The 144,179-nt window shown below is 34.4% G+C and overlaps 2 protein-coding genes and 1 long non-coding RNA gene across 9 annotated transcripts; 1 reads left to right on the forward strand and 2 right to left on the reverse strand.

Annotated features, from left to right (window-relative positions):
• Positions 1-16,935: 16,935 nt before the first annotated feature.
• On the reverse strand, positions 16,936-76,855 carry su(f) (cleavage stimulation factor subunit su(f)). 4 transcript variants are annotated; one of them, XM_076488363.1, is made up of 21 exons: positions 76,743-76,855; positions 72,137-72,247; positions 69,756-69,846; positions 44,881-44,913; positions 38,636-38,733; positions 37,948-38,049; positions 35,848-35,974; positions 30,177-30,335; positions 28,841-28,922; positions 27,464-27,573; positions 26,910-27,026; positions 26,004-26,078; positions 25,548-25,691; positions 24,391-24,493; positions 23,674-23,743; positions 23,197-23,293; positions 22,466-22,570; positions 21,584-21,737; positions 20,888-20,982; positions 20,220-20,283; positions 16,936-18,615 (listed from the first exon to the last, which is right to left on the reverse strand). In XM_076488363.1, the coding sequence occupies exons 2-21, from the start codon at positions 72,175-72,177 to the stop codon at positions 18,383-18,385; spliced, it is 2,100 nt and encodes a 699-aa protein (XP_076344478.1). In that variant the 5' UTR covers positions 72,178-72,247; positions 76,743-76,855; the 3' UTR covers positions 16,936-18,382. The 4 variants fall into 4 exon arrangements, with proteins under 4 accessions (XP_076344478.1, XP_076344477.1, XP_076344479.1 ...); XM_076488362.1 differs by having other exon boundaries at positions 69,756-69,851; XM_076488364.1 differs by lacking the exon at positions 76,743-76,855 and adding an exon at positions 72,317-72,418.
• A 10,867-nt stretch (positions 76,856-87,722) lies between these two features.
• LOC143244172 (synaptotagmin-2-like) lies at positions 87,723-107,782 on the forward strand. Of its 4 annotated transcripts, none has more exons than XM_076488366.1 (8): positions 87,723-88,077; positions 94,954-95,016; positions 96,476-96,613; positions 97,610-97,807; positions 98,074-98,202; positions 101,877-102,233; positions 103,288-103,402; positions 107,412-107,782. In XM_076488366.1, the coding sequence occupies exons 4-8, from the start codon at positions 97,679-97,681 to the stop codon at positions 107,762-107,764; spliced, it is 1,083 nt and encodes a 360-aa protein (XP_076344481.1). In that variant the 5' UTR covers positions 87,723-88,077; positions 94,954-95,016; positions 96,476-96,613; positions 97,610-97,678; the 3' UTR covers positions 107,765-107,782. The 4 variants fall into 4 exon arrangements, with proteins under 4 accessions (XP_076344481.1, XP_076344484.1, XP_076344483.1 ...); XM_076488369.1 differs by lacking the exon at positions 87,723-88,077 and adding an exon at positions 91,383-91,565; XM_076488368.1 differs by lacking the exon at positions 87,723-88,077 and adding an exon at positions 91,593-91,786.
• On the reverse strand, positions 107,236-110,448 carry LOC143244173 (uncharacterized). Its single transcript, XR_013024935.1, has 2 exons — positions 110,101-110,448; positions 107,236-107,755 (listed from the first exon to the last, which is right to left on the reverse strand). It is a non-coding gene; the product is annotated as an uncharacterized LOC143244173 (long non-coding RNA).
• Between the last annotated feature and the right edge of the window lie 33,731 nt (positions 110,449-144,179).

The raw sequence follows: 144,179 nt of genomic DNA on the forward strand, positions 1-144,179 counted from the left end.
TGCTGGGCCTAGCTGAAGAGAGAGTGGAAGAAAACTTAGCAAAGAGTAGGCAAAAATCTCATGGTTATTTACACGCTGCGTGGTAGTCTGAACACACTTTTTCGCGAACGCCATAACATAAAAATAATAAAAAATAGTACATCTTAATCAAACCAAATTTTTCTCTTTCAGATAATATAAGTTATTCAAGCGTTCATCGTGGGTGAATTATTTGTCAAACACGTACTTTTACAAAATGTCACGAAATACCTCATGAGGCACTTACTAGACTTAACAACTTATTCTTAACAACCCACAATGCATTTCCAGATTCGATGCTATACAACTGCACATTCTGCTAACAATTTTGTTAACCCATTAAGTAATTAAAACACATTTTGTGAAAAAATAAAAAGCAGAAGGTAGGTCAATGGTCAGCTTGCTGAACTGTGAATCTGCGGATCCATCGTTAACGGAAAATTAACGAGAAGGAAAGTGCTTCGTTGATTGCAGAGTAGAGACAAGAGTAGCCTAACAGTTGGCGGTGGGTACTGTTGACTAGCTACCTTCCCTTTAGCCCATCGTTTTAATATCAGGGACGGCTAGCGCAGATAGCCCTTAAGGATCTTAGTACGATTATCTGAAAACAGAATCGAAATATAAAGGTTTTAGGCTTTTAGAAGTTCGGATTTTTTTTTGGTCAGATTAAGTACAATGTGCCAATAATTTATAAGTCGGTTTATACCGATGGTATAATTATAAGAGCAAGAAAAGGAGAGTGTTGATTGTTCATCACACGACAAGCAGTTTGTGCTGTGACAACCATGCGTCTCAAACCCCGGGTTTTAGCGTTCTAAACCTTCACACTTACCGATGACTAGCGATCTCACAATTTATATAGATTTTTAAATCTCGTTTTTAGAGTGTGTGTGTGTTGTGTTAATGAATAAACCGTTCTGTTTCTCACGAACGGCATACATGGATGGACATGGTAGCGTAATAACATACCTTGATAGATTCAACTCAGCACAAACAAATACATTAAGGGACATCTTTAATGGCATGAGATACGAAACGCTTATCAACTTCTCAACCATTGTCTGATAATGAAGTTAAAAATAAATCTGATATTGTTGAGTGGAAGTAGCCAATCAGCGAGTAATATTTCACTGAAGTGCTCGAATATCGATAACAGTTCTAACCATCTACAGGGTAACGTATGTAAAACCATTATGTTAAATATCTTCGAACCTTTAGCAAAAAATCACACACACATTATCTCTATATGTAGTCCAGTAGAGCCCGGCATGGCCAGATGGATAAAGCACTCAACTCGTAATCTGAAGGTCACGGGTTCGAATCCCCATCACACCAAACCTGCCCATCCTTTCAGCCGTGGGAGCGTTACAATGTGACGGTCAATCCCTCTATTCGTTGGTAAAAGAGTAGCCCAAGAGTTGGAGGTGGGTGGTAATGACTATCTGCCTTCCCTCTGGTCTTACACTGCTAAATTAGGGATGACTAGCACAGATAGCCCTCGTGTAGATTTGTGCGAAATTGAAAACAAACAAACAAACTATTCCAGTATCTTGTTCAACTTTTAAATACTTTTAGTCTAATTTTAATTACTTTAGAGATTTCGTTATTAATAACTTCAGTGCGCGGACCCACAATCTTAGAAAAAACATAATAAATCTTGAACTGTCTTTGGGTATTATATTATAAAAAAAGGAAACCACCATTAACCTCATACGGGTTTAAGAAGGAAAAGAATGTAATATATGATTTTTCAACGCAACACTCGTAACACCAGTGATACAAAGTTCCTCTAGTAAAACAGTGGAAACAAATTCGTTTTCCCACAACGCAACGCTCGAAACAATGTAAAGAAGTTCAGAATCCTCTACTAACTTTCCCAAATTCTAACTTCTGTAAAAGTTGCTGTTAAATTTCTTCTTCTTCTGTCTTTAACCAATAAAACTTGATCGATTGGTTTCTTAACCTTTACACAACAAATGTCACATTACAACATTACTCTCATTTAGACAGTTACAGATGCTAACCTACAAACAAAATCATGCACGTATTGATATGTCTTATAACGGTTTCTTTTTCTTTAAATTTACTGGGCCAATTAAAAATGCAGAAGTTGTATGGGATTCTCCAGTCTCGTGCATACTTTATTTAATTGTAATGTGTTTGTCTCAAAGTACGTCGTCAATTCTTGTCTTAAACATATCTAGTTTTCTCCTTTCATTTATCATCATGAATTTAGTACTATTCTCTCTATCATCTCATGTTATGTTGTTGTTGTCCTTCTTTCTATCCTCCCTATATATATAGTACTGTTATTTTCTCTCTCCTTTCATGGTAAGTTGTTGTTGTCCTTCTTTCTGTCCTCCCTGTATATATAGTACTGTCATTTTCTCTATCCTCTCATAGTATGTTGTTGCTGTCCTTCTTTCTATCCTCCCTGTATATATAGTACTGTTATTTTCTCTCTCCTCTCATAGTATGTTGTTGTTGCCCTTCTTTCTATCCTCCCTGTATATATAGTACTGTTATTTTCTCTCTCCTCTCATGGTATGTTGTTGTCGCCCTTCTTTCTATCCTCCCTGTATATATAGTACTGTTATTTTCTCTATCCTCTCGTGCTATATTGTTATTGTCCTTCTTTCTCTCCTCCCTGTATATAAAGTACTGTCATTTTCTCTATCCTCTCATGGTATGCTGTTGTTGTCCTTCTTTCTGTCCTCTCTATACATATAGTACTGTTATTTTCTCTATTTTCTCATGATATGTTGTTGTTGTCCTTCTTTATATTCTCCTATTATATATAGTACTGTTATTTTCTCTAACCTCTCATGGTATGTTGTTGTTGTCCTTCTTTCTGTCCTCTCTGTACATATAGTACTGTTATTTTCTCTATGTTCTCATGATATGTTGTTGTTGTCCTTCTTTATATCCTCCTATTATATATAGTACTGTTATTTTCTCTCTCCTTTCATGGTAAGTTGTTGTTGTCCTTCTTTCTATCCTCCCTGTATATATAGTACTGTTATTTTCTCTATCCTCTCGTGCTATGTTGTTATTGTCCTTCTTTCTCTCCTCCCTGTATATAAAGTACTGTCATTTTCTCTATCCTCTCATGGTATGTTGTTGTTGTCCTTCTTTATATCCTCCCTGTATATATAGTACTGTTATTTTCCCTGTCCTCTCGTGGTATGTTCTTTTTGTCCTTCTTTTTATCCTCTCTGTATACACAGTACTGTTAGCTTCTCTCTCCTCTCATGCTATGTTGTTGTTGTCCTTCTTTCTGTCCTCCCTGTATATATAGTACTGTTATTTTCTCTATCCTCTCATGGTATGTTGTTGCTGTCCTTCTTTCTATCCTCCATATGTATAAAGTACTATCCATCTTCTCGTTCCACCAGTATAACTGGAGGTACATTTATCTTTACAGTTTCATGGTATACACAACTATTCCCTAGTTTCTACTGAAATAATTAAAAACACCCCCGAGGACCATCCATTCAGGTCAGTTGTCAGATCACTCACTCACCTTACGTATGAGAGATTTGGGTTCAAATTCGAGGCATGGTAATATTTCGTGAATGAAAATACCACCTTAACTTCCTCTCGCTGTTTTAATTGATTTATGAGCGCTCTGTAAAACCTCAACACGTGCGAGCTTTCACTAGCGTTTCTTAACGACGTAAGTTTCACTTTTAACGTTGTGATTCTGAACTGTTCAACAATAATAGGAATCTCTTCAAGCTAAGTTTATTTATTACTCAACGTCAACAGAAACAAACTTACCAAGTTACTAACATTTACTTCCCTTCTTTCGGATGTTCTTTGGGTTCGTTTTGTCTATTCATAACATCTGAAGGACATGCTGTGTTGCACAGACATAAATAAACTTTAGTTACCCGATTGGCCTTTCTTTGGCACTCGCTCTCATCAGCGCCACAAGTGGCAAAATAAAACTGTTGCATTATGTTTTTAATATAGTTATGGCTATTACGCTTCCAAGGGATCAAACTAGTGTGCGAGAAGACATTTTTCTTCAGTTGCCTGGCAACGGTTTAATAATACTGGGTAATGAACTTGTGTAAACGTCGATTATTGAGGTTATGATGAAAACGATCTGCGCTATAAATGAATCACATAAAACTGTCTGCTGCTCCAAGAAGCGTTTAAATAGGTACTTGAAAAACAGCAGAAGATATTTGTGTACGAACTGCAGCTTTTAGGTCCAATTCTTGTAAGTAGAGGCCGCATTATAACTAGAGAAATCTATATTTTGATTACGGAATGGAATATTATACATTATGAAGACGTCAACGTATAGGCTGGAGTGATTTGTATAACGTGATTGGTCAGAAAAGTTTGTCATCTTCCTTTAACTGAGATACGTTCTAATGAAACTGACACTCCTAAACATCTTAACACATCAGTAACACAAAGGGCAGATCTATTAACATATAATACAAGTTAAAATATCAGTAACACATACTCACAGACCTATTAGACTTATTAACACATACAAAACGTCATAACACATCAATAGCATAAAGGACAGACATATTAAGACATACAAAACTAGTTAAAACATCAATAATACAAAGGACAGACCTATTAACACACATAACTCGAGGTATAACACAAAGAACAGGACTATTAACACACATAACACAAGTTAACATATCAGTAGCACAAAGGACAGACCTAGTAACACATACAAAACATGTTAACCCATCAGTAATACATAAACACAGACCTAGTAACATATACAAAACACGTTAAAGGTGAATTTTCAACAAATTTAATAATTGCCTTAGAAACTGTTATACTTTGGTTAGGTATAATTCATGTGTGGTTGCCATATTTTTAAACACTTTAGTTTTTGAGTAAAAAATGACACAAAATATGCGGGTCCTCGAACTCAAGTTCCTCTCGGTCGTTCGGCTGTTTCCGTGACGTTTTACAACTATGACGTAATAGTTGCCAAACACGCTTCGTTGCGCGCCGACCATTTTGTTCCTTTCAGTGCTGGTGTTTTATGTAAATCTATCGATGCTTTTCTCGAATTACATACCTCGTGACACTATTTTTTGTCTTGATATTGCTACTTTATGTTTGTTGTATGATAACATGGTTTACTGCGTTGCTTAAGGTTTTAAAAACGGTTCGGCATCGGGCAAAAGCTTCTTTTCGTTTCCGTGCAAGGAGAAGGAACCGGCAAGGTGGCGACAGTGGGTGTGGATGGTCAATAGGAAGAACTGGACCCCTTCACACCATGTAAAGCTTTGTCAATGATCACTTTGAACGCTCATGTTTTGTGTCGGATCCCACTATTTTGGATTCCGTGGGTTTCAAGCCAGGCAGGTTGAGACTGAAAAAAACATCGACAGTAGACAGGATCGTCCCCACCATCTTTCCTCGTGTAGAGCTGAGGACTGATCTCATCCTGCAGCGTACAGATTCCACCACTATGAAGCCATCCCTTGTCATCACGAAAAGAACAAACTTAAAGGTATGTGTGCAGTATAAAGCGATAAACAATAAGTAGTATAATATAATAATTTAAAAAGTACAAGTTTTTTAAGAATGTATCTCGACATACATATTTCACATTCATGAGCGTGTTTTGCATTTGTGGCACCAGAAAGTCAGTGAAACCTTGATTTCCTAGTCTAGACAGTGGACAAATCTATCCCAAATAGAGTATATTCCAAGTTTAAAATCTGGTAGATCATTCTGTAAATATTTTTGTATCATTTTTAAATATGGAAAAGTTTGAAGAATTCCATTTTTCATATTTAACATTTCAAGATAAATTGAAACAACACTATCTCTTCAACATGTTGAAGTAATCAAGTACATGTTATGTATTTTTTTTTAATATTGTAAACTTATAAACAATCAAATATAAACTCCATAACATATTTCCATAACTCATTACAATAAAATTAATCTTAACACAGTACTTTGACATTGTCATATTAAATGTAAATATCATAAACCTCATAAAGCATGTTGTTTTAATATATAATCTTATTTCTTCAGTATCACTCACAGTTCCGCTACTCTCGTTCGTGGAACTGTTCTCATCACTAGAACTTGTCAGATCTGTGTCAAAAGTAACTGTTTTAGGTTCGTTCAGAGTAGGTTCGACTTGATATGGTGCTACTCAACACTGTTCAGAACACAAAGTCAAAACAGACTCCGCCTCTGTTTCTCCGTATGCGCTAACCATGTTTATTTACATTCAACGCGCTGGCGTTGGCGGTTTGTTTGGCAACTATTACGTCACAATACTTTTCCTAGCGGAAACATAAAAACTAAAACGTTCGGATTGTCGCTTGGAAAAGGCTCTTTCTGCACCAAGTTCTATGTTTCATTTATTAGCACATATTTTTTTATAAAAATGTGAACCTGCAAAATTAATCAGTATGAGTAGTTCTTTTGACTGCAAAGTTTTTTTATTTCTGTAAAATTCACCTTTAACACATCAGTAACACATAGAAATAGAAGAGAGGTTTAAAGTTTTTGCATGAAGTAAAATAAAAATTAAATTAAATTCAACATTAAAAATAACTTCAGATCTTCTACCTTCCAGTTTATCACTTGTACCTTCCAGTTTATCTCTTGTACCTTCCAGTTTATTACTTCTACCTTCCAGTTTATCACTTGTACCTTCCAGTTTATCACTTCTCTTGTACCTTCCAGTTTATCTTGTAAGTGTATCTCTTGTACCTTCCAGTTTATCACTTGTACCTTCCAGTTTAACCTTCCAGTTTATCAAAGTAATAAAGAAAAAGTGTGTCTTATAATTTGAAAGTTATACACTGCAAACCACGTGTTTTACAGAACTCTCACAGTTCAGCTCTAGAAGTGATTTCTAACATTTAACTTCACACAATACAAAAAACTGCCACGACCTCTATATTGGAGAAACAAGTAGAAAAATGGAAACTAGATTAAAAGAACAAAAAAAACATTCACACGTTTTTGAACACTGCAAATCAAATAAACACAACATAACCATAGAAAACACCCAGATACTAAGTAGAGAAACAAATATAAATAAATGCAAAATGAAAGAAGCCTTACTTATACAACAACTAAAACCAAAATTAAACCAATATAAAGGAACATCTTTATACCACCTAATATCTAACTGTAACGCCCCTACAATCCCGTACCGTTTACACTCTTGTCCCTAAGACATGTGTCCGGTAACGGTCAGTTGCAAACTCTCTCTGTTACCCTGAAGATGACCTAAGAAGGTCGAAACGTTGCTTTCTACTTTATTTTCATTAAAGTTTTAATACCCATATCAGTTGTCTTGAGATACATTTGACCTCACTCTTATTTGTTGCAACAAAACACGGACAGGTTAATCAAATTACGCTTTAGAAAAATGTGATTGTGACGTCATATCTTGAAGATAATCGTTCATTACACTTGTGTCGTGAAACACGTGACTTTCAAGAATATTCTGGGAAGTACATGTATACACACATGGTAAGCTCCGTATCCGCTAGTCAGTAACACTACCTGGTTCTACAGGTCGTGACGAAACGCGACGTTCCTCATAAACTTCATCCACATTGTTGCAAAGCGAGAGGTTCCATTGTCAGCTCCCATTTCGGGCTGATTCACCTACTGAACCGTTGGGTACAAAAAGTCGTTTAATACCGTTGATAGCAAAAACAGTGAGACTAAACATGCGAGAGAGAGAAGGGAAACAGATCAAGTTGGTGCTAAACAAAGTTTCATTTATTCTCTCTCTTTTGAAGTACTGGCTGACTGTATGTCTCTCTACTGAACTATTGGCTGACTTTATCTGTATTGAACTACTGGCTGACTGTATCTCTGTACTGAAGTACTGACTGACTGTATCTCTCTGTATTGAAGTACTGGCTGACTGTATGTCTCTCTATTGAATAACTGGCTGACTGTATCTCTGTACTGAACTACTGGCTGACTGTATCTCTGTGTGTGTGTTGACCTACTGGCTGACAGTATCTCTCTATTGTAGCACTGGCTGACTGTATCGTTGTATGTTGAAGTACTGGTTGACAATATACCTCTGTGTTGAAATACTGGCTAACAATGTCTCTCTGTGTTGAAGTAGTGGCTGATTTTAACTTTGCACGTCGAAATTACTGTATCATAAAGTATTGATGTACAATTGTACTGGCTTACTAAAACTTCTACATTGTTCAAGGTAGAGAGATCCTGTGGTTTGAAACTAAAACCTACGTTCTTAGATTCTACCGTTATGAGCTCTGCAGCGAACAAACATTTCCTGGGTATTAACAAAGACGTGAACTTCATAACACTATATAGATCTACAACTGTTACGATCAGATGTGAACTTCATAACAGTATATAAATCTACAACTGTTACGATCAGACGTGAATTTCATAACAGTATATAAATCTACAACTGTTACGATCAGACGTGAACTTCACAACAGTATATAGATCTACAACTGTTACGATCAGACGTGAACTTCACAACAGTATATAGATCTACAACTGTTACGATCAGATGTGAACTTCATAACAGTATATAGATCTACAACTGTTACGATCAGACGTGAACTTCATAACAGTATATAGATCTACAACTGTTACGATCATACGTGAACTTCATAACAATATATAGATCTACAACTGTTACGATCATACGTGAACTTCATAACAATATATAGATCTACAACTGTTACGATCAGACGTGAACTTCACAACAGTATATAGTTCTACAACTGTTACGATCAGACGTGAACTTCATAACACTATATAGATCTACAACTGTTACGATCAGACGTGAACTTCACAACAGTATATAGTTCCACAACTGTTACGTCCAACTTCAAAGAAACACAGAGCTTGCGGTAGAAACTTTAATAGTGAAAAATGCAGGCTTAGAACCCGAAGAAAACCATTTGATATATTTAATATTATGGTACAGTCGAGACTAAGTCGGTTATTTCAAGCTATTGAAAATAGGCGACGACGAATATCCTGGAATCATCGAACTCTGTGTTAAACTCTTTATCACATTTCAGGCTGACACCAATCGTTTGTTAAAATATAACTTGCCAGTTTGTACCAACACGTTATAAAATTATTTCAAAATACAATAATAGTTGTTTTTGTACCATTTCACAGAGTGGTGAAAATCAGTTGATTTTAGTACTTCCGAAAATTATAATTATTATTTATTTAAAAAACAAAACAATTCACAACTAAACAATTACTCGATCTTCGTTGTGTATTACTCCAGTCAAACAAACATGTACAACTCCCTCTAGAACTTTAAAAAAATATTTGATAGTTTAAGATTAAAGAGAAAGAAACAAAATATATACTTTACTTGAATATCCTGATCTGAGCCGGTACTGATGTTTGTCTGTCTTCGAGTTCATTACTCTCGGGCAACAGCTGGGCCGGGCAGTGTTAATGTCTGACTGGTGTCTGAGAGAACAGGTTGCTTGGTGCGACACCAAGCGCCGAAAACAAGCAGTTAAAAACCGAAATTTAAAGATGTGTTAGGTCTGTAACTAAAAGTTATCGCTAATTAACAAACCGATAACATTGTTTTTTCACCTGATATAAACACGGTTACAAACATTCCTAGAATTACTGACACTTTACAAACCATTGTTTAATAAACGTAATATTCGGGAACGTCAGTAGGGACAATTGTCCCTCCCAAAAAAGATCAAGGGATGTTCCTGTTTTAATATTTTACTGTATGAGTCATAAAGCTACAAACCATTCTAATAGCAAGACACATATTACTGCATTATCTCTTTAGAACTCGCGCACTTTAGTTTGCTTTCTTTTATGAATTTCGCGCAAAGCAACACGAGGGCTATCTGCGCTAGTCGTCCCTAATTTAGCAGCATAAGACTAGAGGGAAGGAAACTAGTCATCACACCCACCGCCAACTCTTGGGTTACTCTTTTACCAACAAATAGTGGGATTGACCGTCACAATATAACGCCCCCACGGCTGAAAGGGCGGGCATGTTTGGTGTATAAACAGAATAACGAAGAAAAAAAATTCGTGGAATTATAGGCATTGCAAAATTGATTGAAAAAATTCGAGTTCTTTCTTCCCTTGGTGATACACGCAGCGAAAAATCGGTTGAAAGACTGGCATTGCTTTCTTTGAATAATCTGACCACACTGCACAAAGCAGCTCGTTGTCTCTAGAACAAAGTTTGACACGAGCTTTCTTTAGGTGATTAACTATATATGAAAAACTACATTATATCCTTTAATAGAAATATCGAACAAAAAACATTTTACACGTATATAAAGACAAACACGAAATAGGAAAAAATTATTTAGAGCGTACGCCGATACTGATTCGACTTGCCCCTTTTTATTGGGTTTATCCTAATATCTGGAAACTTGCACGGTACATACACTTTTACAGGGAAAGCACTGGTGTCAGACGTTGTTGTTTCTTGGCTAAGCATATATTTTACAGAAAGTGTCAGTAAAAATAAATGAATAATACAAACAGTCTCAGATTCTTTTATAGAATTTAGTTTTCAAAAAACAGAACGCTATCATATCGTTGTTATTATGATACAAACTAGCAATAAAAAACAGAAACACGTTTCTTACATCACAGTCTAATAGTTGTAGGAAAAAACGAATACTCAAGAGAGTAACTATGACACAGGAGAAATCAAATGGAAAAATAAAGTGTTAATTCTAATGAGCAGGTTACGAAAGAAAATTACGATTTACAAAAAATATTCATGCAGCAGAAAAGAGACGTTTTTATGTTAGTATTTAAACTCGAAAACGGTTTTTTTATTTAATTTCAAAATGATGAATGTAAGTAAAAACTTATTTCCTTCTTTAAAAGGAAAACTACTTTAAAACTACTCATCAGTGCTAAAAGTTGTTTTATCTTACCGATCATCTAATGATGATCTGTTAAAGTTTTGCTCTAGTTTCTCAGTTGTTGTCTATTATCTAATAGTGAGCTGTTCAACTTTTGCTCTAGTTTCTCAGTTGTTACCTATTATCTAGTGATGAGCTGTTAAACTTTTACTCTAGTTTCTCAGTTGTTATCTATTATCTAATGGTGAGTTGTTAAAGTTTTTTTTCTATTTTTTTAAGTACATATTTTGTATAACACAGTAATTGCTCACTATAATTCACTATAATAAGTAAACACTGCCCACGTGTATAGTAGGTTATAGCGGCATGTGGGTTGAGTGTCAATTTCAAAAGAATATAAGAGTAAAACCACGTGGTTTATCTATACATGTATTTTTCCAACTAAAAGACTGGAAGGGAAGAGTGGTGTGGGTTTGAATAGATATTTGTTATAAGTCTCATTATTATATTTGTGTAGAAAAGGCCGTAGATGTTAAACTATTTTAGACTTTCGCTGGGAAGGATCTTCGTACAACGGTTTACATTAGTTATAACACACTTTTTACTTATATTCGGGATTCTACATCAAATAACACTGTTCATGGAGCTTGTATCCTAATTCTGCACCAAATAACACTGTTCATGTAGCTTGTAACCTTATTCTACACCAAATAACACTGTTCATGAAACAATCAACCTAATTATTCAAAAAGTAACACTGAATTGAGCTTTCGTCCTGATATACAGGAGTAGACAAAAATGTGCCTCCCCTGAAAATGTTAATTTGTTATATCTTTTATTAGATAATAGAAATATATGTAAAACTATATACTCTTAGAATACATTCGAAGAGATCTATTCCAGTGTGATCTCAATTCCTAATTTTAACACTGGCTTTAGTATATATCTGAACTTTTCATGATTCTGGTTACATTTTATCATAACAAGTGTTGTGTACCTGCTGTAGTTTATCATAACAAGTGTTGTGCACCTGTTGTAGCTTATCATAACAAGTGTTGTGCACCTGTTGTAGTTTATCATAACAAGTGTTGTGCACCTGTTGTAGTTTATCATAACAAGTGTAGTGTACCTGCTGTAGTTTATCATATCAAGTGTTGTGTAACTGCTGTAGTTTATTAGATCTTCTGATTCCAATTAGCCTGAAAAATCATCAAACAATTTTCTCTCCAATTTTGTAGTCGTTAAAAGAAAGGTTAGAAATATGAGAATTAATGTTAAAGAAAGAACAGTTCAATAACCTGATTGGTATCAATCTGATTGAAAGTTTATATTGCCGAGTTAAGCCGATTAACGAAAGATCGCAAGTCAAACATGGAAGTTGAACTTTATGAAATATTCAGAGTCAATTACTGAGAAATATCTGTACAAACTGATTGAAAGTCAATCGCTCAGGAATATCTGTAATAACTGATTGAAATCAATCACTGAGGAATATCTGTACAAACTGATTGAAAGTCAATCATCCAGGAATATCTGTACAAACTGATTGAAAGTCAATCATCCAGGAATATCTGTACAAACTGATTGAAAGCATTTCAAGAGAATGCTGACGAAATATTAATTTGTGAAACAGGTTTGTTATTTTGAATTTCATTTTTGCATTCGATTATTGTAGAGAATTTATATATTTTTGAGTTAGCTAATAAAAGATGTAACAAATTAACAACATTTTCAAGTGGGCCACCTTTTTTTGTTCACCCACTGAAGGTTTCAGGTTTTAACTTCACGACTGAGTTTGCGTCACGTTATATACCCCATGATAGACGTTTTGTTTACAATGAAGATAATTTGAATAACTTACGCTAACAGTAGTACGTATAGACTCTTTTAAAAAGAAAGACTGTGTAAACGCTAATGCACCGTTGCTACAAACCAGAGATCGCGAAACGTGTTACTTAGAAACAAGGGTTCACATGGGATAAAATGAACAAATCGATTATCTAAGACATCGAGTTGAAGGGTCGCGAGTCGGATTACCCGTACCTCCTAAAGGATATTCCTGTATATAGTAAACAGTAATGTTGAGCACAGTAATAAACAGGATAACAAAATCATGTTGAAGCAATAGCACAATAAATTACTTTAAAGTCCGGTGGTTTACACAGTTCAAATTATCCAGAAAAACACACAGTCCATCTTGTATTGTTAAAATACACAATTCATAATGTTACAATGAATATTCAGTAGATCTTGTTCTGTTAGAATACATAATTCTTAGTATCCTGTTCATCATACAACTCATATTGTTCTGTTCATTATACAGGTTAACTTGTATTCTAATACTACAGAATAACGTTACGTTGCTAGGACACACAATTAACATAACATTGTTAGAACTTACAAAATCAAAGTAATTTTATCAAGTACAACAACACAATATTTCTTAACCCTAACCACACTCTGTGATATATAAGCCTAACTTAAGACCCTGAACTTTGAACTATACTAAACTTCGCTGCACCATACACACTGATGACGTTTATCAGACTCAGAAAATAGAGTTTTTATTACACTAGAACATACTGTTTTCCTTAGACACTTGCCAAAACCAACATCGCTTCGAATCAAGCAATCTCTAGTGGGAATAGTGGATTTTCATCCGTCTTTTAAGTTTTAGAACTACGTCACCTAAATTTGTTTAACCCTAATCTCGTGGCCGGCTTCCGTTTTTTTTTTAGCATTCTCCCTACATGTCTAGGTTACGGTGATTGTGATTTTCTTATAGCAGAGCCACATGGGGCTATCTGCTCAGCCCACCGAGGGGAATCGAACCCCTGATTTTAGCGTTGTAAATCCGGAGACATACCGCTGTACTAGCGGGGGGCCTAGGTTATGGATTATCGTAAGAGCGACCACATTAAACAAACAAGTGGTAACTCGGGCAAGGCTATAAATGAAACTTAAATAACTCATAAACGTGTTTTGAAAGAAATTAAAAGTAGAATAACCTTTTAGACAATCGTTTGGCATCACATAAACTATAAAACGTAAATAACTTAATATTTAACAAGTTAATTACTCAATTTAACAGCTTAACCAACAAATCAAAATAATTTAACGCTACAAAAAACCTCGTTGTAGTTATGTGTCGTATTGTATATTTTTGTCTTTTCTTTTCTCCTGCATATTCGTATAAAGTGAATGATTGATTAAACAGGAAAAAAAGAGTTAGGTATAAAAACCCTTTCTTTGAATGGAATGAAAATTTACTGTCGATTTGGGACGTAGAAAGTCACATTTTGCAACTATTATCGATTATAACTTTGACTGTTTGTTATTACGCACAAAACTACACAGTGAGCTATTTGTGGTATGTTCACCATAGGTAACAAAACCCAGTTTTTAATGTTATAGGTCGCCAGGCTTACCGATGTGTCACTGGAACGATGGGGAATATTAGAATCAAGCCAACGCATTCACTTGTTTTGAATTTAAAAGATATACCTAAATTATCTAATAATCTAACAAAATACTATATGTATATGTATCTGTAATTGGGTCTAATCAACCTTATATCAAAAACAAGTACAAAATAATGCACGTACCTTTATAATCTCCACATCGATCAATTCCTTCTCTCATATCTGAGATCCATTTTCATACTTATATTCTGATTGTTAGGTAATATCTCAGAACGTAATGGAATTGTTGTTAACTTTTCGCATCATAATTCATTATATCTGTTTATTTATTACATTTATTTTGTAGATCTCCCAAGACAGTATTTTATACAGTCGAGATGGTTCTGTTCGATACCAGTTGATAACATGTAACTCGGCAACTCACTTGTTGATATGTGACGTTTAACGTTCGTACCAAAACCTTAAATCGCGTGAAACCTGTCAACTTGTATCGCATGTCCTGCATCGGGTTTTATGACGTTGAGGACCCGAAAGAGTCAGGTACATTTGTCGACCACTTCCTCCAATCAACTAGGATCACTAGTAGAATAATAGACGTTTAGAATAATAACTCGCAACCCCTCTATTCGTTAGTAGGAATAAAATGTCCCCATTTTGAGGTACTAATATAGGGGACGAGGGTTATTAAAACTTGGCGACTCTTCACACATTGGACAAGTGAAACTTCAAAATGCTGTCAGTTTCTTTTTTGTTGTTGTTATTTAAAAACACTTCGAGATTCATCTATTTTTAGCTTTCTTATTTTTATATCAATAATCACATTTCCTCTGACCAGTCTGTTTATATTCCTTCTACTTAGAAAAGCAACATTATTCAATCGTTGTTACGCTATTATAACGATCGTTCCTCGCGAGAGTACGTTTAGTTTACAGGACTCACTAAACTTTCCACTTACTGAAAAATACGCATGCGTCAACCACATCACGTGACAAGGATGTTCATCGCTACGTCAATATGCAATATTAGGTTATTACTTTATGTGAAACTGTGAATTAATTATGGAAACTGTATAAATGTTTCATAATCATTTTTAATATACAGCTAGACAGTTTTATTTTTAAACTTATAATAATTCATTAGTTTCAGAATATAGAATTTATCGTAAAGTATTAAACGATTAGTTTTGGAATTAAACATTCAAAACAGAGGACAGATCATTAATTAGTGTTTGTTTGTTGTTTTTTAATTTCGCGCAAAAGCTATCTGCGCCAGCCGTCCCCAATTTAGCAGCTAGTCATCACTACTCACCGCCAACTCTTTTACCAACGAATAGTGAGATTAAACGTCACATTATAACACCTCCAAGACTGAAAAGGCGAGCATGTTTTGTATGACGGGGGATTCGAACCCGCGACCCTCGGAGTAGGAGTCGAGTGTCTTACCCACCTGACTATGCCGAGCCCCAGACTGATGTCTGACCAGTTTCACCAATGTATTGTCTTTCTTTTTTCTTTACAGGATTGTTAAAAGTCTAACAGAACAAAAATAATGGACTAATGCGATTAATAAAACACATTGACATCCACAAATGTTAACAGAATAAATAGCGAGCATTTTATCACCGGTTGTAAATAAGTGAAATTAGAGTTTTAGCTTCTATGCCAGGTCCCACGTGGAGATATTAATTTCTAAAAAATACATTGTTTCATTTAAGTTCGAGCTTTACAACAAGCGATGGATATATGTATAGTATATGTTTGTTACACACCTAAAAACTGTGGTTTAGAGAGACAAGTACAAATGATCATTCCTCAAAACTGATTTTCATCTCTAATATTAAACCTGTTCATCTTAAGTGGTTCGCTAGCTTCAACGTTTAATACCGTAACGATATGATACTGTTTAAATTGAGAAATTCTACTAGCAAAGTGACGTCAAAAATTGAAGAACCTTAATTTACTAGTGCTGTTGAAAGTTTCTATTGTATTGTAGTAGGTAGAATATATTTTATATGGTTATTACGTCAGAACAAGACTAAGAAAAATTCATCACTGGTTGAGAAAATACAGATATTTAGCTAAAGCAAACCTAGGTAGCTGACGCCCTCTGGTGAGAACTATGTATTGGACTGTACTTTAAGATTCATTCTGTGATCGAGTAAGCTAAGTCTCTCATTCGAATAAGCGAGCAATTCTAGTTTATTTCTTTAGATAACATAACACGAGCGTGCAGAACTGACGGTATGTGAAACGTATGTTTTAGTTTTTCATCAGAATAAATACACTTGTAAGATCCTGTTAACTTCTGAAGCCGATGTCACATAGTTGTTTCTATATACTAGCATCACAAACCTCTCAAAATGTAAATAAAAAGACTCAGTAATAAAATGATCACGAAACAGCTTGTACAAATAGCTGGTATTAAACACTATAGTGTTGTTTATTCGAATAGTTGATATTGTAGTGTTAAATACTATAGTGTTTGGTGTTGAGTAACTAGACACTGTAATTTTCTTGTTCATATATATAATCAGTGGTAAGTTTACCAAACACACAATGGTGGTACAACACCAGATTTTTCATAATAAAGGATCAGTTGATAATACGAAATATGTGAAGCAGTGTCTTGTGTAAAACAAAAACTACAAAAAGTTTTGAGTAAAAAAATTTACACTTTACTTTCCTTTGGAGTGAATACAAGGTGTTTTTAACACAAGGAAATGCATACAGTTACCGAGAATTCAATAATTATTGACTGTTTTATTGTACTAATATTCACCAGCTTCCTAACTGAAAAACAAAATATCTTCTTACAAGCTTTCAAAAAAAACATTAAAAAAAGAAAACAATGTTCTAATAAATTCAATTCTTCTGTGAAACTAACTAAAATTTAAAAAATGTATAGTTTTAACTGCATAAGAATCAAACTTTAAGAGATTTGTAATAGCCATGAAATGTGCACATATGTACATGATATCCATTTGATGAGGTAATTTTTAAACATTAGATCATAAAAAACTGTAATTTAAACATGCATGTAGTCTCAAACCTACTGCATGAAGAAACACACCAAATTTAATGTGGTTTACGTTCAGTAAGAGATTACTAGAAATAAACCTAAATCTGAAGTGGTAATCACTCAAATATTTAAACATTATGTAGCAGTAACATTAGAGTGAGTAGTGTTTACACCAATCGTTAAAAGATGGATATCTCACAGCACGTTCAGTTCCAGAGTATGAATCTGTTCATTTCTGACTTATTACAGTACTTTATTTTCCAAATAAAACCCTGGTTATTAGACTAGGGCCAGGTTCAAATAAAGATTGTAAAACACAACACATATACGACTGTTTAATAGGAGATAACTCCTTACGGTGATAAAGGGTAGGAGAAGATGCAGGAAACCAATATGGGAGTGTTTTACAATTAGCAGTTGTTTGTTTGTTGTTTTTGAATACAAATAACGTACAAAAACACGACAGTTTGGTACACCATATAAAAGTAATATAGCACACCTTCTATCAGACAAATTGTACAGAGAAAATCAAATAAAATGGCAGATAACAACCACAAATGATATTGGTGGTGTGTGAAAATTCAAAAAGTCCAAAAACTGTATCCACAGCTTTCTCATCTGTTTCACATTTCACTTTCACGATTTTATTTTTGTAACTAAATGCAAACAATAATTTAAAAAAACTTAGACTGGCTGTAGCTAAAATAAAAGTTGTATACATTGACTTTACACAAACCATAAAACATTCTTGGAATTAAACTTCCCTTCCTGGAAGCACTTACTTCAACAAATAAATGTTTGTGTATGTTTGCATCTTAATAAGTTTATTTGCTATAGTGTAGGGATATTAATAAATTCATTAATGTGAAAGAGAGGTTCACAGAATGTGCAGTCGTGTGTCAGGAGTTGCCTTTTATTTACATTAAAACAACAAGATGAGCTACAAAAACTACACTGTGAAAGGTGATAGGTCTGATTGAAATCGATTCACTGTGAAAAAAACTGCTGCAGATAGATAGATAGAGAGACAGAGAGAAAAAGAAAGAAATATCCTGTACAATATATCTCTCTTCTACCCATTCATCCAATGGTACTGTTTTCTTTCACCCTCTTTTGTTGTCGGCTGCGATAGATGTCTTTGATTGGTGGTGCCAGATTACTGTCTTCTTCGTCGCTCTCTTCTGCATTCGGGTCTCCCGGATTCTTCCGTTTCTTAGCCCCCTCTCCAGATAAACTGTTGGCCCCTGTGCTAAGTACGTACTCAAATAACTTGATTCCCTCCTTTGAAATGTCATTCTGTAGGCCTTTGAATGCTGTATGATCATTTAGAAATATTACATACGGTTTGAGTTTGAAATGACTGAAAGGTCTTTATACAAATTATTCAGTTTTATGATGTAAGTACTTGAGGCCACTTATCTCCTCAACTAGCCTTAGTCTTCAACATTAACTGTTTTTTAGCTATGTAAATGTATGAGTTTGTGGAAGAGGTGAACATTCCTGATATCAAACTTCAATATGTTCTCCACTTAGGGAGCTTTCTATTTATGTATTTCATTACCCAAATCATGGATTTCATTTAAAAAGGGGTCATTTGTTTAATTTACTAATAGTCACTAAAATCAATCTTGGAGTATTTTACCCCAAATCTGGACAAGGGTAATCTGAAAGACAAGAATGGTCCTCTCGTACCAGTGGTCTGAAAGTTATGAGTTTGGTACTTTATTAAAAGAAGTAACATTAACACTGCTGAGTAGAAAACAGCTCATATACTTTATATGTATTTTAAAAATCTGTTTCTTCATTCTCTGAATAACCAACACAAGCCTGAGACAACTTAAAACTAATAATCGACCATAAGATAGAATAATGAACTGAACAAGCTGTTATTGTTATAGTGTTCTGGTTTCATACATTTCATAAAATGCCATCTTTTATTTTCTTGTATAATATGAGAAAAAACACAGACGAGAAAAAAAAAAAGTGTTATTTTTGGGAACTTTTCTTTAAATCTCATTGATTAGTTAATAACACAAATAGATATGTCTGTTAAACTCTTGCAGGTTTATGGGTCACAACATTAAAATAATGAATTTACAGAAACGAAAAACAAGCCTGGTGTACACTGACTATCAACATTGTGTTTGGTTAACGTGCATTGAAAGTTGGTGATAACATGCAACCACAGAACTGGTGCTGTCACCACATTAAACAAGTAACCTTCAACCAACAAATAATGGAGAAATTCCTTCCTAACACAAGTTGATAAAACAGAAGAACGTATTTTCACTTTATTAAAAAATATTGGGCAACTTAATTATTTTAAAAAAAATAACATTTTTTAAATATTATTCCTTAACAGAATACTTTAACTGTAACAAGACATGCACACATACACTTTGATATAACTAAAAAAAAAAACATATCGTCTAGAAATACATAACAGTCTTAAATGAACGAGCCACTACAGTCAGCTCTCAACAATAGAAACACAATTTATTCACAGTAACAACACTTAGAAATTAATAAATACTTGGCCAAGACTTAACACTAATATTAATCAATAATTTATCATAAATATTAATAAGTCAATAACAATGGAATCAGGTAAAATCACCAGAAAGAAAGAAAAAAAATGTAATTAAAAAAAAACCCAGTAATTATCATATTCAAACACCATCTTTCAACATAGTTATTGAAGGGTATGACATTGACATTGTAACTGATATTGAGAGATATCCTTTGAATACTGTATTTACTTTCTTTGTGGGTTTTTTTTTAATTAGGTGCCATGCTCATTTTGGACCATTATAAACTTAAAAGGATATTTAAGTTAACAAGATGTTTTGGTATGTGTGTCATTATTTTGTACATATTATCAAGGGTCAAATAATATGTGAAGAAAACTATTACTTACGCTCATCAGGAATGGAGCAGTTTTTAAACAAAGTCATTAATTCGTCCACAGCAACAAAAGGGCCCTGTTAAATATCAACAGAAGAACATTAAAACAGTCACTGTTACACCACTCACACTATTGCTACATTTAAAATACTTATCCATTCCTAAACACGAGTTTCAACTAATCTGTTAATGGAGAAATAAAATTCTGAGAAAAACAATTCATGCCAAAAAGAAAAGGCAGTTTGGCAAATTGTAACCATGAGACCTACAACGATATTTTCCTTTCAATAAACATGGTCTAAATGTAGTTTATTTAAGGGTTGCTGAGACTTGTCAGGTCTGGATGAGAACTTCAGAAAGTAAATGTAAAGTGTCATCTACACCTATGTTCAGGGAGGATCCATAAAAAAACTTAAGTCCAATACAAACTGCTGTGCTTCAAATGCTCCTAGATGAAAGTCATTTTGTTATCCATAAAGCAACTTACAGAAGTCTAAAATGTACCATAATAGTAAAAGGTCAGTAATCATCTTTGCAGTTTGTAATCTATTGAGAGAAAATTCTAATTTTTAACTTTCTCTGGGTGTAACATATAACTTTTTCGAGCTCAGCTAAAGTTACATTAATTCTGAAAGTACCTAACATTAAGATGTAGGTTTAATTACCATGGTATCAACTCACATGGAAACACGTCGGAGGCGGTAGGTACGTCATTAGTACAGAAGCCACAGGAGGGGGAGGAAAGATACCACCAGGAACAGGGTGTGCACCGGTAGCTGTTGGGAAATTAAATTATTCCTTTTACAATCATTATGTCGAGAGATTTGGTAGAACCACACTAGGTATTTCCAAAACTGTACACAAAATTGCAGATAAAATTACATTTGTAGCATAACAATAAACTTTATAGCTTTTTATAATATTAACAAAATAAAGTTTTGCACCAATATTACAAGAGGTATTTTTGAAATATGTTTTATAGTTAATTTCTAAAAAAACTAAAGAATTATAATGCATAAAGCTTTGAAAATTTCTCGTAAAAATGTCTAAGTTGTCACTGTGAATATTAAGTATTACATAGATGTTAAAAGACAATCACATAACAAACTGTAAATCATAACATACAAGTTTTCAAGTATCACTTACAAACTCCTCATATTAATTATTAACAAACGTAAATAAAAACTAACAAATACTACACATGTATTCCCAAGCATCACATATGAATTACCAAGTATAACACAAATTAACAGGCATTTCATACAAACAATTGACAAATGTATACTAATAACATGCATAATAAACTGTCCAGCATCTCATACACATTATCAGGGATCACACACAATTACCACAAACAAATTATTAAGTAAAACATACGAATTATCTGTCTGGGTTTAAATGGAATCATCTGGTTAGTGTCGGGTCGAGGATAGTTTGGTTTCACATCTGTTTCTTCTTCCTCCTCCTGTGCGTTTTCTCGAACGGAGGAATTTAAAGTGGGTAAGCTGACGGCATGTTGCTTCGCAAGCTCCTGAGGGTAAGCAAGAAAAACATTTCCTTTAGTCAAGAAAAAAATTAATCTTTCCATCGACCTGAAAGTCCTCACAATACAGAGCACACACAGTCTTTGTTTTCAATACTTGTTATAGATCTTGTTATAGTTAATTATTTTAAAGTTCTTCAATCAGTTACGTAAGTCTGTTATAAAAAATTAGTAAAAACAATTCAGCTCATGGTTACAAAATAGTGAAATGCATGACAAACCATTACAAGTATGGAAGATCAAACTAATTATGCATATATGTAATTATCTCAATAAGAGAATATGATCTATTTAATAGATAATTTAAAAATAAAAAATACTTCAACAGCACTTGGTGATCAGGTATTTCCATTAATGTAATGTTATGGCTTTTAATGGTATTAACAAACCCAAAGGTCAGTTCTGAGAGAAGAAATAAGTAGTTCCCACTTACATACAATTATTTTGCTGCATAGAAACCAACAAAACAGAGTAATATGTGAAACTAACGAATGGATAAAAAAAACAAAACAAAACTGGCTCCTGCACAAATAACACATGAGTTTTACAAAAGAAGTTAGACCAGTTCTATTGATAAAACCATTTAAAATACAATTTGGTGGCAGATGTGAACTCTGTCTGAATGACAGCAGAGTAAATACAGATGTAATAATAACCCATGAAGTTGTGGTGAAATGTGTGTAGAGCTAATAAAAACATAAAAAATGTGTACTTACTCGATAACCGATGGCCTTTAGCTCAGAATAAGTACATGGTAGAAGATCTAAAAATTTGTACCTATCGACAAGAAGGGCTGTTTCTTTCTCTTCAAACTCTTTCAACTGTAAAATGGTTGTTAAGAAATACAGTTTGTCAGCTTTTAAATATTTTCTTAGCCAGTTCAATATCTATTTCAAAGACTCAAAATCAGTATTACTAACATTGTTTCCAAATGCTTATCTCCTAAGACCCAATAATTTAAAACTATTTTGATAAATAAAGTAAATTAGGTTAACCTGTTACTTCCTCATTAATACAGTTTTATTTCATTAATTTAGACAGTCTAATGATGTATTTTACACACATATGTCAGAATAATAAATTATAACGACATCTTGACAAGTTAATAAAAAACATTAAGCCTTTTTTTCAGATATTTATTTATAAATACAATACTCATGATTGAACTATTTACAGAACAATTGGAATTTATATGAAAGGAACAAACAGTTACTAATAACACATAGCTACACATACACTTCTTTTCATCATGACACAGAATCTACCTAGTGTGGGACTTGTCTGCGAGAGTGAATACCAGAAATATTAACTAAAGTTTTGAACTTATCAGAACCCATAGATTTAATATTCACAAAAACAGCCATTTTGTAAAGTAACTGAAGCTTTTAAGACACATTACTAAGATTTTAGAATCTCTACTTATTTCTGTGACTAGGTTTATTTTTACCTTATCGATTACTGCAGCTCGTCTCTTTTCAACTTTGAGAATACTGGCTAGATCCCCAATGTTGGACTCAAATTCTAAAAATCTGTTCCAAATCTCACTGAAAACAATTGTTTCAGAAATATTACGTTCTTCTACTACTGTCTATATGTTTAATTAATGAAATTAAAGTAGATTCATACAACATCGAAAATACTGAAACCATAAACTTTCTGTGAATAATAATATTAAATGAAGGGTTAAATTCAAATTATTAAAGAAATAAAAAAAAAAAAAAATCCATTTACTGAGATAATATTGACTTTGTATTTCATACGATTACTTTCTATTACCAGTTAAAGGGTGAAATGATCCAGTTTCACAATTTATCTTGAATAAACTATGAAGGAATTTTAAGAAGTTAGTTTGAGAGATTTCAAGTTGGTTTGAAAAACATGGATAAGATATAAAAGTTATTTTATAAACATTAAAGAAACTCACACAGACTTCTCGGATGTAAGACTACCGGAGGTAAGAACCCTTTCAAACAGAACCCTCGTGTTGTTATCCTCTGCAGAAAAAGATATTTTTAAACTATCAATATATATTACTTCTAGTTTCATACACTTTTAGACAAAACTATCAATATATTATTTCTAGTTTCATACACTTTTACACAAAAGTATTAAGGTATATTACTTCTAGTTTCATATACTTTTGCACAAAATATTAACGTATATTACTTCTAGTTTTATAGACTTTTACACAAAAATATCAATATATTACTTCTACTTTCATACATTTTTAAAGAAAACTATTAATATATTGCTTCTAGTTTCATACAATTTTACACAAAACTATTAATATATTACTTCTAGTTTCATACACTTTTACACAAAACTAGCAATATATTAGTTCTAGTTTCATATACTGTTACACAAAACTATTAATGTATATTACTTTAAATTCATACACTTAGACAAAACTATCAATACATTACTTCTACTTTCATATACTAGTTTGATAGTGTAAGAGTTCACTTATTACAAGTGTGCTTAATTTTTAACCACATGTGGTGTTGAGAGTGTAAAAGCTGACTTATTACAAATGTATTTAATCTTTAACACATGTGGTTTGACAGTGTAAGAGCTGACTCACTGAACTATGTTACTAACTCTGATAACTTGGTTCTAGTACATGACTAATATTCAAACTTACCATTTAAATGTGAAAGATAGTCTACATAAGCTAAGATATAGCCTGGCTCATCTCCATACTTCTTCAGTCCAAGTTCAAATATCTTAAATGCAATATTTTTATCCTGAAATATGTCAAAAAAGTTACTTGTTACAAGCCAACTTCAGAAAGCTTTTAATTATTGTTCCAATGTTTGCTCTTGTATTTTTCACAAAGTTACATGAGGGCTAGCAGCACTAGCCATCCCTAATTTAGCAGTGAAAGACTAGAGGGAAAGTACTGGTCATCACTGCCAACTCTTGGGCTACTCTTTTACCAACAAATAGTGGGGTTGACCATCACATTATAATGTCTACCCAGCTGAAATGGCAAGCATGTTTGGTATGACAGGAATTAGAATCTGCTATCCTCAGATTGCAAGCTGAGCACCCTAAATGCCTGGCCTTGATGAGCACTTGTTCTAATGAGACACTTAAGTTTGGCAGTCAAGTGACTTAAAGCTCTCACTTGATTGGTTAAACTGTTGCTAAGAGATCCTGACTGACCAATGATATTACAGAACTTTATGTTTACAGTTTTATTTTTACTGTAAAATTCACTTATGAATAAATAAACCTTAACAGCCACAAATAATAATTTAAAAGAGGCAAAAATTATAAAGCATTGTTAACTTCAACAAATAAAACCAATTGATACATCTTATACTGTTTGAATGTGAATTACTGTATCTTAGAAAAGCAGGAAGGAATTTCAACCGAAAGAAACCTTACATATTGAAGATGGTTTTCACTTTTATTTATTTTTCAAACATGAGTTATACAGATACTGCTAACAATCAAACAAAACTGAAGAGATGCTGTACTCATAAACAAGATACTTGTGTTGATAAAAGATTTAGGACTTAATGTAGGCTCAAAATGAATACATCAAAATCTAGTAGAGGGAGAGATAACCAGTCCAACTGACTATTAAATGTACACAGATATGCTTCATTAAAACATATCACTTAAATTCTCTAACAGCATAACCAAACCCTGTTTTAAAACTAGGGTAATTATGTTACTAGCTACAAATATATTCGAATCCCAGAACTTTACAAGCTCTGTCCTTACGTTCCAGATCACCCTTACACATGAAACATCCAAAGAAACACACCCAAGATCAGTCAACTTGCTTACTTTGCTACAATAGTATTCCATTAGTGCTGCAGCAACGTACACGTGGTATTTACTTCTAGAATCTTCTCTGGCCTTCTTGAAAACAGTCCGAGCAGACTTGATGCCTTCTGCCCTCCTTGCAAACTTCATGTACTGAATGTAAGCCTGAAAAAAATCAGATGTGAGTAAACTGTTAGTAAATAATTTATCTGTAGCAGTAGTATCTAATCTTAATATGTCAAGAATCATGACTTGAACACAACTGTTCCTTATTCTGAAGTACATCGTTATGGTTGGTTATCCTAAAAAACAGATTCAATAATTTTAAAATGTCTTTAAATTTTATTTAAACAAAATATATCAGCTTGTACCCTCAGGATGTTGTTCAATAGATTTCATAAATTTCTATACAGTATCAATAACTATGGTGTACTACATGTAGCAGAGTCTATAAAGCATCAGGTTTTGAAAGCTTACCAAAGTTGGATCAATGTCTGTAATTTCCGTCAGTTTGGTGTATATTTGATGAACCTTCTCATGTCTCATTCTTCCCTACAAGTTTGAAAATGGAGAATATTAGTCTGCACTTACAAGAACTGTTCTTTCAACACCTAAACTCATATCTTCTCTCACAATTTACTTTTATGATGTGAACTGTATGAAAGTAGGTTTAAAACCGACAAAACTATAATGATAAATTTATGGACAATAAATACAAGAGATAAAATATTGTCAAATTATGGATTCATTAGGATATAAAGATAAAATAATAATGGTGTTAAAAATTAACATAAAACTGTGAAACACCTGTAACGGTGACATGTTTCTAAAGCACATACATAAATCAAAGGCTGTGATAGTTTCCTAATCGTGTTTCCGTTTCATTACGGTAGATTTAATGTAACACAAAATATTTTATTTCTTATTTTAACTTGAGCGATTTTTATTGAATTACTTTAAGAGAAGTACAGCCAAATACACTTAAATTTACTTGTTTTTTAAGTCTAGCAAATAAAAACCACCTGTGTGCTTTAACAGGATTTCCCTTTCAGTTATTATAAAAACAGACAAAATTACTCTAGAATTATATATGCATTATTATGAGACTTCAAAAATGATCTCTCCATCTTTATTAAGGTTACTGTCTGCCTTTATAATACAAAACTTGTTAAGCTTTCCTAATGGATGGATTGTATTGTTTTTATTTTAAAAATTTGTCAAAGTTCACAGGAAAACATTTTTTTCCTTCTAAACATAAACTAGTAACAAATATGGATATGTGTAGGATGAAAACACAATGCGTACTATTAGTTATTGGCTGAGTAATAAAAATCCAGAAATATAAATTATTTCAAGTATCCAAAGTGTGTATGATGCTCTTACCTCTTCAAAGTCAGCATAAGCAAAATACAGTAGTTGGTTAGTTTTCAATAAAGTTGTAATTGCTCGTTCATAGATGGCAGCAGCTTCATCACTAAACATCTTACCAGCATTGAGGTCCTATATAATATATTTAACATATATATAATATGTTTATGTATAGTCCAAACAATAAAAAAAAAATCATAATATCATATCACGTTTAATCTATGCTAAACAATGCTTGAATATTTAAACAAAACTGAGTTAACAAAATAATGTCAGAAACTCCATCTCAGAATGTTAATAAAAGTTTTCATGTAGTTGTGATGAACCAGTTACTCAGATCCAGGGAAATTCTCAGAAAAAAAAACTGTTGCATCTAAAATAAGTATTACACCTGAAATAACTGTTACAATAAACTTAATTGTTACCTCTAAATTAATTTTTACACTAAACTTAACTGTTACACCGAAAATAACTGATACCTCTAAGGTTAAAGTTACTGTATAGAATACAACAGCCATGACTTTTGCTCTTTGCACTTTGAAGGACTTTGCACAACAGCAAACCCTTACCCCTTTCTCTGTCAACAGTTTACTAGATTGTTCCAGGAACAGAGCAGACTCGTACCACATGTCTGGATGGTGTCCAAGACACAAGAAACATTGTTCGTAGGCAAACATTACTGCAATGAAATCAACAGATACCATTAGAAAACATAAATCACAAAATGACATTAGGATTTGTCCACATTAAATGTTACATTTTATTTCACAATTCCAGAAACTAGATCCAGTAATGGAGAAGAGTTAATAATGAACACAGAAATATTTACACCAGATTCAAACCTGAGTCAATTGTTTTATTTCTTCATGTAAAATTTCGAGCCACACGTTAGTTAACTTTGAAAATGAATGGCTGCTGATTTTTGTGTTTTGTAACAGTAACAAGCCTCAACATAACCCTAAAAATATCTACACTTAACAGAAATGTAGTCAGTGATCTTAAGTCCTTAATCACTGGTCTCTCCAGCAATGGCTATTAATTGAAATCCTTGTAAAATTGAGAACAGAGGTGGCACCTTAACTGTTGTATCTTTTACTTGAATACACTGAATCAAGAAGTTAGGTTTCAACTTGTCTTTTAGTCTACAAAAAATGTTCTGTTTACTAAACTAGCCATTTTGTAATCACATGGTGATATGAAACTTCATTATTTTGTATTTTCCATTAAAAAAAATAGAACTCATTGAACTACTAGAACGTATGGTTTACCATGGACTCTTGTGTGTCCACTTATAACTGGCAAACCAGTACACCAATTGTCATCAAACTCAGCATGTACCTTTAGGGTCCTCGAAGAGAAATGTAGGTTGGTCAGTATTCAGATTAGCCCCCCTCCCATAGTGTAACTTCTACCAGCCCCCTTGTCTTCTCCATGCTTTGGTGTGCTTCTAACTGGTGAACCAGTTGTCATCCTTAGCCATTCCTTTGTCACCCAAGAGCTGCTATGTTTACCCTGTGCCTCACAACTAACAAACTACTGGACCAGTTATCATCAGGTCTGTCACATATCTTTACAGTGCCCTAGGAATGACATAGATACATTAACATTCATATCTAACTGCTCTATGTCACCTTTGAGAATCCCCATGCCTTCTCTACACTTTTGTCTGCTTATAACTGGTGAACCACTAAATCAGTTCTCACCAAAACTGGCATGTACCCCGAGTCCTTTTCCCCCACACTCCTCAGGGGTCTGACGTCCTTCCTGTGCATTTAACAGGTGTGTCAACTAGCCTAAAATAAAAGGCTCATTTGAAGACTTAGAGTAAATGGTCAATATGAATGTGACCATGATAATGTGAAGTTTTTAAAAAGCAGTAATAACTTTAATGTATCAAATAATCACGAGAAGAAGAAAAATCTTCAGTTACAATATGAACCAAGTACCTCGTTTAGTTATTGTGGCATGATCCTCTGTTCTTAAAGGGTTACTTTTCTCCCAGGCAATATATTTCTTCCAAAGATCAACCTGAATGAAAAACAAAAAAAATTCTTTTTTAATAAGACTTCCTGTTTTTGAAACACTGATGTTCTTTAAAAATAACAAATCCACCACAGCTGGAACTATTCAATCACTTCAAGATCAAATGGACAATTTGCAAAAAAAACACATTAAAACTTCAAAAATTAAGCAACTGACAAAATGTTTTTTTTTAATTTTTGTATAAAGCTATATATGCACTATCTATCTCTAATTTAGCAGTGTAAGACCAGAGGTAAGGCAGCTAGTCATCACCACCCACTGCCAACTCTTGGGCTACTCTTTTACCAATGAGAAGTTGAATTGTCTGTCACATTATAATACCCCCACAACTAAAAGGGCAAGCATGTTTGGTGTGACGTGGATTCATTCCCACAACCCTCAGATTATAAGTCAACCACCCTAACCACCTGGCCATGCCAGGCCCCAACAAAATGAACAACTTGCAAATTTTAAGTCTGTGTAACTGCACAAAAATGTTTTCATTGGATTTCTACTTCCAATTCAGAACTGTCTGTTGTTAAGCTATTAAGTGCCAAGCTATAATATGGGCTATCTGTGTTGTACCCACTGGAGGTACTGAAACCTGGTTCTTAGCATTATAAGCCTTCAGACTTACTGCTGAGCCACTAGGAGACAAGAATTATTAAGTGCTGTTCAAACAAGATGTTTATTTACTGAAAACCTAACAGTGTATATGAAAAGGAAACTTTACTTCGCTGAACTATTGGTGGTTAAACTTATCCTTTAGTTTAATCTTTATTACATACTGAGTCAACAGAAATGAAAAAATATAAGAAAAAAAACATTTTATCAAAACATTAACAGTATACAGGTTCATCTGAAACAATATGTTTTACCATTTTTCGACCAATAACAAGACACAGATTCAGGTCAGGATTAGATTTATTTGACAGAATTAGAGCACACTCAGAAAACAGACTAAGTCATCTGAGACACTTCACTTGAAGTGTTTCAACTGTTTTAGTTAGGAATTAATTTGAGACACTTTGTTAAAGTGTTCTTACTGTCTGGTAGTACTCTAGTGAAATGAAGTAATTGAGACACTTTGTTTTTTGACTACTTCTATGAAAACAGTGAATCATATTGAAGTTACATACAGACAAGAAAATTTAATGCACTTGACACAGAATTTTAATACTCTGTTTTCTAATTGTGACAAATTTCTAAGAAAAAATAATTCTACATCTAATCTCATGTAAACCTAACAGTTCTACCCACTTGTTTAACTTCTTCTGGAGTTCCTTGTGGTGGAACTGATGGAGCATTACGATTGAGCCCTCTGGTGACAGCTTCGTATTCTTTAGCAACACGACGGGCATTCATATAATCCCGACTTCTATCAGCAGTCATCTTCTCAGCAATAATTGGGTTAATACTCTAGATGACAAAATACAAATATCTGATTTTGAATTACCTTTAAATGTGCTGCAGAAAGTTTTGCTTATTTATTAAACCAACAGATTAAAAGCTAAGCTTATATTCTTGAAAGAAAACAAACTGTAAAAGTTACTCCAGCACATATGCAAATGTTTAGTAAACATCCTCTGTTAAACTGTTAAACTAACTATTATAAAACAAAATTAGAAAATGTAATGGGATTTTTTGATAAAACTTAATCCCACAAATAGAATTATGTGGAACTCGTTCTATGTTTTGATACATATTGCTGGAATTATCAATCCATTCACAGATATACAAATTGTGGTAATAATGATCCTGATTAAAAACCTATTTATTATTTTGCTATAGGAAACTAAGTAAGAATCTATTCAAGGGTAACAAGAAATGGCCTATCACTACAACGCTGCTTTAAAATATTGTCTAATCTCAGCTTTATAAAGTAAAAAATGTCTTTGTAAGAGAGTAATATTTTGTTTGATTGGACTGCTACTTAACACAGAAACAGGAATTAAATATTTTGTTTGATTGGACTGCTACTTAACACAGAAACAGGGATTAAATATTTTGTTTGATTGGACTGCTACTTAACACAGAAACAGGGATTAAATATTTTGTTTGATTGAACTGCTACTTAACACAGAAACAGGAATTAAATATTTTGTTTGAATGGACTGCAACTTAACACAGAAACAGGAATTAAATATTTTGTTTGAATGGACTGCTACTTAACACAGAAACAGGGATTAAATATTTTGTTTGATTGGACTGCTACTTAACACAGAAACAGGGATTAAATATTTTGTTTGATTGCACTGCTACTTAACACAGAAACAGGGATTAAATATTTTGTTTGATTGGACTGCTACATAACACAGAAACAGGAATTAAATATTTTGTTTGAATGGACTGCTACTTAACACAGAAACAGGAATTAAATATTTTGTTTGATTGAACTGCTACTTAACACAGAAACAGGGATTAAATATTTTGTTTGATTGGACTGCTACTTAACACAGAAACAGGGATTAAATATTTTGTTTGATTGGACTGCTACATAACACAGAAACAGGAATTAAATATTTTGTTTGAATGGACTGCTACTTAACACAGAAACAGGAATTAAATATTTTGTTTGATTGGACTGCTACTTAACACAGAAACAGGAATTAAATATTTTGTTTGATTGGACTGCTAATTAACACAGAAACAGGGATCAAATATTTTGTTTGATTGGACTGCTACATAACACAGAAACAGGAATTACATATTTTGTTTGATTGGACTGCTACATAACACAGAAACAGGAATTACATATTTTGTTTGAATGGACTGCTACATAACACAGAAACAGGAATTACATATTTTGTTTGAATGGACTGCTACTTAACACAGAAACAGGAATTAAATATTTTGTTTGATTGGACTGCTACTTAACACAGAAACAGGGATCAAATATTTTGTTTGATTGGACTGCTACATAACACAGAAACAGGAATTACATATTTTGTTTGAATGGACTGCTACTTAACACAGAAACAGGAATTAAATATTTTGTTTGAATGGACTGCTACTTAACACAGAAACAGGGATTAAATATTTTGTTTGATTGGACTGCTACTTAACACAGAAACAGGGATTAAATATTTTGTTTGATTGGACTGCTACTTAACACAGAAACAGGGATTAAATATTTTGTTTGATTGAACTGCTACTTAACACAGAAACAGGGATTAAATATTTTGTTTGATTGGACTGCTACATAACACAGAAACAGGAATTAAATATTTTGTTTGAATGGACTGCTACTTAACACAGAAACAGGAATTAAATATTTTGTTTGATTGGACTGCTACTTAACACAGAAACAGGAATTACATATTTTGTTTGAATGGACTGCTACTTAACACAGAAACAAGAATTAAATATTTTGTTTGAATGGACTGCTACTTAACACAGAAACAGGAATTAAATATTTTGTTTGATTGGACTGCTACTTAACACAGAAACAGGGATTAAATATTTTGTTTGATTGGACTGCTACATAACACAGAAACAGGAATTACATATTTTGTTTGAATGGACTGCTACTTAACACAGAAACAGGAATTACATATTTTGTTTGATTGGACTGCTACATAACACAGAAACAGGGATTAAATATTTTGTTTGATTGGACTGCTACATAACACAGAAACAGGAATTACATATTTTGTTTGAATGGACTGCTACTTAACACAGAAACAGGAATTAAATATTTTGTTTGATTGGACTGCTACTTAACACAGAAACAGGGATTAAATATTTTGTTTGATTGGACTGCTACATAACACAGAAACAGGAATTACATATTTTGTTTGAATGGACTGCTACTTAACACAGAAACAGGGATTAAATATTTTGTTTGATTGGACTGCTACATAACACAGAAACAGGAATTACATATTTTGTTTGAATGGACTGCTACTTAACACAGAAACAGGAATTAAATATTTTGTTTGATTCGACTGCTACTTAACACAGAAACAGGGATTAAATATTTTGTTTGATTGGACTGCTACTTAACACAGAAACAGGGATCAAATATTTTGTTTGATTGGACTGCTACATAACACAGAAACAGGAATTACATATTTTGTTTGAATGGACTGCTACTTAACACAGAAACAGGAATTAAATATTTTGTTTGAATGGACTGCTACTTAACACAGAAACAGGGATTAAATATTTTGTTTGATTGGACTGCTACTTAACACAGAAACAGGGATTAAATATTTTGTTTGATTGGACTGCTACTTAACACAGAAACAGGGATTAAATATTTTGTTTGATTGGACTGCTACTTAACACAGAAACAGGGATTAAATATTTTGTTTGATTGGACTGCTACATAACACAGAAACAGGAATTAAATATTTTGTTTGAATGGACTGCTACTTAACACAGAAACAGGAATTAAATATTTTGTTTGAATGGACTGCTACTTAACACAGAAACAGGAATTAAATATTTTGTTTGATTGGACTGCTACTTAACACAGAAACAGGAATTAAATATTTTGTTTGATTGGACTGCTAATTAACACAGAAACAGGGATCAAATATTTTGTTTGATTGGACTGCTACATAACACAGAAACAGGAATTACATATTTTGTTTGAATGGACTGCTACATAACACAGAAACAGGAATTACATATTTTGTTTGAATGGACTGCTACTTAACACAGAAACAGGAATTAAATATTTTGTTTGATTGGACTGCTACTTAACACAGAAACAGGGATCAAATATTTTGTTTGATTGGACTGCTACATAACACAGAAACAGGAATTACATATTTTGTTTGAATGGACTGCTACTTAACACAGAAACAGGAATTAAATATTTTGTTTGAATGGACTGCTACTTAACACAGAAACAGGGATTAAATATTTTGTTTGATTGGACTGCTACTTAACACAGAAACAGGGATTAAATATTTTGTTTGATTGGACTGCTACTTAACACAGAAACAGGGATTAAATATTTTGTTTGATTGGACTGCTACTTAACACAGAAACAGGGATTAAATATTTTGTTTGATTGGACTGCTACATAACACAGAAACAGGAATTAAATATTTTGTTTGATTGGACTGCTACTTAACACAGAAACAGGAATTAAATATTTTGTTTGATTGGACTGCTACTTAACACAGAAACAGGAATTAAATATTTTGTTTGAATGGACTGCTACTTAACACAGAAACAGGAATTAAATATTTTGTTTGAATGGACTGCTACTTAACACAGAAACAGGAATTAAATATTTTGTTTGATTGGACTGCTACTTAACACAGAAACAGGGATTAAATATTTTGTTTGATTGGACTGCTACATAACACAGAAACAGGAATTACATATTTTGTTTGAATGGACTGCTACTTAACACAGAAACAGGAATTACATATTTTGTTTGATTGGACTGCTACATAACACAGAAACAGGGATCAAATATTTTGTTTGATTGGACTGCTACATAACACAGAAACAGGAATTACATATTTTGTTTGAATGGACTGCTACTTAACACAGAAACAGGAATTAAATATTTTGTTTGATTGGACTGCTACTTAACACAGAAACAGGGATTAAATATTTTGTTTGATTGGACTGCTACATAACACAGAAACAGGATGGATTAAATATTTTGTTTGATTGACTGCTACTAACACAGAAACAGGGATTAAATATTTTGTTTGATTGGACTGCTACTTAACACAGAAACAGGAATTAAATATTTTGTTTGATTGGACTGCTACATAACACAGAAACAGGAATTAAATATTTTGTTTGAATGGACTGCTACTTAACACAGAAACAGGAATTAAATATTTTGTTTGATTGGACTGCTACTTAACACAGAAACAGGGATTAAATATTTTGTTTGATTGGACTGCTACTTAACACAGAAACAGGGATTAAATATTTTGTTTGATTGGACTGCTACTTAACACAGAAACAGGGATTAAATATTTTGTTTGAATGGACTGCTACATAACACAGAAACAGGAATTAAATATTTTGTTTGAATGGACTGCTACTTAACACAGAAACAGGAATTAAATATTTTGTTTGATTGGACTGCTACTTAACACAGAAACAGGGATTAAATATTTTGTTTGAATGGACTGCTACTTAACACAGAAACAGGGATTAAATATTTTGTTTGAATGGACTGCTACTTAACACAGAAACAAGAATTAAATATTTTGTTTGAATGGACTGCTACTTAACACAGAAACAGGAATTAAATATTTTGTTTGAATGGACTGCTACTTAACACAGAAACAGGAATTAAATATTTTGTTTGATTGGACTGCTACATAACACAGAAACAGGAATTACATATTTTGTTTGAATGGACTGCTACTTAACACAGAAACAGGAATTAAATATTTTGTTTGATTGGACTGCTACATAACACAGAAACAGGGATCAAATATTTTGTTTGATTGGACTGCTACATAACACAGAAACAGGAATTACATATTTTGTTTGAATGGACTGCTACTTAACACAGAAACAGGAATTAAATATTTTGTTTGATTGGACTGCTACATAACACAGAAACAGGAATTACATATTTTGTTTGAATGGACTGCTACTTAACACAGAAACAGGAATTAAATATTTTGTTTGATTGGACTGCTACTTAACACAGAAACAGGGATTAAATATTTTGTTTGATTGGACTGCTACATAACACAGAAACAGGAATTACATATTTTGTTTGAATGGACTGCTACTTAACACAGAAACAGGAATTAAATATTTTGTTTGATTCGACTGCTACTTAACACAGAAACAGGGATTAAATATTTTGTTTGATTGGACTGCTACTTAACACAGAAACAGGGATTAAAATCAAGTTGAAGAACATAACTAGAGTTTATTTACCTTTTCATATACAATATAATCATGTTTAAGAGAATATCTAAGATTTATTGACCTGTTCATATGCAATATAATCCTTCCATAATTGCTCGATGTTAATCATAGGATTGACAATACCTCGTTGATAAACTTTCCGAACAGCTGTGATTCTCTGGTTTTCTGCATATGATCCCACAGCTTCACTATATAAAAAACAAACATCTGGTAAAAAATGTATACCACCAAGTCTAGTCACTATACATCACCCTGTCTAATAAAAAATATACATCATCCTGTCTAGTCACAACTGTACATCATCCTGTCTAATCAAATATATGTATCATCCTGTCTAGTCACAACTGTACATCATCCTGTCTAATCAAATATATGTATCATCCTGTCTAGTCACAACTGTACATCATCCTGTCTAATCAAATATATGTATCATCCTGTCTAGTCACAACTGTACATCATCCTGTCTAATCAAATATATGTATCATCCTGTCTAGTCACAACTGTACATCATCTTGTCTAATCAAATATATGTATCATCCTGTCTAGTCACAACTGTACATCATCTTGTCTAATCAAATATATGTATCATCCTGTCTAGTCACAACTGTACATCATCTTGTCTAATCAAATATATGTATCATCCTGTCTAGTCACAACTGTACATCATCCTGTACATCAATCAATCAAATATATGTATCATCCTGTCTAGTCACACTGTACATCAACTGTACATCATCTTGTTCAATCAAATATATGTATCATCCTGTCTAGTCACAACTGTACATCATCTTGTCTAATCAAATATATGTATCATCCTGTCTAGTCACAACTGTACATCATCTTGTCTAATCAAATATATGTATCATCCTGTCTAGTCACAACTGTACATCATCTTGTCTAATCAAATATATGTATCATCCTGTCTAGTCACAACTGTACATCATCCTGTCTAATCAAATATATGTATCATCCTGTCTAATCAAATATATGTATCATCCTGTGTCAATCAAATATATGTATCATCCTGTCTAGTCACAACTGTACATCATCTTGTCTAATCAAATATATGTATCATCCTGTCTAGTCACAACTGTACATCATCCTGTCTAGTCACAACTGTACATCATCCTGTCTAATCAAATATATGTATCATCCTGTCTAGTCACAACTGTACATCATCTTGTCTAATCAAATATATGTATCATCCTGTCTAGTCACAACTGTACATCATCCTGTCTAATCAAATATATGTATCATCCTGTCTAGTCACAACGGTACATCATCCTGTCTAATCAAATATATGTATCATCCTGTCTAGTCACAACTGTACATCATCTTGTCTAATCAAATATATGTATCATCCTGTCTAGTCACAACTGTACATCATCCTGTCTAGTCACAACTGTACATCATCTTGTCTAATCAAATATATGTATCATCCTGTCTAGTCACAACTGTACATCATCCTGTCTAGTCACAACTGTACATCATCCTGTCTAATCAAATATATGTATCATCCTGTCTAGTCACAACTGTACATCATCCTGTCTAATCAAATATATGTATCATCCTGTCTAGTCACAACTGTACATCATCTGTCTAATCAAATATATGTATCATCCTGTCTAGTCACAACTGTACATCATCCTGTCTAATCAAATATATGTATCATCCTGTCTAGTCACAACTGTACATCATCTTGTCTAATCAAATATATGTATCATCCTGTCTAGTCACAACTGTACATCATCCTGTCTAATCAAATATATGTATCATCCTGTCTAGTCACAACTGTACATCATCCTGTCTAGTCACAACTGTACATCATCTTGTCTAATCAAATATATGTATCATCCTGTCTAGTCACAACTGTACATCATCCTGTCTAGTCATGAAAAAAAAACTATCAAAATTCCTCTGTTACTGAAGAGGTATATCTTGTTTTATTTCATACCCAGATAACCAAATATCTTACAAAATCACCAAGTGTGAGAGAAAGGATTAAACATCTTAACAAGAAGAAAATAAAGTGACTGTAAATGAAATGTGGTCAATAGTCTTGGATTTTTTTATCTGTATTTTTATCATAGTGTTAAAATTACGTATATGACATTCAAGATATGCAAGGCCAATCCTGGTGTGATCTAAAAGTAATACTTACACACTTTTAAGAAAAGTTATATAATCATTCCAGATGGGATATGATAATATATCCATTCCCATCTTGTCCAGAGCAAAGTCATATGCTTGAGCCATTTTCTCCCTGAAAAACAAATCAGTTGCACTACTATAACATTCAAGCTAATATTTGATAAGTATAATACAATATTTGTATTTTATGTGTAGGCCTAAGCTACTAAGACTAATACTGCCATCCCTAAGGGCAAGCATATTTGGTGCGATGGGGATTCGAACCCGATTACGAGTCGAACGCCTTAACCCACCTGACCATGACGAGCTCCCTAAGGTGCACACGAAATAAGTTATTTTTGTTGTCCCATAATGAGAACGTGATTAACCCTTTTCTTTTTCTCTAACATACTTCAGGGTTAAATAAAAATATCAATCACATAATCAAGAATAATCTTCGAACCTTTCTGCGGTACCTTCTAGTGATTCACAGAAAGATATAACTCAATTAATATTTTTATTGGACATTTTCTGCAGTAACGCCCTCTTGTGATTGTTAGAAAAGAATACGTCTTTTTTTTAAATAAAAATTTCAAGTAACTAGACAACAGTTTTTAACTAATTTTTAAAGACTTTTATATTTTGACACGCTACAGCTGTAAAATGGGAGAGACGGTAACCTTGTAACTATTATTGGACAACACATATACTTTCTTCACCTGTAAGAAGGTAGACTTCCTTTAGTTTCTTTGACGTAATTCAGGTAACACCGCCACAAATCAATGTTGAGAACTTTTATCAGGCATCGTTGAAAGAGCTGTTAAAATATTAAAAATTATGGCATAACTTTGAAAGATACCAATTACTACAATTAACTGGGTTTTATTTATAAACTGCCACAATTTACTTTAATATCAGAGAGGTAAAATATATAGTAGCTCTCCTGAGTGGCACAGTAGTATTGTCTATGGACTTACAACGGGTTTCGATACCCGTGGCGAGAAGAGCACAGAGAGCCCATTACGTAGCTTTGTGCTTAATATACGGAAACAAATAAATAAATGCATAGTGCGAATTTTTCAAACATATTTTCTTGCACCTATGATATCTAGTGGTATTTTCTAAAAGTGAATAATGTGGTAAAGCAATTGTGTTTATCGTGTATTTAAAATAGTGAATTAACCAGCAGGGATGAAGCTTGGTGGATGAAGTTTCATTTGCCCCCAGCACTGGGCTCCCACCCAGAGGTATTGAAACCCTATTTGTACTGTTGTAAGTCCGTAGGCATATCGCTGTGCTACTGAGTAGCAGCAACAGCAGAACAGAAACATCGAATTATACTTTTCTGTGGTGCTGTCATGAGAAATACGGAATTTATTTTGCACAACGTTCATTTAAGTGTATCAGAGTAATCACATGGTAAGTAGTGATATGTGCCAAAGCAAAATGTCAGAAAAGATTTGTAAATGTACTAAATATTTATACTGATATAAGCTAGATTCAATGTTTTAATTAGATGTTTTCTAAATAACCATTATACGATATATCTGCAAAGTTTGGTTTATATTTGAATTTCGCGCAAAGCTACACCAGGGCTATCTGCGCTAGCTGTCCCTAATTTAGCAGTGTAAGACTAGAGGGAAGGCAGCTAGTCATCACCATCCACTGCCAATTCATGTGCTATTCTTTTACTAACTAATAATGGGGATTGACCCTAACTTTATAACGACCCCATGGTTGAAAGGACATACATGTTTGGTGTGACGGGAATTCGAACTCGCGACCCTCAGATTACGAGTCGAGTGCCTTAACCACCTGGCCGTGTAAGGCCTCATCTGTAAAGAGCGTGTTGATATAATAATTGGGAAACTTTGTGTAATGAGCAAAAAACGAGTACGATTACAAATACGGGAAGCAGTGAGTAGTTAATTAGTTGATGGTGAGCGAGAGATTAATGAGCAACCAGTGAATGTTGTAGATCAGTTTTAGTTGTAAGACTTATCACATGTATAAAGTTAATCCATCATTAGCATGTATGTAACTTTTTTTGTAAGTTAGGCGCAGGTACCATTAGTCTCTGAATTTCTGTTGTAGCTTTGTTCATGAACGAATCCTACACCAATTTTAAAGAAGAAATAAACTAATTCGTCATCGTTACGTGGACTGGAAGCAGCGTCATGAACACTCCAAACGAAAACGTTACAACAACACCTATAAAGCAGTAACAGTGTCTGTGTGTCATCCTCTCTACTGTGACAACGGAGACAATTTTTTATCAATGACTGTTTTTATGTCTGGAAGGAATGTTTTAGTGTCATGCAAATATTTTTCGTTTTGCCAGAAAATAAAAAATCCAAAATTCCCCTAGCTGTAAGAAAGAGGTGTTTGTGATTGGTCTAAATTTCGTGCTCCAGGTGGCATTAATTACTTTGTACATTAAAGACAGTTGTAATATGTATTATTAAACTGAACCAAAAGCACTGAATAGGAAGCGATCAGAGTAACATTTTAAGAAGGATTTTTGATTAAAAAATGTTTCTCAAAGAAAATATTTGCAGCAGAGAAATGGAGAAAGACAACGAGAAAAAGAAGGCACCAATTGACATATTGGTCCCTGGTGATCTTCTCTTTCGTTGCAACATCTAGTATCTCTTACTTCACCTCCATAATTATGCAACAAACAACACATCTGTTTGGACTATTAGGGTCTACGTACAAGCACTTATCACTACAATATAACACCTGAAGTAAAAAAATCTGAGTCCTCAGATTAATTTTTCAACTGATCACTCCCTCTGAGAATCCCGACATCCAGTGCGTTACATATTCGATGAGTGAGTGACAGTGATACAGAGATGCCAACTATTTCAAATGACTGAGCGTAATGATAGTAGACACAGCCCGTACAGATATCGTACAACCACTGGATACAGTTTTGAGTCATCCATGTCTGTGGATCCATCTGTGGCTAAACTGTAAACACTGTTAATAAGTATGCTTGAAATCATTTTGTTATCTTCACAACCCAACATTTGTACAATGGCTGTAGTTTTGGTTCTTGCACAGCCATATTTTGTCGCTATATCAGAGTCTGGGAATATTTTTCTGAATAGATGTCCTGCATGATCGGCTACAGCTAGGGGTAAATTATGAGCAATGATGAATTGCGTGAACATCACTTCTGCATTTATGGTTTCATATTCTGAATTCTTACTCATAAATGTCGTTATCTGCATCGTTTTTGTCTTCGCCTCAGCCTTTTGTTGGTGAGATGCTGATTTTGTATGTCTGGAACAATCGTTTATCCCGCCATGCGCCACAGAAAAATCGATGTGACAAACTGTACAAAACCCATGACTGTCACTGACTTTTGATGCAATGACCTGATATTTTACACTATACTCTTTCCTAAATTTTTTATTCACAGTTTTAGTCCTTTTAGACTATTTGCCAGAAACAAGACAATCTGGTAAACGAAGCCTCTTTTCTTTTTTTTTCCAACTTGTGAACGATCGCATTGGTGTTTCTATGCCGCTTAGAAAACGAGAAATACCCATCTACGCGAGCGCTGATTGGCTGACAAGCACTGATGACGTAACTATGGATTCCCCCATGTACCCAGTATGGAGAAGCACCGCACGCAAACTATTGGTAAATGTCGGAGATACAAATATGTTTTTATTATTTCAAGCTCAAACATGATTATCGCAAGTAGCCATTTGGGCAATGTATTTTATTTATTGTCAAAATTTATTTGTATCTCACTAAAAATTTTCTTTTCACCCCTTTCAAGCCCTGGGGGAACAATTTATCACTTTATTGCTAGGCCTATATAATATATAATAATTTGGGAGTTGCAACAAGTCGTAATATTTGTCTATATGAGCGTAAAGTCGTAATGTATTCACCAAAATCGTAATGGCTACGCTCAAATCGTAATGATTGTCACCTCTGGTGATATATGACTTGAGTGTGAGGTTTTATTGTGAGCTTGAGATTTTTTTTTTCTAATCGTTCTAATGGTTCAATGTGAAGGGCATCTTTTTCATCACAGTTGGTTACAGTGATCTTGGCTACTAGCCAATAATAAGTATAATAGTTTACCTAACATTTCAAGAAGTAAATAGATGATGTACCAGTTACTATAGCCCATAGTAAGACCGATTTCTCAGACGTTACTACAATCAACTTCACCATAATGCTTTTGAATCGAAACTTTGCGATTGGTTTAAGTCTCCATGGCCGGTCCTTCGAGAAGACTCATCAAATAATGGTCTTCTTTTAGAAGTCAGCTTCAACTGTTGTGATTTCTCTAGTATACATAATTTATCTATGCGAAGAAGAAAATATCTACCTTGTAAGCTGAGTGACCGGATGACCATCAATGTCCTGAACCGTACATACTGGATGCAGAACCGGTCCTAGGAAAACTTATGTCTCATGCAAACCTTGTATTTGGTGTCCCTGCTCGTTTAAAAACTGATAAGAACTGCTAATTGCAATGTCGATTTTGTTGCCCAGTGCGGGGACACACGTCGCTCACTTCAAGGTCAGGCGCTAATTGGATAACTCTTGTTCAAGAAAAATATCAGTGTACACAATTGTGCTTTCTTGCTGACGAGAAACCCACTTGAAATAAAAATGTATCTCAGAACGGCTGGTGTGGGTATTAACACTTCTATTGGTAAGCAGAGCACAACGTTTCGACCTTCTTAGATAGTCTTCAGGTTAACAAAGAGAGTTTGCAACTGACCGTTGCCGGACACACGTCTTAGGGACGAGAATATAAACGAGTACGGGATTGTAAGGGGACGTTACAGTTAGATGTTAGATTATTAATTAGTATAGGTATAAGGGTGCGCCTTTACATTGGTTTAATTTTAGTTTTAGTTACTGTATAAGTAGGGCTTATTTAATTTTGCGTTTGTTTATAGTTGTTTCCCGACTTAGTATTTTCGTTATATTTTCATGGCTTGCCATCTTGTAGGTTCAGAAGATTAAAATTCAGTGCTCGATCTCAGTCTGGAATACCTTCCTGATAGCCTATTTATTGTCCAGCTGTTCGCTTGTTTGGTTCAAGAACTGTTTTTTATTCTAACAAAAAAGGTTGCCACGACGATTGTTGGTGTAGTCATTTCCAGTCTCTAGTTTTTATACTAAATACAAGTTTCGTGCTTAGCAGTGAATACTTTGTTTGTTATTAAGCATAAAGCTATACAGAGGGCTATTTGTGCTCTGCCCACCAGAGGTATCGAAACCCGGTTTCTTGTAGTACAAGTCCGCAGACATACCACTGTGCTACTGGATGGCTTCAATGAGTGCTATTTCCTATAAAAATCAACAAACTCGAATTCTTTGATAACACACACTTAATTTGACCATTTTTACAGTATCTACTACTACACGCTACAAAACTACACCTTCCAATCGATAATATAATGTAATATTCTGATTGTGTGTAAATGTTCATCGATATTAATATTTCATTTTGAAATATTTTGGAGCTTTTCACCGGTCCTACTAATATATCACGAAATAACGCAAAGTCTAATAATAAAAAGGATATAAAGTGGTTAGAACCATACAGCTTTATTCGAACTCACATCATAACCCTGCGATAGAGGGCGCTTTTGTGTTTGTTTTGTTGAATTTCGCGCAAAGCTATACGGGGGATATCTGTCCTAGCTGTCCCTAATTTAGCAGTGTAAAACAAGAGGGAAGGCAGCTAGTCATCACCACCCACCGCCAACTCTTAGGCTACTTTATTACCAACGAATGGTGGGATTGATCGCATATTATAACGCACCCACGGCTGAAAGGGTAAGCACATTTCATGCGACGAGAATTTAAACCCCTGACGCTCAGATTACAAGTTGAACGCCTTAATCCACCTGGCCATGCCGGGACGTACTTTGGTGAGAAACCTTTCAATATTTATCCCTTCTATTTTATACCAGATTACCGAGTACCACAACTACCACCATATATTTAAAGTACATCTCCCTCTATTATTATCATCCCAATATCACTCCAATAAAATGAAAAGAAATTGACTTTCACTACTTCAAACTGTTGATATGCTTTAAAAAAACGCGTCATAGGAAAAAACATAGCTCTGAAACACACATATACATATATATTTATTTATTAAGGTTAATATATATATAAACCTAAAAATCATCTACGAGTAGCACAATAGAAATTCATAATCCATCGTTCCTAGCGCCATCTATTAACAGCTTGAAAAGGTTTACAAAAATAATAAGGTTAATTTGAATAATTGGCGAGTTAACTAATAATCTTCAATAGTCGAAAAAGAAGATGTTTCCCCTCAGGTTTAACAACAAAATATTAATTTCAAGTTTTAAATTATTACACAATTTACCATCAATGTCTATGCAAAATACTTCAATGTATATCTTACTTAAATGGTCATCAAATTTGGTTTTATGTCAAGGTAATTAAAATTAGTTTGGAATTTCGTGCAAAGCTACACGAGTGCTATCTGCGATAGCCATCCCTAATTTCGCTGTGAGACTAGAGGGAAAGCCGTTAGTCATCACCTCTCTCCGCCAACTCTTGGACTACTCGTTTACCAACAAATAGTGGGATTAACCGTCACATTATAACGCCCCCACGGCTAAAGGGCGAGCCTGTTTGGTGTGACAAGGATTTGAACTCGAGGCCCTCAGATTATGAGTCAAGTGCCTTATTTACCTGGCCATGCCGGGCCTAGGTAATTAACATATATCAGAGATTAGTTTTTAAGCTTGATACTGGTCAAAAGTGACCACGTAGGACTATCCTGTCAATAAGTCTTCCTCATAATAATGTAAAAATTTCCTAATAAACGAAACTTTATCTGCCGTTTTTTTCCTATGATATTGGAATTATTTACGTTACTAAATAATTAACTGTTAAATTATATAAAATTGGTGCGAACTGTTTCGAATTTCACACTTACCTTTTCAACCCTTTCAAAATTTTTGGACTTCATCTATAAGAAGAAAAAACACAATTTCACATAACGAAACGTTACCTAAATATTGTTTTATTGTTTCAAACATTCGAAAATAACAGAAGAGAAAATTTAAAATTGCGAACCGCTTGACTTTTACAAAAAATAACAAACATGTTCCACATGGAAATGATTTTGGAAACTCAAAAACAAAATACTGAAAGACGATTGAAGCGTCAGAGTGGTATGACAGACTTAACAAGACAATATATCCCCTCCCATCATTTAGAGCTAGTGACCTATGGTCAGGGAGGCAGTCGGTCAGCAGCATCTTACAATCCGCTCTGCGGGATTAACTGTTAATCTTATAACACAGCCACAGTTTAAAATGCTATTTTATTACTGCATGAATCTGAATTCGTCAAATCAGCTCTGAAATCCAGAGATCTACCACAGGGCTGCTTCTGAGGAGCATACAAGTAATTGGCGTAAAATTAAACATTTTAAAACAATCCAATTTTGACATTTCGTCCTTCAGTTTACAAACATTTTTTAAGAAATTATTTTGGATATTTCTTTCTCATTAAAGATTATTTCAGAGAGTAATTTCAATCATACTTTTGAAATTTGATCTGTTTATTGTTTATCTTCTCATTTTTGAGGTAGGTTATGTACCCATATTTTGCCAATACTAAAAAATTCCATTTTTAAGTTAATTTTATATTAAAGAATAAACTCAAATCTGATTATTGTATATGGACTTGTTTTCGAGAGAAACGAATTAATAGTAATTAGTAAAAATGTTTTGATCCTCTTTAATAAAAAGGCTGTACAAAATAAAAGGGAAGGAGGCATCCGCGAGAAAGTTATATAAATCAACTTTCTTGACAGAAACCTTGATTTAAAACAAAAGCATACTTATTTGTTTATACTTCATTTACACATTGTATATATAAAAATCTTTGTTGAGTTAAAAATTACTAAATACTCGTGGCGCCATCTTCTGGCATATAATGATCTGAATATCTTTTAAAACACATTTACTTACGCTGCTGATCAAATACAATTTCTGAAAAGCCGGAATCTATTTTCAAATGGCTTTAATGTGTTTGTGTTAAAACGAACAAACAAATACAATCATGTGAAAAAGTTAGGGCACTCTATGAAAGCCTGTGTATTTTTGTAACATTTTTGGATATACAGATATTTAATCTCAATTTTAACAATACTGAGAGATTATAGGAATATAAGTAAATATTTAAAACTGAAAAAAATACTTTTCAAGATCTTCTGTAAATGTAATTCTACAAAAATGCATATTCTAACTGAGGAAAAAGTTAGGACACCTACACATTTATTCCCACTTAAAATGGCTCAACTCAGACACAGGTGTATCACACCAGGTGCACATGATTAGAAGATCGATACTCAGCATTTTGAATGAGCCTTGCCCTATTTAAACCACAGACATTTAGTTTGGTGTGCTCCTGACTGTTGAAGTAAGAGTGGGCACCATGGTGAAAGCAAAAGAACTGCCTGAGGCCTTCAGAAAGAAAACTGTAGCAGTTTATGGGTCTGGTAAGGGATATAAAACGATCCCAAAAGAATTTGAAATCAGCCATCCCACTGTCCGGAAAATAGTCAACAAGTGGAGAGCTTTCAAAACAACTGCCAACATGCCCAGGTTTGGTCGTCCAAGCAAGTTCACCCCGAGAGCAGACCGCAAGATGGTAAAAGAGGTCTCCAAACACCCTAAGATGTCATCACGGGACCTACAGCAGGTTCTGGCTACTGTTGATGTGGAAATGCATGCCTCTACAATCAGAAAAAGACTGCACAAGTTTAACTTGCATGGAAAGTGTGCAAGGAGGAAACCTTTGCTCTCTAAGAGAAACATCAAGGCCAGACTGAAGTTTGCCAGAGAGAACGTAGACAAAGACCAGGACTTTTGGAATAACGTACTTTGGACAGATGAGTCCAAAATTGAATTATTTGGACACCAGAACAAAGGATATGTTTCGCGTAAACCAAATACAGCATTCCAGGAAAAGAACCTCATACCAACTGTGAAGCATGGAGGTGGAAGTGGTGTCATGGTTTGGGGCTGCTTTGATGCAGCAGGACCTGGACAGCTCACAATTACAGAATCCACCATGAATTCTACTGTGTATCAGAGGGTGCTTGATGATCATGAGACCATCTGTACGAAAATTAAAGCTGAAGCGGAATTGGACCCTGCAACACGACAATGACTCAAAACATACCAGTAAACCCACCAAGGACTGGCTGAAAACTAAGAAATGGAGAGTCCTAGAATGGCCGAGTCAAAGCCCAGATCTTAATCCCATTGAGATGCTGTGGGGTGACTTGAAACGGGCTGTACATGCAAGAAACCCCTCACAGCTGAAAGAATTCTGCATTAAGGAGTGGGGCAAACTTTCTTCAGACCGATGTCAGAGACTGATAAATGGCTACAAGAAGCGTCTCACTTTATTTCAGCCAAAGGGGGTAACACTAGCTATTAGAAGGTAGGGTGTCCTAACTTTTTCCTCAGTTAGAATATACATTTTTGTAGAATTACATTTACAGAAGATCTTGAAAAGTCTTTTCTTCAGTTTTAATTGTTTAGTTATATTCCTATAATTTCTCAGTATTGTTAAAATTGAGATTAAATATCTATATATCCAAAAATGTTACAAAAATACACAGGCTTTCATAGTGTGTTCTAACCTTTTCACATGACTGTATATTTATTATAAGCTACACTAAAAAGGGACCGTCTGTAAAAACAACCTGATAAAAATAAAACTTAATTTGATATTATGTTTAATATTTTTTAGATTCGTGTGATATGTGTATTTTTGTGGTAGTACACAGATAAAATAGTTTGTTTATTCTAATTAAAATTTCATTTCTTCATGTGCTACATGCTAGATTCTAACGCTCAGAACCAAGTTGTTTTTGTGCTTTCACTTTGAAGAAAGAAATCCATCACAATTATTATTTCCACGAATTATGTTAATCCATTGCACATTTATTTTCGCGAATTATCTAAATCCGTCTCATAATTACAATTTCCACGAATTATCTACGTTCGAAACGCTTGTTACACATTAGGATACGAGAGCAGTGCCACATACTTACTGCTAAGCCACTAGGGGGTTATCCGAAACGCTCAGCTCATTCTGAAATAATCCTTAAAATCCACTCTGTCTCCGACAAATAAAAAAAGGTATACGTAGAAGAAATCCACATTAAAATAGTAACATTAAAAAAAACAAAACGTACAAGTTTGTTAAAATGCTTTTCTTTAAAATGTTTAACTAGTAAAACAACTATGAGAAATCATAAGATTATGGATAAACAGCTACTATATCAGTTTAAGAGTCACTCCGGAGTGTAGTTCAATAAACAGACATTTATTAAAAGATGGCCATATTTCGTTGGTTGTGGTTTTCTTAACTTATCCAATAATTATTAACGTGAAACCTTTCCTGTCATAATCAAAGTATTATTTTAAAAAATAACTCACATACACACTCGGAAAGAAATAAGGCTTATAGACTTGTCTATAGGAATAACGAAGTTTATTTTATCATAACTCCCTTATCCATACAAGTTATTAAACAACTTAATCAATACAGAGAGAGAGAAAAAAAAAGTTGATGCGTACAAGTTTCTGTTATAAGAAGTTTAAAACATGTAACTTAATTAAATATACTTAAACAATATATACGAACAACTTCGAAGTCGTTTTCTACAAATCCGAGTAGTCAGATAAATGCCAGTAATGTATACATCGTGTTTTCTCACAAAATACTCACACTAGTGAATAAACACTTTCACTCGTAATTTACAAGAAATGGTGGCTTACATCTTAAGTAACGGAAAGAGAAAACAAAAAACAGACAAAAATACCATGACAAAGCAGCATTTTAAAATTGGTCAAGTGACCACCGATACTGATTTTTCAGGGTCAGCATTTCATTCTGTGCAACCATCCATTCGTTTCTTTTTTGTATGGAGTTAACTTACTGAAATTATAAGCTTGTAATTCTTACCGCTTTAGTTTGGGAAAATTAGCAATTATCACGCTTAAATATAATAACGTAATTAGTTGGGTCAGCTTTTTCTCCTCCTACATAAAAACACAAGGAATTATAATGTAGCTTATATTCAATTACACTATGTAACAAAATTTTTACTTTTTCTTGTTCCAGGGTAGAAAGTGTTATTTCCCAATTGCTTGTGCCTAAAGTAGATGAAAAAGACCTATTTTTCTCTTCAAACTTTGTTTTTTTTTAACCTGGGTGTGTATAACAAAAACATGATGGGAGACTATATTTCGGGGCTGATACATGAAAGTGATTTACATTACAGTCGCAAATCTCAAAAAATTACTTATTTTTGTTAATTTTTGTATAACTTTAATATAAATACATGTACATCTTAATTCATATGTTGTTTTATTCAGACCTTATGTGAATGAAAATGTGCAAATTTGCCCGTTTTTACATAGAAAGTAGGTTAATTTTTAAATATCATTATCCAGGTCACAAAAACAACGTTTGAAGGGAATAATGGCCACTTTCCGTACTTTTACAACATAAGCAATTAAGATATAACACAAACTATTCATGACCAAAATTTGTGTTACATAGTGTTATTTATGAAAATTATAGATGTTAAATAATCACGAATTCGTTTTTTTGTTTGTTCTATTGCATTGCAACCTTCACTATATTTACCACTAGAAAATATCATGTTTATAAAACAGATACGAGGATTAACTAAGACTGGTGTTTATGTAACAGGTACGTGGAATAACCTTAGACTAGTGTTTATACAATAGGTTTAACTAAGACTGGTGTTTATACAACATTTAAGTGGATTAACTGAGACTGGTGTTTATACAACATGTACATGGATTAACTAAGACTGGTGTTTATACGAGAGGTATGTTAATTAACTGAAACGAAATTTAATTTTACTCGTCAAAACACGCATCAAATTGGTTCTAGTTTTTACTCGAGTAATTAAATACATATAAATACCATTTCTAAACTGAACATCACGAACCAGTAGATTAACATCCCAGTCCTTTAGTGAATATTTTTTCTTTTTTTTTTTTGCTAAGCCTAATTCAATGATTTAAGTGTTACACAACAAGGCAACGTAACATTTTCGAAGCGGAAAATTAAGTAAAGAACGAAACAGGCATGTCGTGTGAAAAGATTGGGGAATATATTCATAACAACTTTCCTTAAGTCCTGGTTTGAGTTCCGGCTGAGACCTAATACTGTATCTTGTTATAGATAAATCAAGATATGAAACCATTGCTAAGCCTCGTAGGTATTAATCGATTCTGTAATCTAGATTGCTCTTCCTCCATTACGAAAAATGACTTGTACAGCATTTTTTCAAGCAAAGTTACACAATAGGCTATTTATGCCGTGCCGACCATGTGTATTGAAACCCAGATTTTAATGTTATAAACCTTCATATTAACCACTGAGTCATTAGTAGGCTCTCTTTTCAGCAAGGTTTTCAAGACTTGGAGTTAGCTCTTCTAAGTAACTCTAGCCTATTTCACAATTTATACGTTATTATAGAGGCCCTTAATCAGGGCCTAAAAAAAAAACAAAAAACAACTCCATGGTTAAAAATTTCCAGTCACGTTGCAGTACACGTGTATCATTAACAACATTTTTCAGTAATCAGTTTTGTGATTAAAAGTACAATGCTAGTTTGTTGGTTTTTGTTGTTGATGGGGGACGGGGGGAGATACGTAACACATAAAAATAACATAATAACGGGAGTATTTCAGTCTTACCGGGTTTCACGAAATAAAAATAATAAATCAAGCGCACTAGTTACATAACATCAAACAACATAACACTACATCATTCATTAAATTCCAGCTCTAGAATACTTGAATTGACCAGTGTTGTCGTGGCAACAATTTACCTTGTAAACGGATAATTTTACCAACCCAACACGTTACCTTTTATCTGGTTAATGTTACCATCACAACGAGTTACCTTTTATCTGGTTAATGTTACCATAACAACGAGTTACCTTGTATCTGGCTTATGTTACCATCACAAGTTATCTTGCATCTGACTAATATTACCACCGCAACAAGTTATCGTGTATGACTCATGTAACCATCGCAACGAGTCACCGTGTAATTGGCTAATGTTAACATGGTAACGATGTTTCGCGCAACTGGCCATATGTTACCATGGTAACATGTCTTTCGTGTAACTGGATTTTTGTTAACATGGTAACAAGTTAACGTGTAACCGATTAATGTTACCATCGCAAACAAGTTACCACTTCTCTTTACCTCTCTTCACAACGAAAACCTTAATTTTAATTTTTAATACTCTAAAGATATAATTTATTTTACTTTGTCCTAAGATGGTAAATCTTGTATCTTAAGCATGGTGACATACATTCTAATCACTCCGAGGCAATCATTGAAAAAAAAACTACATCTGTGGTGTATAACGAATTATGGATTACAAAAATTACATCTCTACTTGATAATAAAAATATAATGGAATACCCTTTACTTCATGGTAAAAACAAAAAACAAAACACAAAACATGCTGTAATACCTCCATGGTAAAAAAAACACAAAACAATACAAAACATGGTGTAATACCGCCATGGTAAAAAAAAACAACAACAAAAATACAAAACATGCTGTAATATCTCCATGGTAAAACACAAAACATGCTGTAATATCTCTACTTCATGGTAAAAACAAAACATGCTGCAATACCTCTACTCCATGGTAAAAAACAAAACATAAAACATGCTGTAATACGTGAATGGTAAAAAACGTGCTGTAATACCTCTACTTTATGGTTAAAAAAAGGCTGATGTAGTAGCACCTCTACTTAATAGCACGAAGCTTATATAGTAATAATCTCTACCCTATGGTAAAAAACAGATGTAGTAAATCTCCACTCAACAGTATAAAGCTGAAAAATTAGCACTCTTACTTTATGGTAAAGAAAGCTGACGTGGTAACATCCACACTCTATGGTTTCAACCATATTGCCCAATCAACATGAATTATAAACTCCAAGTTGCTCACTGATCGAAACACCATCTGAGGAACAACTGCGTTACGTCAACAGTTACGTCTGCTTCAACTAGTCACACAGAGCAGTCAACACCAACAGAGAAATCACATGAAACAAGGGCTAAATATCTGCGAATGATACCCTCGAAGAAAGTTAACCAGCGTACTAGTTCATGAGCATAGAATCTACATAATGTTCGACACGAATCAGCTATCTGAACTATTACAACAATGAAGGTATTTCAAAAACTATCAAAGAAAATATTCAATTTACACTTTAGAAAAATGCATCTGGGCCCACGATAGCTGTGTATGTTCTGAACAACTCGAAGAAATAAAGAAGACGCATGAAAATGTGTAGAGATATTGTTGGATTTATGGCCAAAAATATCGTTAAGAGCAAGGATACCATTCTAATCTTTATAACTAGAATAGTAATAAAAAGATAACGAAGTAGCTATACTTATCGGTTTCATCAAAGTAAACATTTTTTTCAATTTTCTCATTTCTCAAATTGCCATCTTAATTGATCATTCATTTCTATTATCTGATATAAGATAAAAGGAGAGAACCTGTGTGCACTTAAAAGAAACATAATGCGACTAATGGTCCACTCAGGTCATTGCCGCCCTCATTTTGAACTATGATAACCGGTCGGACCATTTGATTGTTTGGTTTGTTTAGAATTATGCACAAACCTACACAATGGACTATCTGCTCTGCCCACCACGGTTCTCGAAACCCAGTTTTTAGCAGTGAGTCCACAGACGTGCCGCTGTGCCACAGGAGGGCGTACCGTATGAATTACTTTCCCCAAATGGCAGAATTCACTGCCGTTCTTATAACGCATTCACGGCTGAAAGTGAAGTGTATTAATTAATAACATCACAATCTGAACCATAGACAAAAAATCCACAGCCCGATAAGATAACTGTTATGTCACAACAGAAAGAAGGCGGTATCCAAGTTCGAACTTATCAACTCACAGAACTCAAAAGAGAAATAAACGTAGCAGCCAAGTTTTCACTACCTCTCATGTCGGTTCTCAAGCTGTCCGATATAAATTCACACATATACACGAAATAATAATGATACATAAAGGTCAGTAACAGCATCTTGTCATTGGTAATTCAACGAATCTTCCCCTTCTGGACAGAATTTTCTATCAAACTATTAAAGTAAGTTGAAAAACATACTCATAGAACAAGGGAGTAAAGTTCTAACAAAGTCTTATGCTTACAATAAATGGCACATTTACTTTCGTGTATAGTTGACTTTGTATGGCAGATATGGATGCTCAATGGTTCTTACTAAATAACATTTTCGGTCTGAGCCAATAGCAAGGCTGTTGATTCTATTCTAAATACATTACGATACATAAAACTTTTTATCTTTTATGTTCGTTTTTTATTACTATTTACATTCACGAGTGTTTGTTTTTGAATTTCCCACAAGGCTACAAGAGGGTTATCTGCGTCAGCAATCAATAATTTAACAGTGTAAGACTAGAGGGAAGGCAGCTAGTCATCACCACCCACCGCCAACTCTTGGGCTACTATTTCACCAAAGAACAGTTGGATTGACCGTCACATTACCAAAGATGCCAACTATTTCAAATGACTGAGCGTAATGATTGTAGACAGAGCCCATACAGATATCGTACAACCACTGGATACAGTTTTAAGTTATCCATGACTGTGGATGCATCTGTGGCTAAACTGTAAACACTGTTAGTAAGCTTGAAATCATTTTGTCATCTTCACAACCCAACATTTGTACAATGGCTATAGTTTTGGTTCTAGCACAGCCATATTTTTTCGCTATATCAGGGTCTGGGAACATTTTTCTGAATAAATGTCCTGCATGATTGGCTACAGCTAGGGGTAAATTATGAGCATTTATGTTTTCATATTCTGAATTCTTACTCATAAATGTCGTTATCTGCATCATTTTTTTCTTCGCCTCAGCCTTTTGTTGGTGAGATGCTGATTTTGTATGTCTGGAACAATTGTTTATCCCGCCATGCACCACAGAAAAATCGATGTGACAAACTGTACAAAACCCACGATTGTCACTGACTTTTGATGCAATGACCGGATATTTTGTACTATACTCTTTCCAAACTTTTAATCCTTTTAGATTTGCCAGAAACAAGACAATCTGGTGAACGAGGCCTCTTTTTTTTTCATCTTGTGAACGATCGCACTGGTTTTTCTATGCTGCTTAGATAAGTTTAGTTTCTTAAGTTTCGCCCAAAGCTACTTGAGGTCTATCTGCGTTAGCCGTCCCTAATTTAGCAGTGTAAGACTAGAGGGAAGGCAGCTAGTCATCACCCCCCACCGCCAACTGTTGGGCTACTCTTTTACCAACGAATAGTAGGATTGACCGTAACATTATAACGCCCCACGGGTGAAAGGGCGAGCATGTTTGGTGCGACCGGGATTCGAGCCCGCGACCCTAGGATTACGAGTCGAACGCCTTAACACGGTTGGCCATACCGGGCCCATGCCGCTTAGAATACCAGAAATACCCACCTACGCGAGCGCTGATTGGCTGACAAACACTGATGACGTAACTATGCATTCCCCACGTACCCAGTATGGAGAAGCACCGCACTCAAACTATTAGTAGACGTCGGAGATACAAGTATGTTTTATTATTTCAAGCACAAACATGATTATCGCAAATAGCCATTTGGATTATGTATTTTATTTATTATCAAAATTTATTTGTATCTCACTAAAAATTTTCTTTTCACCCCTTTCAAACCCTGGGGGAACAATTTATCACTTTATTGTATAGGCCTATATAATATATAATAATTTTGGAGTTGCAACAAGACGTAATATTTGTCTGTATGAGCGTATACTCGTAATGTGTATACCAAAATTGTAATGATTACGCTCAAATCGTAATGGTTGGCACCTCTGCATTATAACGCCTCCATCGATGAAAGGGCGAGCATGTTTGATGTGACAGTGGTTCGAACACGTGACCCTAGGATTACGAGTCGAGCGCCCTAACCACCTGGCCATGCCCGGGCCTATTTACAAGTTCGAATGTGAAAATGCTAATTTGTGCATTGTAGCATTGGGTTACTTTTGTGTGACCGAATAACGAGATGTGAACACCACTTATATATCGTACACAGGGTTTCGATTTTATAAAAATGGGACGCAAGCCATTAACCCTCAGATTCAACTCAATGGCCAGCCCTTATCCTTTCATTTTAATTATTCATTCAGTGAAAAAACTATTAAAAACAAGGGATTCATTCGTTTGTCGTAAAGTAGCCACTCTAGGTTATATGCTGTGTCCACCGTGAGGGAATCGAACCTATAATTTTAGCTTTATAAGTCCGTAAACTTACCCCTTTCTCAACGGCAAAGACAAAACTGAAAATGGCCATAGCGATGCCAAACGTATGGGAAATGTCTTAAAAAATATAATTGTGTTAGAAAACCTACCATGCTGATCACATTCAAATAACGGATTAATTATGAGTCTTTGTATTACAGAATGAGACATTAAAGGAAAAACAAACCCAACACTACAAACATGTTCTCATGACTATACTGTATTTACATAATCACTGTATTAACCTAACATTATAGACTATCCGCTACCTGCAAAAACATTTGGAGGTAGTTTTCATGTCTTTCGCTTTAATGTTTCGTTATTCTACCATTTTCACGTGCGTCATTTAAGATAACTTTCCTGTAAGCACTATGCATTAGATCCCTAAATACTAGTCTATGCGCGGTCAGCAAAAACAAACTCATGTAAACGTAACTTTATTTAATAAAACTATACGTAAACAATAAAGTGATGGAATTTATAATAGTGTGTACAAAATGTGAAATAGTTACGAGCGTTCAATATAGGACACGGTTTTACGAGTTGAAACAAAGAAACTAAGAAAAACGAAGAATAAATCCCGTGCTAAAGAACAAAAAAGTGTATATAACAGTTTATGAAAAAGGCCGAAGTTAAGTTATTGCCAAGTAAAGTAAGTGTAAAGTCGGCACTGGATATGGAAGTTGTAGCGTGTTTGACATGGTACTACGTTTTTCTTTATTTTCGCTCATAAAGTGTTACAATGCACGTACGAATCATTACACACTTAAACCAGAATGCTCATACGATTCCTTTTAGATAAATTGTGGTAGTACACCACCCGTTGGTGTTCGTGGATTGGTTTAGTCAAGCACAAAGTTACACAATGAGCTATCTGTACTCTGCTCGTCACAGGTATAGAACCCTTATTTTCAGCATCTAAGTCTTCAGACTTACCTGCCGCTGAAGGGGAGGGGCAGGTACTTGAGGTAATACAATAGTCTGAAGGCGCTCTATTGTTTGATTTACTTACTCGGGGGGTCAGGTGCACGTGACACCTCTTTCACAAAACCTAATTCTCTTCCACTCGAACTAAAGTTGTTTACTAGTTTTAAAAAACCACGAGGTGGCGTTGTTAGAAGATTTTTGAAGTTATCAGGTTTCCACTATACGTTGAACAGACACTGAAAAACTACAGAGTTTTTGTTCTTATTTCTTACTTTCATCTTCTAACTAAAAAGACAGCTAAAACAAAAATGGATTACGCAGCTAATGCACTCAGACGAGTAGTGGTAACCATAGCTGTCCCTTACAAGATACATGGGCGAAGTAAGTACAGGTCAAACATCTCTTGGGTCACAGACCACAGAAAAGACAGCCAGTCAGTAGTAGCCAGAGCCACAATTTGTTCGCTCTTTCAGTCGAAAGACGAAACTTACTGTCCCTTGTATAACAGGTCCAAAGCTGAAGTGTGGAACGTGTTTAGTAACATTACGTCTCGAATCTTAGACCTTTCGATTACAGTCGGGTACACGTTAACCGCTAGAACACGGCCAGCCCAGTTCAAGAAAAGCAGTAAAAGTTCTGAACTCCCTTGCATCTCTTGTTATTCATTATTCACTGGATTTATTGTAAATAAAATAACCGGATTATTTACATCGATCAACACAGGTGTTTAGAGAACGGATTATCACGTAATGATTAACTCAATATACATTATGACATGAATATAATTAACCTAAAATATCGATGGGAAGGTACTGAAAACAAAACTATGATTTTTATATACTTTTTATCTTGTAACGCGAGCCTTCATAAAAACATACCTCCAAAGCATTCTACTGAAAGAATTTAAACGAACCAGTTAAAACTTATCAGTTCCTACCTTAAACAGAAAAAAAAAAAAAAAAAATGCTTACCTAGTGTTCAATGAGATCACAGCGTTAATCTTGGACATTACGGTAATCCAGAACGCGAACCACTAAGCCTAACCAGGATCAAGGTAATCTTTAAGTCGCGGCTGTTATACGATATGGTGTTACCCCAACAATCAAACACTTCTATAAAGATACTTATATCACTCAGAAATAGTGTAGTGTTAAACAGAAATCTACTGGAACGCGAAATTTAAAGCACAGTCGTGTGAGGTGAGATTCGTTCGAAATAATGACAGTACGGCGTTACATCTGGGAAAGAGTACTGGAACACCGAGATTACCCTACTTAAACCTCTGTAATTCAATACTTACAACAGAAACATGTGTCTTGGTCGCTCTGACCTTTTATAAGAGTTGGACAGTAAATAAATTAAGTACGTATAATTATGTCACGTATGTAAATAACTAAGAATTATAATATTAAAAAGTGTGGTTTCTATTGACAGACTACGTTGTTAAGTTTAGAAAATGCCTAAAGTTAGACGTGTTTTAAGAAACTGTCCGGTAATAAAATGATTGCGTGGGCAAGTAAATAAAATGCATTAAAAAACATGGTGAAACATTCGCCAAAGTAAAAATAAGTTTAATAACGAATACAAAAATCAACGTTTCGGACAAGTCTTTCGTTGAGTTTCCAGTGTGGATAATGTTTCAGTTTGTTTTAAATTTCGCGAAAAGCTACACGGGGGCTATCTGCGCTAGTCGTACTTAATTAAGCAATGTAAGACAAGAAGAAGCCAGCTAGTCATCACCACCAACCGCCACGTCTTGGGCTACTATTTTACCAACGAACAGTGGGATTGATCGTACATTTTTAACGCCACCGCGGCTGAAAGGGCGAGCATGTTTGGTATAACGGGGATTCGAGCCCGAGACCCTAAGATTACGAGTCAAAATCCTTAACCACCTGGCCATGTCGGGCCCAGTATTGTTGTTATGCGTAAAATTAGACTATCTGCGATGTGCTCACAACAGGTGTCAAATCCCGGTTTTTAGCTTTGTAAGCAGCAGATTTACCGCTGTACCAATGGGAGAGCAAGTGAAGAGAAAAAGACAGGGTATATAAACAAAGAACGAAACGTAGTTTTCAAAGTCCTCAATAACCTTACTTCACGTTGAAGAATGGTCGACGTTGCTTAATTGTCTTTTTACGAAATGTCGAATTATAAATAACGTTATATTCAATCGAGTATGATAAACGTTCAACGATCTAAAATATATTCTGTAAAAGTGATACAATTTTAAAAATAAAACTTTAATAAAAACTATTTTATAATGTCCTGCAATAAGATGTTTACCACTGAATACGTTAGCATCGAATTATAAAATATTTTTAAACCGGTGGGTTTCAAATATTGCATCATAACAAACAATGGTATGTTTCTGCCTGTGACAATATTCAATGTACAGAAATGATCGAAACACTTGAGTAAACCATTCGTTTTACACGTAAAATACATGAGACCCCGATGGTAATCAACATGATTATTCCATTAATATTTTGTTTTTCACGCAATTCCATGTGGTAATAGTACCCCTGTGATAGAAAAAAGCCACTGAGCCACAAGCGAGTTGGTAAAAAAAAAAAGTGTTTAGAACGCTGACGGGGATCTAATCAGCAATTCAAGGGTTAACGTGACTGATAAGTTTCTATCAATGGCAAAGCTGCTAAGCCTGTACTGTCTATTTCCACTTGTCAACACCCTTTCATTCACGTTAAAAGACTGACTGTCACTCTTAAAACGCATTCAAGCTTGAAGCGAAGGAGATATTTTGTGGTTTCGCACCGACATGAATTCCGCTTGCCAGCTCCGGCATACAAAGCTCTACCATAGGACCAACCTGTTTTGCTAAGATGGATGAGTTTTTGTCTTACTATAAACACAATTTAACTGATCTAAAAATCATCTATGAATGGTTGATATAATCACGAGAATGGCCAAAATATTTCAAGAAATGTTCAATATGAAATTCGAAGATTAACAAACAACACTGGTTGTGATAAACCATAAGCAATTTTTTATACCAATTCAATTTTCTTCAGTTTGTTTTTTCTATATTTAAAAAATGTGAATCTACGTAGCCGTGATTGGAACAATATGACATTACTATTAGTTTCAATGCCAAGGAAAAGGCCTAGCAGACTTAATCTTCTCTATACAGTTGAAACTTTTAAAGTTCCAATGATAAATAATTATCTATTTTCGAAATATTACCTTACAAACTTTTGTTAAATCTAATACTAAACAACCATTACATTAAGAAATATTAGCACTTTTGTACTGCGCAAAAAGGCTGTACACGCAAAATGTTTGTTTTTGGTTTTACAAAGAATTTAGAACCAGCTAATGGAGTTCCTTCAGAAGACGTTTGTTTTTCATCTTGTTTCACAGCTTAGGCCTAAGTTCTTTCTTACAATAAGGAGAATTGCCACAACCTAATTGGATTCTCTCGTTTAGACACTTGATTTTGCTGCTTACGCCTGATTTCTTTCCGAGACTCTTACAAATTAAGCCTACAATAAGAAATGCAACAAATTAACATGGTTCTCTCGTTTCAACATTTCATTTCGTTGCTTAGGCCTAAGTTCTTTCTAAAACATTTACAAATTAAGCCTACAATATAAGGAGAACCTAATATGGATTATTTGTTACGTTTCAGTTTCCATACTTTAGGGTATACTCTCCTCAGATGTATTTATAACTAAACGGTGACGTATTAACTCCAGATCTATAATGCACTTTCTCGAAAAATCTACTTTTATGTTGTTAATGCTATTTAACACCTCTAAAATGTTTGAATAAGATACATATTTTGAAATTGAATAAAATTTTTGTTTTTATATTTCATTGTTCATTATGAAGTTTATAACAATAAAAGTAGATATCTTGCCAGCCCAACTGGAATTATTGTTACAAATGCTTGTTTTTTAAATTCCTATATATAATATAAATCACTGATTCCAAATTTTGTTTCCCAAACTTATTAACCTCCCCTCCTTATTCTAATCGTGGTTAAAGAATGACAGAGGGTGCGCCCTCTACAAAGGAATGGCTAAAACACATCAGAGTGAAGGAAATATTAGCTTATTCTGGCGAAAAAATTTGTTTATAAACTAAGTATACGCACTAAATATTTTGGCTTATAAATAACTACAGGGTGGCCCGTAAGATCCTACCCATCCATATGTTATTATGTTATATTCAATTACGCATGTATTATAAATTTGTTTATTTTTTTCAGAGAAATATGGCCGATGTAAGCCCATTTACACTTGAAGAACGTATTGCGCGTAATATTATGCAACGAGAATGAGGAACAGCACACAGATACACTGGATACACAAGATATATGGATGGGTAGGGACTTACAAGCCACCCTGTATATTCCCTCGAAGCATGTGCTCTATTTTTTCACGAGACAGTCCGAGGGGTGTTCAAATATTTTGTTATAACACAGAGACTCAATGATAAAAAGGCAGTTGTTGTTTTTTAATTTACAAAGCACTTTAATAATTCTTTTTTTATAAAACATGAGTACAATCGATAAGTAATCATTATACATTTTTTTTCCAACAACATAGGTTACAAATGATATTTTCTAACACTGGGAAAAAAACTTTTAAATTAAAACACCTTTATTGCATTCACCACTTTAAGAAATAAATAGATCCTCAGAACTATTTTTAATTTAATTTGTTTGCCAGATATAAGTTGAATGGTGTTTTGAAACAATAGGCAGCGCTAATTGTTCTTAATATTACATGTAATTTTGTTGTTAATATTTCACAGCATAATGAAACAAATCAGTTTTTATTTTTTTATCAATACATAAACCAGGAGCGTAACAACTCGCAATTTTCATAAAATGTTTTCAAAAATATTTATTCATGTGAAAACATTTAACCATTTGCTATGGCAGGGTAAACTGAAGCATACATAAATGTAAAACAATGGAAAGCGCACGTGATTTACTTATTAATGAAGAAACTAGACATCCAACTGGCAAACTACGGTTACGCTTAGCATAGCTATTTCAGACTTCATGTGATTTTAAGATTTATGAAAAACAATATATTCAATTAGCCTACTGTGATTAAGCCTAGCAAGATTATCTCGGTCATAACGTGGTTTTAAAATTTCCGAAGAAACAGAAGTGCAATTGACCTACTATAGTTAAACCTAAACCGGCTATCACAGTCATAATGTGATTTAAGATTTCCAAAGAATTATAAGTGAAATTGGCTCACTAAGATTAGGCCTAAACCGACTATCATCACGTGGTTTCAAGATTTCTGAAGAAAGTAGACGTGCAACTGGCCTACTAAAACTAGGCCTAGCACGGTTATCTCAATCATAAAATGGTTTCAAAATTTCCAAAGAAACTAACATGCAGCTGGCCTACTATGATTAGGCCTAGCATGACAATTGTAACCATACTAGTAACAAGATGATCACTCATATATAGAAAAATATATTTTCTAGTACGCATTAATTATTCTAACACGTTTTGAAATTCATCATTACCAACACTGCTTGAACATGTCTAAAGTTTTCCTTATACGACTGCAGTACAAAAGGTGTAATATTTACTAATCCCTATAACACTCATTTGAGTTCTGCAGTACAGCCTAAAACTTAAACGATAATTACACAAGTCACTTCAAAATGCAATCTTGCGTCATCAAAATAATTATATCAAAAATGCTTGAAGCTTTCGTATATTGTCGTCTGCTACTTTAAAGTTTTTTACACAAATTATTTCCATGTGAATAAATGCAATCATTTTGTTTATATATTTTAACTAATTCTTTTTAAATTTTAAACTAATTATTTTACAAAATTAAATAATTACAACGAGTTACTAACGTGACAATCCGTGTTATTGTGTTTGTAAGTTATTTAACACACCATGAAAAACAGCATAATCGTTATGTTACATAAATACTTATTAGCACAGAAGCGAGTTGTCGAACGCAACTTTACTGATATGTAGTGCTTGTGCGGCAGTAGTGAAAAGGTGAACAATATAAGGAATGTTGCTCTTAGTAACAGTACAAACACGTCATTCCTGAACAAATACAAATCAGCGAATAGGAGATAAGAAAATCGACGTGATGTTATTCAAACTATAGTACATGATGTTTATAGGAACTACTATAAAAGTTTAGTTGTATATTACTTCAAATATAACGTTTTTAAAAGGAACTACTCCAGAAGTTTACTTGTATACTACATGAAATATACATCTTTAAAAGGAACTACTCCAGAAGTTTACTTGTATACTACATCAAATATACATCTTTAAAACGAACTACTCCAGAAGTTTACTTGTATATTACATCAAATATACATCTTTAAAAGGAACTACTCCAGAAGTTTAGTTGTATACTACATCAAATATACATCTTTAAAACGAACTACTCCAGAAGTTTAGTTCTATATTACTTCAAATATGCATCTTTAAAAGTAACTACTCCAGAAGTTTACTTGTATACTACATGAAATATACATCTTTAAAAGGAACTACTCCAGAAGTTTACTTGTATACTACATGAAATATACATCTTTAAAAGGAACTACTCCAGAAGTTTACTTGTATACTACATGAAATATACATCTTTAAAACGAACTACTCCAGAAGTTTAGTTCTACATTACTTCAAATATGCATCTTTAAAAGTAACTACTCCAGAAGTTTACTTGTATATTACATCAAATATACATCTTTAAAAGGAACTACTCCAGAAGTTTAGTTGTATATTACTTCAAATATGTATCTTTAAAAGTAACTACTATAGAAGTTTAGTTGTATATTACTTCAAATATACATCTTTAAAAGAAAGTACTATAGAAGTTTAGTTGTATACTACTTCAATTTTAGTACATATTTAAAAGGAACTACTATAGAAGTTCAGTTGTATGTTACTTCAAATATAACGTCTTTAAAAGGAACTACTACAAATAGTTTATGACACTACTTTAATCCTCACTACTGAGTGACTGTAGAAAATGTATAAACCACCAGCTAATGTCATTATTTAAATTTGTCAGTTTACTTCCTGTTAGCATATTAACAAATATATTCAACAAATCATGATCTGACATTAATAAAATGTAACTACAATAATAACACTGAAGCTGGCACAGACCCTAAAACACCTTAAACAGATGACTAAAATTCAAGCTTAAAAATTCAATTATTTAAAGTAACATGGATTTCATTCACAGTGTTTATGTTCTACAAACTTTGGGATGATAGAAACAATAACGAAGTACGTGTTTCATTATTTACTAATGTGAATTTATTTCACAGTCAAAATATTTCAATTTGATCCCAGTATATCCAATGAACACCTACATAAAACAGTACATATCTCACTATATCATCTCTGTATAAAAGCAAACCATCAAAAAGTTGAGTAGTTCTATTTAATCTTCACTCTTATTGATGTTATAATTGTCATAAAATAGCCAGGTCTTCTTATTACTGATATTTTGGATGTTATATGTTACATGTCAAAACAATCAAACATATAGGCCTAATATTTGTAAAAAAAACATTCTTGAGTGCTGATATTAACATTTCTTTTAATATCTTTCACATTTTAAACAAGATATGTAAAAATAACATTTTACACACTCTTATCAAAATCCAATTATCAGCTGTGCTGAACTATACAACATTTCTGAAACAGTAGGAAATATTTAAAGTTGCTGAAACGTGAGTAACTGAATCAATAAAATGTGATATCTACATGCACGCACGCATGCACACAGACAGACATGCAAGTTTAATTTTTAATGAGTCGATTAAAAGTAATATGGTTTGTTTAATTTAGCACAGCCATATAATGAGCTGTCTGTGCTCTCTCCACCACAGAGGCTTGAACCCTAGATTTTAGCTTTACCTCTCTGATTCATTGTAGAACAAAATAGTATGTGAAATAAGAATTCCTACAGTGTAGTTCTCATGACTATATGAATGATGCTTGGATTGTTCTTCACTTACCAATGTAACCTACATTTATACAGATATTTGAAAAGTAACAGTAACTGTTACCAATTTATTCTCTCCAATTATTTGGCACAAAAAGCTGTACACAAGAATGTAACTCCTTACAATAAGCCTACTTTTTAATTCACAACCAAAATTGTGAATTTGGTTAGAAATGTATTAACACTAATATCACACCAAAACTGCACACAAATAAGATACACTTTTGGCTGATGCTCACGGTCCAGTCAATCTGGTGTTGAATTAAATCTTTAAGGCAAGGCAATGATATATAGCAGACAAAAAAAACTGAATTTTCATTTTTTTACTTACTTCAGTTTTTACTCATTACCAATTTATAAGCAATGTGATAACATTACAATGCTTGAATGTACACTTTTATCAACTTGACTTACCTCTCCAAATTCTCTAATCCTTTTCCCTGGTTAAAACCAAACCTGGATAGAGAGAGAGGGTAGAGGTGCTATTTTAACAAAGATAAATTTTCTTCAACATGTTAGAAAATTCAACAGTTCTCGGCATGCAAGAGAAATGTACCCTTTACCTTGAAGCTCAACAAATGTAGTATTAAACCTTACTTTGCTGTGATGTGTAATATTTACAGATTTCACTCAGTCACACACTAGTTTGCATGTTTTCATTAGGTTAACATTGTATTACCATGATAAAATGACTAATTACTGTATATCTCATGTGTGAAATATGCCTGACAAAATTATCAATTAACATGTATCTCCAGTGAGAAAGTAAAACAATGCCTGTCATCCAACTTTATCAGAGGATCTTTGAACACTTATTGGCTTGCTTACCCACAACTTCTGTTACACACAGAACTGTGAATGAACAACTTCAACACGTGACAATGAGTCCAATAAGATCCTGTGAAGTCCTAATATATATAGACCAATACCGGTAACAGACAAAACAGAACTGCCACTATCAACCGGTTACAAAAAACCAAATTTAAGGAAGACCTGATAACAATTTATTTTAGGAGGTTGTTTTAACATAGTTCCTTTATTATTATTTTCGTGGTCAAGTAGTAGTACATGTATGTTGCTAATTTTCAGTACTTTTAATTAAAAACTAGCATTTCAGTAGTTCTCTTACTGTGAGTTAATTACAGCAATTTAAAGTAAGGCTTATGTCATATATCTTGGATTACACAAATAAAAGTAGTTAAAAACTAAAGAATTTGCTTTATACAAAACTTTTATTTATACAGAAAACAATAAATATATTAAATTTAAACCCTAAACATTCACAGAGCCATAAAATGTTGATTTAGTTTTTTTTTATATACACCCCATCCGTAAACAGGCATATAAAACACCAATCAGAGTACAAACGTGTAATGAAAACTGAGATGAACCACTTATGTATTTACTGGGTTTAGTACTATATATATTGCTTTTGTATTGTTAATTCCTTATGAAATTCTAACTTGAAAATAAATTTATTTCTATTTTTTCTTTCACTTTATGTTCCAGGATATCAGATTTAAACCTGAAGTTTTGATTGTATCATAATGCAAGCCAACTGTGCTTCACTCGACTTGGTGAAATAAGATTGCAACATGAGTCACAGAGTACTCAAATCAAACTTTAGTTCCCTGTACTTATTAAAACACACATTACCATAATTTTATCAAAAACTACCATATTATAACATCAATTTGTCATTTAATGTTTATAAACATGTGCTGGAACTTTTTCACAACAAGTTGAGAAAATTATGCCCAATTCATATCTCTTCAACCCACTATATGAAATTAAATATAACTTCCCAATGCTACACAAGGTATATCTCAGAAACATTTTCACTCATGCAACATATAACATTTTTGAGATGTCACATTTCAAACAGTCAAGGTAGTAAAGTTGTTGATAACTTAGAAGATTTACAGAATGTCTGATATTGTGTAACAAAATCTCTTTTATACTTTACATCTGATCTATGATGTCCATAAAATTATTCTGAAAGTAAAATACCTGAAAATTGTGTTTATGCATAAAACATTTCCAAGTTTATTTTCTGTGGATTTCATGTAAAAAAAAACAAATTTTACAAAAGAAGTGAATTATTATAACCCCATACACAGAAAATGATACCCCCATGTTTACTTGTGCATAATTTACACACACACACACCTCAACAAGTGATAAAAATGCTTTTTAATGTACAATAATTCAAATATTTGTTTTCAATGTGCTTATGACAGTTGCTTTTAGCTAAATGGGTGTGCAGACACAAGGAAGTGAAACCTTGTTAAAAACAGAGAAAATACAACTTATAAAAGTCTAAAGAGTAGACAGAGTTTTCTAAAGAAAGTAAAATAAATGCCGAATAATCTTCATCCAATGTTTTTTCTTAAAACTCTTGATGTTTACATAAAATGTATTGAAAACAAGACTGGTTTATGTGTAAGCCAATAGGCTTTCTTTCTTCCCCCATCCCTCTTCTTGAAGTACACAAATGCGGTCTTATTACTTACATAATACATGTGTACAGCACCTAATGAACATAAGAAAAAACAATGTATCCTAGCTTCACCCAAGAAAGGAGTTACACAGTTACATGGTGTCCAACTATGACCTTAAAAAATACACTGAAAACTCTTTCTCTAAAACTGTAGTAGTAGTTTATTACAATACCTTGACAATAACAGCCTAACCCTAACTTAGAAAATCCTATGGCCTTCGTCAACATAAAATTATGATATTTACAATTAAAGTAATATCTTACGTATGTAAGTCTTTGGAGTTTCTTACTTCAAACACTGGTTTCCACACTAAGGAGTATAGGTCCTTCCTGGGGAAGGGAGCATGGTCTTTAACCAGGAAACACCAAAAATAACAATGATAGAAGCATAAAAAAGAATTAAAGCAGCAAAAAACTGCTGTATTTGCTGTTATTTTATCCATAAAAATTATTTTAATATCAGGGAGTGAGGTCCCGAGAAAAATAATGCTGAGTTGGGAGGTGCTACTACATAAAGTTTGGAAACCAGAGGTTTAAAGTGTTTAAATAATAGATTACTTTTAAAAGAGTTGTGAAGATAGAAATGTGGAATCACACATTTACTCAATCCACATAACACTAATTCCTTTAATAACCCAGTCGTTCCACTTTAAAACCACCTTAAATATAAGATATTCAACTTTTATTTTCTTCTTTTAATCCTGAAACTTTATTTTGGAAATTTTTTGTGAACAAATTACATGCTTAAAAACTTCCTTAGTTTTTATTCCATTTATGCTTTTTCACAAGTATGAACACCTGTATCCCCAGGAAAAAAACAGACATCCAAATTTTTCTTGGAAAGAACATGCATGTTGTAATGAGTACAAGTTTTGTTGTATATCACAGCTACACACTGTGATCACCTCAGAAAGCACGATCAAAAAGATTCTAGCACTGTTTTGAAAGCACTTATTCTTGAAAATATTTTTCTAATTAAATGGCCTAATTAATGAGTCAAGCTAAATATTATTCAAATAAACTTCACAGAAACTAATTATACTGTAAATACTAAGCTACTAAGTGTGCCAAGCCCAAGGTTCTACTTCTGTGACTTTACGACCATCATAGATTTAACACAGTATTTTCACATAAAAACGGAAAACAACTAGACCGGTAAAAAAAACACATCTATGATTGATAATAAATGTTTTGTCTTTTATTCAAGAACTGGATTAACAATACTTCACATTTCAACTGGAAATGTCTCTTATCTCTGCAAAATAATTGATATAACCCTAAATACAGTACATATGTGACAACATTACATTAATGCAACTTGAAAGCACACTTAATTGTACAACATTTTGGAAAGAGCACCCTGAAAAAAAAAACTAATTTGAAGATTTATAAAAATCGCAACTGTGTCAGCATTAATTAATTAATTAATTCTAATTCAATTTCTTCCAAATTTTATAAAAGTTTATGTTATGGTTTGTATCTGTTTATTCATTTATTATGTCATTGTTTTAATTCTTTTGGCTCACTTGTTATAACTTTTCTTTCTATCTTTTATCCAAACCTGTATTCTGATATTAGTGACATTGTTATACTGCATAACAGATGTAAACAATTAATTTATTCCGAGTTTCCAAGATTGTAACACACCTGAGTAGTTCTCACTGAAGCCTTTACAATTGCAAACAGAATTTATAATGCCGATGCATTAACATTTCCCATACTTAACAGCAAGAATTATATAACTAGAAGACACAAATACAGGTTTATGCAAGGTAAAAGCCATCTTCAGCTAAGACGATTTTATTTTTTGAATAGGATGGTTGGTTTATGGAAAGGCTGGCTTTTGGATACTGTGGAGGCAATAAATTTGAGTTTAAAATAGAACTTGATAAATATATTACTGATGAGGGCTGGCTTTATTTTTTTGTTTTAAAGCTTTAGTTTCATTTAGAGGATGGAACATCTGAGATGGACCAATATGTCCCTTGTTGTCCCTAAACATTAAACATTGACGTTATGTGTATTCAAGCCAAAAATTTCATGCAAGTACATTTATGAATGATATTTAATAGGTATATCATTTCCAACCAAAGCACTTTCTAGAATGTATTCACTGTGATCCTTTAGAATAATTAAACAAGTACAATCAGTAAGTCTTAATGACAGTTTTTAATTAAGGTGCATTCATGAATCACATATTTCTAAACACAAGTATCATAGGTGAGCAGTTCATCCCAGTGTACCTTTACAGATTATGCAAGGGCAATGTTTCTTTTTTAAAATACATATACGATTACAGATACAATGTTCTCAGTATAACGCTTTTTAATTATTTGATATCAAATTCAACAAACATTCAAATATTAATTATTTTATGAAGGTAATCTTTCTATAACTAGAATAACCACGTACTCAAAATAAACACAACCACACAACTTCACATTTACAATGATTCTACCAATCACCAGGTCAAAGTGTAAATTCTACAAGTGTGAGTACTTAGTGCAAGATGTAAACTGTAATTCGTATTGGGTAAGAAAAAAAATATATCAGCACACAGGAAAAGAAGAGACACAAGACCAAAGTAAATCAGGCCACACAACTAACAGACAGAATACATTTCTAGACAAAATAAATGATTTATTGCAAAGTGGGTTAAATGGTCACCTTGCTGAAAAACAAAAAAGTATACTGATGAAATACCTCTGAGTAACGTATATACTGACTTGTAAGTTAGTTTACATCTAAATATCTTACATATTCCCCAAGTTTTTTTTGGTTTCTACAAAACATTGTCACAAAAAAAGGTACACAGAAACTTGTGCATCAAGTGAAATGTATTTCCGAATTATTTCTTTTCATACAAAACTCTCTTAAAAAGTAATTTTTTTTTATATTCGAGGATACAAAATTTACATCTAGAAGAGACCTATTTTTTTCCTGTAAAATGAGAAAGAAGATAAAATCCTACCAGTACTGAATGACAAACTAAATGTCTAAAATAATGATACGAAACCTCATTTTCAATGTACAGCTTCCAGTAACGACCAGCATTAGGGAACTGAGACACCAACTTCTCATATAATTCACGAGCCTCTTCAGTCTTCCTGTTCTATTTATAAAAGTTACAGTAAGTATAACTTTCATTCTCACCAAAAATAATGCCAGCTCTTTAGGTTTAAATCAAAACAATACATATAAATACAACATTAGAGAATGAACTTGGTGAAAATCAGATTTCAGTTGCTATCATGGTTGCCACCTGAGTCTAATTATTAACTAGTAACTTCTTAAATGAGATACTAACTACTAAATGTTTTTTATTCTATGTTTCAACTACTAATCTGCTACCATCTCCACTCCTAAGAATTTTATCTCAAGTCTTCTTAATGGTACTTTTTGCCTACTTATTCAGTAGTACTACCAACAAAGAAAATAGTCCTTGGAAATTCCCTGTAGAGGGCAGCAGATTAGTTTTCAAAACAAAATAAAACAAGTTAGCATCTAACTAATATTTTAAAAAAGGTTATGAATCAATAATTAGTTAGGTCACCACACAACTACTTAACCATGGTAATAATTAGGGGACATAACCAACATCAGGCTCAGAATATTTTCTATGGATATAACAATAAACAATTACGGAATTATCCCTAAATATTTTAATGATAATAAACATAAAATTTCTATGTACTCAAAGTAAATATTTATAACTTTGTTTTGCCAAAAAGTAAACTGGAATATTAAAACATGGTAACAGAGCTGCAAATAAATATTTTTCTCTCTTTCTTGACAGGGACATATTTCAGACTACCAATTTTGATTGATATAATTTGCATTTGACCACACAAACCAGTTTCTAAAATTTAAGTTAATTTTTCTTCATTTTGTAGTTTTTCCTGCATATGAAAATTATTGTTGAATGTTGAAAAGAATATTAGTAAATATTTAAGTGAAAATAACAATAAATAATTAAAGACTTTTAAATGAAAAATACTTTATAATCAATATTTTATAAGATGTAATTTAGTAAAATTTGCAAAGAAATGAAAAAGTTCCAAATTAGACTTTGCACAGTTTTGTTGAATTAGCTGTAATTTTCTATTTTCTTCTTGCTCAAGCCACAATATAAGTTTATATTTAAGAAATTATCTCTTCTTCACAATTTAACTATAAAGGTTCTGTTTCACGACATTTTTCCTTCTTTCACAAATTTTTATTCTCGACTAAACAGATCTAAACAATTACTAATGAAGCAAAATATAACTAGAGACATCATTTAAGCACAACTAAAAATAACATATTTACTTCAGTGAAGAGAAACTAAAATGGTATTAGCAGTAAATTATGGAAAATTATTTGCTGTTGATTAAAACAAAGCAATCAAATGGAAAATTTAAATGACTAAAGAAGAAACCAAAGAACTGGAAATTTCTTTATACACATAACTATCAATAAGATATTCACCAAAGTGCTAAGTTAAGAATAACTTTGGCAAGGAAGATTTTACTGATCAGAAACACAATCTGTTTGAACAGACATAATGCCTGAGGAAAATTACAGCATGGCCAGACATACTTGAAATTTCTTCATAAAAATTCCAATGTCTGAATGTTATTTGCAGCCCTATTTTAACAACAAATCTAACTGCTAAACAATAAGATGTGGAAATTTCTACTGGCTAATTAAATATTTATAATTAATATCACTCTTCTATAATAAAACTGTCACATGCTTCTGAGCTGAGCAATTAGCTCAGCTACCTATAAACATCAATTAAGGCAACTGGTTTCATGTAAAATAACCAACTGATTGAAAATTAGTTATTAATCACAAAATTTAATTAATTGAAAAATAATTGTTCAAAGTTCTTAATATTTGTGATTATTCAAACAATCCTAGTGTCATGAGAATAACTTATTAATAAGCTAGACAATTAACTGATTAGCAAATTTCACTAGACATCCTGTTCTACAGCCACTACATGATAAGTATCACAAGTTAGGCTTAACTTTCTCTGAAGTAATCAGTTCAGAAACAACACAATGACAAAAATGAATATAAAAATTTAACAAGTGGAAACATCAAACATAAAAAGATTTATTCCTTAAAATTCAGTTTAAATATTTAGTCAGTAATTTCTTAAAGTATAGCTACCTAGTTTGCATTAATTAAAAATTTGGGGGAAAAAAGCAGATCCACTGCTGAAAACATAAATTAAATCATTCACGTTGTAAAGAAAATTAATGTATCAGACAAGACTTGCTCAGAAGTATTGGAGGAACTAAAGACAGAATTTAAATTGTTCTTGAAATCACAGCAGTATACTTAATTTTTTCAATATCCTTTCATATTGTTTAATAATAAGTTTTCATAATATAGCAGTTCTTTCTATACCTGAACGTCTCGAATGAGAACACTCCATGCATCAACATCATATGGATTATCTTCCAAGTGCTTTTCTGCCTTTTTCACTCGGTCAGGAATGTAACCCTGTTGAGAAGGGTCCTACAGAAACAAAACACGCTATAAAAAACTAATACTTTTAAAGGCCCACAAACAGATAAATATACTTACTGAAAAATCCAAATAGAAAATAAATCTTCTAAGTCAACTTGTTAATAGGAGTGTAGGTTTTCTTCCAAATAGTTATCTCTGCAGAAGCATCTTTTTGCTGAGCTACAAGGTTATAAGACCTTAGTCAACTGAACGTACAATCTGCTGTTGGATGCAATACACCAAGTACACAAAACAATCTCACGAGTTTGAACTTTAAACATTTCTTATCAAGGAGTAATATCTCAAATGAAAAACATACATCAGATTCTTCTTAACTTGACATATTTTGCTAATTACCACACCATAATTATTCTAACCAAGTTATTAATAAATTTCAATATTTTCAAAAAATTATCAATGATCTTAATTTGAAGTACATTTCATCTCATGTTTTTCTCAAACCATCTTCCTCAGAAATGTAAAACCCAAAACATAAAAAAATCAATTTATCCTTCCCAAACTAAGGAACTGTTGGTTACTACTGACAGAAAATAACTCATTACTGTGTCATAATAATCACCTTTTGTTTACTGTGATAAAACATATTTAGTGATAGGTCTATTATAAACTATCACATGATGTAATCTAGTAAAAGCCTGCATTCAATTGAAAGGATGAGAAAATTGATGGAAAGCAAACATTTCTACTAACCAAAAATATACCTATATGAAACTGTACAAATAACAGTTACTGTAAAGTGTACATACCACTGATATGCCACCACCATAAGACTACAAACACATATAATGCAAGAATTAAAAAATAAATTCACAAGCACTTTCAAAAAGTAATATTTTCCACATGAAAACACCTTTTAAAAACACATGAACACCAAACATACTCAAGATTTTTTTACATACTGTGAAATTTCAAATAATTACAGAGCTTCTATTCCTTACACCAATTTGTAAAACATTCCACATTAAGCTTCGAGACAAGTAATTATAACATGCCACAAAATGTTTATTCTTTGTTCATACAGTTATGTAGCATTATATTGTTTTGTGTCTTTTTACAGTAACGCCACATCTGGCTATCTGCTGGGCCCACTAAGGGAAATCAAACCTCTGATTTTAGCATTGTAAATCTGTAGACTTACTACTGTACTATCAGGGGGCAGTATTAAATTAACAAAGGTATCATGATAACATACTCCCAGCTATTAATGACTGTTTGACAAGGCTAAGGTAACAAAAGAATGTGTGTGAATCTTTCCCTGTATCAAAATACAACCTAACTAATATGTTGAAGTGTAGGACTGTTAATATTGAATAAAGGGTTGTGATGGGTGTTCTGTTTGGTCAGTTTGAGGATTTTGCCTTTGCAATAATTTAAAACTACAAACTGCAAATTCAATAATATGAAACTCTGGACACTGATAGCTGTTGGAATTCAGTGAAGAAGGACCACTCCATATTTAGCATACTTTCATACACTATACCAAATTTTACAGTAAAAATTATTTGAAAAAACATTCAAAATCTATCTAATCTATGAAACTTTGAAAAACTTCCCCAGAATATTGAGTTTTCACCACTAACAAAAATCAGCTTTTTATCATTAATTTGCATTATTTCTGATCAGAGCAAGCTACCTACTTAGATCAAAACTAAAAATCATCCTAGTAAGGAGTACAACTAAAGTAATTCTATCCAACATCATTTTTAGACTAAGAACATATTTTTTTTCATCCAATAGATACCCTCGCTGTTAAAGGCACTTCTGGCTATAAGTTCAATATCCCATAAAGTCTGGCCAGCTTACATATAGGTTAGTCCCCAATTCAACATTTACAATGTAATTTCTGCTTTGTAACTTAAAATCATGCAAAGCTCATAGCCACTTCTAGAACCAAAGATTTCAGCAAGTACAAATCTACTTATCAAAGTGTTTATCAGCTATCAGTCAGATATCAGAAATCTAGTTGTTATAGAATGACTGCAATTACTACTCTGTGGTATGTCCCTTATCTATTAGAAATTCATACACAGTACAAATCTACCTCAAATCATAAATATCACTTTACATAAGAATAGCACCCCTTTTTTAAACAAAATATGCCTGGAAACTTCCCAACTAAAAGGTCACTTTTAATATACCATGATGACCTGGAACATGAGACACATCAAGTCTTGCACTATCCCATTGTTCAACACAATACTGAACATCTTATGTTTTTTTTTCTTATTTCTTTCTAGAAGAATATTTTAATAGTATATAAATAGCAACCTACAAAAGTTTAAGGTCATATTAGTATCATTACTTTAACAGTATTTCTTCAAATATCAAATTTCTACAATAATACAAAAGAATTCCAACCACAGACATCAAAGTTTGCAAGTCCACATGTCTAAGGCATAACATCAATTAAATCTTTATCAATTACAACCTACGTTCAATAGAGAGATTAATTGACACTGGAAGTTGTCTAAGTTTTTGCTTTAGTTTAGCTGGGCTAAATCTTGCCATACTTAATATGATTAGTAAATGAACTTACAATTTTATTCAATGACTTAGCACCACACCTTTTTAAAAACTTTGAAACATTGTTGTACACACTTATTGAAGTATATTTACCTCCAACTTTTGTTTACATCCACTGTGCATCATTTTCAAAAGAGACAGAAACTGAGTATAGTTATAACAGACAAGAAAATTATGTTATGTCATGAACAGAGAAGCAAAAATTATAAGTTACATAAAATAAAGAGACCAACAATATCGCAGTTTTGCTCACTGAGGTCAACCCAGGTTCCATGAAAAGTAAACTAAATTAAATATCAAACCAATTAAGTACTAGTTATAAACCTCAACCTTTTCCTCAATGTAAATAATGGTATACAAGAACTTCTTTCAATGGAACCTTTCTAACCTTTGGAGAAGAAACAAAAAATTCCAACTCCAATTTCAGAGCATTTCTTTTAGTAAGTTATAGAACTACAGAATATGTGAAAAAGTTTACAAGAGCTGGGGGCATGCCCTCCAGGATAATTTTAAAAAATAGGTGTTCTAATATTAAATTTTGTGCTAGTTTTACAATCATTTATTGAAAGTATTAATGATTTGCAAGCATTTCTTTATGATTTACATAAATATAAGTGCTTACTGACATTTATACTCATCAAGGCAAAAAAGCTCAAACAAATACAGTTACAGAATACTCATGTAATTTATCATACATTGTTCTACTGATTGATTCATACATACTACTATAAGTCTATTTACCCAGAAATAATTTTGAAGTGCAAATTAAAGGTTCAAAAAGTCTGACAGTTACTATGACAAATACCTGTCCAGTTGCTACTAGGCCTACTTCAGGGCACATGATTATCTCAAACTTCTGTCATCAATCTTAACCAGGAGTTAATTATTTTATTACCTGTTGAAACAACAGTTATACAGGAGATGTTAGCATGCTTCTGTGATTTTACTTGTATGGTAAACAGACATAATGTTGTAGCTCTGATGCAAATTGAACATCTGTGTTCACATTTTATTGATACAAACATTGTCAATTTGTAGATTTTGTCATCAACAAAACTACTAGCAAAACACAATTCTGGCAAAGTTCAGAGTGATCTTTGTTATTCAAATCAACTTTCTTTCTTATTATTATTAGCTGAAGGGTTAGAAAAACTCAGCTAGTTATGTTACTTTTGGAGTTATATCTAACACCTGTGCAACACAATTTAGTATAGTCTTAAAATTCATGTATTTACAACTTCGAAAATCAGTCATCAAGTTTCACTTTATTCTCCTGTAAGTTCATTTGTAGCTCCAAAAGTTTAAAAAAATCACATGAAAATGCATACTTTTATTTTTATTCATTGAAATACAATGTTTAGATAGTGAAATAGTATATAATTAAAATTATAATATTGACACCCTTGTTTTTACTATTAGCAGTAGGTAAAAGAAAGGCCAAGTCAACGTATATAACATATTCACATTATTAAAAATAAAGAACAAAACAACAAACAAAGCCAATGATAATTCGGCGTTTAACTTCAAGTTTTAACAAAGAACTATACTATTTGACCCACGTGTACAGGCTGATAATAATAATTACATAAAAAGCATTCACTTTCACAAACACAACATTATTAAATCTTAAAGATAAGTTGACTGTTAATATTCTTGTCTTAAGTTTCAGCCACACGAACGAAATTTACACGTGCTAAATATGGCGTCTCGTAACCGTTACCGTAATGGCAACGCCAAGCCTAAATCTACTTTCTGAATATCAGTTAATGTTACCAGCAATGTTCAATCTAGCTTTGTGTTACTGCGAGGGTTACATACTGTTACCAAAAGAATCTTTTATCCCAAACTTAAAAAAGGTTAGTTAGATTGAGTTCACATTTCTTGAAAAATAAATTAATAACCGATAAAAAAAATTTAAACATTGTAAATTTAGGAAAACAAACATTTATTAATAATTTACCTCCATCCCAATCACTTCTGCATAAAAGATTCTCTAAAATGCAGTTTGATAAGCGCAACCAGCAGAGGTCGCACCATTATCAAAGTTACTTGTTGTATAGACAAATAGATAAAGATTAATAGCTATATGGCGTCAAATTAAAATTAAACTCAATTTATTTTATGCTCAGTTTATCAAAATAAATTTATCTAAAATAATTCATTCAGTATTTCGTAGTATTAATCTAAATGAAGTATTCACAAAAATATTTGTTTGTTTCTTGTAAAGCACAAAACTGCACAACGAGCTATGTAAACTATGCCCATCTTAGGAATTGAGCCCCAAATATTAGTATTATAAGATTTCAAGCAGATTCGCCATTTAGGTAGCACAGGAGGAGTTAGTTACATCCATGCTTAATATTATTTAGTTATTTGTCTCTTGGTGTGTCAGTGGTAAGTGTATGGACTTACAAAGCTAAAATTCATGTTCAAATCCACGCGGTGAACAGAGCGTGGATATCCAATTGTATAGCTTTATGCTAAAATCAACAACAGCAAAAATGTTAATTTTCGGCACAATACTTATATATAAAATATATAATTCTGAGTTGCTTGGATAATTATTAAATAACACTGCACAACAAAGTTTTTGCTTCTTGAACACTGTTGGGTGTTCCTTATAGATTTTTGGCTTCTAATCACGAAAATCACATCCAAATTTGCCCATCACGTACCGTTTCATCGAAATCTTCAGTTTTGTTACAATGGAAAAACGATATCAGGGCGACTGGAATCCGTTAATGTTTGCTGACTACTGTTGGACGCTGCAACGTGATGTACCGGACATTAAATACAAACGAAAATCAGGATCAAAACACATTTAATTATGTGGAACTTAATAGTATATTAGAAACACAAACGCAATTAACTACGTTATTGCCGGTAAACAGTTAACTGTCTATTTTTCAGAGTTCCTACGTGATGAAGCAAAACCAAAACTATACTTGTGCATACCCACCAGGTACCTGTCACAATCAGCAAAAACTTTTCAGGAAGCAAAACTTTTCAAAGAAATTGTTGTGTGCAGTGTGACTAGCTGGCGTACCTGTCCCTTGAACGGAAGTTCCGTAAGTTCATGATTAATAAAAGGATATGTCAGGACATGAGAAGTTGTCCCCCTTATATGTAATTGTAATAAAAAATGCAAAATGTGAATTCACAAGTTTGCATGTACCTCCTCATGGACCCAACAAACCCTCATGCCAAATTTGGTGAAGATCCATCAATAGGGGGCGATATAGTGGTTTTAAAAAAACGCATATAAAACTCGCAAAAGTAAAATTAATATTTTATATGTATCCTCGTATGAACCCAACGGACCTCCGTAATAATTTTGGTAGAGATCTATTCATACCCTGCGAAGTAGTTTCATGGGTAGTTACATTAAGACAATGGACATTATTATTCTATTTATATAGATGACAAGCAACAGACATTGGACAGTAATATTATATCTATATAGTTTGTTTGTTTGTTTTGAATTTCGCGCAAAGCTACTCGTGGGCTATCTGCGTTAGCCGTCCCTAATTTAGCAGTGTAAGACTAGAGGGAAGGCACCTAGTCATCACCACCCACTGCTAACTCTTGAGCTATTCTTTACCAACGAATAGTGGGATTGACCGTAACATTATAACGCCCCCACAGCTGAAAGGGCGAGCATGTTTGGTGAGACCGGGATTCGAACCCGCGACCTTCCGATTACGAGTCGAGTGCCTTAACCATCTGACAAATTACACTATTCGTTGGTGAAAGAGTAGCGCAAGAGTTGGCCGTGGGTAGTGGTGACTAGCTGCCTTCCTTCCACTTTTACACTACTAAATTAGGGACAGCTTGCGCAGATAGCCCTCGTGTAGGTTTGCGCGAAATTAAAAAACAAGCAAATATATTAGACGACATCACAGAAAATCCGAATGTAACAGTGAAAAATTGCAGAAACATATCCTTATATGCGCGTGACGTCACTCACAACTGGACAGATATTATAAACAGTGAACATGAATCTTAGCCATAAACAATTCGTTTCATTGATTTTTAGTAGGATAAAATAGCTTAGTATTATAATTAACATAAGAACAATTATTTCCATGAGTGTTGGCCCAATAAGGACGTGTTTTAACGATGTAAATGTTTGTTTGTCTGTTTTTGAATTTCGCGCAAAGCTATATGAGGGCTATATGCGCTAGCCGTCCCTAATTTAGCAGTGTGAGACTAGAGGGAAGGCACCTAGTCATCACCACCCACTGCTAACTCTTGAGCTATTCTTCCAACGAATAGTGGGATTGACCGTCACATTATAACACCCCCACGACTGAAAGAGCGAGCATGTTTGGTGCGACCGGGATTCAAACCCGCGACCCTCGGATTACGAGTCGAACGCCTTAACCCACCTGGCCATGCCGGGCCTTATTACTAGTCGAACGCTCGAGGTAACTGACAGAAATATAACTCACACATTAATTTATTCTTAAATTATACTTTCGTAAATATTCAAATACTTTCTTAATTAATAATTTCAGAAAGGTTTTAAAACTTTTTTCTTTTTACTTTCAAATTTAATGTCTTATCTTACATTTAAAAAAAACTCCTTGGATAACCCGTCATAGTTTATTCATCAGTAAACAGTATAATTATAGGGCTATAAACACATCAGTAACAATTTATTCGATGACGGGGAGGAGAATTTTGTCATTTTCAATGTCTACAGTGCAGATGGTGGTGGATCGGTACAAATTTGGAGCTACACCAAGTCAATGGTGTGGATAACCTACACAAAATTAATGGCTCCCTGACTGTTGGAAAATACGGGTAAGTGGATACATTTTCCAGTGATATCTAGTGTATAGTAAATGTAATGAAACAATATCCGATAGCAAAGAAGCTGGCGGAACACTCATATGTCCACCGCTTTGTCTACACAGACTCTTGATATGAACACACACACACATGGTCCAGCACACAACAATTAACCTTCAGTTGTGTTTTATTAAAACGTATAAATTCATAATTAAGAATATATAGTGTTCGGGAGGAACTTAGAAACGGATAAAAAATAATATCAGTACAATCAAAGTTCAAAGCCAATGATGCAGTCGTTTGTTGTCGCGCCGTGTATCGAAGCTTGAATATACTACTGGAATGAACAATATGTTGTTGTTTTTTAACTATTTAAATTTTACAGAAATTATTTTATTATTTAGGCATTGGAAGAGCGTTTACTTTATGTATTTATTTGTTGTTATCTTTCAGCTACATAGGATCAATTTCACAGTTTGTTATCGGTTTAAAAATAATTCTTGATGACGAAAAACTCACTTGAAATAAAAATGTATCTCAGAATACCTTTTGTTAACCTGAAGATGACCTAGAAAGGTCGAACCGTTGTTCTCTGCTTGTCTTGTTTTGTTTGTTTGTTTTTGAACTTCGCACAAAGCTACTCGAGGGCTATCTGTGCTAGCCGTCCCTAATTTAGCAGTGTAAGACTAGAGGGAAGGCAGCTAGTCATCACCACCCACCGCCAACTCTTGGGCTACTCTTTTACCAACGAATAATGGAATTGATCGTAACATTATAACGCCCCCACGGCTGAAAGCGCGAGCATGTTTAGCGCTACGGGGATGCGAACCCGCGACCCTCAGATTACGAGTCGCACGCGTTAACGCGCTTGGCCATGCCGGGCCGAAATAATTTCCGACGAGGCGGATATGAACTAGTCAGCTTGTCAATAAAAGTGTTGAAAAAGAAGATAAGTACCCTCCGATATTCTGAATATTTATTTTGTGTTCTGATTATATTAATTTTCTTTAATATGAAATTAAGGTTTTATCTCACTCAAAGAGTGAGTTGAATTAATAGTTTAGTTAGATCTTGGAAAATTACGTTATGAATAGCAACCGCAAATAACAGGAGAAATGCCCAGGATACGAATAAAGTAGTTAAAACTAAAAACATCACTTGAGTTAGTTAAAGAAAAAAAGGCTGAAGGCTGAGTACAATACTAAACAAAGTAGCATCAAGAAACTGTCTGTGTATTTATGAAATATTTCTGTTTTAGACTGAGAGAATATGGCGTTATATCAGTAATTACATCTTCTATCTGCGCCATCTTGGTTTTCCCAAGTAAAAAGAGAGAGAGTTTAACGTACAAACATCTTCAGATTTGTGTGTGTGTGTTTTTTTCTTATAGCAAAGCCACATCGGGCTCTCTCTGAGCTTACCGAGGGGAATCAAACCCATGATTTTAGCGTTGTAAATCCGTAGACTTACCGCTGTACTAGCGGGGGGCGTTTCCAGATTTAAATAGGGCAATGTCACAGAAAAAAATAGACACAAATTCCATAATTGTGTGTGTGTGTGTGTTTTGTTATAGCAAAACCACATCGGGCTATCTGCTGAGCCCACCGAAGGGGAGATCCATAAATAAATCTCCAACATCATCTATAAGAAAGAGCTAAGATAAACATGTCATCAGCGTGTGTGATTAGGGCAAGGAATTAGGTCAGTATTGCACAAGACGAATTTCTAATAAGTGAATGTCTGTACTCGCTATAAAAATCGCGTATATGTAAACTTTGTGAAATTACATAATTATCAAGTATACAGTTCATTAAGCTATACCCAGACAGTTGTTTTATTTATTAAGACTTGGCCTTTTCGTAAACACTCTTAAAGTTTGAAACAACACTGTATAGAAACATATTGTGACAACATAAGGACTTTTTTTTACCGTTTTTCAGCCGGGGGTGGCTCATTGGTTATATCATGCCAAGCTTATGAATCTGAGAGTTCGTCTTTCGCGACTCGTTGACGTAAAAAACAACAACAAAACGCGCTTCGCAGTTTTAAACCATGGATGCGTTATGAGACTGACAACCAAGTTCCACTATTGGATAAAATAAGAATAGCCTAAGATTCGGATTTTAAGGGTTGTTTTCCTTATTGTATATCTGTTCAGAAGTAAGATGATCATTTTCAGATAGTCCTTGTGTAGCTTTGGGCGAAATTCTAAAGCAAACAAACATAGAAATTAAAGATACGCACACATATTTATCCTTTAGAATAATTCGCGACGAACGTATTTTGCTGTTGAAACGTTTCATGGCATTCAACCCATTGAACCATCGGCAATCTCGATACGATTGATTAATTTATTTGTTTTAGACGTTACCAAGAAAATTGTGAACAAAATAAGATAATTTTCTAGGTTAGGAAACAAATTTCGCAGCGTTATTTCCAGACAAGTCTTGTTTAAGTAAACAAGTCCCCAGCGGTAAGTCTTCGGACTTACGATGCTAAAATCAGGGGTCCGATTCCCCTCGGTGGACTCAGCAGATAGCCTGATATGGTTTTGTTATAAGAAAACACAGACACACTCTCTCAAGTGAACAATGTCTGTATCGCTCCCCGCGAGGATCTTATCAAAATTATAATGTAACAAGTCCTCAAGATCACAGTTGAGAAACCAGAGGACAGAGTAAGGGGTTGCAATCCAAAAAGTTTTTATATTTTGTTGCATAACTTCATAAATGTTAAACTATGTTTAAAATAAGTACATATGAAAGGCCCCGGCATGACCAAGTGGTTAAGGCACTCGACTCGTAATCCGAGGATCGCATGTTCGAAACCCATCACGCCAAACATGCTCGCCCTTTCAGTCGTGGAGGCGTTATAAAGTGACGGTCAATCCCACTATTCATTGGTAAAATAGTAACCCAGCATTTGGCGGTAGGTGGTGATAAATTAGGGACGGATATTGCAGATAGCCCTGGTGTAGCTTTGCGTTTCAAAATCTCATCTCCACTAGAAAACAATTTAAAAACAACAAATCGCATGTGTACAATGCATACCTAATAATGTATAATATTTAACAATTACATCACGTGTCATCAAACCAGCATATAACAACACTACCTGTATTTAGACAACATTGTTACGCCCTCCACAAGTATTAAAACACAATTTTTAACATTACATGTCCACAGACTTACCGCTAAGCTATTAAGGAGCTTCTAAGCGACATTTAATACTTTTTTTTACATAATTGTTTGTTGTTTTTTGCACATATTTTGCTTCTGACGTCCATAATTATCAGGGAAATTAATGTTTAATCACACAGGTTTCACTAAGTTTTGGAAAGAGTGTTTTTAGAACATGGCAAAGCGTGTATTTTAGTCTATATCTATAATTATCTAATTATGCCTAACACGTTACCCGAAACCTAGAGCCGACTTTTGGCAACTCTAAATGCATTACCAGTGATTTTTCTATACACTGTTAACAAAAATAAAACTGCACTTCGAGGCTTCCGTCATTGAAAAATGTCTACGATAACTTTCACCAATCAGAAAGTATTATACATCACGTCAACCTCTTTCTCTTTCGTGACGTGTATTTTAGAAACTGCACATCTCAATTTCTAATTCATTTGACGCACGTACATAAACCTTATTTATTAATCCATGCTTGGCTAAACCGTAACCATGTCAACAATAAACACGCAAAGGCATTAATAAATAAGTTCTAATGAACTAATAACACCAATAATGCATTGGTGGTGGAAATATTGCAATCGACAGTGACGTAACGGTAGGCTGCTCAGCGTTGGGGAAGAAAAATTGTTTTCTAATGTCAGAAATACGAAATTTCTTCAAACAGAAAAAGTTTGATATTATATTTTAAAGTAAAAAATACCCGTTTCATCTATTTACTTATTTATTGTCAGAAGTCTTCGAGGTGGAAATGAGGAATCGTGGAAAGAACACGCTCTACTCTATAACCTGGGCATATATAACGCTGAGAACGCAGTGTAGTTAATTATCTTACCCATTCCTGGTCAGTCCATCTCCCTGTGGCTCATCGGCAAATCTGCAGGTTTATGACACCTAAAATTGAGTTTCGATACCTGCGGTGGGCTGAGCACATAACGCTCATTGTGTAGGTTTCCGAAGAAACTTCTGGCCATCAACTTGTACGTAAATACTGCATTAATTTAATTGTTGTTAACGTGTAATAAGAGTAAACCACAAGTCATTAACTACTATATAAATACTGCAGTAATTTAATTGTCTGTTGTTAACGCTGTTGTTATTTTAGAGCAAAGGTACAAAACTATCTATCTGCGTTCTGTCTCTATGTGAAGATAAACCCCTGAATTTTAGATTTCACAAACTGTTGGCGTTTTCTTATTGCAACGTTGATTACACAATGGACTTTCTGCGCTTTGTCTCACACAGAGGTCGATTTTGTTTGTTTGTAGTTAAAAAAAAAAGCTATACAATGGGCTATCTGTGCTCTGCTCACCATAGGTATCAAATCCCGGAGTTTAGCGCTGTAAGTCTGTAAACTTACCGCTAACGAACGGGGGGAGTGTTTAACCCTCTGAAAAAAACACAGAAACTGTGACAGCAATAACATACAATAACTTTATCCAGCATGTTAATAGTTTGATTTGTTTATTTTTTGCGCTAGCCGTCCTTAATTTAGCAGTGTAAGACTAGAGGGAAGGCAGCTAGTCATCACCACCCACCGCCAACTCTTGGGCTATTCTTTTACCAACGAAGAGTTGGATTGACCGTCACATTATAATGCCCCCACGGCTAAAAGGGCGAGCATGTTTGGTGCGACCGGGATGCGAACCCGCGATCCTCCGATTACGAGCCGTACGCCTTAACCCACCTGGCCATGATAGGAGTAATTGTCAAACTTTAATATTCGGCCAAATAGGAGTAGCCCACAAGCTGACTAGCTGACTTGTTTCTAATTTGTCAGTCCAAGGACATGACCAGAGGCCCGGCATGGTCAGGTGGTAAGGGCGCTCGGCTCCTAATCTGAGGGTCGCGGATTCGAATACCCTTCGCACTGAACATGATCACCCCCTTTCAGCCGTTATAATGTGATGATCAATCTCACTGTTCGTTGGTAAAAGTGTAGCCGAAGAGTTTGGCGCTGGAGAGTAATGACTAGCTGCCTTTCCTCTAGTTTTACACTGCTAAATTGGAGAAGGCTAGCGCAGATAGTTCTCGAGTAGCTTTGCGCGAAATTCAAAAACAAAGAAAACAGATATCACCAGACGCAGGCCAAGCATGGCCAGGTAGTTAAGGCACTCGACTTGTAACCTGAGGGTCGTAGTTTCGAATCCCTGTCACACCAAATATGTTCGCTCTTTCAGCGTTATATAGTCACGGTCAATCGCACTATTCGTTGGTAAAAGAGTAGTCCAAGAGTTGGCGGTGGGTAGTGATGACTAGCTGCCTTCCCTCTAGTCTTACACTGCTAAATTAGTGACGGCTAGCGCAGATAGCCCTCGTGTAGCTTTGCGCGTAATTCAAAACAAACCGTAACCAGACACAGAAATGGTATTTTGCGTAGCTTTGTCCGAACATTGTGTAATAAACTGATTTGGCCCGAAGCTGAAAATAAGTTGAAAATCAAAGCAGTCTGTAAGCTCACGAAGTCGTGGCGAAGGTGTTTAGCTTATTAAAAAACTAGATAATTCTATATCAGGTTAGACTGAATAAAAACTGAAAACTCATCTGTATCAACAAATCGTCACCACTTTAAGCACGTGGTGATGTTTTCTCTCTTTTGAAGCTAACGGGATTTTGTTAACGTCACTATAAAATGGTAAAATAACGTAAAAATGATGACGCTTCCGTTTTATAACGGTTAGAAAAGCTTTGTTTCTCAGTAAAAATTCATTATCTTAGCAACAGCCCTTATATTTCCTAGTAATGATTTATTATCTTAATAACTGCCGTTATGATTCTTAGTGACAGTATTACCAACTTCCTTGAGTTCTCAGGGAATTAGTTAGTGGCAAATTGTAGAACCTAAAAAAACAACATAACATGTCCTAAAGAGCAGGCCATTTTATTAATAACGAAAAATTAAAGTACTTTAATATGCTGTCTTTTTTGTATGTTCGTTTGTTTTTGAATTTCGCACAAAGCTACTCGAGGGCTATCTGTGCTTGCCGTCCCTAATTTAGCAGTGTAAGACTAGAGGGAAGGCAGCTATGGAAATTATTACTAATATCGTTGTATTATTGAGTTACAAAAATGATCGTGGAATTAAACTGGAAAATATAAGCATTTTTAGGTCTTTTCGGTGTTAAAACACATAACGGGTAATAACGCTTTATAGCTGAACTATCAGGTCATCCCTTAAGTAATGTCCGATTTTAGGTTCAGAAAGAGAGAAAGAATTTTAAATACTTTTAATATTATTTAATCAGTATGTTCCATCATTATTCATTACTTCCTGCCAATGATTCACAAAAGCTTCTGAATGCCACTTCTATAAAATCCTTGGGATTTGGAGGAAAAGAATGTAGAGAGGGTAGTTTTGACATCATCATGTGTTCCAAGCTCTTTTCCATCAAGATAGTTCTGCAAATTTCTGAATAGATGATAATCAGATGGGACAAGGTCTGGAGAATAAAGAAGATGTGGAAGTTTTTACCAGTCTAGCTGTTCAATCTTTGCAGATGTGATCCTTGCTGTATGGAGGCCGTTCATTATCCTGGTGTAACACAACACCTTTACAATTGATCAAAGTAGGCTTCTTTTCTTTCAGTGCAACATTCAAGTGCTCTAACCGTTAACAATAGAAATCTGATGTAAGTGTTACGTTGAGTGGCAGCAACTTAAAATGGATCACACCAACAATATCCCATCAAACACTTAAAAACGCTTTCCTATGGTGGAGGTCCATTTTGGGCTGTGCCTTAACCAGTTTACCTACAATGAACCATTATCTGCAACGCTTAACATTTTCATAAAATATCCATTTCTCATCTCCAGTCACTAACCTGTCCAAAAAAGGTGAGTTACGTTCACGAGAGAGCAGTGAAGTGCAATTGTCCACTCTTGCTCTAAGGTTTGCTTCTGTCAAATCAGGGTGGGGACAAGTTTCTACGTTTTGACACCTTTCCAAGTCGTTGTAGATGACGGTGAACTGTTGAATAGGTCGAATTAAACTTCTGTACTAGTTCTTCAACTGTTACAGAACAATCTTCAACAAGTGTAGCCAGCAGCAAGTTATGATTAAACTCAACAGGACAACCTGAACATGATGCATCACTTAAGCTGTAGTCATCTGACCTGAACTTCTGAAAACATCTTCGACATTTTCTTTTATTGAGAGACTCTGCACCATAAACACCTTGAATGTTTTGTGTAGTTTCTGCTGCACTATTGCCTTTTTTAAACTCATAAAGCATTATATGCCTAATGTGTTCCTCAGACACATTCATCTTCATAAGTGTTTATTTGATTAATGATCTGAAAAAGTGGAGTTGGGTTAGTTTATTTTATTTGTCTGAAAATTTTTATACACGTCCTACTACATATTTTAGTCAGCCCCCCAGTGGCTCAGCGATATGTTTGCGGACTTACAACGCTAAAAACCGGCTTTCGATACCTGTGGTGGGCAGAGCACCGAGAGGTATTTTGTAGTTTTGTGCTTAATTCAAAACAACCACAACATATTTCAGTCATTAAAGCCTTTTAAAAAGACAGAAATGATGATACACTTTCTGTGTTAAATTTTCAGACATTACTAATGGAATGACTTGATGAACAGCTGTAAAAGTTTAGTTAGTTGTAATTATTTATTTCTACTGTTTTAATTCTTTACTTATAAGGAAGAAATTGTCTGATTAGACATCTTTACTTATTTATTTATACATATTTAATTATTTGATTAGATATACTTAATTGTTTATATATTCATATTTAATTGTTTAATTAGACATCTTTAATTGTTTATTTGTACAGATGTAATTGTTTAATATGCTATTTTTATGATATTTCACAAATCCCAAGGTCACAACCTGTTGCTGGAAGAACAAACGGGTGTACAGCTATCTGTTAACAGGAGATTAAAACCTTTTTTTATCTTTTCTCAGCTGTAGTAGCAGCCTATCACGGATAGAGGGAGAGACACGCTCATTCTCGTATTCAGCCACGTGATTACACTCGAGCGCTGTTCTTCGGTGATGTTCTGTTGTTAGGTTTACCTATGCGGTTCTTCGCACGATCCTGTTCTAGCGTGAACGTCACGCAGTTTGTGTCTACCCAATGGTATCTTTATGGGTTTATCACCTGTAGAGCACGGAAACTGACTGCACTGTGATAGAAACTAATAGGACCGTCTATTTACCTAAAAGCTATCCAAAGGCTTATAAACTTGGCAAAACGTATTTTAACGAATAAATGAAATAACAATTAACAAGAAAATTACTTGATCTGGAAACTGGAGAAAACAACGACAAGAAATCATCGGTTTCGTTTTTTGAGGTAAGATTACGTTTCTTCATATTTTTATCATTGTTTATATCATCTGAAATTTCTGAAAATAAATTCCAAGAAAATGTTACAATCAACTTGTTTTCAACTGAATTTCTAATGTTTTAGTTAAGTTTGTATTTATTTGCGGCATAACAATTAATTTGACCATAAAGATTATGTTATTGTTGCGGTCTCTTTTGTGTGTGTGTGTGGATGTGTAAAAGTAGCAGTTTTCCTGAGGTAGAAACATTTATCAGTTCTGGTGATGTATGTATGTATGTTTTTGTTTTCTGTGTCAATGTTTGATGTTATATTTTTAGGGACCGCAGTAACTGCACATAGCCAGGTGGGTAAAGGCGTTCGACTCGTAATCGGAGGATCTCGGGTTCGAATCCCCGTCGCATCAAACATGCTCGCCCTTTCAGCTATGGGGGCGTTATAATGTGACGGTCAATCCAATTAAATTAGGGACGGCTAACGCAGATAGCCGTCGTATAGGTTTGCGCGAAATTACAAACAAACCAAACCAAATATGCTCACCCTTTCGGCCGTGGGGGCGTTATTATGTAACGATCAATCCCACTTTTCGTCGGTAAAAGAGCAGCCCAATAGTTGACACTGGGTGCTGATGACTGTCTGCCTTCTCTTCATTTAGTCTTATACTGCTAAATTTGAGAAGGGTAGTGTAGATAGTCCTCGTGTAGCTTTGCGCGAAATTCAATAAACGAAACAAACATGAATAAAGTTAAAAAGAAAACGTTGTTTGTTTTATAGAATGTTTTGAAACATTAACAATTAAAGTTGACATATTTGGAGAAACGCCTTGGAAAATTAAATCAATAATTACTTATTTTGATATAAAAATGGTCCTGTTTGATTGTTGTTAAGCGCAGAGCTAGACGGTGGATTGATTATCTGTGTTGTGCCCAAGACGGGTGACGAAAACTTATTATTAGCACTATAAGCCCCAAACCTACCGCCTTTATTTATAGTTTGTAACAATATTGAAGAATTATTTTTGAAATTTAAACAAATCTAAACAACCTATATATTAAAGCATTACGTCATAAAATCTCGTTCCCACCCTTAATGGCTCAGCGGTAAGCTTGAGGATTACAAAGCTTAAAATATGGGTTCGAAACCCGCGCTAAACACAGCTTATTCTGTACATTTGAGCTTACAAGAGCAAACAAACAACTAGAATCGTTATTGTTTACTAGTTTGTAATACAAAACTACGACAGATTTCATTTGCATTATTCTCTTTAAATTATTGAGTACGTGTGTGTTAAATTACATACCGATGCTCAATAAAAAGGCGACAGTGTAAATTGAATATCAGTAGCTCATTGGGTGCATAAAAAAACAACACTATTTACGTTTCAGATGGCAAGTAGATATGTTTGTTGGCAGTTCGAGAAGAAATACACCTTGGGATTACTAATTATTGAGCTGAAGTCACGCGAATTTAATAAAAACGCTACGTGCTCAATGTGATTCTTCTGGGCATCAGTAATGCACGGGCTCTCTTCTTGTGTCCAGCTTCCTAGTGTCTGCTTGCTTACGATGCTAAAACTTGGAGTTCGATACCCGTGGTAGACAAAGTAAGATAAGCCATTGCATAATTTTGCAGTTAAAAACAACCAACCAGATCTTGTATCTAAGTCTTTTAATAACAGTTCATTTAACTAATTCGACAGTTAGGATACAAGAAAACGACTCCTCCCGGTAAGTCAGTGGTATGTTTAAGGACTCACGACAGTAAAATCCAAGGTAAGATTCCCTGTGGTATATATGGGAGATAGTTCAATGTCTTCGGTCTGTTCAGAGTCTGTAAAAAATGTTCAGATGTTGACTGGTTGTCTTTTTCACGTCATTAATGTAACATTACTTTAAAGAATCATCGTTTTAACGTCTACGAAGTAAATAAAATATATAAGAAAGACTTGTATTAAAATCAAGTACAGAATTTCACAGATTTCAGCCAATGACGTCAGCAGTACATAATCTATTCAATGAAAACTTTCAGACCTTTCGTAGAATAGACTAGAAATAAATGACGCCCCCAAGCGGCGATATAGTTCTCCGTAACATTCGATTTTTCTTGGTACGGTGAATTGAATCACAAAAATCGATGTGCTATATTATCCGACAACAGCTACTGTTGACGGGGTTTAGGCTACTCTAATCGAACGAGTGGGCTTGAAAGTCACTTTCACAACCCACTCACGCTCCTTTAGACCGCATTTTGTTTTTTCGGCAAGAGGGCGTTAATCATGACATTTCCGATCGACGATGAAGCCCGCCAACAAATCTGACTTAAGACTGACCAGAAGCTGCTCAAGACATTATAGACATCACAGTTAACTTCGGTAAACATGGGTTTCATATCTCATGAGCGCGTGTAGGTGGACGAGCCGAACAGTGTATTAAATAAATGAATGTATAAGTAAACTGGTAGGTAATATATTGAGTAGTCCACGGGGATGGGCTGCTGTCCATTATATACAGAAAACCCATCTTTCCCTACCTTATAATACATTGCTTCAAAATATGTATAAATATATACGCAGGCCTAATATTTCTTACATATTTGTTTTGTTCAATGCTAGTAAATACTAGCACACTATTACGAACTGCAAGTTCTGTCATTGCTTTATATTTCTTAAAAGTGTGCGTGTTTTCTTATAGCAAAGCCACATTGGGCTATCTGTCGAGTACACCGAGGGGAATCGAACCCCTGATTTTAGCATTGTAAATCAGTAGACTTAACGCTGTACCAGTGGGGGACTTTTTCACAAGTTTTCAGGATATATATATTGGATTTCACGTATGTCAACTTTATTTATATTTACATAAATGAATGAAGGTGGGTTATCGGTAGTTCTTTTTTGTTTGTTAATATGCATAACGGATTTTTATAAGCATATTACACTTATGTTATGTACATCCTTTGCACGCAATATAGTTAGGACTAAAGGTTTTTTCATTTTGTAGATGAAATAAACATCTCTTTCACGCGTAACCATAAAAATTCGTCCTAAACATAAATTACTTTGGTTAGGAAAGAAAACTAACTTTAGGACCCAACGTTTAATTTTTGCGAGTTTATTATTAAGTGCAAAGATACACAATGGACGATCTGTGTTGCGCCTTCCACGGGTATTAAAACCCTCGTTTTTATAGCATTATAAGCCTTCAGACTCGCCCCTGAGCCACCGGGAGGAACGTGTGATAACCCGAGTAGTGTTACACTTCTAGGTGTTATATTACAAGACGTAGTCGTTCGAGCACTGCACAATATCACAGACACAGTTTAATAACGTGACATTTCGCTTAGCGAGGAGGACTTCTTGCGACAGGATACAATCTGTGATTAGATAACATTTACCTGTAACCAAGTAGAGAACGTCGAGGAGAACAGCGTAGTTTGAATAACAGCAGATTCTTCAAAGTAACTCGTTAGCCTTAAACATATAGGTACTAGGAGAAACTGGGGTAAGTTGAGACTTAGTTCTCGGGCGAAAGGGGGGGGGGAAAGAGATCATTTTTAACTTTTCTGCATCTTTTTTTTCTCTTTTTTTTTCTTCAGAGTAATTATGTCCAAATCGTACAGAAAGACAGCAAAAGTATAGTGTTTTAGATATAAGTTGTTTTAACAAAGGTTGAAGGATTAATCAATGATGGAAGAGAAAACCGACACGCTGTATCATTTAAAGGTAAGGCAACTTTCTTAGAGATGGGTTTATAATTCAATTTGAGTCACCGGTAAGCAAATCTTCAACCAGGATTGGTGTATTATTCAAGTAAAAAAAAAAATCAATACAATGTTAAAATATACTATTAAACTTACAATAATATAATATTCAACCATAGACGCTACAATATTAAACTAACAATAATGTAGCATTCAACCACAGGCAATATAATATTAAACTATGAACACAGTACTATCCAGCTTTCATTGCTTTTGGTATACAAGATTAAATATGGCAACACGTATTTTAATCCGAGTGGAAATTTTAATATCACTATAATACACGGCTGATTGGCTCAAATAATGCCAGTGACGTTGAACTTTCACACCGTGTGCAGAATTTTTAGAATGTATAAAGTGCAAGCCATGTGCAATGTTTAGGGGTATCTTACAAAAGTACCTGTAAGCTTAACTTTACAAAATTAATAAACAAACTGGGAATTTTAAAACATGCAAATAGCGATCATCAATAAAAGAAACAAAACAGGAGACGCTGTAGATATTATTTACTACAAATCCCTATATTTACTACATGATATTACCTAGAATTGCATTTGGTGAAGTTTTCAAAATAGTGGTTTGTAGTTTGAGTATATAATGCCAACAGTATCTGGTGAGTTGTGAACTTCATTAATATAAACAACTGTTTGTTCACTGTTTAATGTATCTTAGTTATTTCTCTATGGAAACAGTTAAACCAGTGGTGGAAATGTAAACAGATAAACCAATTATGGAAGCGAAAACCGCTAAAACAGTGGTGGAGGTAGAAAAGTTGTGAAAGTTGGAAGACCCTAGTTATATTCGAAAACATGCGAACAGTTTGGCTTAGCAAACTTTCATATTCACAAATAAACATACACTTAACCATATAAACATGCTCATAACCCTAAGCAAACATCCACTGGAGTGTACAAAACACCTTCATAACAATAGTTAAACATCTACTGAACCATGCAGAAAACTTTCATAACGATAGTTGAACATCAACTGAACCGTGCAGAACACTTTCACAACAATAATTAAACATCAACTGAACCGTGCAGAACACTTTCACAACAATAATTAAACATCAACTGAACCGTGCAGGACACTTTCACACTTTCAACTGAACCGTGCAGGACACTTTCACAACAATAGTTAAACATCAACTGAACCGTGCAGGACACTTTCACAACAATAGTTAAACATCAACTGAACCGTGCAGGACACTTTCACAACAATAGTTAAACATCAACTGAACCGTGCAGAACAACATCACACGCTTATACAAGTTATTCTCGAACGGGCTACATGAATAACGAACTGCATTATGAGAGAAAAATATTTTTATCCAAACTGCCATGGTGTTTCATTTTAAACAAGATACAGTTTGAAATTAACTGTAACAATTTTGATTTATTCATATAGAAGAAATGTAACGTACTTTGGTATCACGAGAATGTAAACTGTAAACCTAGGTTTACAGTTGCATATTAGATTGTTTTATTAAAACAAAAACAGTTTTTTAATCAAAGTTTTCTGATAGTATCCAGTGAAATTGGAGGTTGAAAGCAGCCTGTGTCACAAATAGGGTACCCAACAGCTTAAAAACGTTTTGGTAAATTTGATTATTTCGTAAGTTGCATAAGGTTTTGTTTCACGATATTTATAATTCGTGACGTCATGTCATTAGAAGTCTATTCCACCAATGATAAGCAGATTCACACTGACGTCACAGAAATACAACCAACTTTGTATTAGTGTGTGTGCTAGAATTTCTTTATATCAGAAATATTCCTCCAAAGTGGGCCACACCAGATGGTTAAAGAAATGATTCACCTTATTGCGAGAGTACATGTAAAAACGGTAAAAAGAAAGGTTTGTTGGATATCGCAGTCGCAACAGGTGTTTTGATAACGGAGTCTGACGTCAAGCTTAGTTCAACCCAGTACATGGTAAACATAGAAATCACGTCGACACCTTACAGGTGCACAACGTATCTCCACCAGATTTGGGTGAAACAATTTTATGTCCATGAAAAAACTTGGTATCGGTTAAGCCAAAGGTCAAGGAGTTAACACCAACAAAATGTAATCAAGATGTAAGAGTGGAAAAGGTGCAGTTCGATGAAAATTGATAATTTTTCAGAGAAATATTTTTCCTCGCGGAGACTGCAAATGTTACTTTACATTATCTAGTTTGATAAAGTGAATTCTTGTGAAAGGCCCCAATTTAAAATAATAGAGTACGGATCTCTTACTTACATATTTATCGTTTTGGGACGAGAAAACTTGTATATTCTAGGATCGGGGGATTTATCCCCCTGCGATTGGTACCTATACATAGAACTGGATTGTTAACTTCATTACACTTACGAACACCACAGGTTTTAAAGACACTTGTCGAGTAGAATCAATATTCTGGTTGTACTTGAGTTGTAGGTGTCTGAATAGTCCCATGATTCTGTGCAAATTATAAAAACTAAGAAGGGACGCGTTGATCAAAACAGTGGACTAATGCAGCACAGGAATGAGTGAAGTGTTGTGTCCTTCTGTTCTTGTACAATGTTTCAACACATAAAGACGTTACAATAAAGACGCCAATAAATTATAGCGTGAAAGAGCAAAATTAGAAAAGGGCATTACAGAATCTTCATTACAATTCTGTCTTTCTTCTACCGAGATTCAGTAACTCGTCCTATGCTCATTTAAACCTTTCTGCTAATTATCCTGTAACAATGTCAGTGTTTGTATACAATAGTTCAACATTACCTAATTTGCACGTATGTGTACACAATGACACCACTGAATTCGTTGTGTTTACTTGTTTTGAATTTGGTTTGTTTAGAATTTCACGCAAAGCTACTCGAACCGTCCCTAATTTAGCAGTGTAAGACTAGAGGGAAGGCAGCTAATCAGCACCACCCACCGCCAACTCTTGGGCTACTCTTTTACCAACGAATAGTGGAATTGACCATCACATTATAACGTCCCACGGCTGAAAGGGCGAGCATGTTTGATGTCATGGGGATTCGAACTCGCGACTCTCAGATTGCGAGTCGAGTGCCTTAACCACCTGGCAATGCCGGGCCTTGTTTTTATTTATACAGTTATTATAATTAAAATGTTTTGTTGTCTATTTGTTTTTCAGATTTTCTGTTGATTAACCATCACGAGTTTTTGAATAAGAAAATTACGATGGTTGTCGATGAAGGTGAGTATTTTATACAATAATTTAATGCAAAAATTGTGATGAATAAGATTTATTTAAAATGTTAACTTTTTATTCAAGTCGGTAAGTGTACAATCCATCATCCGGGATACTTTTTTAAGACGATTTAAGTATTTAAAAAAAACTAATTCTTGTTTAAACCACACTTTGATTGCATATATATTCTTGTTTAAGCGCAAAGCTGTACACAGTACATGAATCGAACTCTGGATTTTACCGTTACAAGCTTTTAAGCTTACCGCTATGTCACCTCATGGGGAAACGACATTTTTAATCCTATAAGACAAAAGATAGGTTCTATGTTCTACCTTCTTAAGTAGCTTTTCAAATTTTGTAAGGTTTTTACAACTCTAAAATATGAGCTTCGACAACTGAGGTGGGCAGGGCTCAAACACCCTATTGTGTAGTTTTGCTTTTAACAAAACAGTCTGTCACTGAAAACCTGATGACACGTCGATTTCGTGTTAGTTACGAAATTCATTTTTACTTCAGTGTACATGTATTTTACAGTCTATGGATTCTCCTACATAAATTGTACTTTTCTCGTCCACGTAATTATTTTCTTAAGACATTACTTAAACCAGATGTCTAACGTAATGCGTGTTTTAAACTTAACGAAATGATCTGCTGGTAGAAAGCACAGTTTTTTAGCTTTGTAATTTATATTTATTTATATATGTATACATGTTTAACTGGTTACCGTCTTACCGAATTAGGTTGTGTTGAATAGATAACTTACAGTATCTATATGTCAAACCTTGGGACTTTAACGTTTGTTTGTAGGCTTAGCTCTGTATATTTTGCCATAGAGATCAGTCAAAACTAAATAATTTACAATAACTATACTCCCAACCTGTGACTGCAACATTTGTTTGTAGGCTTGGTTCTGTAGATTTTGTCTTGGAGATCAGTTAGAACTTAAGCTGTCGTGACTAAATTTACAATATCTATATTCCGGACCTTGGGACTTTGACGTTTGCTTGTAGGCCTAACTCTGGTCCTCTGTTTGCAACGTCGAGTAATTTAATGGCATCTAGCGCGACTGCCATTGCTGACAGAATGTATAAGGTTCTGTCTTGTCAAGACCGACTTTTCTTAATATCATGGCTTGCATGTATTGTGTAATTTGACAGAAAATTTGTGAAAAATTAACGGAGAACTAGGCGATTGTGCAGCAGAGACCATGTTTATACGATCCAATATGGCCGAAAATTGCTGCCAAGTTTACTTTGGTCACATAACTCATTGAAATATACGTTTATCAAACTGACTGTTTTTTTTATTATTATTATTTAACTGCTATTCACATTATAACTTATATTTAAGCCATCGATCTGTGTAAATTTGTCTCTCATTAAACTCATAATCTGATGACGTGAGTTTTCTTGTTTTTGTTACCCCCTGTTGACGTCATTTAAAGACAGTTCACATATATTTACAGATCCTACACTGCACTTGAACAACAATGAAAAATTCGTAGTGATTGGAATCTGCCTAGGATTTCTAAGCCTGACTATAATTATTACTACGTGTTTTGTTTCACCTTATTGTTGGCTTCATAGCTTGTGTTATAAAGAAGGTGAGTGTTGTATGTTGTTGTTTTTTATATCTATATAGCTGATATTTTTCACTTTCGTAAATGACAATCAGTTTAATTACACGTAGTAGGTAGCAACATAATATAAACTTAAAGAAATAATAATTTTCCTTGCTTTGAATATTTGATCAGTAATTGGTTATAAACAACATTGGTAAATAAGATAAATAAAAGGTCTTCCACAGTTTTTTTTTTTAAACAAACCACAAATTTATTGTTTGTATACGTGCTGTTGAAGTATCAAAATTGAGTATTATGGTGATTTTCGTTTTTATTTTTGAAACGTTATGAAGATAAACTCGCGTCCAAAAATTCGGTTAAACTGGATTATTATAACTCTGATATAACCTGCTCCCTCCTGTCGCACACTGGTGTGTCTGCAGACTTGTACTGCTAAAAACAGAGTTTCGTTACCAGTGGTAGGCAGAGCACAGATAGCTCTTTGTGTAGCGTTGTGCTTAATAACAAATAACTGATATAACCTTAGCAACATATAAAGGTTTTTGGATCAATTACCACTAGTTACTGCTTTTAAAATCTAAATAAAATTGTATTATATTTTACTAGCTTAATAAAATGTTTTTCTTTGTGCTTTCCAAGAGTAAATCGGTATGTCTGTGTTAGCAACCAGGTTTCGATACCCATGATTGGCACAGAACAGATAGCCTACTTTATAGCTGTATGATGATCTACAAACAAAACGCCCTCTCCCATTATTACAGTATTACGGCCAAAAACATTGCTAACAGCGAGATTTCCTGGATGAAGAATTAATGCATTCTAATCACTATCACTTGTTTCGTAACAGTTTCTTCTCTTATCTAGACCAGTATATTAAATTAGTTGCAGAATGTATTGATTTTTACACGAAGTTTGTTTTGATCTTGAGATACTGATTAAAAAGCGAATAAAATTAGATGTGTGGAAGATATGGTACTTTTTGTCACTTGTAATCTTACCAAACTGTATCCGTTATAGACAGAAAAAAACGACAGAAATTTAGTAACTACAGAGCCCCAGAAGAGACAACACAGTTTAAACTTACAAATGCACCACATTATTACCTCCAGTCAGGAAAGATGCATCAGTACGTGTCCAAAAAACAAGTACACTGAAGATTCGACTTATAGCAGTATGTCGTCACTAAGTAACGCGGACGTTGCTTTATCAATTGACGTAAGTTCTCTAACAAGTTATAAAAGGACGTCATTTTGGTTTATTTCAGAACCTTAAACAAAGTTTAGTGTCGTCTTAGCTGGTTTTCTAAAATATACCTCGTGTATATGTATATAATATTCTGTTATTTTTCTAAATTTGTAGTAAATATTTGAGGGAGTTAAACATTGGCAGTAAAGTTAGAAACTCAGTTCAAGTACTAACCGCAACAATGAAACTTCGGCTTATTGTAGATATATAGATTGAACACGTATGTCTTTACTTAGAGCGAATCAACACTGGACATTCCTGTGTCGAACGGAGACGCCATGTTCAACTATGGTCAAATCGTTTTTGGTGTTAAATACGAACGGGAAGAAAATGGGGATCTCGGACAACTTGAGATTTTGATACAGGTTTGTGTCGCAATCTGTTATTTATCCTATGCGTTTAAATGTAACTCCTACTTCTTTACTAAAATTATTTTTCTATCTTCATATCTCTAGTAGAAGCAAAGCCGCGTTAAAGCACTAAAGTATATTATCCCCTACCCCGTTTACTTTTGCTTTTAAGAAAACACTATACAATTTGACAAGATAAATTTATTGGTGATAAAAAAGGAGGGAAATACGTTTATAAAATCTGGTTTATCATTTTTTAGTTTCTCATATACTTTGTAAGTTATCAATTATTATTATAACACTAGCAACGCGCGGTGGGTCTGGGACAACAGCCCCTTTTACTCATTGGATAAAACGGTCTTGATTAGAGGAGATAACTCAATACAGGAAATTGGGATAACAGAATAAAATATGGCTTATTAGGTTTGTTTAGTGATAATAATAGAGGTTCGATAAGGCAGACTGCAGTGAAAGACCGTTTCGGTAGCGTTCTTGAACGATTCCGTTTTAAACTAAGTGGGGCCCGGCATGGCCAAGCGTGTTAAGGCGTGCGACTCGTAATCCGAGGGTCGCGAGTTCGCATCCCCGTCGCGCCAAACATGCTCGCCCTTTCAGCCGTGGGGGCGATATATTGTGACAGTCAATCCCACTATTCGTTGGTAAAAGAATAGCCCAAGAGTTGGTGGTGGGTGGTGATGACTAGCTGCCTTCCCTCTAGTCTTACACTGCTAAATTAGGGACGGCTAGCACAGATAGCCCTCGAGTAGCTTTGTGCGAAATTTCAAAAAACAAACAAACATTTAAACTAAGTGTAATTCAAAGTGTTTTGAACTTGTTTTTTTCTCTTAGTGCAATTAGCTATTTACCACGGGTAATCGAACCCCAAGTGTTTGCGTTTCATACCTTTACACTTCTTGCTGACCAATCGGAGGAACCTAACATTCTTGTTATATAATATTTTCGTGTTTTTTTTTTAAATTAAATACGAAACAAATAATGATGACTATCGCTAGCGGAACTAAACAGGCCAGAATGTCACTTGCGAAACGTCTATCGGAGTGACTGTTACTTGTGAAACGCAACAGGAGTGACTGTCACCAGCGATGCGTCAATAGCGGAGAATATTACAGGTGAAACGCCAGCAGAGATGACTCTCACTAGTGAAATGTCAACGGGGATGACTGTTACTATAGATGCGTCAATAGGGGAGAATGTCACAGGTGAAATGTCAGCAGGAATGATTATCACTAGCGAAACGTCAACAGGGATGACTGTCACTACCGAAACGTCACACGATGTAGGTATTCTAAAACATAATATACACATACTGAAACTGAAAATTTTACTTTAAAGCAAATGTTTGTTTGTTTGAAATTAAATACAAAGCTACAGAATGGGCTATCTGTGCTCTGCCCATGCAAGTATCGAAATCCGGTTTTTAGGGTTGTAAGTGCGCAGGCATACAGTCGTGCCACTGGGGAGGGGCGTAAGATAAATAATAATAAAAATCAGTCCTAATCCAGACAAATCCGGTTACCCAACTTCACTGGCAAGGCTTCTCAGATAAGATGCTTCCCTGAATAAAAACCGAATGGTCTCGAATATTCTGTTTAAAACACGTGTTACTTCTTACGCAACAGAATTATTTTTAAAACGCGGATACCAATAACTTTGTCTAGTGTCTGACATCCAAACTGGATCCACTTATCTATAACTTAAGTATTTCTGGACTTCATTTGTTTTGCTCGTGTTGTTAAATTCACAGTTAATATTATGGGCTACCTGTGTTCCGCCGACCGCTGGTAACTCCGAGGATTAAATTCTTACGTAAATATTTACATTTGATTCTGTGTGGGCTTTACAAGTACTGTGATAAATAAATTATTTGATTTGCATTTTCTTGTTGATAAACTATAGATTACTTTAACCAGCTTAAAATATCGGGATCTGGTTGTTTTTTTCGGTATCCGTATAAATTCTCCTCATTGTCCATTTGATAATGACCTGGTTTGAGTTCTTCTTATCTGTTACTTCTCATAATCTCTTAGTTTCAAAGAAAAAGTTAAAAGGTTAAACAGTAACAAGAGACTCGTTCATAATTTTCTCCTCTCTCGCCCCCTAGTGGTACATCGGACTTACGATACTAAAATCTGGGTTTCGATACCCGTGATGGGCAGAGCACAGATAGCCCATCACGTAGCTCTGTGCATAATTAAAAATAAACAAAATCCTTGTGGATTCTAAAGAGGTGCTGTCATTATTTCGTTCCAGCATTGTATTTGGCGTTAAAACACGAGAAGCGATCATGGTCATAACGTCACTCCCACGTACTACTTCTCAAGAGGCCAGTTCTAGAATTAAAGCAACCTTTTTACCGGCACTGTTCACATAGATCCTATGTGTTCTTTATCTTATCCATATCTGGAAAAATATGGTATTATATAAGATATCATTTGCACAAGCCATCTCCTGCACGTACCACGTGTACGTCGCCCTGATTTCTAACATCATATTTCATTGGTAGTATAAACATTTATTGGTTTTATCTACAGCTTAAAATCAACTTGACTTATCTGTTTATGTATCTTATATATTTTCCTTTATTTCTAAAATCAAGTTTACATATCGTGTGAATAACTAAAACGATACGAGAATATGGTTTTTAAATGTCGGATTACAGATTTTTTTTTTTTTTTTGTTTTATACACTGCCTAACGGTAGAATCCACGTATGACGTCATATTCAGTAATTTAATTATTTCTCTGTTACGTCGACTGGGTGAGATTTAGTGATCCAAACAACTAGATAAATAAACCAATTTCTATTTATTTTTCACAGGGGACTACAGCACCAGTTGCTTGTATTAATCTTTCTTTAGACATTTCTATGTGATACATATAATATTAGGATTTAGTTTGGTTTGTTTTGAATTTCGCGCAAAGCTACACGAGGGCTATCTGCGCTAGCTGTCCATAATTTAGACTAGAGGGAAGGCAGCTAATCATCGCCACCCACTGCTAACTCTTGGGCCACTCTTTTAACAACGAATAGTGGGTTTGGCCGTTACATTATAATGCTCCATGGCTGAAAGGGCGAGCATGTTTGGTGTGATGGGGATTCGAATTCGCGACCCTCGGATTATGAGTCGAGTGTAATATTAGGGACATTGTAACCAACAATGTCAGGTACTCGGGAGGATTCGGGTTTACAAAAAGTTTAGAACAGTGTGCTTTCAGAAATAAAGTCGACGAGGCCTACTCCTCTGTTTTGTCTCGGACTTAATCCAAGAAGCTTAAATAGAAATTGTATTAACGAAAGAGTAACCTATTGTTTTTTTTATATCTAAATCAGAGATGGATACACCTGAATCTTGGTCTTACTTAGTCGTTTAGTCCATGTGTCGTATGAGGATTTAAGAATGAGTATTCCCAACTCCATGTGTCGCATAAATAATTTACTTAAATTGAACATACCCAGTCCATGTATCGCCTAAAGGATTTAGGGATGAGCATACGAAGTCCATTTGTCACATAAGGATTTAAGACTAAGCATACTACGGTCCATGTGTCGCATAAGAACTCTCCTAGGTTGAAAATATCCAATATTAAAAATTCTTTCATATTTCTGTAATAATTATTACCTACTAGTACTAGATTGTATCTTTACAAAACCCTCTATTCCTTTTACAGGAAGTCCAGCAGCTAAGAGCTCGTCCTTATGGAGGAAGTTGCGATCCTTACGTGCGGATACAAGTGCTGAAAGGCAAAGGACGAAAACGACGCTCTAAGAGTTCTCGGAGCCTGAAGTTCGAGTTCCACACGAAGACATGTAAAAAGACCCAGAACCCACTTTTTCGCGAGAGATTCTCGGCAGACTTGTCGTGTACAGAACTAAAAGATTGCTTCCTGAAGTTATGCGTGTTTGACGATGAAAGATTTGCTAACGACACCAACCTGGGGGAGGTTTTGGTTCCCCTCCGAGAGGTGGTGAAAGTGGAAATCAGTGAAGAGGTTTTATATACGTTTGATCTAGAAGAACCGAAACAAGTAAGTGTTAATGTAGTCTGTTTTTTTCAGGATCACTTAGTTTGTGTTATTCTTTACAACACTACGTAGGTGTTTGAAAAAAAAAATCATACGGTTCTGAAAAACCCGTAAGAACTTGCATGTTTACGTAGAGTACAAATATTCTAAATGTGTGTCACATTATACTTTACATTGCTACCAATATAGATCTTCGAAAATAAAAATTCTTGTGCTGCTAAAAACACTATCGATCTGCAGACGAATTCTTTGGGGACCCTAACTTCATGCTGTTTTTAATCCATTTAAATATTTATGGATATCATGAAAACTTGGAATTATTCTTACACCAAAAAACAAACCATTTGCCCTTAAATTAGCGAGGTACTGAAACTCATCTTTCTTCGAATGACTTGTTTAACCACTTCAGTAAAGATTTGAAAGTTACCACGTGATTTACAATACCTGAAGAATTCTTTATAGGTGAATACGCACGCGCATGAGTCAAAATGTCAAAATTGTCCAGAAGGTTTCTTAGGATTCTTACGTTTACAATAGTTTCATCTTTTCAATGTCTAAACAAGTTATCCACAAGGATCTTTTGTATCCTGGTGGTTTGTAATTGTTCCATCCTTTCAATGGTCAAACAAGTTGTCCACAAGGTTCCTGAGGGTTCACATTCACATTCTGAAAACCTAAAGTTGTCCACAGTGTTGTTTGGGATTCTAATGGTTTATAAGTGCTTCACCCTTTCTGTGCTCAAATAAGTTGTTCATAAGTCTTCTTGATATTGTAATGGTTTATAATTGTCCAATCCTTGTAACTGCCTAAGCAAATTGTCTGTAAGGTTACTTTCAATTCTAATGTTTTCTTGCCAAGTATGTCTGTCAAAAATATCCCCCATCCAGGAAAAGTTATTTTCTTAAAACATACGACAGTTAGCAACCTTTATAAAATTACGCGATGTAGATAATTCCACTGGGAACGTGATTTATTACGGGTTCGTAAGTTCTATGATTATATAAGATGAGCCAAGCAATGTTTGAGATGTTGTTACTTTCTTTGTCATCGATATTAGGACTATGGGGAGATTTTATTTGGGCTAAGTTACCTCCCTACAGCTGAACGTCTAACCTTCAACATCGTTAAGGCCAACAACCTACAACCTATTACAGAAGAAGTGGAGCACTTCGGTAAGTGTCGCACCGTTTCCTTCCTACATTAGTTATTACATAGTCCAGTCGTGTCTTCATACTACATTAGTTATTATATAGTTTAGGCCCAGCATTTCGAGGTTGTTAGAGCGTGTGACTCGTAATCTGAGAGTCGCGGATTCGAACCCTGTCACACCAAATATATTTGCCATTTCAGCCTTGGGGCGTTATAATGTAACGGTCATTGCCACTATTCGTTGGTAAAAGAGTAACTCAAGAGTTGGCAGTGGTCGGTAATGATTAACTACCTTCCATCTAGTTTTGTACTACTAAATTAGGGATGGGTATCGCAGACAGCCCTCGTGCAGCTTTGAACGAAATTTAAAAATAACAAATCAAACATTACATAGTTTAATAGTATCAATGTGTTTACTTAGTGTTTTCAGTTCCCTCTAGCTGCCTTCCCTCTAGTCTAACACTGCTAAATTAGGGACGGCTAGTACAGATAGCCCTCGAGTAGCTTTGCGCGAAATTCAAAACAAATCAAATCAAACCAAACCTAACTTGAGCTATATAAAAAAATAATGAAAGAGACATTGATAATTTATATTTAAAAAACAGTTTTTGTAGATACGATTACAATAGACATTTTGTTGGCTATAGTACCTGGTTCTGTTATGTAATAACAAGACAGTTCTGTCATATAACGAGAGTTAGCTGTGTTTCGTAACTGTCGTGTGGGAGTTCAGAGACGAAGAATTATTCGAAACCTTGTTCGCGACTTCTATTACGATGCGGGTAAACACTATTTTTATTTAATGTTAGTTGCTGTTTCTTGAAGGACTATTCTTTTTATGAAATATTGATATTGTCTACTGCATTTGTCGGAATATAATGTGCATACAGTTTTGAAAGGTTAAATTGAAGTTTGATTTTTTTAACACATCAGTTGTACAAAATGTAGTTTCTAAGTACAGTAAATACTATCAATGTATCAAACACTTCTGGAAGTCTTCTATTTAATATTTTTTACATGTCAATCTTACAAAATGTAGTAAAGAGTTTATACATGATAATACGCTGTATTCATCATTACACAAGTCTTCATCAACAGAATTGTAACTACCAACCATTCGATTTACTTACTTGTACCTTCGCTTCTTCTGATTCCCACATCACCTCATCTTCTGTACCATTCATTCTATTGGCTATGCAACGTTTACTGAAACCTTTAATGATGTCTGGTGGTAGCTTATAGTAAAATATCTAACAAAACTAAATGTGTGGGAATATGGTGTGCAACCAATATTTCTAGGGGAATTTGGAGGGAAAAAAACAATGGGTTTTATATTCGGGTAAATACGGTTCTTTGTTTTTATTTCACATAAACACTCCCTTATGTCTGCTCTGTTCTTATCATACGAACGCTCTAGTTACAACTTTACGTTGAATGTAATAATAGTAAAACTTGTCCATACTTCAGCAGTCTGTTGAGAAACACTGTTAGCTTGGAGCATGCTAGGTCTCTTTAATGGTAGTAACAACATCACAATGAAACAACATAACATTATGATGTGTTTGTATTTATCAAGACACTCGATAGTTTGTCGTGCAGCTAAACGACCTGCAGGAAACATTTTGTGTTAATAACAGCTATAATAAATAGCTTAGCGATTTTCCACTTTCTATATCTTGGACTGTGGAAATCAAAACTGTCGCATATTTTCATTGGCTGTATTTGTGTATGTTTTCTTATAGCAAAGCCACATTGGGCTATCTGCTGAGTTTACCGAGAGGAATCGAATCCCTGATTTTAGCGTTGTAAATCCGTAGACTTATCGCTGTACCAGCGGGGGGATTCATTGGCTGTGATTTACTAGACTCTTACTTCACACAACAAATTTCAATCCATTAAGAATTTCGCGAGACATAAAATCTCCAGTTTCATTGATTTTTTTTTCCTTTGCAACGAAAGTATAGAAACTTTATTTGATAGAAAAGCTTACTTCGAACCCGGTATGGCCAGGTGGTTAAGGCACTCGACTCGTAATCTGAGGGTCGCGGATTCGAATCCCCGTCACACCAAACATGCTCGCGCTTTCAGCCGTGGGGGCGTTATAATGTTACGGTCAATTCCATTATTCGTTGGTAAAAGAGTAGCCCAAGAGTTGGCGGTGAGTGGTGATGACTAGCTGCCTTTCCTCTAGTCTTACACTGCTAAATTAGGGACGGCTAGCACAGATAGCCCTCGAGTAGCTTTGTGCGAAACTCAAAACAAACCAAAGTTTATTTATCTTTGATAGATTTTTTTTCATATTAGGTACAATGATAGATCTTTACAACCTACAATTAAGTGTTAAATTTGGTTTAAGTACGAACAAAATATGTGAAGTTATTCAACAAAAACTACTCAGCTTAACAAAAACAAAAATGCGCCCGACTACTAAAAGATTAAGTGACCTATCAGTCTAAAATGTTTTCTACAGCTTTATCTAAGAACGTTTTTAGTTTTTGTCATTCGAATTAAAGACGGCTGATTTACAGCAGCACAACTGTAGATACATAGGTATTGGTTTGGCCAAACAAACTACATAAGAAGTTTCTTGCTCAAGTTTTCAAAACAATTTTAAGGATAAGTTAGCTAAATTTTATTAAATTCATTTAATTAAAACAAATTAGCGTCATTATATTTTAATTTATTCGCTTAACGTAAATGATACTTTTACCGAGCGCTTGTCGGTGATGACAAGAAACCGTTAATCTAGATTCCATAGCCTTACTATAAAGGTTTGTTTGTTTTTTTATTTCGCGCAAAGCTACACGAAGGCTATCTGCGCTAGCCGTCTCAAATTTAGCAGTGTAACCTCCGCACTGCTTAAAGGGCGAGCATGTTTGGTGTGATGGGAATTCGAACCCGCAACCCTCGAATTACGAGTCGAGTGCCTTAACCACCTGGCCATGCCGGGCCAACTGTAAAGGAAGTTATTAACACTGTTGTAGAGAGAGAAAAAACTACCACCACGTATTTCATAGAAAATGTGATTGGTTCTATAAAATATAGGTCTGCTCCTATTAATAGGTTTGCAGTCCTAAAGCTAATATTGGTTACTATGGGGTGCACCTTTTCTTACTTGCTCTGATTTTTAATTTCTTTTCATACATTTAGAATATAGATCGCAAAAACCAACATTTTAGGGCACAGTGAAAGATAAAATATTTGTTTGTACTTATTGTTTTCTAGTTTCGGTAACACATTGACCATCATCAGGGTTAATATTTATAGTGTTAGCAAAAAACTGTTAATGGGTGAGTTCATTTTCCGAAAGAAGATCAGGAAACAATTGGTGGAAAGTAAATTGTAAATGAGTTACCGAAATTTTATATATATCTGTAAGTAATGACAAACATTAACCTTTCATTATGACAAAAGATGTCGGTTTTTGTGTTTTTTTAATCTTAATGTCCATGGTGTGTATTGACAAAAGGTCATGATTCTAACCAGAAACACCTAAGTATGAAAACAAAGAGAGAGAAAGGAAATAGGATTGAATGTGAAAGTTAAAATAATGCAATCAAAGTGGACGGCCATATTGGTAGCTACACTTAAAGCGTCCATAATAGTTTTATAACAAATATTCGTTAATTAGTTAGTCAGGCCGCATTTTTTGTTCATCTTTGGTAATTATGGTGCGTAAAACAAAGTAGAAAGTTAATTTAAAGCATAGGGAACACTTTCTAATAGAGCTGTGGCTTAGTAGTAAGGTTTAGGACTTGTATTGCTAAAATTCGGGGTTCCATCTCCGCATCAGATATATCATAGGTAGGTAGCTGTTTACATTCACACTAAAATAACCAAACATGATACATATGAATTTCGTCTTTTTTTCTATAATTTTGTGTAAGGTTGCCCTTTGGTATTACAATTTGAATTTCTCACAGGGCACCAACAACTGAAGTTCACATTTTTTGTTTAGTTTTCATCACTGACATTGGTGTTATATTATTAAAACACATGCTGATTTAATCTTTGCTTTCTATTCCTGGCCAGCACCATACGTTCGAGTACTGTTGATTCGTAATGGTAAACTTTTGAAGAAAAAGAAGACAAGCACTCGTGTGGGCACCATCTCTCCATCTTTCAACGAGTCCTTAACGTTTGATATTCCATCTACTGAAATGGAAAATGTTGTATTTCTTGTTGTTGTCAGCCATCATGACCCACAAGATGGCGGAGTGTCCTCACCGGAGTCACCCACATCTTCTTCCGGATCCATGAAACGTGATCGCTATGTGGGAAAAGTTCTGATCGGTTCTTGTGCACGTGGTACTGCTCAGCACCATTGGTCAGCTATGAAACAGTCGCTAAGGGAACGAGTCACCCAGTGGCACACGCTGCGTTAAAATACACCAACTACATAATTTTTTTTTCTCCTTTTGACATAGAAACAAATTGTCAAAAATTGTAAATTACCCACCGGTTTGCTTTGTGTATTCACAAATATTTAAAATAATAATAATTATTTATTTCAGATTAATTTCCAGGATACCATAAAAATGTTTTTTATTGTTTGGAGAGGCCAAGATATACATAAAAACTGACTTCAAAATGAAAATATATAACTAATATGTTTATTGGGGGGGACAACTTTTGATTACCAGCCTGCTGTCAATATGGGAAGTTACTTTTTAAATTATTAAATATTAATACGCTTATGTCTTTAAAACAAACTAAAGCAAAAATAATGTGTCCGGCATGGCCAGGATGGTTAAGGCGTTCAACTTGTAATCCGAGGGTCGCGAATTCGAATTCCTGTCCCACCAAACATGCTCGCCCTTTCAGCCGTGGGGGTGTTATATTGTGACGGTCAATTCCACTATTCGTTGGTAAAAGAGTAGTCCAAAAGTTGGCGGTGGGTGGTGATGACTAGCTACCTTCCCTTTAGTCTTACACTGCTAAATTAGGGACGGCTAGTGCAGATAGCCCTCGTGTGGCTTTGCGCGAATTTCAAAAGCAAAAGAAACAAATAATGCAACTAGAGACAACAGTATGAAATGTAAGAAATAAGTGCAAAACAGAAGAGATAACGTGTTTTGAAGCTACTGTTGTTTGTTAAATGTAGTTGTTGATAAAGTGATTAGATATTACATAATCTTGGTTACAACATCCGGTAAAGATAATTAGTGCAAACATTGCGTGAAACCTGACGTTTTTAGAACTGTGGTTAAAACATTCGTGAATCAGCATCTATAAATTAAATTCTGTTTATTCTAATAAAGTTAGCAGTTTTTATGTAGGAATTATGTAGTTGAATAACGGGCGTCACTCTGCAATGACACATGGGCCTCGTACCCCGAACCCATTTGGTGCGTCTTTAATAATCAGAATTCAAAACGATAATCGATGTCATAAAAAAACCGCAGAAAATTATCGCGAGTTCTTGGCCTAAGCCCCAAATCCTTTACACACCTAGCGACGCCCTTGCTGAATATGTGACAAAATATTTTGTTCTTAGCTTTCTAGAGATGCCTCTTAACAAACTTTTACCTCTTGGTGGATGTACTTCAGTACACATCTGTTGTAAGCTATTCATTGTGATATTTGGAAAACAAGAACAAAAAACACCGGAGTGGAGACTCGAAATTACTGTATTCTTGGAGGACTTTGTGAAAATAACTTTGTCTTGCATTCAATGAGTGATTTTACAAACGAGCAACACCATTACATCTCAAGTTAAATCAGTGAAGCCTAACTTGTACGTTAGTAAAGCAAACACGAAAGTCATATCAGTAAGCCTAACAGGGCTTATCAGGTCGTGAATTTGTGCTATTTTTAGATCATAATGTAATGCACCAGTGCGCATGCGCGGATACAAACCGGAAAAACTGAGCAAACACTGGCAGAGCTACAAGGAATTTATCTATCTCTGTGTCTTTCTTGACTTCTACACAATCTCTCACCCTATTCAATTGAAAGTAATTTAGAAATTATAGGCATGTTTTTTACAGGTGAGTCGTGCTTTAGATAGCATGTAATTTGATATCATAAAACACTGAACAATAAAAATACATTAGTTCATCTATTGCTCATCTTTTTAATTCCCACCCGGTATAGTGGGTTGTACACAATGAGAAATAAGATGTTCCTCATTGATAAAAGGCCAGATGACAGATAAACACGTTCGGGCAATAAATTGATCCTTAGTTTTCATAGACGATATTTGATTAGGGACTGTAAAACCCAACTGTATTTTTGTATCTCTCCTATGTCATTTGGAAACAAAAAAACTTGATTGAAATCGCCCTGAGGAGTCAATTTATTGTCCGAATGTGTTTATGAGTGTAGATGAACTAATGTTCTTTTTTTGTTCAGTGTTTTACGATATCAAATGATATCACAGGAATTACATTCAGTCTTTCAAAAGAAATGGGTTTTGAATATGCAGTGTACTAGTGTGTGAAATAAGTTCCGAAATTAACAATGAGTTTGGGCCAAATGGACGGAAATTCTGTTGTGAAACTGCTACAAATGCGAGCAATCACAATTCAATATAATTCAGTTAATTATACCTGTGTAACAAGTCTACAGATCAATTATTACTTACTCTGAATCGATTTCATATATATGAAAACAGACTAGTTTCTTTCCATTGGGTATATGTTTGTAACGTTACATAGGATGATGGAAAACTGAAAGTAACTTGTGTGAATAATGAAAAACATTGATAAAGCCGCCTTACCTTTCTAACAGAATCGCGCGATTTCCCGTGACTGGGAGCAGACGACATTGGAATCATCTTTTCAGCTGAGTATTTGAATGTTGATCTGTATCTTCATAACGAAACTTAGCTCCTGGAACATCCTCTTCCAACAATTTTGTTCTCGAAAACGACCCTGCGTGTGCCATTCTGTCAGCCAAACAGTCGGTTTGTTTGCCCGCACATTCTGAAATAAAAGAAAAAATAAAAATCGTGGCAGGTATTCCGCTTTAACATTTAGCATCTCAAGAAGAGATGCAAATCAATAGAGGGCGCTCAGAAGAGACCTTCTCTGCGCTCTATTCATAAAGTTAAATTTAACTGGGCTAGTGATTAATGGCTAAACCGACAAGATTTGAAGTTAACGAAATTATGCTGCAATCTGGTGGCAAAGGTCCGATGGTGGTCCGCGAGAGGTTGCTACCTTCTGGATTCACGTGCGTTCGCTGTAAATAGCACTCACATCATCGCACTATGACGTCAGCTGCCCCCGAACGGTGATAAGGCCTATTATTGTTTTTCCGTGTTACTTTTATTACTTGTGTATAGTGTCAACTGATTTCGAAATTACATGAGGTATATCTTGTCACTAGTGGATGGTGATGGTCAAATTTTGTAAACTTTCAAAAATTAAACAAAAAAAGTCGTAGGAAGAAAATAAGGCTATTTTCTCAGCATACTAATATGAAAAATGCCTTATAAAAAGGTAGTTAGATGTATATAAAAGTCCTCGTAAGCGCGTAAGTAATACAAGAATATACAAGGGCCAGTTATCAACTCTGTTGAATTTATTATGAAAATATAGTTTAAAAAGTTATTTTATAATTTCTTGGTTGAATATATTTAGTTTTTGTAAGTGTATGTGACGTAAACTATTTTATGAGTTTATTTAAACCTGGAAATAAGAACATAAACTATAGGAATGAAACATTTATATGTGTATTAAGTAAGCGCTTGGGTTCGTTAATAATGTGTAGTGATGGTTAATAAAGCGAGAAATGCATTAATTCAAGCATTAAATCAGCTGGTTGGTTGAAAAAGAACCCTTATTGGAGTAAATGTTTAACCGTAAGCGTGAACTTCTTCATTCTGTAATAGTAATACCGCTAATTATTCTTCTGCCTTCAGTTAATGCTAAGCCTAATCTAATTCTTGATGACGAGAAACCCACTTGAAATAAAAATGTACCTCAAAATGGCTGGTATGGGTATTAATACTTTCATTGATAAGCAGAGAACAAACGTTTTGACCTCCATAGGTCAATTTCAGGTTGACAAAGAGAGTTTGCAACTGACCGTTGCCGGACAGATGTCTTAGGGACGAGAGTATAAATGTGTTCGGGGTTGTAGGGGGCGTTTCAGTTGGATGTTAGGTTATTAATTAGTATAGGTATAAAGGTGTTCCTTTACATTGTTTTAATTTTGGTTTTAGTTGCTGTATACTGATTAATAAACTAACATCCAACTACAGCGCCCCTTACAATCCCGTACCCGTTTATACTCTCGTCCTTAAGACGTGTCCGGCAACAGTCAGTTGCAAACTCTCTTTGCTAACCTGAAGATGACCTAGGAAGGTCGAAACGTTGCTTACCAGTAAAAGTGTAAATACCCATACCAGCCGTTCTGAGATACATTAAGCTTTATCTACTTTTCAAAACTTAGCTGATAGACATAGACTGGATTATCTTAACGCGATTGGTTGTTGTGTTGTGCACATGCCACGGCCCAACATCATTGGTTAGCCATGAGGCGATCAACAAGAATGAAATACTCGGCTCAAATCTCCCCAGTAACTGAGTGGTAAGTTTGTTGACTTGTAACGCTAAAAACCGGATTTCGATACCCGTGGCAGTTACAGCACAGATAGCCCATTGTGTAGCTTTGCGCTTAACTACAAACAAACACGATAAAACACGTCGTGTGCATCAAATTAGTAAATTTACTTCTTTGACATTTTTGTAACTTTGTGAAAAGCTGTGTGAAGATGACGATATTGTAACTCATTAAATAAACACTGGTGCAGTTTGTTAAATCACTCTGTCATAACCAAAGAAATAAAATATTAATGTAAATGAAACAACCATGAGATTTGCTGACAGTAAGTCGCATAAGACAGTAATTTTCAGAGACTGCCTGAAGTCCTTAGTCCCTACTCTTGCGACTCGGCGGTAAGTCTGAAGGCTTATTTATAACCCTAAAAACCGGGTCTCGATAATGTTGTAGGTACAGGAAAACAGGTTATTTTAGATATTTGTGCTTAAAATAAATTAATAAAACAATGATAGGAACAAACCGTAATGTTTGTCTGGGATTCTAGACTCTAGTACATAATAACGAACTTACACGTGTTCACTAAGTACATTATTTACTTGAATATTCATGCACATATTTTGATTCCTTTCGTGTTTGTTTAAAACACAGTGTCCAATGTTTTTCTCCATATAATGAAATAGGTGTGAATAATTAAATTTATTATAATTTTACACATTTTCCAAGTATTTTAGTTAGAATGGAGGAGGAATATAATTAAAATTACTCTTATAGTTAAAAAAAATAAATGCTGTCGTTTTGACGACAATATCACAATCTGCAGATCGCAGGTTTGAATCCCGTTACTGAACGTGCTTGCTTCTTTCAGCCACGAGGAAAGTTATAATGTGAAGTTCAATCCCACCGTACATTCGTATAAAGAGTAACTCAAGTGTTAGCAGTGAGAGGTTATGTCTAAAGTTAGGGACGACTATTGCAGATAACCAGCCTTTGAGTAGCTTCGCTTGGGGAAAAAAAAATCGTATTTCTCATGTACGTTATCTTTCACGTACTTCTATTTTATATTTTGTTGGTTTGAATTAGACACAAAGCTACACAATGGGCTATCTGTGCTCTGCCCATCACGGATATCAAAACCCGGTTTTTAGCGTTGTAAGTCCGTAGGCGTACCGCTGTGCCACTTGGGCTTTTATTGTGTGTCGAACTCTGAGTTTGTTTCAACTTCTTAAAAAGTGGTTAATGTACGTCAGGTTTCCGTGATCTTAACGAATCGAGTAAAAAAAAGAAGTTACAGGAAAAAATTCACGGTGTGCATGGTAAGGTGGTTAATACACTCGACTAGTAATCTGAGGGTCGCGGTTTCGCGCCCGCGTCGCGCTAAACATGCTCGCACTCCCAGCCGTGGGGGCGTTATAATGTGACGGTCAATCCCACTTTTCGTTGGTAAAAGAGTAGCCCAAGAGTTGGCGGTGGGTGGTGATGACTAGCTGCCTTCCCTCTAGTCTTACACTGCTAAATTAGGGATGGCTAGCACAGATAGCCCTGGAGTAGCTTTGTGCGAAATTCCAAAACAAACAAAGTCGCGGGTGCGAATCCCCGTCGTTCTAAATATGCTCGCCCTTTTAGCCGTGGGGGCGTTATAATGGTACGGTCAATCCCACAATTTGTTGGTAAAAGAGTAGCCCAAGAGTTGGCGGTGGGTGGTAATGACTAGCTGCCTTCCCTCTAGTCTTACTCTGCTAAATTATGGACAACTAGCGCAGATAACCCTCGTGTAGCTTTGCGTGAAATTCAAAAAAAACAAACAAAAATTCACGATACAAACACGAACACACATTTAAAAGCATTGCTAGATAAAAATGTATCGCCGTTTTAGCGTGGCGCAGATAGTCTAATTGCTTTGCGCCATAAAACACCAAACCAACCAACTAACCCAACAAACAAACTCCTTTCGTGCGTCTTATTTAATAGAAAGGTAAATTATTCGGTCAATTTATCCTCAGGTTAATATATCAGTCGGTTTCAATAGAAGTAACGCACATAATTTGTGTTGTCAGTTAATAACTGATTTAAAATATGTTTTATTACTTTAATAACTAATGATATATAAATAAAATGTCACATTTTTTCCTGTTATTGCTTCCTTTCGCCATGTTAACGATGGTATAGAAATTACTCTATTTCAATTTTTCTTTGCCAATTAGATTGTTCTGATATTTGACGTCCTACCCACTCTGCTCTCGGGTGACTCTGATTACGTCTGAGTAATAGGTCACTAAAATTCTTGTTTCGACACCCGCAGTGGCCAGAGCACAGATTATCCATTTTGTAGGTTTATACTTACAAATAAACCAATAAAACATCGTATATGATTGTTGGCACATCGAAATTTGTAGTTACTATACGAATGTAATTTTGTTACCACGTTAAATTATGTATAGTTTTAGTAACACGGCTTATTGCCATATTGTATAATGGTTATAGTTCGATAAAGCCAGCGTGTTATCACATTAAATGGTGTGTATATTTTATGATGCCAACTTAACGTTAAACGAATTGTAATTTTTATTTATATCATTGTTGCCGTGTCAAATAATATATACATGTTATCAATGTCTGATTCTTGCCACGTGACGTCGCGCGAAATTCTGTCTAAACCAAATAGACAAGCCACGTGACGTAAATTTTACAAACGTCATCTTGTTACCATATTTCAATAGTATATATATTTTCATTATATGTACATTTGTAATGTCGCTAATAATAATATTTTAAATAATATATACGAGCTCTCAATGTCCGTTTGCTGCTAGTTTAAATTATAAAACGATTTACATTATTACCTCTTATTGCTTTGTTAACGTACAGTTTTTAATAATATATCCTTAGTTCCACGTTAAGTGATGTACGTATCAATAGTTTCATTTGTTACCACATCCGTCGTGTGATGGATTCGTATTGTTGACGTTAAAATACATCAGTATTTTTAGAAATGTTCAATTAGTTTTCGTACTAATCACGTAGAAAACGTTGGATTATTGCTAGATGATATGTATATTTTATCTGTTAAAAGTGTTATAGCAGTCCATCTAGATAAAACTGTTTTTGGTATAATACTGAATAGTTATATTGGTGTATTTCTTCAATGACGTCATCAATATTTACATATTACACTTTCGTAAGTTTGTTAGCATACTGTGTATTTCAGTCTGTATTTTACGTATTTCATGTTAAATGTTCTACAGATGCTCTCCGAAGAGAGGGAAACAGATGGTTTTAATTAAGTGTAACTTATCACCGTAATACAAAAACGTAAGATTGTGTTAAAAAGTAAAAATACATACTTTTGTCTGTTCTCTTACAAATATTTAATTTGAAAACAAGATTTATACGTGTGTTGTTGTTGTTTTATTTCATTCATCGATAAGCCTAATTTGGGGTGGCTTAATGGTTAGCGTGAGCGGATAGTGAACTCGAGGATTCATGGTTTACTACCCGTTTCCACAAAACCGAGCTTCGCAATATGAGGTCGTGCAAGGATTATTACAGAGACTGTAAATAACACAACTTGAGTAGAGTAGCTAAGGAGTTGATGGTAAATGCTGTTCGTTAGTTGCCTTCCCTCTAGTCTATCAGTTCGAAATCAGGGATCGCTACATACGTGAAACGATTGTTGTTATTGTACGATAATACACCAAACGACAGGGCTCTCAACTCGTAATCTGAGGGTCGCGGGTACGAATTCTCGTCACAACAAACATTCTTGCCCTTTCAGCCACGGGGATGTTATAAAGGTACAGTCAATCCCACTGTTCGTTTTATAAAAGAGTAGCCCAAGAGTTGGCAGTGGGTGGTGATGACAAGCTGCATTCCCTCTAGTCTTACACTGTTAAATTAGGGACGGGTAACGCAGATATCCCTCGTGTAGCTTTGCGAGAAATTCAAGACAACAAAGTTTAAACATCCCAAGGGGAGGATTGACACTAACATTAAGTGATAGGCTTTGATTTTCAGTCGTGTGGAGTGTTTTTTTCCATGCGCACAAAAATGCCCCAAACATTATCCATCTTGGTATTTATTTAAAACAAAAATTAAATATATTGATTTGCTTGTTGTTAAGTGCAAAGCTACATAAAGAGCTATATTTTCTCTTCCTACCAAGGACAGTTACAGCATGCAACATTTTATATAGCTTCGCGCGAAAATTGTGAAACACACAAGTTATATAACATTACCGTCTGTGTCGATGTATCATAATTCGATTTGATGAAAGAATTTTTATTATTACAAGAACTGTTTACTTTCAGTCTAGTTTCTTGTTACTGGATCAAAACGCCATTCAATCTTAAAGTAATTGCTTTATGAAAAACCCGGTAAGGCTTCTGTTTTTTTATTTATTTAAATTTAATCGGTGATGTCGAGAAAACCCACTTGTAGAGAAATATTTATGCAAAAACGGCTCGTTTGGGTTGAGAAAATATTTTACATAGAAGAGCGAACAACGTTTCGACCTTCTTCGGTCATCGTCAGGTTCACAAAGAAAGAGGTAACTGACCGGAAGCTGACCACATGTTTGAAAGGGGTTGTGTAACTGAGTGTCGGAACATAGAGAGCGGTGTTAGATGTTTGAATATATAATTTTATTTATTTTATTATATTAATATAGGTATAAAGGCGTTCCCTTATATTGGTTTATTTTGGGTTTACGTTGTCGTATAAGTAAGGCTTCTTTAATTTTGCGTTTGTTTATGTTTGTTTCTTTATTTAGTATTTGAGTGTTTTCTATGGTTATGTTGTGTTTATTTGATTTGCAGTGTTCGAAAACGTGTGAAGGTGACTTTTTATGTTCTTTGAATCTGGTTTCCATTTTTCTACTTGTTTCTCCAATATAGAAGTCGTGGCAGTTATCACATTGTATTTTGTAAATAATGTTGGTGTGGTGTTTGTCAGTGTAGTTTTTACATAGTATAGACCTCAGTTTTGTGCCTGGTTTTTGAATAAATTTGGTATTAACTGGAATGTCATATTTTGTTACTAGTTTTTGCCAAATGTTGGTTATTTTTCTGCTGATGTCGGAAATATATAGTATGCAGCAGTATATGTTTTCGTGATTTTTTGATTCGTGAGATATATTTACCTTTGTTGGTTGATTTTGCTTTCTGTCTAGGTGTGTGCGTATAATGTTTCCTACGTTTTGCGGAGGAAATTTATTGATGTTGATGAAGTATTGTTTTATTTTGTCTAATTCATCGTTAATTTTATCTGGTGAGCATAGTTTTATGGCTGTGTTTATTTGGTTTCTTAGTATGTTGAGTTTTTGTTTTGTTTCATGTGCTGAGTTCCAAGGAATGTATAGTCCAGTTTGGGTGATTTTTCGGTGGATTTCTGTTTTGAATTGTGTGTCGGTTCTTGTAATTTTGAGGTTAAGAAATGATATTTGATTGCTTTCTTCCTGTTTACATGTGAAGTTAATGTTGGGATGTATAGAGTTAATGTGATTGAAAAAATTAAATGTGTGTTCTGTAGATGTGAATTCCGCTATCGTGACCTCTACATATCCAGTAAACACTACAACAATTTACAGCAGAGTACAAGTGGTCAAATAGTCCTCAACAATTTAGATCAGCATATAAGTGTTCAGCTGAAGTCTAAAACAGTTTACAGCAGCATGTAAGTGTTCAAGTAAAGTCCACAACAATTTACAACAGTGTACTAGAGAACAAGTAAAGTCCATATCACCTTAAAGCACTGTAGAGAAGTTCAAGGTAGAGTGAACAAATATTTAGAGCAGCATACAAGTGTTCAAGTAAAGACACAACAATTTACAACAGTGTACTAGAGAACAAGTAAAGTCCACATCACCTCAAAGCACTGTAGAGAAGTTCAAGGTAGAGTGAACAAAAATTTAGAGCAGCGTACAAGTATTCAAGTAAAGTCCTCAACACTTGACAGCAGCATATAAGTGTTCAAGTGAAGTCCACAAAAGTTATAACAGCATACTAGAGTTGAAATAAAGTCCTTCAGAATTTACAGAACATTACTAATCTTCAAGTGAAAACTACAACAACATTCAGCTGTGTATAAGTGTTCAAGTAATGTCCAAAAATATTTACAGCAGCATTGTAGTCTTTATGTAAAGACATAACAATTTACAGCAGTGTGCTAGTGTTATGTAAAGACCACAATAATTTACAGGAGTATACACGTTTTTAAGTAAAAACTACAACAAGTTACAACAACATACATGTGTTCAGGTAAAGTACTCGACAATTTACCGTTGCATACTAGTTTTCAAGTGAAGTCCAAAATAACTTGCCGCAGCATACTACTGTTCATTTAAATACCACAACAATTTACAGCAACGTACAAGTGTTCAAGTAAAGTCCACAACAATTTAGAGAAGCATACAAGTGTTCAAGTAAAGTCCACAACAATTTAGAGAAGCATACAAGTGTTCAAGTAAAGACTTGACAATTTACAGCAGTGTACAAGTATTCAAGTAAAGATTACAACAGTTTATAGCAGCATACTAGTCTTCAAGTAATGTCCACAACAATTTAGAGAGGCATACAAGTGATCAAGTTCACAACGAATTATAATAGCATCCAAGTGTTCAAGTGAAGTCCACAACAATTTAACAGTTAACTTTGTTTATTTAGTCCTTCCAAGATTACAACAAACACCCAGACCTCACAGAGCCACTTGGGCTACTCTTTTTATCAACAAATAGTGTAACTTACCACAATGATATTACTCTATTCCCCTCGATGGACTCAGGAAGTAGTCCGATGTGGCTTTGCGATAAGAAAATACACACCCATACACATTATGATATGATGCATCATCAGCGACAAAGATTCGAACACATGACCCTCAGCTTGGGAGTTTTGTGTTCTAACCACAAACTAAATCCCCCCTTTTTCAAAAATGTAATGCGCTTATACAATATCGAAAGTTAACTAAAGCTTAAGTCGTTTGGTTTGAATTTCGCGCAAAGGTTCACGATGGTTATCTGCACTAGCCGTTCCTAATTTAGCAGTGCAAGACTATGGGGAAGGCAACTAGTCATCACCACCCACCGCCAACTCTTGGGCTACTATATTACCATGATAAAGATATAATACTTTACTGTTTTGGGTAAAATTTCTTTCTCTTTTTCCCTCTTGAAAATTTATTTCAATTCGCATTTTATTTTTTCTTACACTGAATGTCACCTGCACTTTTCAGGGTTATATTCCTTGGTAGAATGACCTCTTTCGTGCTACGTTTTAAAATTTCTCTTCCCTCCATCTGTTTTTTACTACTTAACCTTTGTATTTCAACAGCTCAACCAAGAAGAGAGCCATAGGGAGAATATATGAAGTTCTTTCGAGTTGATTTGTCCAAAATTGAGGACCTTTATGACACAACTGATCTTCATTAGTAAATATGTTCTTGACACTGAAAAACTAGGTTTTGAAAATTGGGTTCCAATACGTGAAAGTATATAAAAACCGATTAAAAAAAAACAGTTTTTATGTGAGATAAGATGAATGATGAAAAGAACAAATTAATAACATAGTAAGGTTCTCTGTGATTCCGTTCAAAGTTTTTATCAGTTAAGAGGAAAATAGAGTTTCTATATTTTGTTTCTGTTAATCTTTATTTAGTAAATACATATAAAAGTGATAACGCACCAAATTCTTCGGATTTCAGGCTATACATAAAAGAACTGACCCCGTCATACCAAGCATGAGGTTCTTTCATAAGTGGAGGCGTTATTACTGAATGTTAATCCGAATATTTGTTGATAAAAGTATGGGCCAAGAGTGGTTGGTGATGACTAGCTGCCTTCCCTCTATTATTTCACTGTCAAGTTAAAAACAGATAGCACAAATATTCCTCGTGTAGGAAAAAAAATTATTGCATTATATCAAATTTCTTAATATAATTCAATTCATAAATGTTTAAGATGTTGTTTCCGCAGTGGATAGAGCAGGAACACCATATTACATTGTCTTGCGTCAAAATAATCCTAATATAATATTTTTAAAATCTTATTTCGCACAAGAAAAAATGATAATATGTCACCTCTGTGTTGCAACACGATAGTAAATATGTACAAAACAATAAATTCACAACTATTTATTTATTAATGTATTAAAACTACAGTTTTTCTTTTCAACCAGTATATATTGGCCACCCAGTGGCTCAGCGGTATGTCTGCAGACTTTCAACGCTAAAAACCGAGTTTCGATACCCGTGGTGGGCAGAGCACAGATAGCTCATTGTGTAGCTTTGTGCTTAATACAAAAAAACAAGCAAAAAAAAAACAAAATAAGTATATATTGTGATGTTCTTGTACACAGAATTTGATATGAGAAACTCATGTATCATAACATATTTGTTGCTTCAGTGTATTTAACTCGAATGTTCCAATTATCTACTGTATACTTCTTTTTGTTTGTTTTCTCATTTTAAACCTACACTTAGAACTGTCTGTACTGTGGCGACCTCAGGAATTGAACTATGAATGTTAAAAGTCCTAAACTTGCCGCTGAATCACCGGATATTTTTATTTTAGATGTTTGGTAATTTTACTGAGTAAAATACAACTCATGAAATTCTATAAATGATTTTTTTTCATTGATGTAATTTACAAATAATTGCATAAATCACAAACAAAATTATAATATAAAACTGCTAATAAATGAATTAAGGATACTTTGAAAGTTTAATCAAGTGCTCACTTTAGGTTAGTTGGGTAAAATAAGTTTTGTACGTTCTGTATAGTGATAGTTGTACATGTAATAGTCTTACTATTATCGCTACTTATTTATTTAAAAAGATTATACAACTTTTATACTGATATATAAAGGAGAGTGTGGGTAAAACCAATAGCATAGTTATTATTTGTGATACTATTTTAATACAGCTAAATAGACTAGATAATATGTCTAAAAACTGAAACAGTAAGAGACAAAGAATTAATGAAACCATGGCATAGGTAATGTGGTGGATTGGTAAAAACGTACCTTGTTACTAAGAGAGTGCTATGGAACCTGAGGACTGAAAAAGTAAAGGGGGGATAAAATCGCGAAATTCATTTATTTTATATCTACAAAATAATTGTCCTCATAAACTGCTGGACTCACCGAGTTCTAAATAGTACCAAACGAATCATTCAGGTCCCGAGGTTTAAACCAAACACCTTGGGGAAACCAAAATCGATTTATCATAGATTCGGTTATAGTAACCTACAACCAGATTTCATTTTGTTAATTTTGTTTCACTGACAGCAACCAATTTCCAAGAATTCGACTGCATGTGGTGAAAGATAGCTATAGATGTGGGTTTAGGCACCCACATCCTCTCTTACTGTTATCATTTTTCTTATTTTTACACAAATAGAGGTTGAATCTGATAGACTGTGTGTCCGTACTATTATGTTGACCCAAAATCATCAGATACATCTCTTAATAAGACGTTTTACCTTTTCTATAAGGTAGCTTGTATTCCAGTTTTACTTGTTTGCCTTTTATAAGCCAAGCTGTCTGATTATGGCCTTATTTCCTGAATAGTGGTGTATGTTTACATTCATAACAAATAACATTGGAGATGCAAAACAAGAACAACAACAGGCAAATTAGAAATTATATATCTGATTATTTAATTAAGTAGGATGAAATTTGTGGTTGTCACAGAAGAAACTATAGTTTCAAGTAAATAGTTTAATACTTCATTATACCATAAAATCTTTTATGAATATAGTATGAAGTTTTTATTGGAGTCGTTGGGCTCGTGCTATGGAGTGGCTCCACTGTGACGTCATCGTCGGGAGCAAATACTTACCGAACATAAACTATAAACATTATCTACTCACTGTTGATGGATATAATCGATTACTCCAGACGGACAGCAAGTCTGAAACAAGAGTCAGACTTTATTGGAGTGGCCTGGATCCATTCTCGTGACTCAGTCTTCAGCTATAAGATAGTTACATTGTCAAACGTCCAGAGAAAGTATATCACAATAGCACTGTTAAACCGATTCTTAGAGTACTTAAATTTTCAACTCAAGAGTAACTATTACTGTGAATAAAATATATATAAACACACAGGTCTAGAATCGTGGCAAGAAATATGGTTTCGTTTGTTTTAAATTAAAAATGCTAAATATGCAATGCAAACACCGGGATTTTAGGTCCGATTTCCAGCGTTAATAGTCTACATGCCTGTTGTTGATCTAACCAGAGTCACAACAGAAGAGAATAAGTAAGTGTTTGTTATGTCTCATCTTTAGGCCTATAGATAATCTTACAAGGACTTCGCTCAATGGGGTCGGCAAAACAAAATAATGAACACTAAGCCTCTTAAAGTAACTGTTTGTTTATAAGTTGAACAAGAGTGCGATGACAAATTGGATCCACAGATCGAGATCTGAGAAGAACGTTTTAAAAATAATTTAAAATGTGCACAGAACAAAGACATCAACAAACTTAATGCTTGCTATTGCCAGAACTTTCAAGAAACGTTCAGCTAAAGTCAGAGTGGCTGAAATACATTCAAGACCCGCCTGTTTCAATTCCGGTGCGTGTTTTTCAGATGGAAAACAAGGGTTTTATTTGTAACTGCGAAAGAATCTTTTATCTCATACTTGACATCTGGGTGGAGACTAAGGTGTAGAGAAAGGATTTTTTTGTTTTTGGTTTTATGTTTTCAATGATGCAGCCCCCCGCTAGTACAGCGGTATGTCTCCGGATTTACAACGCTAAAATCACGGGTTCGATTCCCCTCGGTGGGCTGAGCAGATAACCCTTTGTGGCTTTGCTATACAAAAAAAAAACAACACATTCAATGAGGCAAGTTGACTTCGAAGCTTTGTGCAGTAAAACCTAAGTCACGAACTATACTAACCTTATTGTTAGGAAAAATCTGCACAAAAGAAGCACAAAGATATATAATGAGCTATCTGTTTCTATCCACCGAGGTTATTGAAACCCGCTTTCTAGCATTGTAAGTCTGCAGACATCTCGCTTTGTCGCTAGGAGGCGTTAATTTATAAAGCACTTCATTCGTTCTTTAACATATTGGGAGCATAATTAATTCATTTAACGTACACGGCAATAATTAGTTTCTTTACAATATTTATTTTCCTATTTTGACAGTACTGCTGTGTTTCACTGACTTTATCGAAATACTTGTATTTGTTTTGTTTTTCACTTAGATTTTGTAAGTTTGAATCAAAAGTTTTTTAAGTAAGGGAAAATTACTATAAAAACTTTAAGACGTAAATCAGCGACTATCTTACTCTAAACTTGTTGTTTTTGTCGAGTACCCCTATACCTATCAATATTTAAAAGATCTTGCAAATGTTTTAATTCATATATGTCATATTTCTACAAATATTTTATGAAATATCGACATGACTAGCTATCACTAGTTTAAGAAAAGCTCATGTTAATTTTAATTTGTCTATAAACTTATACCGCTAGAAAAGGGTTTCGATAGTCGAGTTGGGCAGAGCACAATTAGCCCTTTGTGTGCTTTTGCGCTTAGTAACAAACAACAACATCTTTAATCCAGCTTATAAAGATTATTTCAAAATATTAAGAAACCTTAAATGCTTTCATGAAATCAATAACTAATAGCAGATCCGTCTTTGTCATATGTTTGCCTAGTATTTTCAGCTAGAACTCTTTTTTTTGAAGAAGGGCTCTACATGTCCAGGTGGGTTAAGGTGTTCGACTCGTAATCTGAGGGTCGGGGGTTCGAATCCCCATCGCACTAAACATGCTCGCTCTTTCATACGTGGGAACGTTATAATGTGATGGTCAAAACCACTATTCGTTGATAAAAGAGTAGTCCAAGAAATGGTGGTGGGTGGTGATGACTAGCTACCTTCCCTCTAGTCTTACACTGCTAAATTAGAGACGGCTAGTGTAGATAGCCCTCGTGTACCTTTGCACGCAATTCAAAAGAAACTAGGCCCGGCATGGCCAAGCTTGTTAAGGCGTTCGACCTGTAATCTGAGAGTCGCGGGTTCGATTTTCGGTCGCACCAAACATGCTCGCCCTTTCAGTCGTAGGGGTGTAATCATGTGACGGTCAATTCCACTATTCGTTGGTAAACGAGTAGCCCAAGAGTTGGCGGTGGTTGGTGATGACTCTAGTTCATCTACGTTCTTCTCTAGTCTTATACTGTTAAATGAGGGACGGCTAGCGCAGATAGCCCTCGAGTAGCTTTGCGCGAAATTCAAAACAAACAAAAGAAACTAAACGAATTCATTGAAGAAAACACTTTTTAAGCACAATGAATTGTAATTAGAAGATAATTTTGATAATAATATAAATAAAACTAACAGTTTTTGAGCACCTGTCTAGGGTTAGGTTATAAAAATGATATAAATTTTCCTAAAGCCGAAAAATTTCCCTTTTAATGAAACAATAATAATTCATCTATAAACAAAGGCCCTGGCATAGCCAGGTGGTTAAGGCATTTCACTAGTAATCCGAGAGTCGAGGTTTCGAATCCCCGTTACACCAAACATGCTCGCCCTTTCAGCCGTAGTGGCGTTATAATATGACGGTTAATCCCACTATTCGTTGGTAAACGAGTAGCCCAAGAGTAGGCGGTGGTTGGTGATAACTTGCTGCCTTCCCTTTAGTCTTTCACTGCTAAATTAGGAACGGTTAGCGCAGAGAGCCGTTGAGTAACTTTGCGCGAAATTCAAAACAAACTATGAACGAAATCTTTTAGATATTAATAAATATAAAACTCAGTATGAAAGTCGTAAGTTTCACATCTTAATTCTTATGCGCTTTATTGCATCAGTAACTTCGTCAGTATCAGTAATACATCAGTTTAAGACAATGTCGTTCCCAACTATAATAGATACTTTGCTGTTCTATAGTGAATATTTCTTACGTATACTTTTTTTTTCTAATTTCCAATTTTGAATTAGCACTGAGATCATGTGCAAAATTTCAACTTTTGTAGTTCGAAAGGTTAAAGTATCATTTCATTGTTTTGCACTTTGTCTTTCTTGATCCTGTGCTTGGGGGACGCACGCACACACATGGGAAGTATTTAGGCTTGAATAAGTCAGAGATGTTCCCAAATTAAATAAACCCTCTTTACCCCACTCTTTGTTCATAATATTTGAGAATTACTATGTAAAATGTGATGGAGGAAACTTTCTTTCCTTTACATTCATTGAAATATCTGCTCCAAGTTGTCTTGATTCCACGCAGTCTACTTTCCTCCAGATATACTGTCTCTTGAATAACTCTCCAGGGTAAATTCAATGCTTAAAGTTAAGACATATAAATTCAATGCTACACATTAGGAAGGTTATTGGAAAAGAACCCCGAGAAAACCCATTGTTGCTGGTCGAGCGGCGAAAATTTTACCCAGACAATGTCCAAGATGTTATATTTCCATATGTCGGTGACTTTTTTTCATTGGTCATCTGCAAGAAGAATATGTATTCTGAAGGTAGTTTAGATGCATCAAGAGAAATAAATTTACGTCCGATCCTAAAGAAGTTTAAACATATGACATATCACTCAAGAACAAAACACTAAAAAACAACTCTTCGTTGAGGTTAACATTCCAAATATATGTCTCAAAAAATGTCAGTAAAACTACTTCACCATCTAGTCAGGATTTCATCCTAATACCACGATCTGGACACATACTATGAAAACGAAATACCACAATACTCAATAAACTACAAACCAGTAGGTTTACCCAATACAACAGACAAACCTCTCGAAAGAATCATCACCAAAGAACTAAGAAACGTTATTAAAAACAATGATTTACTTTCGCAACTACAAAATAGTTTATGGAAAATATCGACGCCTAACCTACCACCTCACCAGAAAATACTGACACCCAACTGACCATCTAACCAAACAATACTGACACACAACCAACCACCTAACCAGAAAATATTGACACACAACCGACCACCTAACCAGAGAATACTGACACCTAGCTGACCACCTAACCAAACAATACTGACACACAACCGACCACCTAACCAGATTAACAGAAACAGTAATCAAGACCAAAGATATAAATTACTTTTCTCGATGTTCAAAATACCTTTGACCCTATCTTGCATGACGGAAATAGATACAGATGTGCAAAATCCATAATTCCAACAATATATGTGCGATACATTTCAAACTTCCTAAACAACCGAACGATAAGAATTAAAGATGAAACATCCTGACCTTTCTGCTCGTATCCAGGACTTCCTCCAGGCTTTGACATAAGCCCTTTACACACAATACGTGAAAAACATGAATATACCATCTGAAAATAAAACACATAGGTGTGGTGCTCGAAATAAAGAGTTAATCTCATTCCAAATACAGTCAATTTCATTACCTTCTGCAGAAAAATACGTGAAAGGATGAGAGAGGTAAATTAAGTCTACGTGAAAATATGTAACATAGAAATAAAATCTACAAAAACAGCCAAATTCTTAGGCTGTTCAGTTAATATATGACACCAGATTAACCAGGAACGACTCTATACTTGCAGAGAACCTTCTTTGATCGTTTTAAGGCTAATTGTAGAAAGAAGATTTAATAAACTACAGCAAGTGCACAATACTTTGTATGAGAAAATGTAACTAAAATTATGAAAAATTCAAGTATTTACGTAAGCCAGTGTTATAATTAAGTTTTGAGATCATATTTGAACAGATCTCATATAGAGTGCGTTCTAAAAATAGTGTTTATATTTTTCTGTTATCTCATAAAAGATATAAGATATATGTTTTTCTCATTATTCATGTCTGTAAAGTTTCAGAACCATCTTTTTAGTATACTACACTACTGTTTCAGATCTTTATTATTAGAATTTTATTTACATTTAAAAGGCTCCTCAGTGGCACAGCAGTATGTCTGTGGACATACGACAGTAGAAAGTGGGTTTTGATACTCACGGTGGGCAGAACACAGGTAGCCTATTGTGTACCTTTATGCTTAATTATAATTATTGTTAAGGCCTAAAGCTTGTTGCTTTGTCACCAGTAGTGACTGGATACATTTTTTTTGTTGCTGTAAAGTTTAGGACACACACAAAATACAAGCATTTAAAATCCTTAACTGATTTTATTTCATTGCTGTATATTAAAAAATTACTTCTAAGTCTCACACATAATTGTAAACTGAAACCTAAAACTACCAGTAAAAGAACTGAAGTTAGTCCAAGTGTTAAAAGAAGTTCAGCAGTTAGTTCAATCAGACAATGTATTTATAAGTTCTATATTATTATGGGTTTAAGTGTCGTAATCTAATCAACCACGACGTCCAAAATTTATTTTCTAGTTATATAGTTTTGTCAGTGTTTAACTACATATTAATAAAGATTGCAGAACTTTGGTACTGATATTTAAAATAAAGTGTGGTTAAAGACAGTAGCATATCTGTTATTTGTGATGCTGTGTTAATACAGCTAATTAGACAATATGTCCAACTATGAAAATCGTGACATTAAACAATTGAAAGTAGGGTACTTGCAATGTCTGATGGGTTGGTTATGATTTACTGTATTAGTGAGAGTAGTATCTCTGAACAAGCTAATGAGTGAGGTAACTGCAATCCACTGGTGTTAAAGCAAGAGATAACTGATGGAAAAACAACAAACAAACAAAAACAGGTGATGGAGGAACTGCAGAAATGGTGCGGGTCATTATTACAAAAGTGATGTGTATCTTCAAGATGATTATCATGTGAAAAAGTTAGACAATACTCCATGTCAACCATGCATTATAAATGCTGTAGAGAAATTAATTTTGTTTTGGTTTTTAAACCTATACACGTTTTTAACGTACGTTATGTCTCACTGAAGGTCTTGGACAGTACAGATCAGACCAGTAATATGATGCACATTGCCATTCCGTACAACATTGGTGTTAAAGAAACAGATAATACTAATTTCCTCCACCCTATTGTACGTTGTTTATCATTACATTTTAACCCGAGTTTAGGTTTTTGAAAAGTGGGGATGCTTTTCTTAAACAATAGGTGGGAAAATAAACCTTTGGTTCTACGTTTCAGGCAAATATTGCAATAAAAAGACAAAGTGTGAAAAGACAATTTTTTTTATCTTGTTTGGCTTAAAGCTATTATGCACACTCTGCGGTTAGACTTAGGAATACACTGCTGTTGATGGAAATTCTATGATGGCCATTAATCCTCGGAAACAATATAAAGCCATCTTAGATGCCAAAAAATATTACTATTGAGCTATGAAAATGGAGTTCCCGGTTTCGAAGTTGAGAATAAATTCATGGTAATAAACGTGGTGAACGTTATGAATAGAGGTTAATTTTAATGGATGGTGTATTTGCCCTGTATGTGAGTTATACCTCATCAGGTAATTTAACCATTCCTACAGTGTAGTTATAATTTGTGTTTGTATTCTTTATGAGCGAAACTTTGGCACAGCGGTATATATGCAGAATTACCGCTAGAAACCACGTTTCGATACCTGTAGAGTGCAGAGCATTAGTAGTCCATTGTATAGTTTTGTGCTTAATTGCCTATATAATCGTGCATGCTCAGATACGTAAACACTGGAAGTACAAAAACAAGGAATTAGGGAAAGTAAATATTTGATTATGGTATGGCATAAGTCGTTACCGAATAAATCGAAGCAAAAGTTCGTTATTTGATTATAGTAAAGTATTTTTCTTTCATATATTTTGAAGAATTTAATGGAATCGTGCTGTGGAGTGGCTCCACTGTTACATTCTTGTCAGGAACAACAAAATAGACGAAAGAACTTCTTTCACGTCGTCTTTCGGCCTCATCATTTGGAACAAGCAGTCGCTGAAACTGTAAAGTACAACAAAATAGAATGTAAGTGTTGGTACAGCAGAAAGGAGAACAGTCATCATGGGTAAGATGGATTTATGATACATAAAAAGTTAGTTAAATGTATCTTAAACTGGGAGCCAAGTACAAGGTGAATCATTTTTATCCAAATTACTGCTTCATCAAACAACATCACCATCATCTAAGTGTGTGCACCACAACGTACCTGGAAAATATGAACTTTAGGAAGACAGTGAAGGAGCTCCAAGACAACCATAATTTGCAGACGTGCACAACCCACATGTTCTTTACCCGCATTTGGTACTTGGGCATTTTAATTATTGGGAAGTTCAAATAGTAGTTGATTAGAAGTCGATGATGAATTCGATACAGAATCGTTTACCCTATATGTTAAAAGTTTAAAAGACAAGGAGTTGCTGTCAAAGATCTGGCTGGTCGTGAGCGGCAAGTATTCTGTGGTGAAACAGAAAATAAGACAAATCGCACCTCAGTGTTTGACGCAACTTCATATTCGTGTATTGTATGCTTACGTTAAGTAAAAGAAGTGTCAGATATGTTGAAGAGTTCCAGGTTAGATTATTTGAAACAGACAGATCTCGTTGCAAATCTTCTAGCAGAGTTGCAAACCAGAAATCCCCCAGTGGGACAACAGTAAGTCTTCGAATTTACAATTGTAGTGTAAGGAATTCAGTTTCCCTCCATGGGCACTGAAGATAGCCCGAAGAGACTTTCTTATAAGAAAGCACACGCACACACTGCTTGAAATGTTGCAGTCGGCGTCAGTAACAGAGCTCTAGTTCGTAGTTCTAACCAAACTTTATAAGAGAGACGCCATACGATATTAAATGAGCCACTTTATTTGCAGACATTGATAGTTTTATTGGAGAACTAAACAAACAATTTAGAATGGAAAATATCCAAATGTCATTCCCTTTCGGCAACTGACCCCAAATCAGAAGAAATCATCAATATTGACTATTAATCCTCTTACAGTTCATTACAGGCCGAACCTTGAACACAAAAGTGTAAATGAGGCCAACTAAGAGAATGAATGAGTACTCAGGTGTCACATTTGGAGCAGTTGATGAGGTTTAAAACCTTTCATTATGGCTTTTCCTAAACTTTACAAGATTATAATGGTAGCAATAACTATTCCAGTTCCATGCTTAGTATTTCTGACGCATAAAAATGAAAACATGTAAAAGCCAAGGATCAGATGGTTAGCTTGGTTTCTCTGACTTTCGTGAGTTACACTAGTCTAATTCTTCTTTTAATTGCTTGTTACCATTTTAGTTGTATTTAATTACTAACAGAAACGTAAATATCTCTTACATTTTGGCACTTTTTCTCCTACATAAAAGCCTGTCAAGGAGGGATTTCCCAGGGCCAGATCAAATATGGTGTTATGTGTGTGACAGCACAACAGTGTGGTGTGAAGATACTTAAGATCCGAATAGAAAAGCCCAAAATACTCATATGAAAGAAAGCATTGAACTGCATTTCTACTCTATCGACGCATGTTAAAAATAAGTAAGAAATTAGGCAAATCTGTGTTTGAGAATTATTACCAAAAAGCCTTTATTAGAACAGACTGAAATTATCAATTATCTGTGGGAATGAGAACGGCTTCTCTCCAGAAGAAATGGAGATGTGTATGTCATCATACGTTCATCGTGTGTTTTAATCATTTATCCAAAGGCAACAATATGTTTTGTTGTTTTTTTTTAATTTTGCGTTAAGCTACACAAGAGCCAGCTGCGCTAGCTGTCTCTAATTCAGCAGCGATATGCAGCTAGTCATCACAGCCCACCGCTATCTCTTGAGCTATTCTTTTACCAACGAAGAGTGGGGTTGAATGTAACATTATAACGCCACCACGGCTGAAAGGGCGAGCATGTTTGGTGCGACGGGGATGCGAACCCGCGAACCTCAGATTACGAGTCGCAGCCTTAACCCACCTGGCCATGCCGGGCCGCGTCAATATGCATCATATTTGTTCAATTATAAGTAGTTTTATATATTTACTATTCATTTTTTGTGCATCGCTAGTTTGATACAAAATAGATTTGGTTTTCAGTGTTTCCTCTCATTTTGAACGGGTTTTTACCCTAGTATAAATCATATAAAAACAAAAAGAAAAAAGGTTCAAAGATAAATTTACTTTACACTTGTCTGAAAGAAGTTAAAGTTTGCCGGTTGTTGAGGATTCCTTCTTGTTTTTGGTATACATCGTTATGTAGTTTTGAAAGACGTTTTCTAATCTGACCAGTGGTTTAATTAAAGAACTAAACTTTAATTGGCCCTTGGTCAGAACTTTAGTCTTCTTATTGGACAGGCCGATATTAAGTCTACCGGAAAGGTTTACTAAGATGTTTTTACACCTAGAGATAAAGAAATTAGAAAGATAAAAAAGATGCTACAAGTTCGAGAAAAACTAATTCGTAAGTTGAACTAATACCGACAGACTTAGTGGAAGGGGCAACCAGTCATCAGCGTTTGTTTGTTTGTTTTTGGAATTTAATTTGCGGGCTATCTGTGCTAGCCGTCCCTAATTTAGCAGTGTAAGACTAAAGGGAAGGCAACTAGTCATCACCACCCACCGCCAACTCTTGGGCTACTCTTTTACCAGCGAATAGTGGGATTGACAGTCAATTATAACGCCCCCACGGCTGAAAGAGCGAGCATGTTTTGTGCGACCGCGATTCGAACCCGCAACCTTCGGATTACGCGTCGAACGCCATAACACATTTGGCCATGCCGGGCCGAATTTAGAATTAAAATAAATCTCTAGAGTTAGTATTGTGTTCACTATTAACATATAAAAGTGTATGTGACTGATATAAAACGTCAATACAACAGATTAGTTAGTATTGTGTTCATTATTTACAGTGTATGTTACTGGTGTTAAGTATTGATACAACAGATTACATTCTTCTGTGTTCATTATCAACATTTACCAGTGTATGTATTCGGTGTTAAACCTTTGTAAAACAGATGTGTTAATATTGGACTCACTGTTAACATCATTTCTAGGACACCAGTGTACAAGCATTTGTTTTTTGCCATATGGAACTAAAATATTTGTGTTTGGTAATTAATATGAATAACAAAATAACCTAACATTCGAAACACTCAACAAACGAATGACTCAAATGTTGTTGTTAGAGTTGTTGTTGTTTTGAATTAAGCACAAAGCTACTCAATAGGCTATCTCTGCTCTGCCCACCACGGGTATCGAGACCTGGTTTTTAGAGTTGTAAATCCGCAGACATACCGCTGAGCCACTGAAGGGCGGCTCAAATGTGCTTATTATCCATTGATCAAAAATATTACAGTACAAACTTTACAAATATTATTTTCACAACGTATCTATAAGTCATGAAAAAAAATCAAATAAAGGTACAAATGAACGGTGTAAAACTTTAGAATATTGCCATTCGACAATTGATATCGGAGCTTGTCATAATTTTGAAGTCATATTTGCTTAGAAACATCTTAAGAACAGTTTCATTGAAATGTTAGTAATGGTGATTTTTCTAACTCTATATCAACACTTTCGTCGATTGTTGTTCTTTCGTGCTACTAATTAATGGACTGAATCTATAAAGTTCTCCGAATGAGCAAGTTTTAACTGTTTCTTCTAGATCCCATTGGGCCCGACATGGCCAAGTGTGTTAAGGCGTTCGACTCGTAATCCGAGGGTCGCGGGTTCGAATCCCGCTCGCACCAAAAATGCTCGCCCTTTCAGCCGTGGGGGCTTTAAAATGTTACGGTCAATCCCACTATTCGTTGGTAAAAGAGTAGCCCAAGTGTTGGCCATGGGTGGTGATGATTAGCTGTCTTCCCTCTAGTCTTACACTGCTAAATTAGGGACGGCTAGCACAGATAGCCCTCGAGTAGCTTTGCGCGAAATTCAAAATAACTAAAAAAAAAAAAAATAACTAGATCCCATTGTTTAAGTTTCAATACTCTCACCAAACAATTGTGCAGTTTTTGTTTACTAAACACTCGAAACATTTTAGATTTCTTTGTTCTATATTTAATGTTTTACCGTCAAATCACCTTTGCATCAAAGCTGAGAAAGTAACACGAACAATTTACCTCTGTCATCAAACAACCATCGTATATTTTAACCAGCCCTCCTCTTCTCATCTGCAAAATGAACCGACACAACGGACGCAACGAGATACGTTGTGTATAAAAAGTAATAAGATACGTTTCTCAAAACTTACATGTTAATAATTATATTTCAAAAGAGATCGCTTACCACAGGAATAAATAAGATGATTTTATGATCATGCGCGTTTTAATTTGATCAATTATAACTGAAATAAGTTATGTTTCAAAGTAAGGATGCTGAAATAAAAACATTTTACAAATACTTCTGTATAAAAAGTGTAATCTAGAAAAATCTTGGCAAATATATCAATTTTTAACTCTACTATTACAGAATTTAAAGAGCCGTGCGCAAGTTTCTACAGTGGCCCGGCATAGCCAGATGGTTAAGTCACTCGACTCGTAATTCGAGGGTCGCGGGTTCAAATTCCCGTCTCACCAAACATGCACGTCCTTTCAGCCATGGGGTCGCTATATGTAACGGTCAATCTTACTGTTCGGCGATGCGTGGTGATGACTAGTTGCTTTCTCTGTTGTCTTACGCTGCAAAATTAGGGCTGGCTAACGCAGATAGCCCTCGTGTAGTTGTGCGCAAAATTCAAAACAAAAAAATATTTTATATTGTGGTCAATCACGAATAAACACAATGATATACCACCATTTGTTTTTGGTTCGACAAAATGATTTTTTTACAATTAAAAAACACGTTCGCAAACTCTATGAACGCCACTACACAGGAAATCTAAAACTAATTATCGTTTGAGATTGATTTAATGAAAACAGATTAGTAAAGGTACCTGTATGAAAGTTATCATTAGCTATGTCTGTTCTTAATAGATTTACGGTAACTCTCTACGGATATTAAATTTGAATTAAAAGAAACATTGATCGAAGGGTTCGTTCGATAATTTCAGAGAAAAGACAAGGGTAAACTGTATCATCTCACTTAGTTTCAGATAGCAAACCTGGAGCTCTGCAGGTCGAGATTCGTCATCAAGAACCATCAAACTTCTGAGAGGAATACCTGAAAACAAAGACGTAATTTTAAAGTCAGTTATGAGAAACACATATACAGGTCTAGTAATAGTTCTAAAAGACCGGAGTAGATGTTGAATTGACAACACTAGTGCTCGGTTGACCCTAGCCCAAGTGGACCAGCCGATTAACCATGGTCGCCGCCCCTGGGTCACCAATCTACAGGAACTCAATGTCAAAGTGGTGTGTTAGGGTCAGATGTCATCGATCATGGCCAACTTCCTCCCCTTGATGAGTCTCACACACGACAAATAGGTGAGTGGATATTCAGATCCCGGAGGGGGTAAACTGAAAATACAAAACGTTTTCTGGAAGATCCCCTCATCATGTACAGGAATCCATCTTTAAGGTTTTATCATTACAGAGTGCCACATCTGTCCGTCATCATTGTAGATGACGAGGCAATAGTACCAAGTTTAGCACAGGGAGCGTGTTGTTAGGGGTGAGTTGCTATGCCGCCATGTCAGGTGACCATGTTGTCATAGTATCAAATTTTGTCACCACAGTGTGCGTTGTTAAGTTGCCAAGACAGGCTGCCATAATGAAGGTTACATAATGATACCACAAAGAAAAAAATGTGTCTCTAGAAAGCCATGCATCATACAATACATGTGTCATCATTGAATGGTGGCATTCCTAATAGGTCTCCAAGGACGCTTTACCCAGTTTTTCTGTTGTCTTTGCCTTTGGAACAGCAGGGACACCGCAGCGCACTACAACAGGAAGCACTGGTCCCAATGGATGGAGTTCACTGTGGGGAGGCACAATGTCAAGTATGAGCCACTAGTGGGCCTCCAGAAGGTGTTACTCCCACCATTGCACATAAAATTGGGTCTAATGAAACAATTTGTCACAGCTCTTGATAAGGAGTCTTCAGCCTTCAAGTACCTTCGAGACTTCGTCCCTAAGCTGACTGAGGCAAAGGCAAAATCTGGTGTCCTCGTTGGACCACAAATAAAAATGACCATAGAGTGCACAGAATTCCCCAAGAAGCTCAGTTGGAAGGAAAAAAAAAAAGCTTAAAGAAGCTTTGTCGCAGTGGTTTGGGGCTTCTTGGACAATTACAAGGCCGAAAATTATGTGGAATTCTGAAGGCTGTGGTAAAGAACTACATCAAAATTGGCTGCAGGACGTCCTTAAAAGACCATATCCTTGTCGCTCATCTTGATAAATTCAAGGAGAACATGGGAGCACACTCAGAGGAGCATGGCGGCCGCTTCCATCAAGACATACGGGACTTTGAACGCAGCTATCAAGGAGCGAATAACGACAACATGACAGAAGAGTATATTTGGGTCTGACACGTGAAAGTGATTTACATTACAATCGCATATCTGGAAAAACTACTCACTTCTAAACATTTTTGTATAACTTAAGTATAAGTACATGTAAATATTGATTTATATGTTGTTTTATTCAGACCTTATTTAATTAAAATGTGCAAATTTGCTCGTTTTTACATAGAAAATAGGTTAATTTTTAAATTTCATTATCCAGGTCACAAAAGCGAAGTATGAAGGGAATAATGGCCATTTTCTGTACTTTTACAACATAAGCAATTAAGAAATAACAGATACTATCCAGGAACAAAAGTTGTGTTACATAGTGTAATTCAATATACATATCTTAAAGTGCAATATTTCTCATTTCTAAAAAAATGCAGTTGAATTATATATGTGTATATGTGCGTGATAGACGTCACGGGATTTTGATGCATCGTTTTAACAGTTTCTGGAGTCTGTCAGTCACTGTTAGCGCGCTTTTTGTTCTTCATTAATGAATATTCGACCTCAAGATAGCGATTGACATGAGTTTAAGATTTATTTCAGTTTTATGATTTTTTTATAAAGTTTCAAACATACAAAAGGAACTCTAGACTTAACTAAATAATTCTCTACTCCTTCAACATATTTTCCCGTTAAGTTCATTTTATCTCAAACAGGAACTTTTATTTTCTGATTCTACTAATCAGCGGTTGGTTTATCAGTAAGTGGTTTCCAGTAGATTCAAACACGTCATTTATTCGCCAATGAACAGTGCATAAAAATACAGGAACTGTTGATACGATATTCCTTTTATCACTATCCGTCGTGTGTTTGTGATTAAGGCTTGGTTTTCTTCTCTCATAGTTATGTAAAACAGCGCATAGGTCATGAATGAGAGCGACATGTCTTTGTTGTCACTTTTTAGGTATTTAAGGTAACTATTCCCGTATGAAAATTCAATGTACATACATTAAAATGCATTATTTCTCACTTATGAAAAATGTAGTTATATTATATATGTGTAATTAAGGCTTAGTTTATTATAAAATATATAATATCTATAATCTGCCAGTTTGTGGTGGTAAACATTCTGTGTGAAGACATGAATATCAAAATATAGAAAATAAACTTTACCAAAAGAATCAAGGATCTTATAAATTTGACGGTGGAGTAATTTTTGTATTTGTGTTGTTTTGACCCTTGAAAGGAACATATATTAGAACCATGGTTGTCAGCTATGTAACTGCACTATTCACATCACTGGAAAACCACGCCAAAATAAACTAAAAACATAGAGTTTCAATTCTATAGAAACGTGGTAACAATACATAGTGTTTGGTTTTCTTAAAAGGTTTAAATCATATTCAACAGAATGACTTATTTTACTTTTTTGTTTCTTGTTCAGGGTTTATAGATAATCACGATCAGTTCTAACGATGAATTTTAAATTTCTACAGTTGGACACAGTATATCCGAAAGAAATAATTCAGTGCCTTAACAATAGATTTTTATTATTATTAAATACATGGAAAGTAAGGAATTTCTGGAATAACTTTTTTCTTTCACTTCTCTCTTCCACATTTAATGAATAACCCAATAACGTTAAACTGTATATATATTTGTGGTCTGAAAGAAGAAAGTGTTGGTAGAGATTGATTGTTGACTCTGACACATGGCTGACCACAAAGATGTGTTCAGTTTCAATCTGAGGTGATTATGAACGAGTTCACGAAGGAGTTTCACCACTTAAACAACCAGGTAGTTGAACTAACACGCTGACTTCTCTCTCTTACTTTTGTTTTACATAAACATTTCAGATATAGATAAAGTCAATGAGTGCATTCTGTTAATAAATACAAATAACTAATTGACTGAAAAACATTGTTGTCAAATATCTCATTATCAATAGAAGCCGAAACCAATCAACAGTAATTTTAAGAAAGCAAAAGTTATTTGCAGATGAAAAAACGTAAAGATTAACTGTTGGGGTGTAAAAGCTAGTTGTAGCTTTAAAGACGCAAGGTTTAGATGCAGTTAAGGAGAGATGAAAGCTAGTTCCAGATTTAAGGACGTAAGGTTGAGTTGGAGCTGGGGCAGAAGGTCAAGTTGCAGATGTAAACATGTATGGCCTAGTTGTGGTTGTAAGGACGTAAGGTTGAGTTGGAGCTGGAGCAGAAGGGCAAGTTGCAGATGTAAACATGTATGGTCTAGTTGTGGTTGTAAGGACGTAAGATGTAGCTATAATTGTAACGATGTAAAGATTATTTCTAGCTCTAAAGAGATAAAATATAGTTGTAGTTGTAAGAAGATGAAAGCTATAGCTGTAATCATAAGAATGTATGGACTACTTGTACTTGTAAGGCGATGAAAGCTATAATTGTAGTGTAATACCATACGGACTAGTTTTACTTTTAAGTACTTAAAAATTGTTTGTTATTGTAAGAACTAATGAACTAAAACTGTAGGTGTGATTACTGTTCAATATGTTGGGATGTAAAGGTTCGTAGTGGTTATATAGAAAAAAAAAGCACCTTATAGTTGTAAGTAATGTTCAACTTCTGAGGACGTAAGATGTAACATTGGTTCAGGTTGTAAAGACATAGAGCTAGTTGTAGTTGTAATAACGTGAGATATTACTTAATGAATAGCACCTAGTTCTTGAATAACGAAGTTGTTATAAGATGAAAACATATTTTAACATTTCCACTGAACCCGGATTGCATATTATATCGATGTATTACTACACAGTACTATACACACGTGTTACGACACTGAGACGACAAAAGAGAAAAATATTAGACATTTCAAAGTGACGTCTCCTGGTACTTTTCCGTCAACCAACAAATTCACTCGAAACGCAAAAACATAAAATCCAATGCAACAGTGTTTGAGAACAAGTGAAAGTAATCATATAAATGTTGAATTTTTCAACGATGCAAATAAGTTCATATTTCATTTAATTTTTGTAGGTTAACATAACTTCTGAACAAGGAAACTTCAGAGAACTATTTAAAAAATAATATTTCTTTATGATTCAGTTACTACAAACCACCTGTTCACTACATACCTAAAAAAGTTATAGTTTACTGAAACTGTTAAAACCTGCTTAGAACTAATTTCGAATTCAACGGCACAACTACATAAAAAAATGTATACAATAAAAGTTCCCTTGCAATATTAAGTAGTAAAGATAGAACCTTTTTATTGTGTTGGCGTTGGACAAAAATTTGTCTATCACTGTACAATTTTCAAGAAAATTTCCATATGTTACACAAGAGAATAAATGACATATTTTTGTTAAGATCCGACACTTTGCGTGCTACAGCGTGAGTTTCGGGACCTCTTTCAGTCGTTGGGGCACCTTAGAAGCCAATGTGATTCTTGGGCGCCCATCTCCTCTCCAGGTAGCCGTCCCTACTTTACTAGAGAAAGTTTAAATGGAAGGCAGCTTGTCAGCGTTACTCACCATCAACTCTTGGGCTACTTTTTTATCACCGAAAAATGAGATGTACCGTAACGTTAGAATGATTTCACGCTGACAGGACGAACATGTTAAGTGACGAGTAGTCCAACCCACACATCTCGAATTGAGCGCCCTAATTACCAGACCATGTCAAGCCTACATCCGACCTAGGAACATAAAATAAAAATAATTACACTTAGCCACAGTAAACCAGTTTCATTTTGTTGTACATAAATGCGCAAAGTATTGTGAAAAAATTTGCTTTTGCGTACCAAAAAGTGTTGTGGATAGTTTAGAGTCTAGTTACCTATTAATTGAGACTTGATGTAACCTAGCGTTAGTTATTGTAAGGTACATCCTAGTACCTTGGGACTAGGATGGCTGTAATGTACTATTGAACAATTTAAGCTGTATTATAAATATATATACTTTTTGCGACGTAGAATTCAGTACCTGAAGTTAACCAAAAGTTACTTATAACAACGTGTTAAGAAAAAGTCACCAGTGAATCAACAGCAAGTTTACGTTCTTACAACACTTAAATGCGGGGTTCGGTTTCCCACAGTGGACAGAATGCAGATAAAACAATTTGTAGCTTAGCGCTGTGAAAGAAAATGAAAAAAAAAAAAAAAAAAAACTAAAAATACCGACGTCTCCATCACGGAAAAGTGATGATAAATGAACAGGAGAATCACAAAACCTTGTTCTCATGATCTGGGTGTGAACCTGGTGTACTCATTCTGTAATACTGAACAAGTTTACCTATTTTCTTTGTTACATTTTTTTCTCATAATGCACGACTATGTGTATAGAAGCTAAGAGTTTAAGATTGACAACTGGAAGGTCAATGTTGAATCGTAATATGTTGCTAAACACGATCCGTAGTTTCCTCTGTTATATATTTTTTCCCGCTATAGTACAGCCGTATACAAGTGAGTTGTTTTCATATATGTAGGCTGAGATACCTAGAATGGGCATAGATATAGAGAAATAGTGCTAACATTTGATAGTAATATCCAAATATCTATACTAATAGATATTATAACACTGTCGTATAAAATACAAGCATGATATACTTTTCATTGTGTATAAGTAAATATGTATTGATAAATTTGTTGGTAAATTAAAATCTCGGTAATTAACCAAAGCAACGATTGGTAACCTAATCAAGCAAATTTAAAATGATGGAGTGAGGAATAGAATTTTGTGCCTCAATAATGTGCTTGTGTTAAAGTGTGTGCCGCGTCATCCTTCTGTTGAGTAACAGTAACAATGTCCTGTTCGGGTGTCACAACGTGATCATTGTTTCTGAATTTTACGTTCTTTGATAACTTTCCTGTTTTTATTTGTAACACCATTCTTTATATAATTTTGTAACAGTGCTTTGTTCATGTGTGATCAATGTTTTTGTTATAACTCATCAATAACTTTCCTGTTTTTATTTGTATCACCATTCTTTATATAATTTTGTAACAGTGCTTTGTTCATGTGCCACTACGAGATCAATGTTTTGTAGGCTTATAACTCATCAATAACTTTCCTGTTTTTTGACTTATCAAATTCAATTGATAAAAAATTATATTTAAGAGAGAAAACTAGACGTCGGCCAGGCACGGTTAAGTGGTAAGGGCAGTCGATACATAATCTGAGGGTCGCGGGTTCTAATCCCCATCACACCAAACTTGTTCACCCTTTCAGCCATGGAGACGTTATGTTACCCTCAATTTAACTATTCGTTGGTTAAAAGTAGCCTAAGAGTTGGCTGTGAGTGATAATGACTAATTGTCTTTTATGTAGTTTTACACTGCTAAATTAGGGACGGCTAGCGCAGATAGCTCTCGTGTAGCTAGGTGCAAAATTCAGAAACAAACCAATCCTTTTTGACTTTCAAGGAGACTGTATTTTATTTCTATTATTTAAAGTTACGTAGAAAGACAGAAAGCACTTCTTACTTGCTTTACTTATTCAAACTTCCATCGTTAGATAAAATAAATTTGTTTAGTAACACTCACACTACTTCTTTGCTCGTAGGGTCACGGGTGATACACAGGGTTTTGTATTCTATGAGAGAAAAATTTAATCATCACCTGTAAATCAAAACAATTATATATATCTAGTATTTAATTCATTTTTTGTGAAACTAAAAAAGAAAAGAAAAAAAGACTGAATAACGCGATTCTCATTCAGTGTTTACAAGTATTAACACCAGATGTCGTGAACATAAATAATTCTTACCTTGTCATATAACTCTTGTATATCAGTGTCAAAGCAATATTAGAAAACTTAACGAAAACATAAATTAAGGATACCATTTTAAGCAATTTCAGTACATTAAGATTACTAACATGAATTAAAAAGAAATTTAATTAATACAACAAATGTGGTTTTGTGTTTCGCCTTTAAAACACAACAAACCTCAACAGTGCGAAGAATGGTAAAAATGGTTTCCTAACGTCTTTCTGAAACACAAATTTAAGTGTGGTTATGGTTCTATAGTAAAATATGTCATAATGTCAAAGGCGAATATTTGCTAATTAATTCGAGAAGTTGATTGTAAATTTATTTTAAGATAATAGAGTATAGGATATATTAATGAATTCCAACTGACAAAAACAAGTTTTACGTTGTAATGAATAATACCTTTATGGTTTCGGTAGATTAGTTGTTGAATTTTGAGCCAAAGTATTCGACACGGAAGACAACACAATTACTGCCACTCTGATTTACCAACAAATAGTGATACTGACTGTCGTTTTATAACACCTTACTGCCAAGGGAAAAGAGTACGTTTGGCAACGGCTTTGATTCCGCAATTTACGAGCCAACTTTGCTCTAATTATCAGGTTAACGTTGCAGAAACAACAGTATGAAAAATTATGTGAAGCTTATAGAGAAAACTTGGTGGAGCTAAATGAAATTGTATATACTAATTTATGTTTCATTTTTATGTTTTAACAGAATGACAGACGGGATTTAAGATTAATTTCAAGTCACTTGATAAATAGGACCCATGACCTGTATATTTATTTCTGTAATTACACTCCTTTGAGCTGCAAACAAGTTTTCTTATCCAGAAAAGAAGGAGAAAAAGACTTGTATTCCATTTAAAGTCTTTCTATGCACATTTCACGCCTTAGCATTCTATTAGTTAAAGTCGGAACAGATCGAAAGAAAGTCCATTATTTATCATACCAATTCTGTTGGTTTATAAGTAGTCATAGTTCCATGGTTAGACTGTATAACAGAGGGCAATAAAACTGGTTTATGTCTTCAATAAAGTGTTGTGGTAAATATAAATATCACGTAAACTATGGATGCGTAAAAATGCCATTTTACACCCACAAATCTATACCCCAGAGTCCTTTCATTTAATACCAAAATTCGTCAGTAGGGCGGTTCGATGAAAAATAAGTGTTTTGAAACTCGATTTATATGTGGCGCATAATACTTTGAATGTTACAGGTTACAACGGAAAGCTGGCAAAGTATCGTGAACAAGTCGACTTGTTCTTTATAATTAATGTGTTGTGCGATGTTCAATCCTACAGCATCATTCAACATCCAACTATAACATCTTGAAACTTTATGGACACAGTGATTGAGTTTTGACAATTTTCTTGTACCTCCATACGTATGCTTGTGCATTAAAAGATATAGACAAATTGGTGGTGGTGACTAACAGATTAAAAGTATTCTTAGATTAAAGAATGTTAAGTCTAAATTAGGTTTCATAAAATTGTGTAGGAAATTACGCGTAGTGGTTGTTGAAAGACATAAAAGAAAAATGTCGAAGGTAAAACCGTCAATAAATTAACTTCAGATATATATATGTATATTAACATATACTACAGATATATATATGTATATTAACATATACTACAGATATATATATGTATATTAACATATACTACAGATATATATATGTATATTAACACATACTACAGATATATATATGTATATTAACACATACTACAGATATATATATATGTATATTAACACATACTACAGATATATATATGTATATTAACATATACTACAGATATATATATGTATATTAACATATACTACAGATATATATATGTATATTAACATATACTACAGATATATATATGTATATTAACACATACTACAGATATATATATGTATATTAACACATACTACAGATATATATATGTGTATATTAACACATACTACAGATATATATATGTATATTAACACATACTACAGATATATATATGTATATTAACACATACTACAGATATATATATATGTATATTAACACATACTACAGATATATATATATATGTATATTAACATATACTCTTGTCTATACAACGTTTCGAGCAATGCCCTCTCCAGGTGTCGCTAACCAAACAGTATATTTGCTGATGTTCGGCAAAATTATACTTAAGAGACTCAAGTTGGTTATTATCAGAAAATTTTAGAGATACAATAAGTTGTAACACACAAAAACCAGTGGCCAGACACCTCAATTTGCACAACTATAGCCTTGGTCATTTCAATACACTTGTTTTAAAGAAGGCCCATACAAACCAACATAACCGTAAATTACAATAAAACAAAATAAGTTTCTACCTGAAAACTTTTCTCACCAATGAACTTTCAGTTTTAATAACATTTCTCGCTTTAGTTTTACGAGTGTGTGTGTTTTCTTATAGCAAAGCCACGTCGGGCTATCTGCTGAGCCCACCGAGGGGAATCGAACCCCTGATTTTGCGTTGTAAATCCGAAGACATATAGTTTTACGAACACTGTTGTTGTTGTTTTGAATTAAGCATAAAGCTACACAATGGGCTATCTGTGCTCTGCCCACCACGGGAATCGAAACCTGGTTTTTAGGGTTGAAAGTCTGCAGACATACCGCTGAGCCACTGGGGGCGTTAATGAACACTTAAGTGACTTTACACAGTGAATTACGTATCTAACAATTCAACGTTTTTAAAATTATAATATATATAGTGATGTATATGTATATCCGATGTGTTTATGGGCACATGCATGTACAATAATTATATCTGGATGTATCTGTGTGTGTGTATATATATATATATATTGAAAGACATGTATGTGTTTTTACGTCCTGTTGTTTATAATATTCTTATACATATTCATTTGTTACTCAATCAAACGACCTACCATTTATAATGTTTTCGTTTACGGATTTACTGTTTAGTTAGTGATACCTGAAGAAGGATATTGTCTAAAACGTTGTATGGAGAATAGCACAAAAATAAAAATGTATGAATGTACTTGCAGTTAACTTCTTGATGATTTTACTTTCAACGTTTTTTTCTTTTAAGACTGAAATATTTGAGTCTTAGCGACTGATAATATTAAAACGGGGAAACGGGTGTGGTATCATCAGCCATAACTGTACTGGTGGCAAGATAAGCAATATTATTGTTAATGCTCGTAGAATCCGTAAGCTTGGCCAGGATGTGTTTGATACTGGGAAACCTCTTCTAAATCAAAAATGGAATACTTATACAGATTATGAAACAATAAAAGATTCTATTTATAAGGATGGTGATGCAGTTGAAAGAGGAAGCGATGATG

This window comes from Tachypleus tridentatus, chromosome 2, assembly GCF_004210375.1.
Source record: "Tachypleus tridentatus isolate NWPU-2018 chromosome 2, ASM421037v1, whole genome shotgun sequence".
Lineage (NCBI taxonomy): Eukaryota > Metazoa > Arthropoda > Merostomata > Xiphosura > Limulidae > Tachypleus > Tachypleus tridentatus.

Excerpts from the sequence above, each read along its gene's own strand:
- LOC143244172 (XM_076488366.1), top strand. The coding sequence starts at position 97,679 with ATGCACCACATTATTACCTCCAGTCAGGAAAGATGCATCAGTACGTGT. Across the intron at positions 97,808-98,073 it reads ACGTTGCTTTATCAATTGAC|AGCGAATCAACACTGGACAT; the intron begins GTAAGTTCTCTA and ends GTCTTTACTTAG. Across the intron at positions 98,203-101,876 it reads AACTTGAGATTTTGATACAG|GAAGTCCAGCAGCTAAGAGC; the intron begins GTTTGTGTCGCA and ends TTCCTTTTACAG.